General features: G+C 40.2%; 4 protein-coding genes across 8 annotated transcripts; 2 read left to right on the forward strand and 2 right to left on the reverse strand.

The window, feature by feature from the left end:
- Positions 1 to 27,668: 27,668 nt before the first annotated feature.
- gja8a (gap junction protein alpha 8 paralog a) lies at positions 27,669 to 31,724 on the reverse strand. Its single transcript, XM_055032455.1, has 2 exons — positions 31,462 to 31,724; positions 27,669 to 30,985 (listed from the first exon to the last, which is right to left on the reverse strand). The coding sequence occupies exon 2, from the start codon at positions 30,968 to 30,970 to the stop codon at positions 29,699 to 29,701; it is 1,272 nt and encodes a 423-aa protein (XP_054888430.1). The 5' UTR covers positions 30,971 to 30,985; positions 31,462 to 31,724; the 3' UTR covers positions 27,669 to 29,698.
- Positions 31,725 to 46,052: 14,328 nt separating this feature from the next.
- Positions 46,053 to 58,680, forward strand: gja5a (gap junction protein, alpha 5a). Of its 2 annotated transcripts, none has more exons than XM_055031491.1 (2): positions 46,053 to 46,372; positions 55,543 to 58,680. In XM_055031491.1, exon 2 carries the CDS (start codon positions 55,568 to 55,570, stop codon positions 56,702 to 56,704), a length of 1,137 nt encoding a protein of 378 aa, XP_054887466.1. In that variant the 5' UTR covers positions 46,053 to 46,372; positions 55,543 to 55,567; the 3' UTR covers positions 56,705 to 58,680. The 2 variants fall into 2 exon arrangements, with proteins under 2 accessions (XP_054887466.1, XP_054887467.1); XM_055031492.1 differs by having other exon boundaries at positions 46,053 to 46,212.
- A 1,000-nt stretch (positions 58,681 to 59,680) lies between these two features.
- acp6 (acid phosphatase 6, lysophosphatidic) lies at positions 59,681 to 68,601 on the forward strand. Of its 2 annotated transcripts, none has more exons than XM_055031493.1 (11): positions 59,681 to 59,880; positions 61,331 to 61,562; positions 61,640 to 61,768; positions 64,525 to 64,655; positions 64,761 to 64,840; positions 65,281 to 65,368; positions 65,564 to 65,696; positions 66,642 to 66,742; positions 66,824 to 66,916; positions 66,995 to 67,160; positions 67,248 to 68,601. In XM_055031493.1, exons 2-11 carry the CDS (start codon positions 61,338 to 61,340, stop codon positions 67,377 to 67,379), a joined length of 1,278 nt encoding a protein of 425 aa, XP_054887468.1. In that variant the 5' UTR covers positions 59,681 to 59,880; positions 61,331 to 61,337; the 3' UTR covers positions 67,380 to 68,601. The 2 variants fall into 2 exon arrangements, with proteins under 2 accessions (XP_054887468.1, XP_054887469.1); XM_055031494.1 differs by lacking the exon at positions 59,681 to 59,880 and adding an exon at positions 60,216 to 60,293.
- Positions 68,602 to 69,389: 788 nt separating this feature from the next.
- bcl9 (BCL9 transcription coactivator) lies at positions 69,390 to 114,580 on the reverse strand. Of its 3 annotated transcripts, none has more exons than XM_055031495.1 (10): positions 114,412 to 114,580; positions 109,548 to 109,716; positions 83,582 to 84,137; positions 77,264 to 77,577; positions 76,968 to 77,075; positions 76,672 to 76,852; positions 75,396 to 75,483; positions 73,136 to 75,311; positions 72,435 to 72,704; positions 69,390 to 71,798 (listed from the first exon to the last, which is right to left on the reverse strand). In XM_055031495.1, exons 3-10 carry the CDS (start codon positions 83,866 to 83,868, stop codon positions 70,759 to 70,761), a joined length of 4,464 nt encoding a protein of 1,487 aa, XP_054887470.1. In that variant the 5' UTR covers positions 83,869 to 84,137; positions 109,548 to 109,716; positions 114,412 to 114,580; the 3' UTR covers positions 69,390 to 70,758. The 3 variants fall into 3 exon arrangements, with proteins under 3 accessions (XP_054887470.1, XP_054887471.1, XP_054887472.1); XM_055031496.1 differs by lacking the exon at positions 114,412 to 114,580 and adding an exon at positions 113,933 to 114,364; XM_055031497.1 differs by lacking the exon at positions 114,412 to 114,580 and adding an exon at positions 114,300 to 114,359.
- Between the last annotated feature and the right edge of the window lie 12,951 nt (positions 114,581 to 127,531).

Consider the following 127,531-nt stretch of genomic DNA (forward strand, 5'->3'; position numbering starts at 1 on the left):
AAGCGCATTTACTGCATCATGGTATTCGCACTAGAGCTTCTTACGACAAATCTGAATTTAGATAAGCAGTAGTGATTTTTCCAGAACACTTAAAACACTTTTTATTTACAATTAAAGCACAGAAGAGTTTCCAAACTGAAATCATTGCATGTAATTAGAGTGAACTATTATGTTTAAACTTAAAGATTATTTTAGAGGAACATCCTGTCTAACCATCAAACAACAAGCTGTATCGTTCTTTTTCTTACCTGTGTAGAGTCCAGCAGCTCTCTGATTTCCTCTTTATCTGTTAGCTCTGCTTTCTTAGAAACGCAACTAGTTGTGAAGTTTCTTGCTCTATATTTTTAGTGTATAAACTGCCTTTTCTTGCACCACCAGCATCTGGTATAGCTGCCACTTCTTCAGTTCACACTTGATCAGAACCTCAGACACATTCAAAAAAAGAAAAATCGCTTTCCACACAGGAAGTGAGAGACGTGGTGAGTAATATGCTTTTTTTGTTTTCAGGTTAGTCTGTCAGGCGAAGGGTGACAATTTTAGCATTCTGAGGGCCATCACTTTCCACCTCAGTCTATGTTTGGGTTTTTTTGTTTTGTTGTTTTTCCAAGCTCTGTGAGGTACAGCTCGTTTTTGCAACCTTCATAAGAGTAAAGGACAAAGTTCACTTTTATTTTCTTCTTCCTCTTTGCATGCATTCTGAAAAAAACATGCATTCCTGAATAAGTCAACATAAAATGACCTCCTAACATAGTTATGCTTTCAAATGGAAATGATACAAGCTGATCTGTGGGAACGTTCATATGTTTATTGTTACTTTGATCTAACAATGAAAATGCAAGCTTGTCTCGTGAATTCATCCTTCCGATGACAAAGCTGACTGATTTTCAGTGATGCATGTTTCAGTGCAAGGTTAGTATTTTCCCATTCAGGTTCAGGAAGGTTTCATTCAAAAGGTGTGGGAAACCAATCAAACGCAGAAGATTGATAGCTGGAAGAAGTATGAACAAACACAATTGGTTTGCATTTCACAGTAAGACATTGCGTTGATATTCTGTCAAGCTTTTTCTGTTTGTCTACATGGCCTTATGTTTGGTTTTTGTCATGAGTATTTAGCTGAAGTATACTTGGCAGGAAGCGATTGCTCAACTTAGTGCTTCAACGGAAAAATGATTCAAATGATCTGTCTATTCTTAGCTTATCAGGAAAGACAAAAACAGTACAGCTCTTCTGCTTTAGCGTGCCTATTTGTTGAAGACTGAGCCATCTTGGATTTAATTGATCTTTTACACAACCTTAATGTTTCTACAGTACTGCAAAATAAACTTTAGGAAATAAAAAGCTGTTGTGAAAAGAAACCTAAAAAAACTTTATAGTTTTTTTAGGAGTTTCTAAACATTACAAAATATTACCAAAGATCCCTTCACATTTAAGATTAAAGACTTCATTACAGAAAAAAAGTGAGCCAAGATATGGGTGGACTTCTGTAGTCCATCAACCAGGAAGTGCACGCCTGTATTGCTGTAGTGGCAGCATTTCTGTCTACTGTGTGTGATATTGGTGAAGCCTGGAAGCGACTCTTAGCTGACCCACACCTGTCAGTACCGATCTAGTGAATGATTCGTGCTTTGTGAGCAGTAATGTGCTGCACTCACTGTGGGATTGCTGAGAAACTCGGGGTGGTTTGTGGTTTTTCAGACCATTGCAAAACTTATTTGTGCAATGAGCTTTTACAATACACATGGCACAAACAAGCAGCTTCAGGAGCTTACTGTGATCAGCCTCAGTGGTCAGTGGTAAATGGCCTGTTCTTGCATAGCACTTTTTCAAGTCCAGATGTTCGTCACACTACATTCAGACATTCATGCACACACTCACACATGGTGGCAAGCCTGACAGAGCTCCAATGCTTCCACTCTGCATCTGCCATCGGGCCTTTTGACCTTCTGACCTCCGCCAGTAGACTAGGTGGGTGAAATGTCACTCTTAAGGGCGCAACAACTGAGACAGATGGAGCAAGTTTTTGAAATGGCAACCCTCTGATTACGGAACAAAGTACCACAGTCTTTCCAATGACAAAAAAACAACCTTGCACATTATTGTGCTTGGATGCCACAATAATGTTTGTATGCGTGGGTGTACGTGTGCCTAGTAAAAAGGTCACAACACAGGCATGCTTGTCTCCGTAGAGAAATAAAGCTTCCCAAATGATTTTGAAGTTCACGGTGAGCAAACTAAAGACGTAAAAGGTGGACTGTATAACTTTTGGAGCATTGTTTTAGTCAGACTTACAACCAGCCGAACAGCATATCTGTTTGAATGAAGCCAATTGATGCAAGCCAAGGAAGGCTGACTAAAAAAAAAAAAGAAACGAAAGAAAGAGTAATGCCACATGGGTGTCTAGGAGTCCATAGAAATTACATGAGTAATTCTGTGGTTCCTCGAAGAGAAAATAAGACTTTTTCTTTTTTTAGATTGCTCAGAAGAACTCAGTAAATGTCTGAAAAGAAAACTTTGTCACACCACATCCAAGAATAGTCAGAGAGAGATCAGCTCTAAGAATTGCTGAAACTAGCTGAGACCTTAGATCATGACACACTGATATAGGATTTTCAAACTAAACTGTGGGTTGAATTTGTACTGGATATGACACCGGCTCTGACCCCATGTGGAAAAAGAGCAAACCTCCGACAAACAAGTGTTATAATGGCATAGGTAGTGAAACTCAATGCGTTACCTGAGACATCTGAATGATTTTTACCTTCTCAGCCGACACTGATGCAAAGACGACAGGCACAAATATTCTCCAGCAAGTTCTACATCAGTTCTGTGAGGTTATTTGCGGGAAACAATGGAGAAATCAGCTTTAAAGCCCAAGTCATTCGCAGCCAGAGGAAGAGGGGATTTGTGAAAATCTGCCTTCAGAAAATTTTTTTAAAATAAACAGTATAAAAATGTGCTCAACTTTAGATTCCGCAGTTACTGCAATGTTTTTATGCACACATAAAATCAGGGATAGCTGTGTTCACTTATTGGACTATCAGTAAGTGTTGTCATGATAAAAAACAGGATGTTTACTACCAGTTACCTTCGTACAGATGAGTGTGGTAGTCGCTCATCTGTACCATTCAGCTGGACATGAGGTCGACTGCAGGCCTTAATCTCTTGTGTTATTCCAATCTCAGTTGGGTTTTGGAACTATGATAAGTTATCTTTTGCCCTCTACATGCTCTGGGTCTTGGCTGTTGGGACTGCATGCTTCCCACTAACAACACTGGACCATGATTTCCTGTTATTTTCCATAAAATCTCTATGACTGCAGTGCTTTAGCAATGTTTGCAGAGGTCCAGATAAGGGGCAGGTAACTGAGGACAAACTTCGACAACGTTGAGTACTGTTGTGGGAAAAAACACAATTTTACCAAGCACTGTCAGGTGAAATCACTCAATCAGGTTTATTCATATTTTGTGCAGAATACAGAGAGCTTGCAGGACAATCAATAATGAAGCAGGTCTGGATGAAAAGCTCTGCCAGGCAGAGACAACACATGAGTTTTATACCAAGGATAAGGAATTCAAAACAAGGGGCAAGACAGTCTGGTTCGGATGCAGCTGTAGAAAACAACTTCTACATGTAACCCAAATAGTTCTTTTGGTAAGAGTTCACGACCATTTCATATAACATGATCAACACATGTTAAATTGTAGTAATTTTCAACCATAGTAGTCATTTGATGACAAACCTCCAGGAATGATTGACAGGTGGATGTCAATTGTCTTCTTGGCTGTAAGTGTAATTTGGTGGTCTTTCTTCCTGTCACCTGAATGTTACAAAAAGTGTAGCTACGTCATGTCTCCATGTCAAGACCACGATGTTTTTTTAAAATATTTGCTTGTTTTTGTTTTGTTTTTCACAATTTATGATATAATCTATTGTTAATCTCGAAGACAATGTTGCTTTGTGCATTTGGTTTCCTCTTTCAGCTTTCGCTCAGCTTTATCTAGTTTTTCCCAGTCTGTTATCAGCTACTACCTGTTGAAACCAGTGCTTGGGTGCCACAATAATGTTTGTGTGCGTGGGTGTGTGTGTGCTGAGAGCACCTGTTTGAGAGATTGTGTCTCCCAAGGCTATCTCAGAATAGGATACCCAGCACCTGCTTTATTCTGTTTACACTCAAAGATATGAGGAGTGTATATATGTTTTCCAATAAAGAATCATGATTAATGCATATGTCTATTGTAGTTACTGTAAACAAATAGGAATACATACATAAGCCGATCTTTGACGTGAAGCTCACTTCAGACTGCATTGTAAAGTTAGGTTGCCAGGCCAAGAGACACGCTCTTCTGGTATCCAAATAACATCCATTTGAGACATGTGGCCCCATTATAAAAAAGGAAAGGTCATCGACCTGAACCAGCATTTTCTACGGTACATTTTTTGTTTTTGCTACAGAGGAAAGGTTTCATTTGGAAGTTGTGAAGCCTTTTTCTAATTATCCAGGAATGCAGTCATAACAGCAGCAGGTAGTCTTGAGACCTGCGCTTTGATGATTGGGCGTTAACTGTTGAGAAATTACAAATCCTTTTTGCTCCTTTGATCTCAGCATGATGTGTGGCTGTGGGTATGCATGTGTGTGTGTGTGTGGGTGGGTGGGTGTGTGCGTGTGCACGCGCGCACATCTGTGACTTTTGCTCTGTTAAGAGAAATTTAATGTGTGTAGTTCCTCAGCAGTATTTCATTTTTTTTTTCGTTACTATACACAGAAAGTTTTAAGAATTTTCAAAAGTTTATAACTGTTAAATTATGTTAAAATCTGCTTGTCCAAACAAGTTAAAGAAAGACATAAGGTGTCCTGATTTTTCATGGGACTGTAAATTATCACAAGGTATGCAAACATCAGGCTACCTTCATGGTGACTGGTGGTCCAGGTAATGGGCCTGTTATGACAAAAGTCCCAGGGCAGTTATTTAAGTCCCAATCCATCAAAAGTTTAGATTTTAAACTTAACTTTTGACATCTGCAGTGTTTTTACTGTAAAAACACAGCAAATTTATTATTATTAGCAGTAATCAGGAATGATGTCAATGCCACAGTTCTCAAATCTTTGGTACAAGTAAGGTGGTGATTCTTGGTGGTTGTAGTTATTCCTTGCCTTACTTCTTAGATTGGAAGTTAGATCGAGGAATAGTATTTAACCATATTACATTTGCATATTTGAAGACCAGCAGGACTTGGTCATAGATAAAGATTAGGGAGCAGGCTAACTACATTGCAATGCTTATGCTAACTAGCATAAGCATTTACAACGGCTATGCTAGCTGCAGCATAGCACAGGCAAGGGGGAGGAAGGATGACCAGCAACATATGAGATTGTGATTGACAGCACTAAGACTCTCCTGCCACTGATTGGTTGTGTCTAGGTAGAAGGCAGAGGAAACAGATTTTCACAAATCATCTCTCATAACATACTGTCCCAACATAAAGACAGTTTTAATATGCGAAAACTATTATATTATATATATATATATATATATATATATATATATAAACTGGATTACAAATTTCCTTAATATAATTAATTTTGTAATTGACAGGGCCCCTTTTTTTTCAATGCACAAAAGGTAAAAAATGAGAACAACAACTGTAAGAAAACTGACAATATTAAGTATTGATCCTATTAAGTATTGACAATATTAAGTAACATCACTCTCTCAGAAACTCGGCCACGACTGACATTTGCGACGTGGCCAATCTGCTCTACAGTGCCACCTATCGCGAGTTTAGAAGAACTGTAGGTCGTAGGCAGATCCCCCCCACCCATTTAGAAAAAAAAATCTGTTGACTGTACCCCCTAAGATGTACAGGGTGGCGGCCATTTTGGGTCAAATGTAAAATTTTATCTGATTTTTAAGATTTACTCACGTCAAAGTTTAAGAAAGTCCTCGTAGGATTTAAGGCATGGGGCATTAAAAGTTATCAAAAAAGATAGATTTTTTGCCTTTTCAGAGTAATAAATTTTAACCCAATTTTTAACTGCCAGGTCAATTCTCTGGCGGCTGCCATATGTTTACAATTTGTCACGCTTCCTGCTCCTCCAGACACATCACACATTCTAGAACAACTAAACAGTCTAACTGTTCATAAGGACAATGATTAGTGTTAATGCAAGTTATTAATTTAAACCTATCACTCATGTTTTCGAACGCGCTGCACCAAGCTCACTGAAATCGATCCTTGTCCTCCCCCTGACTGCCAATGTGGTCCAATATTTGGTGTGTGTGGCCCAATTCCTCACAACACCCAAGAATATCCTTAAAAATCATCCACAAGCCACAATTTATCCAAGATTATGAAACTTGGCACACATTTGAAAGAGGAATTTGATTTAAGTCAAAATCCTAGTGGCCAAAACTACTTTAAGCAAACGAGAGGGGAGAACTTGGGGAAAAGGTCAACTAGAAAAGCCAAGTAAACCAACGGTCATCTTTTGGGACCGAACCGGAGAGAATCCACTGATTGGAGAACATGCAACCATGAAGGCAGAAAATAAATGTTTTAATCACACTAGGCAGAATTTAGAGCCAAATTAACTAACAGTCGTAATGTCAGACTGTGGCAGGAAGCCGGAGCGCCCGGAGAAACCTGCAAACAGGAAACCTGTCTAATCTTTTTTTCATAAATTTAGATAAGACCCGGTCAGATTTCTCCAGCCTCCAAATGGTCACTAATTGCATCTTTTGGAATTTCCTCATAATCCAAATCAGTTAAGTTTGGCTCCTCTCCAAACGCGCCTTGGTCGCCTTGGAGAGGAGGGGCTGGAGAACTTGAGACATCAGTGACTAGCTGATGTCTCCTTACCTTTTCGTATACGTACAAAACTCCCGTTTGATTCATGTCTTCACTGCAGAGGTCATCTGCAGAGAAGACATGATCATTTTCTGCCTTCAGAATTTGATGTTCTCCCATCAAATACGTATAAAACTGGGTCGACAATGGACCCTGACAGATCACAGAGGACAGACAGAACCGCTCCGTCCCGCAGGCAGACTGTGCGGGCACATCCATAGTCTGGTTGGCCATCACTGGATGGATCCTGGTCCGCCTCGGGAGAAAAAACACCAGAACGTTGTTACCCGCCAACTGGTACTTCTTCTCCAAGGCAGCGTTGCAGCCTGAGCAACGGCGCCTGCCTCCCAATGCCAACCAATCGTCAAAAGAGTAACTAAATCAGTTGGAAAAGTTGCCGCTGGCAGGGCAACCATGGGGCCATCGCTCAGGAAGCTCCAGGCAGCTGGTTTGACAGACAGAGCAATTGTTGGAGCAGTACAAGTCTCTGTCTGTCTCGCCGCCAAGTGAGTCCAACCATATTAACAAGGACTCCAGCAAACATTTTACAGCGTAATCCCTACACATGTCCAAAAACAGATTTCTCTCCATCAGCTCTACCAGAGCTGGGAGAGGTCTGTTGCTGTAAATGTCTGCCCGGATGGCGGACGGCTGCAAGAATCAGACTGCGCAGCACGGAATGGATGAAGCCTCCAGAAACACCCTTTCCCGGGCAAGACACCGTCCGTGACACCCAGGTTCAGGAGGCTCTGGAAAGCGGCATTCATCCAGCTACTGTTCAGTTCATTGGAGAACTGACAGTAGCGTTCCATGCCCGCTTGTCTGGATCCTGCAGCCTCTGTCTTCCCTCCATCTGTCATGTCTAAGCCGACCCTCTCTTCCGAATTAAGATCCTCCTCCGGTAAACAGTTAATTTCGAAAGAAATCGTGACCCTACCATTTAAAGACCTCTTTTTTGCCTCTGAGTACCAAGTTCCCCAGCTGGGGAACTTGGTACCTCAAAGGCACTGGTAATGGTGCCTTTCAGAGACCTCGTTGATGAACTAAGAGCTGGGACCACTGAAGCCAAGGCTTCTGCTGTGAATTCAGCAAAAGCCTTGGCTGCAAGGTCGGCCGCAGATACATCTTCCCCAGCCGGGCAGATGCTTCTGCGGCTTCGTCTCTGGCACGCAAGATATTCCGTCAACTTTGAGCAAACCTCCCCAGGCCGGGTTGGTTTGCTCAAAGTTAGTACCGTCAAACTCGGTACTGTCTCCTGTCGGCAGGTCTCCGTCTGCTGTCTCACAAACAGCACACGGAGCCGTCGGTTCGTGACACTCCTGCCCAGCCGGGTCAGTTTGTCTGGAGACAGTACCGTTGTCTGCGGTACTCTCTGGTAGGGTCACGATCGGGTCTAGTTCTACAGTCCCTAAGATGTCCGCTGGTTTGGAACAAACCTCCACAGCCGGGTTGGTTTGTTCCTCCTGAAAATCCTCAAAGTCCCGCGAGTCCTTAGAATCCGGCAAGTCCTGACAACCTCCTTCGTCCTCCTCAGGAAGGCAATAATCTAATAACTTTTTCATGCCGGTGGTAACGGCGTATCCCAAGCCCCAACCCAGTGGGATAAACAAAGGTACGAGTGCGTTCAAACTAGACATCTTCACAAATTCTTTGCAAATCTTCTTTGCTGAAAGCTGTCTGAATCCTGACTGAAGCACTGAGATTCCTACTTGAGAATTTCTTTGTCATTGATGACATCATCAGTGACCTCACTGGACTTCAAGGGCAAGGTATTGCCTCTGGTCATCGCTATGGAAACGATATCAGTTCTGGAAAACTCAAGCTGAAATAATGACTGAATATTTTAAAAATAAGTAATATTTTATTCATTTAACAATAGATTTCTATATGATTTAATTATTGCATTTGTGGTTTTCTAAACCTGCTGTGGCATTAACAGCCTTAAGCCATTTATCCACTGATATTTTTAAACACAATCCTATGGTAAGCTAATTGTAGCTTCGCACTCTGAGCTCAAGTCACATTATAAATATTTACATACAATAAATTGACATATATTAAACATTTACAATATTTTGCAAGCAATATATCTACACTTTAATTACTCATCTGCTTTTATTTTGACACAGTGCAGTGTGAAAGTGAACCACACCGCTGAAAATGTAATAAATGTTGGGCATCCTGATCTATTCATATTGCTATTGATTTACTTTCCAATCATAAGTAGATTTTTTTTTATTTTATTTAGAAGTTGTCTTCTCTCTAAAGATCGGAAAACTAAAACTAAAACAATTTCAAAATAAAATGCAACAAAACTTCTCTGGAATGGTTCAGAAAGTCTAATTATTCTAAATATGATGAAGAATAAATAAAGAACGATTATAGAATTAGTCTGAATAGATCTGCTTTTATGGATTAGGATTTTTTTCTCAGTATTGGGGCCAATAAAGATGTAAATATCGATTTGGCACATCTCCAAAACAAACTATTTTGAATAAAGCGGAATAAATAAAACTTTTTTGTTTGATCTAGTGAATAAATCCGTTTTGTTTTAGCTCAGATTTGGCCGTAGAAACAAGTGGGAAAAAAATTTAACAATGAAAATAAAAAGATTTCTGAAGAAAAAAACTTTTTAGGATTTAAAAACAGGCAGGAAGTGACCTTGATGTAAAGGTGTATACATGATGTATATAGTTGTATATTAAATATTTTTTATATATATTATTTTCTATTTAAGATGATGCATACTTAAAATCACATACATTAAAAATATCAGCCAAAGGAATTAAGGCTGCAGATTAAAATTATGTTAGAAATAATACTGATTATTCTGATGATTGATCGAGTCACATAATATTTAATCACACTTAGTGTTTAGAATCTAAATCTGGATTTTGCTCTACAATCACTCCCACTCTGTGGTGAACCACTATAAAGCATAAAACTATAATGTCACATGATGAGTTTGATCGAATATTCAGTTGAAACTTTGGACAGTGGCTCAAATTACAGCTGGTATTAATCTGCCCCATTTATCTCATATTTTATTATTTGGAAATAAATCCGACTGTCAGCTCACAGTCATTTTTCTTCTCCAGCAGGTTTTTGTTTCCACAAAGTTTAATTTCACATGCAGATATAGGCAGAGAGAACACGAGTCACCTGATAGCTGTATTCCTCCAAACTTGGCTTCATTATGTAATAGATGATATAAGAGAGAGAATAATAATAAAAAGCTAAGGATGTGAAATGATAAGGATCTGATGTTATTTGATTCCAGCCCTCCACGGCCTTAAAATGATCCTCGGTTCATTTTGGAAACACATTTATATGAAGAAAGGAGAATAAAAGGAAGAAAATTTGGATTGTTTTGTTCTGAATATTAAAGTAACATAATAAGATGAATGAATTTGATTGATATTAACTGAATTTGAATCCTCTAAATTGAACTTTCTGTTGTTAAATGATTTCAGATTATATTTGTTGTAATTTGGACCAACATTTAAAAAGACAAGTTTTGCTCCCGAACTTTTCAGTAATGCTGTAATGAAAATATAACTTTGTGGAGAGAGTAAATAGTCCTGCCTGAGTTCTAGACTCAATATGTGGGTTTGTTGTTTAAATAATTTACACTGAGTGAACGAATCCCCTGGAAGACAAACAGAAATAACTTCATGAGCATCAAACGATCCGTCAAAAATATCCGAAATGTTTTGGGAGTCAATCAGCATCTTTGTATGAACCGATGGACAGCGACAGCAGCGCCAACTTTTCACGACATTAACAGCAATAGCTCTAGTGTGCAACACTCCACAGACACAGAGAATGTTATTAATAAACAGAATCAGGATGCTTGAACGAGGCACAACGCTGCAGCAAAAAGCTCAGAGTTAAATCACAACATCCAGTACAACAAGGACAGAGTCAGGTGTGAAGCACCACTCTGCCCACTTTGTGCTTGTGGTTATCGCTGCAGCGCTGCAGAAGGATGTCACTTTGGATGGAATAAAAGGCCACCTGTGGGTATTTTTACACAACATGATGAAAGACTGGCTTTGTTCAAAAAGCAAGCTAAAAATGATTAATTGTAAAACAGAAAGGCAAAAGCAAGTCCTTTCTTTGAGGTAAAAGGAGAACAGTAACATTTTAGCTATTTAAGAAAACAGACAACAAAACTGGGACACGTCTAAACTAATAACAACCGCTAACAAATCTGAGAAAACAGAACTGTAAGAAAACTGACAATATTAAGTATTGATCCTATTAAGTATTGACAATATTAAGTAACATCACTCTCTCAGAAACTCGGCCACGACTGACGTCAAAACAGCCAATGCCCTCCACTTTATTATAGTCAAAACCTCACCAAACTTGACCCAAAATTGCCCCCCGAGGAAAATGTTTGGATGGAGTCGCAAGCGGACATGGCCAATTTGCTCTACCTATCGCGAGTTTAGAAGAACTGTAGGTTGTAGGCAGATCCCCCCCACCCCCCACCCACCCATTTAGAAAAAAAATCTGTTGACTGTACCCCCTAAGATGTACAGGGTGGCGGCCATTTTGGGTCAAATGTAAAATTTTACCTGATTTTAACATTTACTCACGTCAAAGTTTAAGAAAGTCCTCGTAGGGATTTAAGGCATGGGGCATTAAAAGTTATCAAAAAAGATAGATTTTTTGCCTTTTCAGAGTAATAAATTTTAACCCAATTTTAACTGCCAGGTCAGTTCTCTGGCGGCTGCCATATGTTTACAATTTGTCACGCTTCCTGCTCCTCCAGAGACATCACACATTCTAGAACAACTAAACAGTCTAACTGTTCATAAGGACAATGATTAGTGTTAATGCAAGTTATTAATTTAAACCTATCACTCATGTTTCGAACGCGCTGCACCAAGCTCACTGAAATCGATCCTTGTCCTCTCCCTGACAGGAATGTGGTCCAATATTTGGTGTGTGTGGCCCAATTCCTCCACAACACACCCAAGAATATCCTTAAAAATCATCCACAAGCCACGATTTATCCAAGAATTATGAAACTTGGCACACATTTGAAAGAGGAGTTTGATTTAAGTCAAAATCCTAGTGGCCAAAACTACTTTAAGCAAACGAGAGGGGAGAAGACTTGGGGAAAAGGTCAACTAGAAAAGCCAAGTAAACCAACGGTCATCTTTTGGGACCGAACCGGAGAGAATCCACTGATTGGAGAACATGCAAACCATGAAGGCAGAAAATAAATGTTTTAATCACACTAGGCAGAATTTAGAGCCAAATTAACTAACAGTCGTAATGTCAGACTGTGGCAGGAAGCCGGAGCGCCCGGAGAGAAACCTGCAAACAGGAAACCTGTCTAATCTTTTTAGTTCATAAATTTAGATAAGACCCGGTCAGATTTCTCCAGCCTCCAAATGGTCACTAATTGCATCTTTTGGAATTTCCTCATAATCCAAATCAGTTAAGTTTGGCTCCTCTCCAAACGCGCCTTGGTCGCCTTGGAGAGGAGGGGCTGGAGAACTTGAGACATCAGTGACTAGCTGATGTCTCCTTACCTTTTCGTATACGTACAAAACTCCCGTTTGATTCATGTCTTCACTGCAGAGGTCATCTGCAGAGAAGACATGATCATTTTCTGCCTTCAGAATTTGATGTTCTCCCATCAAATACGTATAAAACTGGGTCGACAATGGACCCTGACAGATCACAGAGGACAGACAGAACCGCTCCGTCCCGCAGGCAGACTGTGCGGGCACATCCATAGTCTGGTTGGCCATCACTGGATGGATCCTGGTCCGCCTCGGGAGAAAAAACACCAGAACGTTGTTACCCGCCAACTGGTACTTCTTCTCCAAGGCAGCGTTGCAGCCTGAGCAACGGCGCCTGCCTCCCAATGCCAACCAATCGTCAAAAAGAGTAACTAAATCAGTTGGAAAAGTTGCCGCTGGCAGGGCAACCATGGGGCCATCGCTCAGGAGCTCCAGGCAGCTGGTTTGACAGACAGAGCAATTGTTGGAGCAGTACAAGTCTCTGTCTGTCTCGCCGCCAAGTGAGTCCAACCATATTAACAAGGACTCCAGCAAACATTTTACAGCGTAATCCCTACACATGTCCAAAAACAGATTTCTCTCCATCAGCTCTACCAGAGCTGGGGAGAGGTCTGTTGCTGTAAAATGTCTGCCCGGATGGCGGACGGCTGCAAGAATCAGACTTGCGCAGCACGGAATGGATGAAGCCTCCAGAAACACCCGTTCCCGGGCAAGACACCGTCCGGTGACACCCAGGTTCAGGAGGCTCTGGAAAGCGGCATTCATCCAGCTACTGTTCAGTTCATTGGAGAACTGACAGTAGCGTTCCATGCCCGCTTGTCTGGATCCTGCAGCCTCTGTCTTCCCTCCATCTGTCATGTCTAAGCCGACCCTCTCTTCCGAATTATGATCCTCCTCCGGTAAACAGTTAATTTCGAAAGAAATCGTGACCCTACCATTTAAAGACCTCTTTTTTGCCTCTGAGGTACCAAGTTCCCCAGCCTGGGAACTTGGTACCTCAAAGGCACTGGTAATGGTGCCTTTCAGAGACCTCGTTGATGACCTGAGAGCTGGGACCACTGAAGCCAAGGCTTCTGCTGTGAATTCAGCAAAAGCCTTGGCTGCAAGGTCGGCCGCAGATACATCTTCCCCAGCCGGGGCAGATGCTTCTGCGGCTCGTCTCTGGCACGCAAGATATTCCGTCAACTTTGAGCAAACCTCCCCAGCCGGGTTGGTTTGCTCAAACTTAGTACCGTCAAACTCGGTACTGTCTCCTGTCGTCAGGTCTCCGTCTGCTGTCTCACAAACCGCACACGGAGCCGTCGGTTCATGACACTCCTGCCCAGCCGGTCAGTTTGTCTGGAGACAGTACCGTTGTCTGCGGTACTCTCTGGTAGGGTCACGATCGGGTCTAGTTCTACAGTCCCTAAGATGTCCGCTGGTTTGGAACAAACCTCCCCAGCCGGGTTGGTTTGTTCCTCCTGAAAATCCTCAAAGTCCCGCGAGTCCTTAGAATCCGGCAAGTCCTGACAACCTCCTTCGTCCTCCTCAGGAAGGCAATAATCTAATAACTTTTTCATGCCGGTGGTAACGGCGTATCCCAAGCCCCAACCCAGTGGGATAAACAAAGGTACGAGTGCGTTCAAACTAGACATCTTCACAAATTCTTCACAAATCTTCTTCGCTGAAAGCTGTCTTAATCCTGACTGAAGCACTGAGATTCCTACTTGAGAATTTCTTTGTCATTGATGACATCATCAGTGACCTCACTGGACTTCAAGGGCAAGGTATTGCCTCTGGTCATCGCTATGGAAACAATATCAGTTCTGGAAAACTCAAGCTGAAATAATGACTGAATATTTTAAAAATAAGTAATATTTATTCATTTAACAATAGATTTCTATATGATTTAATTTTGCATTTGTGGTTTTCTAAACCTGCTGTGGCATTAACAGCCTTAAGCCATTTATCCACTGATATTTTTGAACACAATCCTATGGTAAGCTAATTGTAGCTTCGCACTCTGAGCTCAAGTCACATTATAAATATTTACATACAGGGACTTCCGGCAAGATGGCGATGTGGGCACACGGATTTTTCTGAGCTCCATTGTGCAGCCCTCAACCAGCTAAATAACCTGGCCCTTTACACACCTCTTCAACCCCAAGGTGGACCCCAACTTCCATATTTTACAGTAAGAAGAAAGAATAAGAGTTTTATAAAAGATGTCGGTCGTTAATGAGAAAGATTTCCCCAGTCTGAAGAGTGCTAACGCTGCTAAGCTAAACACGCATAACTATGCTGCTGCTGCTAGCGCTGAAACACCGATGGAGACGTCAAAAAATAGCTCCAGTGTAAGACGGCAACTGAATGCAACTCCAACCAAACTTCCACCTGCTAAAAAACAAGCCACTGAGTCAGAGGCCTCCTTGGCTGCCGTCTTAGCAGCCATTAAAAGTTTGGATAGCAAGGTTGATGACTTTGGCAAACAGCTAAAAGAAAATTCGGACTTGTTTGCCCGCATTACTCTCCAAGTGGAGCAGAACGCACTCGGCGTGGCTGAATGTAAATCTGCAACGGAAAACCTTGAACAGAAGTTTGCCGTAATGAATAAAGAAAACGCTGCTCTGAAAGAAAAACTCCTGGAGGCTGAAAGATACAAGCGTCGATGGAACCTGAGGCTGTCGGGCCTCAAAGAGCAAGAAGGAGAAAACCTCAAAGAAAAGGCAGAACAACTTCTCAACTATCTTACCACAATGGGCGGACCAGATAGGAGATGTGATCGATACAATCCATCGATTAGGAAGAAAAGAAGAGGGTCGAACCCGTCAAGTCATCCTGCAGTTCACTAGGAGGCGCCATCGAGACACCGTTTGGAAAGTGACGAAGGATTCAGCAGTGTGCAAAGAACAAGGTCTGCGTTTTGCTCAAGATTTTATGAAGGAAGACCGGCTGGCAAGAGAAGAACTGTGGCCTAAGATCACCAAGGCCAGATCCCAGGGTAAGGTGGCCTTTTACAGAGGTCACATCGCAGTGATCGACGGCAAGGTGATCAAAGCTTCATCTCCTTTCGAGACTACAGATTACTCTCTGTTATTACATCCTCCTATTACAGGGTTGAACGGGAAAAAAAAAATCAGCAGTTTTTTTTTTTCATTTTAACATTGTTTTATATCTCTAAAATGCTTGTCATAGTTAAACTCTTATCTGCATTCCTGAGGTTATTTTTGTTTTTGTTCAAATGAAAAAGTAGTAGTTTTAAGCTAAGTTCAGTGAAGATTGTGGATGCAGGTTGTTTTTTCCATGTTATAATGTAAAGGCCATTCTCAAACTTTTCAGGGGCTTGCCTTTAGTTCATTCTATTTAAACAAATCCTTTAACTTTAAGGTTTGTGTCTTTAAAAAAAATTAAATTTGTTTCTTTTGTTTTTATTTTATGTCTTTAAAAGTTAATCTTAAGTTTTTGTCGCTAAATGTAAGGGGCTTAAGAGAAAATGTCAAAAGGAAGGCAATGTTTATGTATTGTAGAAATAAGAATCCACATTGTGTTCTTCTTCAAGAAACCCATTCAACGGACTCTGATGAAAAGTTCTGGTCAAATCAGTGGGGAGATCAGATTACTTACTCACATGGTACATCTAAATCAGCAGGTGTGGCTGTATTACTGAATAACTTTCCAGGGAAGATAATTTATACAAAACATGACAGTGATGGCCATTGGTCTCTTTCTGTATTACATATTGAGGACTCGTTAATAATTCTCGGTAATATTTATGGTTACTGTAACATTTCCAAGAATAAAGAGTTTCTTACAATTATTGAAGCAAATATTGAACAACTTAAACAAAGATTTTCTACTAAATATATTTTATTAGGTGGGGATTGGAATATGGTTATGGACGAAGCTCTTGATAGATATCCAAGTAAGTTTGCAAATGCCCATCCAAACCGGACTCTCTGATTTCTGTAACAGATTGGAACTTATTGACTTATGGAGAGACAAAACATATTAATGAAACTCAGTTCTCCTGGTTTAAATCAGATGCTTCAAGCAGATCTAGAATAGATTTTTGGCTAGGAACAGATGATGTTCTCAAACTAACATCAGACTGTAATATGTCTCCAACCCCTCTCACTGATCATTGCAGCATTAATTTATTAATTACTCCTCTTCCTGAGAGTTTGAGACATAGAGGGTATTGGAAATTCAATGCAGATCTCTTAAAATATGAGCTGTATTGCAGAGAAATCAAAGATCTAGTGAATAAGATTCTGTTAGATGAGTCAATAATAACCTACACCAAAAAATGGGAATATCTAAAATATAAGATACGGGCTTTCTCTATCTCGTTTAGCAAAAACCTAAAAAGAAACAATGACCTGGAAGAAGTAAGGTTAGTTAAAGAGTTAAACCTATTATACGTTAAACAGATGTTGACTGATGCTGACAAAAATAACCTCCTGATCCTACAAGCTCAATTGGACAACATCTATGAAAGAAAGGCCCGAGGAGCTTTTATCAGATCCAGAGCGAAGTGGATTGAGGAAGGGAGAAAAACAGTTCATACTTCTGCAGACTGGAAAAGAGGAGGCAAGTTAAAAATCACATTCAATCCCTTATTATTAACAACAATGAATGTACAGATCAAATTGTAATTGCAAAAGAAATCAGCAACTTTTATCAAAACCTTTATTGCTCTTCGTTTTCAACCCAAGACTGCGACCTTCTGCTAAACCAAGTCAAAGACTTTGTCCCTCAAATCTCTGAGGATTTTAAGGAAAACTGCGACAAAGATATTAATATCGAGGAATTAGATAGCGCCATCAGGTGTTTGAAACTGGATAAATCTCCTGGCCCGGATGGCCTTACTGCCAATTTCTATAGACACTTCTGGGATTATCTCAGAGAACTTATATTCCATGTTTTTAAAGAGATCTTAAGTAATAATTTACTTCCTCCCACCATGAAGCAGGGTGTTATCACCCTTATACCCAAACCAGAAAGAGACAACAAGGTTCTCGACAACTACCGTCCGATCACCCTTCTAAATTGTGACTATAAACTATTGACGTATATTTATACAAACAGATTAAAGACGGGTCTGAAGGATGTTATTTCTGAAACACAGACAGGTTTTATGTCCAAAAGATCGATACATGATAACATCAGACTGGTGCAGGATTTACTTGAGTACAGTGACCTGATTGAAGATAAAGGCTTCATCCTTTTCCTAGACTTCTACAAAGCCTTTGATATGTTGGAACATCAGTTTATTTTCAAGGTTTTGCAGATGTTTGGATTTGGACCAAACTTCTGTAGTGTAATAAAATGCTTCTATGACGGCACCACGAGCTCAGTTGCACTGCCACATGGTACATCTACACGTTTCTCCATTAATGGGGGCGTTAAACAGGGTTGCAATATTTCCCCGTTTCTCTTCATCTTGGCTGTTGAAGTGATGAGTATTTTCATAAAAAACTCAAATATACCGAAATTGAAAGTTTTGGATGACCAAATTATAATTAGTCAACTAGCTGATGACACCACAATTTTTTTGAAGAATCTAGACCAAACCCCTAAAGTACTCAAGTTAATTAATATTTTCTCCAAAGCATCAGGATTAACCTTAAATCTGCAGAAGTGTGAACTGATGGCGATTCATGCATGTGATCTGACGGAAGCCTATAGTATTCCTATTAAATCTTCAGTTAAATATCTTGGCATTTTAATAACTAAAGATGTTAAACTCAGTGAAACCGTTAACATAGAGAATAAAATACAAAATTGCAAATCTCAGTTAAATAGATGGCTCCAAAGAGATCTGACCTTGTTTGGGAGAACCTATTTAACCAAAATGGAGTCGCTATCCCGGTGCATTTACCCAGCTTATTCTATGGCCATACCTAATAAATATATTAAAGCTATAAATCAGCTGAACTTTAATTTCATCTGGAAAAATCGAGTCCACTACTTAAAGAAAGCAAATATGGTTAAAGACTTTAAAGATGGTGGTTTACAAGCTATTGACTTTGAATGTTTAAACGCCATCTTAAAGGTAAATTGGTTGAAATCTTTTTTAATGAATGGAAACAGTGTCTGGTACTGTCTCCCCAAAGGTTTGTTTAAAAAAATAGGATGCATGGATTTTGTTCTTAGATGTGACTTTGATGTCAACAGACTTCCTGTTAAGTTATCTGCTTTTCACAAGCAGGTTTTGTTGTGCTGGAAACTTATGTACACACACAACTTTACTCCTCACCAAACCCCCATCTGGAACAATAGATATGTGTTACACAGAAATAAATCTTTGTATTTGGATCACTGGATGGAAAAAGGTATTTGGTCCATAAGACATTTTCTTAATGACAGTGGAGATTGGTTGTCTTATGACGAATTTTGCTTAATGTATAACTTGGTTTGCTCACGCACTCAGTTTCATATGGTATTAAACTCCATCCCCACTGCAGTCAAATATCTGGTTCAAAATATAAACATTAAATCAGCTGACCTTCAGTTTCCAGCTCTTCAACTGTTTGGATTTAACCTCTTGAACAAAAGTAATTCTAACAAACGGATGCGTCAGCATCTTACTAATATTATATTTCCTGTCCGACCAAATAAAAACTCCATTTTAAATTTGTTCTCTGATTCAGAGGTTAATAAGTGGAGAACTGCTTACCTTAAATATCCTCTGAGCCCTAAAGCTAAAGAAGTTCATTTTAAAATTCTCAACAACATTTTTCCATCCAGGGAACTTTTAAGACAAAGATTTAACTTCGACATTAACATGTGCACCTTTTGTAATACTGACATTGAAACAACAGATCATCTTTTTTTCTATTGTGTGCAAACTGCATCATTTTGGAGAAACTTTCAGGACTGGATCTCAACTAAACTTTCCCTCCATCATCCATTAAAAAAAGAGGATGTAATATTTGGAACCACCCACAAAGACACAAAAACCGATCTGGTTCTGAACAATCTGCTGATCCTCGCCAAATTTTTCATCCACTCCTGTAAATGGGGAATAGAAAACCGGACTTTTCAGCTTTTAAAAACCATCTGATGGAGAACCACTATAGAACCTTAAAACTGATCAAAAACAAGCAGGGGATTAAACTTTTGGATGCTTATAACGACCTGACTTTATTTGAAAAATAAAGCCCTTTTGTCTTTTTTTTAATTTATTTATTTTTTATTTTATTTATTTATTTATTTATTCTCTTTTCTGTTTTTTATTTTTGTTCAGTAATCACTCTGTTTGATGTCTGACTGATTTTATTTATTTAACTTCTTTATTTTATTATTATCCTTTAGTTATATGTGTGCCTTAAGCCTGTAAACTTTACTTTTCCATGTATGTATATGCCACGTGAATTTGTATAATTGTTAAGTAATTAATAAAAAAAAATATATATATATATATATATATATATATATATATATATATATATATATTTACATACAATAAATTGACATATATTAAACATTTACAATATTTTGCAAGCAATATATCTACACTTTAATTACTCATCTGCTTTTATTTTGACGCAGTGCAGTGTGAAAGTGAACCACACCGCTGAAAATGTAATAAATGTTGGGCATCCTGATCTATTCATATTGCTATTGATTTACTTTCCAATCATAAGTAGATTTTTTTTTTTAATTTAGAAGTTGTCTTTTCTCTCTAAAGATCGGAAAACTAAAACTAAAACAATTTCAAAATAAAATGCAACAAAACTTCTCTGGAATGGTTCAGAAAGTCTAATTATTTTAAATATGATGAAGAATAAATAAAGAACGATTATAGAATTAGTCTGAATAGATCTGCTTTTATGGATTAGGATTTTTTTCTCAGTATTGGGGCCAATAAAGACGTAAATATTGATTTGGTACATCTCCAAAACAAACTAATTTGAATAAAGCGGAATAAATAAAACTTTTTTGTTTGATCTGTAGTGAATAAATCCGTTTTGTTTCAGCTCAGATTTGGCCGTAGAAACAAGTGGGAAAAAAATTTAACAATGAAAATAAGATTTCTGAAGGAAAAAACTTTTTAGGATTTAAAAACAGGCAGGAAGTGACCTTGATGTAAAGGTGTATACATGATGTATATAGTTGTATATTAAATATTTTTTTTATATATATTATTTTCTGTTTAAGATGATGCATACTTAAAATTACATACATTAAAAATATCAGCCAAAGGAATTAAGGCTGCAGATTAAAATTATGTTAGAAATAATACTGACTATTCTGATGATTGACCGAGTCACATAATATTTAATCACACTTAGTGTTTAGAATCTAAATCTGGATTTTGCTCTACAATCACGCCCACTCTGTGGTGAACCACTATAAAGCATAAAACTATAATGTCACATGATGAGTTTGATCGAATATTCAGTTGAAACTTTGGACAGTGGCTCAAATTACAGCTGGTATTAATCTGCCCCATTTATCTCATATTTTATTATTTGGAAATAAATCCGACTGTCAGCTCACAGTCATTTTTCTTCTCGCAGGTTTTTGTTTCCACAAAGTTTAATTTCACATGCAGATATAGGCAGAGAGAACACGAGTCACCTGATAGCTGTATTCCTCCAAACTTGGCTTCATTATGTAATAGATGATATAAGAGAGAGAATAATAATAAAAAGCTAAGGATGTGAAATGATAAGGATCTGATGTTATTTGATTCCAGCGCTCCACGGCCTTAAAATGATCCTCGGTTCATTTTGGAAACACATTTATATGAAGAAATGAGAATAAAAGGAAGAAAATTTGGATTGTTTTGTTCTGAATATTAAAGTAACATAATTAGATAAATCCATTTGATTGATATTAACTGAATTTGAATCCTCTAAATTGAACTTTCTGTTGTTAAATGATTTCAGATTATATTTGTTGTAATTTGGACCAACATTTAAAAAGACAAGTTTTGCTCCGGAACTTTTCAGTAATGCTGTAATGAAAATATAACTTTGTGGAGAGAGTAAATAGTCCTGACTGAGTTCTAGACTCAATATGTGGGTTTGTTGTTTAAATAATTTACACTGAGTGAACGAATCCCCTGGAAGACAAACAGAAATAACTTCATGAGCATCAAACGATCCGTCAAAAATATCCGAAATGTTTTGGGAGTCAATCAGCATCTTTGTATGAACCGATGGACAGCGACAGCAGCGCCAACTTTTCACGACATTAACAGCAATAGCTCTAGTGTGCAACACTCCACAGACACAGAGAATGTTATTAATAAACAGAATCAGGATGCTTGAACGAGGCACAACGCTGCAGCAAAAAGCTCAGAGTTAAATCACAACATCCAGTACAACAAGGACAGAGTCAGGTGTGAAGCACCACTCTGCCCACTTTGTGCTTGTGGTTATCGCTGCAGCGCTGCAGAAGGATGTCACTTTGGATGGAATAAAAGGCCACCTGTTGGTATTTTTACACAACATGATGAAAGACTGGCTTTGTTCAAAAAGCAAGCTAAAAATGATTAATTGTAAAACAGAAAGGCAACAGCAAGTCCTTTCTTTGAGGTAGAAGGAGAACAGAAACATTTTAGCTATTTAAGAAAACAGACAACAAAACTGGGACACGTCTAAACTAATAACAACCGCTAACAAATCTGAGAAAACAGAACTGTAAGAAAATTGACAATATTAAGTATTGATCCTATTAAGTATTGACAATATTATGTAACATCACTCTCTCAGAAACTCGGCCACGACTGACGTCAAAACAGCCAATGCCCTCCACTTTATTATAGTCAAAACCTCACCAAACTTGACCCAAAATTGCCCCCCGAGGAAAATGTTTGGATGGAGTCGCAAGCGGACATGGCCAATTTGCTCTACAGTGCCACCTATCGCGAGTTTAGAAGAACTGTAGGTTGTAGGCAGATCCCCCCCACCCCCCACCCACCCATTTAGAAAAAAAATCTGTTGACTGTACCCCCTAAGATGTACAGGGTGGCGGCCATTTTGGGTCAAATGTAAAATTTTACCTGATTTTAACATTACTCACGTCAAAGTTTAAGAAAGTCCTCGTAGGGATTTAAGGCATGGGGCATTAAAAGTTATCAAAAAAGATAGATTTTTTGCCTTTTCAGAGTAATAAATTTTAACCCAATTTTAACTGCCAGGTCAGTTCTCTGGCGGCTGCCATATGTTTACAATTTGTCACGCTTCCTGCTCCTCCAGAGACATCACACATTCTAGAACAACTAAACAGTCTAACTGTTCGTAAGGACAATGATTAGTGTTAATGCAAGTTATTAATTTAAACCTATCACTCATGTTTCGAACGCGCTGCACCAAGCTCACTGAAATCGATCCTTGTCCTCTCCCTGACAGGAATGTGGTCCAATATTTGGTGTGTGTGGCCCAATTCCTCCACAACACACCCAAGAATATCCTTAAAAATCATCCACAAGCCACAATTTATCCAAGAATTATGAAACTTGGCACACATTTGAAAGAGGAGTTTGATTTAAGTCAAAATCCTAGTGGCCAAAACTACTTTAAGCAAACGAGAGGGGAGAAGACTTGGGGAAAAGGTCAACTAGAAAAGCCAAGTAAACCAACGGTCATCTTTTGGGACCGAACCGGAGAGAATCCACTGATTGGAGAACATGCAAACCATGAAGGCAGAAAATAAATGTTTTAATCACACTAGGCAGAATTTAGAGCCAAATTAACTAACAGTCGTAATGTCAGACTGTGGCAGGAAGCCGGAGCGCCCGGAGAGAAACCTGCAAACAGGAAACCTGTCTAATCTTTTTAGTTCATAAATTTAGATAAGACCCGGTCAGATTTCTCCAGCCTCCAAATGGTCACTAATTGCATCTTTTGGAATTTCCTCATAATCCAAATCAGTTAAGTTTGGCTCCTCTCCAAACGCGCCTTGGTCGCCTTGGAGAGGAGGGGCTGGAGAACTTGAGACATCAGTGACTAGCTGATGTCTCCTTACCTTTTCGTATACGTACAAACTCCCGTTTGATTCATGTCTTCACTGCAGAGGTCATCTGCAGAGAAGACATGATCATTTTCTGCCTTCAGAATTTGATGTTCTCCCATCAAATACGTATAAAACTGGGTCGACAATGGACCCTGACAGATCACAGAGGACAGACAGAACCGCTCCGTCCCGCAGGCAGACTGTGCGGGCACATCCATAGTCTGGTTGGCCGTCACTGGATGGATCCTGGTCCGCCTCGGGAGAAAAAACACCAGAACGTTGTTACCCGCCAACTGGTACTTCTTCTCCAAGGCAGCGTTGCAGCCTGAGCAACGGCGCCTGCCTCCCAATGCCAACCAATCGTCAAAAAGAGTAAACTAAATCAGTTGGAAAAGTTGCCGCTGGCAGGGCAACCATGGGGCCATCGCTCAGGAGCTCCAGGCAGCTGGTTTGACAGACAGAGCAATTGTTGGAGCAGTACAAGTCTCTGTCTGTCTCGCCGCCAAGTGAGTCCAACCATATTAACAAGGACTCCAGCAAACATTTTACAGCGTAATCCCTACACATGTCCAAAAACAGATTTCTCTCCATCAGCTCTACCAGAGCTGGGGAGAGGTCTGTTGCTGTAAAATGTCTGCCCGGATGGCGGACGGCTGCAAGGATTAGACTTGCGCAGCACGGAATGGATGAAGCCTCCAGAAACACCCGTTCCCGGGCAAGACACCGTCTGGTGACACCCAGGTTCAGGAGGCTCTGGAAAGCGGCATTCATCCAGCTACTGTTCAGTTCATTGGAGAACTGACAGTAGCGTTCCATGCCCGCTTGTCTGGATCCTGCAGCCTCTGTCTTCCCTCCATCTGTCATTTCTAAGCCGACCCTCTCTTCCGAATTATGATCCTCCTCCGGTAAACAGTTAATTTCGAAAGAAATCGTGACCCTACCATTTAAAGACCTCTTTTTTGCCTCTGAGGTACCAAGTTCCCCAGCTGGGGAACTTGGTACCTCAAAGGCACTGGTAATGGTGCCTTTCAGAGACCTCGTTGATGACCTAAGAGCTGGGACCACTGAAGCCAAGGCTTCTGCTGTGAATTCAGCAAAAGCCTTGGCTGCAAGGTCGGCCGCAGATACATCTTCCCCAGCCGGGGCAGATGCTTCTGCGGCTCGTCTCTGGCACGCAAGATATTCCGTCAACTTTGAGCAAACCTCCCCAGCCGGGTTGGTTTGCTCAAAGTTAGTACCGTCAAACTCGGTACTGTCTCCTGTCGTCAGGTCTCCGTCTGCTGTCTCACAAACCGCACACGGAGCCGTCGGTTCGTGACACTCCTGCCCAGCCGGGTCAGTTTGTCTGGAGACAGTACCGTTGTCTGCGGTACTCTCTGGTAGGGTCACGATCGGGTCTAGTTCTACAGTCCCTAAGATGTCCGCTGGTTTGGAACAAACCTCCACAGCCGGGTTGGTTTGTTCCTCCTGAAAATCCTCAAAGTCCCGCGAGTCCTTAGAATCCGGCAAGTCCTGACAACCTCCTTCGTCCTCCTCAGGAAGGCAATAATCTAATAACTTTTTCATGCCGGTGGTAACGGCGTATCCCAAGCCCCAACCCAGTGGGATAAACAAAGGTACGAGTGCGTTCAAACTAGACATCTTCACAAATTCTTCGCAAATCTTCTTCGCTGAAAGCTGTCTGAATCCTGACTGAAGCACTGAGATTCCTACTTGAGAATTTCTTTGTCATTGATGACATCATCAGTGACCTCACTGGACTTCAAGGGCAAGGTATTGCCTCTGGTCATCGCTATGGAAACGATATCAGTTCTGAAAAACTCAAGCTGAAAATATGACTGAATATTTTAAAAATAAATAATATTTTATTCATTTAACAATAGATTTCTATATGATTTAATTATTGCATTTGTGGTTTTCCAAACCTGCTGTGGCATTAACAGCCTTAAGCCATTTATCCACTGATATTTTAAACGCAATCCTATGGTAAGCTAATTGTAGCTTCGCACTCTGAGCTCAAGTCACATTATAAATATTTACATGCAATAAATTGACATATATTAACATTTACAATATTTAGCAAGCAATATATCTACACTTTAATTACTCATCTGCTTTTATTTTGACACAGTGCAGTGTGAAAGTGAACCACACCGCTAAAAATGTAATAAATGTTGGGCATCCTGATCTATTCATATTGCTATTGATTTTGGAAACACATTTATATGAAGAAATGAGAATAAAAAGGAAGAAAATTTGGATTGTTTTGTTCTGAATATTAAAGTAACATAATAAGATGAATCCATTTGATTGATATTAACTGAATTTGAATCCTTTAAATTGAACTTTCTGTTATGTTAAATGATTTCAGATTATATTTGTTGTAATTTGGACCAACATTTAAAAAGACAAGTTTTGCTCCCGAACTTTTCAGTAATGCTGTAATGAAAATATAACTTTGTGGAGAGAGTAAATAGTCCTGACTGAGTTCTAGACTCAATATGTGGTTTTGTTGTTTAAATAATTTACACTCTGCACATCCGCTGCTTCACTGAAGTACTAAACCTCTTCAGTCAAGAGCTTCAAAAAGCCGAATTTGGAGAGAAAACTGGATGTTATTAGGGACAGAGATTGTTTGATACACACTTTAAGGTTTACAAAACCTTTATTTTATTTTATTTTATTTGTAATATCAAATCATGCACCTTATATCAGGATGCAGAAGAGAACCACAATATATCGAACTTCCATGATTCTTATTTCCCTCGTCTTTATGTTTATTTAACTGCTTCGCAGGAATTGATCCTGCTACTAAAGCTGGAGATAAAGAAAACCTACGCAACGACATGTTTCTAAAAACAGTGTTGTGTTGATTCTCACACCAATTTTTTGACTCAAACATTAAACTTAAAAATGTACATAAACTGCATTTTCTAAAGTTAAAAGAGGTGGGTTTGTGATAAACATGGATCTTGTTAAAACGTGTTTATTTCCATCGCACTCGCATTGTGAAAACATGCAGACCAGGTATACTTGATGAAGAAAAGTTCAATAAATAAAGATCCTTGAGTAGCATTGAGTAAAACTGTTTTTTAAAGATAATTAAACATACTAGCTTGTTTGGGAAAATTGACAAAAATTTAAATGAGGAATAAAGTGAGTTTAGTTCCAGAATGGAGTGGCAATAGTTTAATAATTACGATAAAATGCATTCACAGAACCAAACTTGGAAGAAACTTCCAGAAAACTACAAACCAGCCAAAACACTGAGCTCCTTTAAACTTAGATTAAAAACCCACCTGTTTAGAGTCGCTTCTGTACCATAATTAAGGAAAAATGTTATTTGTTTTTATGATTCGGAAATAAGCTACACAAATAACATTTTATTTGATTTAATTATTTTTCTTCCCATTGGAAGGCTCAAATTCCGTAAACTGGATTGCTGGTGGTTTCTTGTTATTCAAAATGTCCCTGCAGAAATATGCATTTGGATATTTCTGTGTATGTCAGACAACAAGGTCTGTTGTCTGACATACACAGATCTTTGGATGATGGGTGCTTTAGCGGTAAAACACTGCCCCCTAGTGGTGCTAACATTCCTAACAGTCTTATTTGTTTTTTAAATCACGGTTGCACTTTTTGTCTCGCTGCTTTTAAGCCTGATATTAATGGCAGCAAACAAGTCTGAATATAAATTAATTCACATTATATACATTACTTCATAAAATAATATTTCTCTCTTCTATCTGCTTCCTCTATGTGTATAGTTAAGACCATTTTTTTCTGCATTTCACAAATAAACACTTTCCCCCTCACCGCTGCCTCATAAAAGACAAAACTTCTCTTTTTTGGGTTTGTTAGGATTGCCAATGTTCTTCAAATTTTCAAAAGAAGTTCTCCAAGTAATTTTCTGTGGGTACAGAACTTTATTACATGGGATACACTTTGTTAACGGTGTACCTGTCCAGACCTCCCATCCTTTGTGTCCTGTCTTCAAAATTTTAAGTTCTTACTCCTGAGTGTATTTGCAAACTTTAGTGTGGTTTTTGTCATCTTGCCTTTGGAGTACTGACTTCTTCCTCTGTGAGTGCCTGAGAGGCGTTTAAGACAATGTGAGCAGACTGCTTCCACTTTTGCTGCTTTACAGAAACTTTGCTTTCTGTTTTTCTATTTTTCTCTATTTTGCACAGAATATGTTCTGTACAAAAGAGAATAAATAGTCCTGACTATTTATTATCTTTCATATACGTCCAACATTATTACTGAAACATGCACATCGCTACCATATGACTTAGTGTGTTTGTGCAGAACAACTCATCACAACCACATGGGACTTTTTATTGTATTTATTCACATTTCAAAATAATCTATCATCAGAGAAGACTACAAGTTAGTAAAAATGATTTTTTTCCCCCAAATATTAATCATTGTGTCTTCTTACAAACATATAGGTAATGCAACAGTTTCAAAGTACAAAAAAAATCATACGTTACCAGCCATATTAATGTAAAAAAGACCCAGTGTCATCTTTGGAGCATAACAGTGTTGAGCAAGTTTAACTTGTTTCGGCATTGAATCATAAAGATGTGCAGATAATAGTGAGTAGGAGGAGGGCAGGGTGTACACGGGGGACAACAGTTGCTTTTCTATGTGAGAAGTTCTTGTTCTCATCCCAGCCTTGACAGTATCAACACTATGACTTCTGCAAATACGGCCAAAATCTGCTTAATGAATACATTATTTGTGTTGATGTAACAGGTGACTCAGAGTGAAAGACCTGTTCATATCTATAAAAAAAAAAGAAAGAAAAGAAAAACATCAACTTCACAAAAGATTCAAAAATGTACAAATAAGACAGTGTGAAAAAAAAAGCCTGGAGAATTTAAAGATTTGTTTAAATCTGGGGCCAAAACTTGTGTTCACTCTGTTTTAAAGCCCTTATTATTAGCAAAATAATTCAGTTGAAAAGTTTACTACTCAAATTTTCTATTTGTATTAGCTTTATTAGGTTTGTGACAATAAATGACTATTATCTTTAAAACTTCATTTCTTCCAGCCATTCTATTATCTGAAGTCAGCTGCTTTAATAGTGCTGTATTTCATTTAACTTGCAGTAACTCATGTACACTAATCCTCTGAAACTTCATGCATTTTGTAGTTTGTCCTTGTTGTGTAATGATAAATACCAATGTGTAAATGAAACTGAGTCAAAGGCTTGATTTCCTGGGTCAAGGATGCCTGTTTTCATTGATGAGCGTGGTTTCATTTATTGTCGTGCCCCCAACAATAGCTTGTGCTGATGGTGCATGATCTTTATCGCCCGGACGCGTATTTGTACAGCACGCAGAGAGGATTTGGCTTGAGGTCACTACCATAGTGCTCTCTCTGATTGGGCAAAATGAGCCCTGCTGTCTTGCATGGACAGCCAATATCACAGTACACAGGTTTTCCTTTTTTGAACGGCTACAGAACATAAGCAGATCTAAAATAAAAGATGCAAATCACATTGAAAAAGACATTCAACATGTGGTAATTTTTCTCTTTTTTTTCTGACTAACTCTGCTCTAGCTTTTACCACCTAGTATATGAACACAAAAAGGAGAGAAATGCTCTGAAACTGATGCAAATCTCTCTTCTCTTGAAAGAATCTTGTATAAATGGATCCCTAGATGAGGTGGTACGAGGGTTGAAGGCCTCGCAGAGTTGAAATCTCTGAATGTGCAAAAGAAGTACGGCCCTCTGAACCTGAATCAGACTTTTTTGTCATTAAATATCTGTGTATTTGCAAACTTTACCAGATGTTGCATGTTTCTGTGCAGTAGGTTTCTCAGCAACAGCAGTGTGGCTGCCTTTACACTTTGTCACTGTCTAAATAGAAAAGTCATCGTCCATCTACAGCAAAAGCATCGACTTGCAGACATTCTAGTAGTATTTCCCTATCAACTCAAACCTTGTATACAAGTATCTATTTCTCCATTATAAATAGCTGTAACTCTTTCAATAGAAAAGATGTCTAAAAACTGAAAATGATTTTCATCAAGTAAAAACATTTCCCCATTTTTCTTTTTAAATAAGTACACACTTGGTAAAAAAAAAATAATAATAATAAACTCCTCTTTAAACCCTACTTTTATATTCCATTTTACCTCAAACACTCTGACTTTTTTGTTTATTTTATTATATTTTAATTTATTGAGGGTGCTTTCTGCACAATTCCACCCTTTTCCTCTATCCCTGTCGATTTTTTTTTTCAACCACTTTTTGGCCTGTCTGTGTAAAAGTATGCGCTGCTTTGAGTTAGTGGTGTACGCTCTCCCTGATGTTGAATGTGTGAAGGCATGCGTGTGCTTTGTCTCACAGGTTCATACGGTGAGATCATCTGACCTGGCCCTGCTGCTTGCTTTGCTCAGTCGACTCAATGGTCTGGTGTCTTCTATCGTATCCGTTGCCTCCACCTCTGCCTCAGCAGGGGTTTCCCTCTCCTCGTTCTCTGCTTCCTCTACCTCTGCATCCTCATCTAGACCTTCCTCTATTCTCTCTGCTTCCACCTCTGGTGGCTGCACCTCCTCAACTTCTTCTTCATGTAACGTCACTTCCCCTGTCCCTGTCGTTTGACTGTAGGAAGGCAGAGTCTCATCGTATACCCTAGAGATGTCCTCCATGGGCAGTACCTCCTCCACTTTCTCCTCCAGTGTCTGGAAGGGTGGGGTCCCTCTGCCAGCCTCCATGCCGACCTCAGCCAGAGGGTAGAGGTGAGTTACAGGTGGGACCTTTTCCTCCTCTAGCAACTTGTAGCCTTTTGCTCTTTGCAAAGCGGGAACAGCCAGCGGGGACAGACCTTTTCCTTGTGATGGCAGAGGCGGGGCTGTGCCCTCGCCTTGAGCTGGAGCTGGGGCTGGCTTACGGAAGACAAAGCGGATTTTCTTCAGACCCAAGTGGCTGATCTCCACAAAGTTGAGGAAGAGCGAGACACAGGCCACAGCCAGCATGAAGATGATGAAGACAGTCTTTTCCGTTGGGCGGGACACAAAGCAGTCCACCGTGTTGGGGCAGGGCCATCGGCTGCATTTGTACAGTGGCAGGATGCGGAAGCCATAAAGGAAGTACTGCCCTACCACAAAACCCACTTCAAATAATGTCTTGAAGATGATGTGACAAATGTAGGTCCTCAGCAGGGTGCCCTCCAGGCGAAACTTCTTGCTACCTTTGGTGCTGGTCTCCTTAGTTGTGCGGACACTTCCCTGATCAGGTGCCAGAGGCAGACGCTCCTCGCTCAGTTCCTGTTGCCGGCTAAGCTCTGCCTCCTCTCGCTCCTTACGTTTCTCCTCCATGTGGACATGGTGCACAGCGTGGCCGACGTACACAAGAGACGGCGTGGACACAAAAATGATCTGGAGCACCCACAGGCGGATGTGGGAAATGGGGAAGGCCTCATCGTAGCACACGTTCTCGCATCCAGGCTGTTGCGTGTTGCAAACATAGTCGGACTGCTCGTCGCCCCACACGAACTCTGCCGCCGTGCCCAGTATGAGGATACGGAAGATGAACAGAACTGTGAGCCACACCCGGCCGATCACCGTGGAGTGCTCGTTGACTTCCTCTAAAATATTACCCAGAAAGCTCCAGTCACCCATGGTCGGTCCGTAGCACTGTGAAATGAAGGGTGGGGTAGGAATGGACACAGAGGGTGCAGTCGCACGGGAAGGGTGAGGTAGGGAGGATCCACAGTGGGAGTAGGAAAGAGAGGGCCAAAGGTAAGCAATGCATTAGAGGGCAAATCAAACTTTGAAATTCTTGTTCATCAAACATTAGCTGCGAATAATTCATGCATTTCAGTTTAAAAACTGAACATACTGAAACTTCACAAAAGTCTTAAAGGTCAACTGAGAACTTTCAGTTCCTATTATAAATAATGACATGAAATATCAAGGAAATAAACTTCTAAAGTTCTTGCAAAATCTCTCTGTAGGCCATTAAATTTCACTAAAATGAAGACATGAATATACAGTGCTGTCAATAGCTCTCAAAGGCAACATTCTAGTAAAAACAACGGTAGATTGAGAGATCAGCAGGTAACATAAAGTCCCCTACTAAATAATAAAAGGCAATCAAATGGGCAACTTGCCACAGCTGCGGCTCCGGCAAAGTTGAGTCCTGTCCCGTTCTCTTGGCACCCGGCAGGGGAGAGTGAACTATTTTCTGCCCTCTTTCCCACCTAAAGCCCTGTCCTTGTCGCCCCACTGAGCAGATGTAAATGAATCGGCTCTGATGGTTGGTTTTTAGTTTGCCGCAATATTTAAGCTTGGAGCCAGACGGCCTTTATTTTCCGGGCGACGTGCGGGTGACGCAAAAGACAATAGGATCAACAAAGCCAGGGCAGGGATGTATGGAAGCAGGCCTCAAGCTCCCGCACCAACATGGACACTGTCGGGGCACAGAGTCCACAGCAGCCCAGTCACACTCCTACTTTCTTAACGGTCCGACGTTCTGTGTATGGAAACATGGACACAGTAGACACAATTTCAAATGGTGCCTCCAGCAATTGAGCCAACATTAGAGGCAGGTCAGTAACAAACTATGAGCTCAGGCAAGGATGAAGGGGAACTCTGTGGATGTGCATCAAGTCCTTTAGACTATATAACACAAAACATTAGTATGGATTAATGCAGAGTTGTGAAAATGTCAGAACACAGGAATCTCTGGCATTTTTCTCATATATGAGCTACTTGTTATTATTTGTGAATGTATGACCTCTGAACATAATTTCTGATATGCTTTTTTGTAACCTGTGACACACAAATTTTAATAATAATGCTGCAATAAATTTGAAGATTATTAGACTTTATTGTATTTTGCTCAATAAATAGATACGAATTGTAATGTAAATGTTTCATTTTAAGCTAATTTAAGCAGAATAATCCAACTTTCCCTTTGAATGGAAAATCTCAGGGATCATTTTCTTTTGTATTTGTGTAAATTTATAAATTTTCTTTTTAGCGTTTTAGTCGGTTGCACATTTGTTGGAGTAATGTATGATGTTTATATTGAAAAATGTTCTATTTCATTTTTTTGCAGATTGTTTGGTGTTGGAAATAAAATAATGTGAATCACAGTGACACACCTCATTAACATGCTTCCTTGAGGGAACAGAAAAAACCTTCCCTGCTCTGAAGGCAGAAACAATCACCAGAAATGTTTGCTCTCAGAGTTTTATGGATGCTTGAACAGCAGAACACTGAACCCAAAGGTATTTTAAAGTTTTGCAAGAAGAAAGAAAATAACTAAATCTATAGCATTGCTATATTATAAACATCAAAGTCATTTCATTTTATTCTTTTGAAATGCCATTTTAGCAACCCTAACTTAGAAAAATATTTATTATTAATTGTTGTTTACTGTTATTGTATTGTTTTGCATAAGCTGTGCTGAAATACCAGGTGAAGCTGCTATAAATAAACCACAGGAAGCCTGGAAACTTTTCTATGGTATGAAACATAATTAAAAACAGAAAATAAGAGCAATCACCCAGACCTTTTGTTCCTCTTGTTGTACATTTTAATTAAAAAGTTGTGGAACAATTTACCACCACCTCATTTGAAAGAAATACATTCTGTGACATGATGTGCAAATCGCCAACTTTAATACTCAGGTGATAGTTTTATCTAAACATATATATATTTTTATGTACCTTACACATTGCCAACGGCTGAAATTTTAATGTGCAGTATGGATTATATGAGAAAATATTATACATTTTTATTTTTATCATAGTTTGTTTTATTTAATATCAAATACTCATTTTATATATTCAGAAATATAATTTAGAATAAACTGAACTACTAACAGTTACAGTTCCCTGTTATTCTGTCAATTTATCCTTCGTTCCTTTTTTAAAGTGCTCCTGTTTCCACCCATAATAAAAAAAAATTGTGTTTATATTCATTAGTATAAGAATAAGAAAAACAGTAAGGGTATTTTACAAAATGTAATCAAATGAAATGAACCATGAAACATTTGAACTTTGTGTTCTCTTTGTAGTTAAGTTTTTCCCACAATGGAAATCCAGAACCATGCCTACATATATCTATGTTTACAGGACTATAACATAAACAAGATCTTATCCTCACATTACAAAATGTGGCAAAACAAAAATCCTGGTTAGTCGGTAACACGACAGCATTTTTATCTTTGCGAAATGTTCACACATTTTATTAAATCACAAGGTTCATTTAAACAAAGCTAGTGTTTTTCAATAATGTAAACCGTTACAAACCTGCACTCATGCCAAATCACTGGTGCACCAATTTAAAGGAATCGACAGAACAATTATTTGGCAGTGAGAGGCATTTAAAGTTTATTTAAATTTAAACAATTCATTTCCTTTTGCTCAATCAAACATGGAGGTTTCACAAGAACTTTATTGTTGCTGAAACATGAAACATTCAGTAATAGAGTTGCTATTTGCAAATAGCATGTTTGCTGTTTAATCTTTTTCCATGTATTTTTATGCCCAGCTTTTAAATCAGATCGCTTAAAAATGCATTTGGTGTCATCAGTTCTCACACTGCAACATATAACGTCAAATATTGCTGCTGCTTAAGGAATGGATGATTAAATATTTTTTTCACTTTGCTCATCGTTCATTTAACTTCACTGAAATTCAAGCCATACTGTTCTCAATCTGTGGTGGTATCACCGGTGTGCTGAAATTAAGAGTCCGAATCTCAATACTTTTAGATCTTTTACTTGGTGGTACACTATTGTTTTAAACTTAGCTTTCCAAAATGTATCTCCGAATGCAAAAAAAAGAACCTTCTTGTTACAATAAACGTTGTTTTACCCCTCCTGGATATATGAAAGCAGCCATTACATATCCTGGAGAAATCACATTTTCTCATATAAAGATGTCCTTTATCAAAAGCTCAAATGTTCACTCCCCTGAAGGTCTGGCATGGTGCATGGGCTCAAAGGCATGACCAGGGTGTATCCACATAGCTGGGGGACCAGGGGAGTCCCTTTAAAGTGCAGTGTGTTGGTATAGTGGATGCTTGCATGCTAAGCCCCACACTGGCCCAGTGAATGGCGCTGGGATTTTACACAAAGACATGATGTCATGATGCAGAGCGCGGGCTCTATTGAGCACGTGCATTGAGGCGTGAGGCCAGATCAGACCTTCGCAGGATACCAACTGGGCCTTAATCAGGATGCTAACACGCTAACAAACATATAGTGAGGTGATCTGCCTATGGCGTAGAGGTGCCACGTGATGCTGCCTGAAGGGCCTTTGAGAGTCTGGAAGGAACTTAAATCTTATTTCTGTACTGAGCTTATCAATATGACGCAGTTTAAGACATTTTTTTTTATCTCACAATATGCATTATGTGGTCGAACATACGTTGGCAGCAGCTTGGTTTGATTTGGCCTTCTTCTTACCTCTCACACAATGAACATCTCCCACCACTCCCTGAGGAAAAACACTTTCTTCACCATTCTTACTTGGGCTCAAAAAATATTTTTTCTTAAATTCTAACAAGATTGGGAAAAGTCATTCTTTTCGTGCCATTTACCTATTTTACTCTCAGACAACAATGTAGCTTTTCATTGGGCCTTTGTGTTTCTGGTTGACCTCTGAATTGAATCATAAGTGGCACAGCTGGACTGGTCTGTCATCACTCAATGGCCTTTAGAAAAACAGCTGAAATCTTACTCTGACTAATGTACTGAAGGAAAGTCAGGCTGATGCTGCATTTCCACTAATGCAATACTACTTCAGTAATATCATTAAAAAGAAGTAAATGATCTGTAGATTTTTTTTTTCAAATGTCAGTTTTGTAAACAAAGTTGTATTTTGAGAATGAAAGCTTTGTGAATCATTTGTATCGTACTTCCACATCCACATTAATTTCAGTTTATGTGATTTTTTTTATGCATATGTTGGTCATTTTAGTAGCTATGAAGATTATCAATGATTATAAAGTATATCCAATTTTTAAGCAACAAAAGACACTTTCCAAGAAAAACACATTATATCTTGTATTACCTCTCTTTGTCAGTCACATGAACTTCTCTCACGAATCGTCTGGTTTCTGGACTCGCAGACAGAGAAGAAGCGTTCACTGCAGTTTTACAGAGATGGAACCAGCGATGACCCGTGGAGATACGACATGACCTGGGGGGCAGCGCTGCATCCCATGACATGGCAGGACAATAAGACCTGAATGGCGTAAGGCTTAGGGCTCGAGACAGGTTCTTGTTTCCAAATACTTGTTTGTTCAGTGTTCAAATATACATACATTTATATTTGAGTTAGTGGGTGTGACTTTCACCATTTCTCTTTGTGTTGTGGTGACCCTCTAACTCAGCAACTCAGTTTTTCTCTTTGTGATCTTTTTTTCATGAGTCGACTGTCTGAACTCCCGTCTTTTCATTTTCAATGGACGCATTAGACCTCAAGAAACCAATCCCTCTAAACAACTTGGTTTTAATAGATAGGGGCCTTTTCATCATCATGGAGGATGGACCGGTTCTCAGCTTTTTTATGCAGAAAGTCAAACTACCTTTTGATTTTCTGCCACCAAATTTTGACCTTTGGGGGGGGGTCTCTTAATTTTATGCTCTTTGGTCGCAAAAAAAATATACTGTGAAAAAAAATGTGATAAGAGAAATATACTGTATGAGCAAAGAAATTCTCCTAGAAAAATCCACATAGGAACATTCTGAGTCAACATATTTTTTTTACATTTTTAATTTTGGTTTTACTGCACACACACACACAAAAAAAATATATATTCCAGAATACTCAAATGTTCATTTTATCAACAAAATTTCTTATATTAAAAAAATCATATACAAAGAAAATTAGACTGGGAATAATCCAGCTGGAAATGTGTTTTTTACATGTATTTTTTGTCCACAATTATTAAAATATGTATTTACACAGGATGTATAAAATGTTTTTGAACTGTACAGCAGGTAAATTTTTGTTTGAGGAAATCAAACTTTATGGTTGTATTAAAAAACGTGTTTTTGATGGGGCAACTTGACTGTGCGGTCTTGGTTCTTACTTCATTAGTCTATGAAAAGAGTGAGAAGATCAAGCAGTCAAAAAGATTAACGTTACATCAATCAATCACACTTTTGAAATCACGTGTGTGCAGCATGCATCTCTCAGGTCAACTGCTTTAAAGCGTAAACACATCCACTCTCTTATTTGCCCTTCAACATCTGTCACATCTGGTCCCAAACCACAGCATTGTGTTTCTGTGGGCCGAGCTCTTGACACCATTGTGTTTGTGAGGTCAGATTTGTTGAATTTGGACCAGGCCGCTGTCCTTCATGTGCTCAACTGCACACAAAGACAACAGCCTCTCGGGAAAGGGTCATTAAGACCCTGCAAGTGCATAACCAGACCTTTCAGACACATTTTACTACAGGAACTGCCAAACAGAAACACAACTCCTTGTAAAAATTTGGATAGCTGCAGCAGTAAAATACGTCATTTGAAAGAAAAAGTGCTGCTCAAAAATTCTACGTTTTTCCTCTGGTAAATATTTTTGCCGGTTATTGTTTGAATGTTTACCGGAGAGAAAAATCCAGATTGATTGTTGTCAAGATTACAAGAGGGAGTTGTGTGTTTAAATGGTGAGAAGATTGAGTTGCTTTGACTCACTACCTGAATTTATGCTTAAGGTCTCCCCTCCCAAGTCCGGTCATAACAGCAGCTCATACCACCCCCCTGTGTCTGGAAGGGGACTTGCTGACCACTGCTGTCTTCATTTTGTTTTTTGTTTTTTTCTCTTTTTACTGAGAGATTCTGAGAAAGTTTTTATCTTTTTAAGACTCACAATATCTCTAGATTTTTCTTCTCCTTCAAAGCACAGCGTGGTGTAAAGTAGATATGAGTATATTATCTGTTTCAAAGTATAGCAAGCATTTTGAAAGTCACATTTTTTAAAGTGAACAAAAGATTTCCACTACAGTTTATCAATATAATAAATCGATTTAATGTGATGTCAGAAAGTGACATAGGTTTTATCCACTTGTATCAAACTCTCACAAGAGAATTCTGAATGTTTGGAAAATAGATTTAGTCACAAAAAACATGAACAATGATGTGGAAACTAAAGCATCCCTTACACCTCTAAAGACACGTCCATATTCAAATGTATATAATTGTGGTTATAGTGTTTTTTTTAAATTATTATAGCAAAATTTCACTGGAAATTAAATGAAATGATGTTATATATTTTTGTTAAAGATTTTTATTTAACTATGCTGCAACTGTTAAGATAAATTGATTCATTTTTTGCCTTTTGCAAAAATCATACAACCACTTTTATGTCTTTTTAAAACTCGCAGATGTTCAAATAGTCTAATTTATTGAGATGCTTTTGGTTTCAAGGCCAACAGAAAAAAAAAATCCCCCTGGAAAACTACAAAATTACAGACAAAGATCAGAGACAAAAACTTCATTTAATTTGGTCATGATTTGCCATTTTCTGTGGTTTTGAATCTGTGAATGTTCATTAGTTCACCTAATCAAATATTCACCTCTCAGTTTTGGCAATTGTGCTGCTATCTATTTAAAGTGTATCTCTCTGTATTGAACTTGTGTATTGAACTTGTGTTTTAAACCTGCTGAGCAGCAGAAAAAAAATCTATAATTAAGACATTAACAGACAAGCGCAAACATATGCATTGAGTAACTGTGAAAAATGTGTTATTTCTATTGTGCATACCTGCAGTAAAGCAGTTTTTACCAATAAAGGCACCATAATATTTCTGTTTACAAACACTGACATATAAGTTTGGGAGATCAAATTCTTTAAAAGTATTGGTTAGCATCTTAAGCAAAACTAAAGTAATATCATCTAATATATGGTCACAATGTACAGTAATTATGAAGAAAAGACCAAGAACAAGATAGAACTCATACAATATACTAAGGTAACATAAAATAGAAAAGCAATGTTAATTTAATACCCAAGTTGACGTCCTACAGAGCTGCATAGGTTGCTTTAATATCCAAAATATTTATGCCAGTTTATTGTCATTATTAATAAAATATTAGTCACCTTGTGGGTGCTAAAGTGTCACCAAGGAGTTTTCTCTGTGACTGTTTCAACTTTCCCAGAATTATTTTCTTACACATTGAGTCATCGTAGAGGATTAGGCTTTGGACAAACCAGTAGCCAGTTTTTGAATCAGTGGGTCATGCGTCACCAAGCCAGCAGCTCTGTGCACTTTGGCAAGTCCGTCCCTATGAGAAAAAGAGAGACGGTGTGAGAGACGAGGCAGGAATTGTTCTCACCAGTGAAAAAGGAAGTGGAAAGGCAGCTTCCTTTCAGTACACTGGGAGGGAGATGAGGGCAAGGAGAGTCGATGCTCACACAATGGAGGACTGGTGGGAGGAGGGTAGACAGGAGGCATTAACAGAGGAAGGATATAAGTGCCATGTGTGACTGGATTTAAAGACCTGGAAGACAGATATTGTTGTTTGGGATGAGTGTTTTGGAGTTCACATGACACAGGACAATCTTAAAAAGCTAAACTTTTTTTTTGTATTTTTTTTTTTCTGCAGGTCTTATTTGGAGCATAACTTTCCCACAGCCTGACCACAACCTCTGAGCGATGTGCGATTCCTCGAATGACCCTCACACGCTAACAATGACCCAGTCTAATGACAATTATGTCAGATTGCAAGCTATAACAATGATTTACATATTGTTACACTATTTTAATATGTTCAGCTTTAATTGGAATAAATATTTATATATTTTTTAATGTTCCATTTCACTTCTCGGTTGGGGAAATTAATTATAAAACCGTTGTCTTCAAAAAATGACACCAACTTAAAATGCAATATGTTCTCGAGATCTTGATTTCTTCTAAAAATGTTCAGATTCCTACATTTTAACATTCTAAATGTTCAGACATGTCTTAAAGAAGAACATATAAAAACTAAAATATATTTTTTTTTTCAGAAAAACAGCAACAGCAAAACCTTTGGGCAAACAGCAGAACTCTAAAGAGAAAAACATTAACCCTGAAAATGCCATTCAAAAATAAGAGATGTTTCAACAAACATGAAAAGTTTTTTGCCCTTAATTTAACAATCAAAGAGTTTTGGGCAAATAAAACTCTCCGTATGTGCTAAAATAGTCAGTAACTTCTATTTCTTACACTGCTCTTAGATGGTTTAGTCTGAGTAGGCTACGCAAATATCAATCAATTTCAAAGATTTTACAAACACATCTGAACTGCATTTTTAACATTTTAACACCTATTTAACCACAAGATTAAAAAAAAGTATTTTATCATTTATCCAATAAAACTGTGCAGATTGATCCAAGGACTGACCAGAACAAAAACTGAATCAGAAATAGCTAATGACAAATCCTCATGTGTCCATTAGTTCCTGATGGGCTGATCTATTTGTTTAACGTCACATATTAATAACATTTTGCCTCTGTTTGATTCTGGGCAGGTAAAGTTGCTGAGAGTAAAAGAAAAAACAACAATCTAAGATTCTTACACCTGCAATAAGGTAAAACTGTTGATCAAACTGAGGAAATCTCGACCTTTGAACCCTGAATTTACGATATTGTGTTTAAGATTCTGCACGAAGTTGCATATTTAAGTTTTAAGAAATGGAGTCAAATGAGGAAAAAAAAACAATGTAGATTTAGGATCAAATTACTTGATGGGTGACTGGGTCTGTGATAAGCGCAACGCATTAGAAAACATGTGGGTGTGCGTCTCACGGAGGTCAGGAAGCACTGCCTGAGGGCCTGGAGGCCATTTTCAAAGGAGGGCAACACCCTCTGGCTTTATCAGGGGCAGCATGGCCAGACAAAGGATGATTTCATACCCTCAGGTCTGTTCAGTAAACCTGCTGTTGAACACAATGTAATCTACGGATAGGAGTGCCGGTGCACACGGCCAAGCATCCTCTAAAAAACACCCGTAAGTTTCTCACATATATCCACTTACTCACTTAACACTGAGTCCTCAAACAATAACCAGTTTGCAGTTAGGAAGTCATAAAACACTGATATAGTAAAGTGTAAAAACTAGACATGGAAAAAGAGGCAGAGATTGGACATTAACTGAGTGATAGGTGTATTTTATGTGTATTTTATGAGTGAATTTTTTGAAAAGTTGCCTTTTCTTAACCACAATCAGACATCCAAATACTAACACTAGGATCAGTTCACAAGCAGGTTGCTAAGACAGCGGTATCTTTATTTGGTGTTTTAGAAATAAATTAATCATGGGTGCCAACAGTAAGGAAAGGGGTAATCAGAGACGCAGCCACGAACTCTGAAGGTGCTGTAAAAATCGACAGCTCAGGTGAGTGAATCTGTTGATAGCATAACTATTAGTCTTTCAATCCACAATTAAACGTTTATGGAGAAACAGGAATAAAGACATTAGAAAAGGCATCAGAAATCAGATAAAATATTTGCTACAAGCCCAGTTTTGCCTGAATCGGATGAAACATTATGAACATATAAATGGTTATTTCTGCTTAGTGCCATCCTTATCCTCTCTGGCCCCTTTTTTGTCTGATTACTGTGATAAAAGTCAGTAGAGGCAAAACATCAGTTAAGAAATATATCATTTTTTCTGACTACAGATATGATCAAGTTGGCACCTTTTCAATGTCCCATTTTGAAACGTGTCTAAAAACACCATATGAAAGGTTCAGGGACAGAGAAAGTCATTAATTACAAAGAGAAAGTGCATTAAATGCAGTTCACTTGTTAGGGTGTCTGTATTTGTGCGACTGGGGCTTTTATTGAAACTATTCTAACTATTTTTTTTCTTGGAAGTAAATATGTGTCACCAAGATTTTAATAAAATGTTGCTTAAATTCTAATGTTGCATGTTGTTACTCTCGCGTTCAGTGTAAAAATACATTCAGAATACATTTTCAACTTAAAAAAGGTCATTGTTTTTATTTATATATGGTTGAATTTCATTTGTTATTTTCACTTCAAGCTGAAAAATTCACATTTTAACTGTTTTTTTTTCCTCTTCAAATCTTAATTATTACTGAAAGATTGAAAGTAAGATTGTGTTACTGCAAAAAATAATCCTTTATTCATTTTAGAAGGGTTATGTGATTATATATAAAAACATTTAAAAAAAAAGAAGCTTATTCCATTTACTAAACTAAAAATAAATTTAGCCCAGCAGGACTAACAAACATGGCTGCTTGTTTGACCTGCCTTTCATCCTTTACATTTCTGCTGCACAGTTCTTTCATTCACAGCTTGTTTATAAAACTACAGTATATAATGAGCACTCATCCATACATGTAAATGTAAACCATGCAGTCAGAACAAAGTCAATCTGTTCACACTGGCATGCGCACACTCGCGCAGCACCCGTCTGTCCTCGTCTCGGTTTGAGGCTGCCCTGGATGAGGGCTCTGGTAGATATCCGTCTTCCTGCATTTGTTAGGCTACTTGACCTCCACGACTGCACGCTGAGGAGCTTGTGGCACCATGGCAGTGGTTGGTGGCATTAAGAATACAAGCTTATCCTTAACTCTCACCATATCTTGATAGCCTTGTTCTGCACAGGGTGGAGGAGGAACTGACAAGGTCCACAGCATGAATAGTGTTTGCTTTCATTCAGCTTTCAATAATCTAATGAAAACTTCTGGAATAAACCAAATTTAAGACTCTCTGACACCACGTATCTGGAGCCGAAAGGCGCCTGTAAGGAAAGCTATTTTTTGTCTTTACTGTCGCAGTTTAGGTCAAAAACACAAACTAAATCCAGCTGCTGATGTTGTTATGAATGTCACAGGTTTCCATCTATGATGCTGTAGTGCATGTGTGTTTATTTAATCCTTCTCTATACATTCAGACTAATCTTACCTACAGATTTATGCTATTTATAAGTGTGTGAGAGTAAAATGTTGCAGTCATTGCATTCCCAGTGCGTTGTAGTTACTGGTTTTAGTAAAAAACACGACTAAGAAGTAATTTTGTAAATGTAACATTTTGAATATATTTTGTTTTTGTTTTGGTTTTGGAAAATAATAATTGGCGCTTTGTGTTTAGATCCCACCCTGAAGTTAATCCTGAACATAGAATGAATCAAATATCTTTCCAGGATTAGAAATATATAGCTGAGTAATATTTGTATAATGTTGAATATGTATTTTATGATGCTTTGTGATATTACCTAAACAAAAGTATCTATGCAAGTAAGGAGCCCTGAGGAATTCCATGATAATTAAGGTTTAGGTTTTCTCTTGTTTCTCTGTGTCAGTAGATGTTTGCCACTTGCCACTTTATTTCCATAATGTTTCTGAATTTGTTAAATCACAAAATTCAACTTAAAAGTTTACAGGTTTCACTTATAAAATTTACCTATTCCAACATTAAAGTAAGCGCTGTTTTGCAAGCTTACATTAACAGTTATACTTGTAAAAATAATTGTCTTTACACATTACAAGATGAATCCATATTTTTTTTCCTTTTCACGTGACTCGGGGAAGCTTTTCGCATCAATACTTGTTAAGGAAGGACTTATATAGAGACTATTAAAGCTAAATGAAAAGGTTAAATCTTTTATAACACTCAGTTTGGAAAGACAGTTTCAATTTTCACATAATACTGTAGAAAAAGAAGGAGTAACATTTTCACTGCTATAACTATAAACAATGCACTGAAATGAAGCAAAGGAATCACTGAATGATATTCTACTTGTAAAATCAGTTCTGATGATCAGCACAATGGAAATGGCCTTCAAACTGAGAAAGATCACATTTATCTGCAGCTAGCAGCAGCTGTCACATCCTCACAAAACCTGATCTATATTAGATCGGGATGTTAGATCCGGAAGAAGTTAATCTTAGAGGAAACCTTGGGAGAAATTTCTAAAATTATATACCTTATAAATCCATATAAATATTACACAGCACGTGTTTAATAAGTGGCAGAAGTTAAGGGTTCAAACTCTTGATAGAAGTCTTAGAGGGTTTTGTTATGAGATCCTTACCACTCTGTTCCTCGGCTATTTTTACCCCACAAAACATTTCTGTGATTTATGTTTAAAGGCGCAGTTGTTGTGTGGGTGAATTTAGACTTTCGGACACCTGATCAGGCCATGACACTGGCAGCAAGCAACAAAAAGAAAATAAATGCTCCAAGTCTTTGGTTACTTTATCATCACTAATCTGATCATATGGAAAAAGACTAAATAATTTAGCTAAAGGTTTGTAAACTGATTTCAAGAGTGATTTTTAAGTTGGTATCTGCTGTAGACAAAAATAAACTAAGGCTTTCATAAATGTCTTGGATTATGAAAGAATCCAGAAAAAACACAGACATGCAAAGAAAGTGCAAACCCTTAGACAAGATCATCCACACTATATAAAGAAGTTGTTTTATTTGTGAAACATTTATAATGTCTGTGAATGTTAAAAAGGGAAGAGTGATTTGCTTTTTTTGGCATGTGTATCTCCTAAAATCAGGTCCAGTTTGTGCTTTTCAGTCTGGAGGAATCCCCAACAGGATCCTCTTGAATTTCTACAAACGCATCCGAGGTTTACAAATCAAAACTGTGCTTTCAATGCTGATACTGTATTGAGTCAAGGATCATTTTGAATGAGTTTCATAAATCCAAATGATCATGTTTTTCATTTGACCTGAACTGATCAAGACTGCACAAACAAGCAAGCTATAAATGTGTTTAATTTACAGTTAAATTAATCTGTAAAGATATTATTAAATATAGAATTTTATTTTGTTTGTAAAAAAACAAAATTAAATTTTTACAAAGATGTGTTTTAAATGATTTGCGTCTAGTGTAGGACAATGCACTCTGTCCAGTTCAGGTCAGTATGCATGCTCTTCACCAGGATTAATGTCAAATTACCTGTTGGCCATTAATGATACATTTAAAAAGTATTCAATGTATTTTAATTTATTGTAGAATTTGCACAGGAATAAAATAACACATTTATGGAGAACCCTATGTCGAATACTGATGTTGCAAGATGCAGAGAAACCACAACATTTTTGTATGCATAACAAAAGGTTTCTGGTTTATTTTTATTTCTGGGACCATTCAGAAAATGTTTCAGAAACTAAAAGTGGGGCGGTAAGAAATGCCCCCCCCCCGTTAATTCAGGGTTCATCGAAAAATGCTCACCTGTTGTGCGGAGCTTTTTTTGTGGTAGGTCTCTGCTTTTGTTTGATTCAGTCCTGATTCCTGCAGTGGCTTTGCAGGAAGAGTAAACTACCTGAGTGCAAAGCACCAGCACCGCCAGCAGCTAAACAGCAGCTCAGCAGGAAGCTTTCTCCACCACTTTGAATGATGATCTTCAGTTTGAAAGCCTGGCTTTCATTCATTCCTCTAAACATACTTTCTGCCGTTGTGGTCAAACAACTCAATCTTTGTCTCCTATGACCATAAGACTTCTGGGCAGCGGGGAATGGGTGTGTGTTTGTGTGTGTTTATCCTTTTAAATCCTTTTTGAGGGAACTCATTTCGAACTTCAGTGCCTGGTTTGAGTTTGAGAAAGATGGTGGATTGTTCTTTCAATCTGCCATGCAAAGAGAATGATTCACATGATGCATGAAAAGCCCCAAAATAATATGATGTGCATGATAATAGTGACTGCATGAAAGCTGCTGACCAAACCAGTTGTGTTTGGTTTTTAAATGTGGCCTGATATAAAAAAAACCAAAAAAACATTTGAGATTCAGAAAGCTACTAAATTGGCCCCTTTTTTCACCATTCAAATATGAAGCTGTGAAGCAAGCAGAAAGCCAAATTCATTCCTTGCAGCAATTCTTTCTGTGTTCAGTGCAATACATCAGAGACAGCTGTGGGGTTTGCTAAATTACCTAAACAAGAGGAGAAGATGAGGATTAATTCACCCAAGTAACAATCATCAAACCCCCTCTAAATCCAGAGCCAACGCCATGAACTTTGACCGAGACTGCATGGATGCCCTGACAACAAAATGACATTCATTTGAATGAACATCAGCCTTCAGCAAGGAGGAAGTGCAGCTAAAACAAAAAACAAAAACTGAACATTCATTGCAACATCTCTGTGTCAGTAGACCGTGGAGGCTGATCCGAGGCTGAGATTCACAGTGGTTATGTCAAATAGATAACTATGTAAAAAGCAGGACAGATAATGAGGATTAGTGCTTTCACTTAAAGAGCCTTAAGATTTTCCAAATTGAAAATCAGGATTTTCTAGGGACGAGCAGACGAACAAAGCAGGTTCAGTGCTTCCACTAAAACCTCATGACTGCCTCTCTGCTGCTTGTAACACAAGTGCCGGTTGCGTCACATGGTTTTGCTGTGCTGAGACACGTCCCTTTTGTTGAAGAACAACTTCTAAGTGAATGAAGACAAAGCAGAAGTCCAAAACTCAAGGAACACACGGTCACTTGGAGCACTCTGGACATTTACTCTGAGGCGGAATTGCCATTGATCTCCGAAAACAATTCCACTTCCTCCCCCGTCTGCTGGAGAATGCTTCCCAGCAAAAAATAGAGCACCAGGGATGTGAGATGTGAAAGGGATAGGTGGGAGAGGAAGAGGAGGAGATGGAGGAGGAGGAAGAGAGGGAGAAGGGAGGTCCGAGTGGGGGCGGGGCCGGGGAGAAGGGGGACACACGCTCTCTCTTGTGATGCCCCAGCTATTCTTCTGGTGTGGACAAATAAGTCAACGCTCAGATGCCACTGCTAAAACCAGTTCCTCCTGATGTTCCTTAGAAGAAGGTGGCCTCACTTACAGCTCTGCGTTCTTCATCTTCACCCAGACATTCAGAAGGACTTGATCTCCTCTCATAAGGACCTTCTGCCTGACCAGAAGTCAAGACAAGCAGAACGAAGGTAAATGTGTTTATACATGTGACAGATTTCCATTTTGTGAAGCTGTAGAGAACAGGGGACTCTCAGACATCGCTGCCAGATTGCGTTGGAGTTTGTGAGGTCGGGGATGATTTGTTGATGGAGGCCTGGGGTTCGTTAGAGTCGCCGTCCTCCTTGGCAGGTACAGTTTTCGACCTGATCGCTCTCTTCTGTCTTTATAACTCTCAACAAAAGACTCAAAGAGTCAAACAAAAAGCAGCAGTGGGGACATTTAAACCGAGAGCCACCAGCGATGTTTACTGAGTAAATGATAGATTTGAGGAAACATTTTGTCAGGATTGGCTCATGATCTGACAGCCGAAAATGAAATTTAGTGCTTTCACATTCCCCTTCACTTTTAATTTATGATGTGGCAAATAACAGTGAAAGATTGCTACTATTAACACTAGTGCATATGAGTGAATTGACATTTCTAGCTAAATACTTTTATGTTGGGTTTCTAACTCAAGTTAATTTAATTTTCATTGATTGAGATTATTTAGTTCTAACTAAATTTAACCATTTAATCTGTTTTAATTTTCTTTCTTTGACTTTATTTACTGCTTCTATTTGTCTTGTTTTATTGTAGTGACAAATGAACATTTATTTGTTTTATTTCTCTTTTTATTACTTTTGACATTAGTTTTAACAATTTTATCACATTTATAGAACATTTACTTGTTTTTAAGGTTATTATATTTACCTCTAATGCCTCCATATTTACACATTTCTTTACATTTTATTCTTCCCCCGGGATTTGTTTTGTTTATTTCATTATGTTTTTGGAATTTTTTGTTTCTGTTTGTCTTTTTTTAGCTGCTCTTTGTGATGATCTGATCAACCTATATCCATAAATACAGATTGACTGATTTGTTGTTAAAAAAATATTATTGTATATCTCCAAAAAAAACTTAATCTTTTGATTGTATTCTTGTTACATGAAAAAACATAATAAGATAATCAGCGTAAGTGTTGATTTATAGAAAACACTAAATAGCCACTACATTCAAAACTAAAATTATTTACATTTTTCAATAAATCAGCGTAAAGGATTCAATGTGTTCAAGATACAAATTAAAGGAACCTTTAGTCAATATTTTATAAATCTATGTTATTTCCTCCACAAATTTCCGTAGTTGAATAGAGAGAAGAACTTTAATGAAGGAATTGAAGGAGATTCTGCAGTTTAGCAAAACATCACAGAATAAAGTGTTTTACTCCAAAATACGTCACTTTATTCAGGGAAATTTTCAAAATAATCCAAGAGTATCTATGAAACACATCAGCTTAAAAAGCAGATATTTAACAGAATAAAAGTCATGATTATTACTTAATTTTATCCCAAAGAGTTGCAGCATTACACTCATTTAGAGATGTGGGTCACTGAGCCACTGAGCCAATATTTTTATATGAAAACCAAATTGTAACATACAACAAAGGGTAAACTACAATGAATAATTTTATTATAATGAAGCTTACATGTAACCTTACAGATGACTACAGGCTAAATACTTAAGCAACGTATGAAGCATAAGGGCTCAGGCTTGGATATTTTGATTTTATCCATATAATGATCTGGTGCATCGCATTTAAACTGAATGTGTATCAGACCATCTACCTGCAGTGCAGCAGAGGATGTTTATGTGTCATCACTCTGGTTGAAACACATTAAGTGATCATGAGAGCAACAGATCTGTGCTCGATTTTAATCCTGGTGAGACTCAGAAATGTTTAAACCTTTTTAAAGCTTATACTGGAACTGCTGAGACTGAAACACCAGCATGAACCGCCCTCTGTCAGAGCAGTAAGGATATAAAGAATATAAACAGAATGTTTTATATCTGACTACGGTGAAACAGATAAAAAAAAAATAGATGAAATTGTGCCAAACATTTAATTTGCTCCCCCTCCACAAATAGCAGCTACAAAGACAGTTCTTTTGGGAGCGAGTTCATCCAAACGTCCCGCACATTAAACACCTCTCAGCTGTCTGCTCCAAATGTTCCAGCGTATTGCCATAAACAGCCAAACAATAGATCATAACGAGGCCGCGGCTTTGTGTAAAGCGGTGGGCAGATGAACAGCCGTAGAGCCATGTAAGGTAGCAGGCAGCATGTTGGCCCGCCGGCTTCTGCTGGCCTGACTGATGCATGGCAGCCGAGATGCATTGCTGGATGTGTGGAGGGTAGCAACAGGTGACTCACATTAGAGGGAACCGTTCTCCCCCTCATTCTGCGTCAGATCAACTTTCTAGGTCACACAATCCCCAACTCCCTGCTTCACCAAGTCAATACAAGCTCAACCTAAGCATGCTCATTGTTGACTGTAATCCTCCAGGGAAGGATATACACGCCACCCTGCAGCCCAGCATCCAGACAGCTGCTGTACTTTTAAAACTGAGCAAGTGTTAACGCTGCGCTTCAAATATAGAACTACGGGACTTAACGTATGTGCTGCATACATGTCAAGGCCCGGCTCAGATGGCCGCAATAAAAAAAAAATAGGGAGGACATGGCAACCAGAAGCGTCTCCTACAATCGAGGACCTTAATTGACAAACAATTTACCGGCCACATAGCACACACACCGGGCCGCACCGCAGGCTCCACACAATGCAACTTTGACAAAAAAGAAAAAGAAAAAAAACGTTTTTTCAAACAATCCTTTAACATATTTTGCTAACGAACCTAGAAAAAGAATGATGTCAGTCCCTCAAAATAAAACAAAACAAAAACAATGTCTTAGCCTGATGAGTCTGCATAATTCACATCCTCTACAGAGATGTTGATGTCTGTTTCAAGTGAGATTAATGAAACCTTTTAAGTTCAGGGAGCTGTGGCTGAGATAAAAAAATAAATAAATAAAACAAAATCAGGATCCCATGCAACACTGAAGCTCCAAATTAAGCTTTGTACTGCTAAGAGAGGAAATATATGAGGATCTACAGTGGATGCCCAGTTTTTGCAGAGGTTAGGGAGCACAGATGCTGACAGATAACTCAAATACTTGAAACTACCTCTTCAAAGTCTTACAACGGCCTAATTTAACAGTTGATACACCAAATATACCTTCATGTGCGTTAGTACATAGAGTGGAAACTGTCTTAGCACAACAGCAGAACCTAATACCAAGGTTGTCCTTATTTCTTTGAGCTACAGCCAATCAGCATAATGGAAAAGGAATGGCTATTTTCCACTTTGCCAAAATCAGCTCATAGCATGTCAAGAATCATTGGCACTTATGCTTCACTTTCCCAAGCTGCGTTTTGTTTCAAATATTCTGAATATGCACCGTAAAAAGAATCAGTGGGCAGCTGAACACTGTACAGCAAATGGTGGTTGATCCACTGTGTTTGCAAAGTAAAAGTGTCACATTCAGACACAAACAGCATCTTATAAAAACAAAATGTTGATTTGATCTCTACGGTGCCTTACAAATTAGTTAATTCCTCTTAAGCTACATATTTGTGCAGAAGAAAGTAACTGATCTTTACTTTTTCTTGTTTTTAGCAAAATAAACAGAGGTGTGAGGTGTGGTGTGGAGTTAAAGCAGGATGAGTTTATAAATTTAAATTTTATGTGCTAGTAGAATGTGCTGTATGTGAGAAGACATTATTTTGTAATCAACAAGAGCTTGTCAAATATGCTTTTTTTGTGTGTGTGCAGCATGTTTAATCTGTTTGCAAAATTTTGGCAGAAAATTGCCTCCATAAGAAGGACTCAAAACTGAACATAAAGTCAAAAGTGATACAAAAGATATCAGATTTGAATGTACCATACATGTATCGGTTACTATCAGTCTATAAGTTTTAGTTGTCATACATTTCGCCTCAATCAGAGCAATTTTCTCAGGTTAAGCTTGAAACAAAACAATCTAAATTTACCATCCATTGTAAACACCTTTTCCTCCTCTGATTGCAGTCTAAACAAGCCTGGACAAGTTGAGACAACCCAAGGAATTGTAAACAATGCCATCTAAAAGCCTGCGTGTTTAAAAGGATGGTACAAAGCAAGTAATGTTTTCCAGTCTGTTAAGAGGACCCTGAGTCTGTCAAACATGGCGGGTCAGCGCTGAAAGGTGCAGAAACGTTCAAATCAGCCCCGTCAGTGTTTTGCACTTGTGCCCAAACTTATAAGTTATGTGGTGAGTTTATCCTTCGTTGTGTTTCATAATAAGTGTTAGAAATCGCAGCATTGCTAATGCATCTGTTTTTCTTTTGCTGGAAACCGATTAAGAGTTACAGCCTGTCAGAAAGAACTTTAAACCATTGCTCAGTGCTTTGCTGGGTAGTCATCTAAACATAACTTGAAGGTGGTGCAAAATTGTCTGCAGGGTTTCTCCAGCCTTGTTAGCTGCCTAGCTTACCAGATTCCTAAATCTGAGCCACTGCCCTCTAAGGCAACAGTGAGGAGAGTTCAACAGACTGCAGGATTTATCATTGTTTTGCGAGGAGGAAAAGGCATGTGGCGTTTCTCCAGTTATGATTGCATCGAGTCAGATGAGCAGGCGCAATTTTGTTTGGTGACTGAATGAAATAGCTGTTTTTTCTCCTGTTACCTCTCTGATCCAGAGTCCACACCAGCACCAGCTCAGTGTCGATGCAGACAAGTTTCAGACACACACAGTTGAGTTTTAGCTGACCTCCAACTAATTAAGAGGTGAAATTCCATGTGCTTTCTCATTTTTATTGTTCATTTGGCTCTTGCAGTCAACCTTGACTTTATTTTAATTTAGAAATACGTCATATGTGCATGAAGCAAAATGTAAGACAAGTAGGTGCATTTTAAGAAATTTACCACTTTGATTTCCCCCTCACCAAATACCTCATTGCTTCCCTATTACCCTCTAAGTAAACCTGACAAGGATGATTATATGCAGGCCATCCAGGCTGCTCTGCAAAGGCCATGACGGATCACAGTAAATCCCTGGCCTAATTGTACCTAGCTGCACAGGTACAATTAGAAAGTGCTTTTTACACTACAAAAATAATTACTGAAAGAGATTGACTGTAACCTCTGGCCTTTCTCACGTAGTTTAGAACCCTGACGCTTTCGTTTGGCAGAAATCAGATTGTTTGAGATTGCTTCCTTAGAGAGCGAGAGCAGCTCTGACAGGCCTCTCGGGTAAATTGTCTGCTCATCCCAGGTACAATTTGTTGCACTCTGGTATTTGACTGTCATGTGATAACTATGTTGACTAAATTTAATATTATGACAATGCAAAAAAAATTTTGATGCTCTTGTGCAATAAAAAAAACATTTTTCTCTAGTACACTGTGTTCAAAGAAAGTAAAACAAAAGTTGATTTAACAGCAAACCAGTTATTATTGTTACTACTGCTAGAATACACTGACATATTGACTGTTACTTATATAATGATGATGTTTAAAGAATGCATTTGCATAGACTTGCTAAATGTTTACATTTTCTAGAGCTAAATTTGCTTTTTAGATCTGCATAAACATCACACAGGTTACTGATAGGTGGTTAATTAGTCAGGCTATCTACTCAGGTAACCAGCCAGCAGTTTGTTTGCTTGCCATATCAGCTGCTTTTTTGGGTGTTTTTACAAAACACTCAAATGTTTCTGTTTTGCAGGTTAAAGACATTTAGCTATTTTACAAAGCAGCAGCAGGCGAGGGAATGGTAGTCCACTGTTACTTTGCTACCCCACAGTAGCAAAGCACGTTATTACCCCATGCATCCAAAAAGAACTGTGCCTGGAAACCTTTTATTTTGTGTAATTATTTACATAACAATTGTGTCTAAACAACCATTTATAATCTAATTTGTCCACCAGTATCTTGAGTCCTTTTGTCTCACGTTGTTTCAACTTAGGTCAAGATTTTTTCTTTCAAAACAAAGTCACTGTCCTCAAAGGCCTTTGTTTCTGACCCAGAGGACAAGACGTTTATCTCAAAACTGAATTTGTGCTTTTCCATGCGGCGATGTTTTGTTTGCATGCTTCACCCAGGTGAGGGAAGCCTGTTGTCAGTATCAGCTGATAAGAGCGCTGGCTGTTTTAATGTGTAACCTCCTGCCATTGTGCTGGCTGGAATCTCATTCCCTTCCTTCGGCTCCGAGCCTGTTTGTGATTTACTTCCAGTAAAGATCATCAACCTCATGCGAGCAAGGTTGTGAGCCGGGTCCCCACAGCTTGTCGCAGGTAGTGGGTGTGTTCAGGAAACAAAGCAGCAGACCAAACAAACTGTCCTACGTCACACACCGGCCCACCAGACCTGGCCGGGGTTGAAGTTTAGATTTCTCTATGCAAATGTTTTCATAACTGTGATCTATTTCCTCCTGATTTTCTCAGGTTACTTTATATAGAGCAACATCCAAATGTACTGGCACCCTTTATTGGCTGATGTAAAAGAAAGTCCTCAAAATGAAGCTTTTCTGTGTTGATTTGGCCAAACATGTAAACAAATAACTTGCTGAAAGACTTTACCCACACAGGCCTCACTAGTATTTCTATAACATAAACTGGTATTTAATAGAGTTGTTCAAAATGCCAGGCACTCCAAAAGGTTTGTGGAAAAAAAACAGGCCTCAAAAATTCACATCTCGATTCTTTCAGCTTTTTTTGGTGAAAAGTTTGAGATGAACATGAACTCACCACATCCCAGAATTGCGTATTAAACTTCATATTTTTGTTTGTGATAGTAGGTCTGAATACAGTTACCAAGCAACCATTTACCAAGTAAAGAGCGTCTAATGTTTGTCTAGAAGATTTGGTGACTGCAATGACTACAATATTCTGCTCTTTGTCACACTGTGAGGTTTAGGAAATTTTAGTTTTAGAAAATCTCAGTCCTGTTCATAAATGTGGATCTTTGTAAAGTTTTTGAGAACCAAAACTGGATTAATCCAAAATGATGAAACCACAAAAAAGTGATCAGATCCTCAAGGTTCTCTTGGAAACAGATCAGGTTGTGCCATTTTGTCAGGAAAGCAGCATGGAGTAGGAGAAAGTAGGTTCTGTGAGCAGGAGAGCAGGTGCAGACAGTCAGGGAGTGAGTGATGTGTTCAGGCTGCAGGAGAAACTAAGAGACCCAAACTGTTACAGGTCCTTACTCAGTTGATAAATATAACTTATACTGTCTTTCGCATTCCTCAAAATGGGAATAATAATAGAGTGAATGTGGCAGCTTTCATTTTGGAACGAAAATCTGCAACCATGGGTTTTATTTTCCGAGCGAATAAATCAGCCTCGTTTTAAATGTCGGATTCCTGTTAAGAATCTTTAAGAGATAATACAGCTGCAATAAAAGCTGAATTTATTAGGATGGAATTGCTGATGGTGAAAGAGAGATGGAAAGTTAGTTGTGTTCATTCAAGAAACAAGCCTGGACCAAAGTGTTGCTTCCAAAAGAAATCACCAGTAATGGATCACTTCCAAGAGTTAGTGAAAGAGAACATTAATTCTCTGCTACATATTAAATTGTGTACCATTTTCCCACTTCAGACGCCATTAAAGCTTTATAATAATGTACACATTTTGTATAAACACACCAAGTAAGGTAGCGATTTAAAGTGGGAGTCATGTTTTCGCTCTTCCTCTCAGCTTTTACTTTTTTGCAGCTCATCCATCACCGTAAAAGCCACAGGCGGCCACACGTACATGCAGCATGTAGGCGTCAGAGGTCACATCTCGACCTATTAATGACGTGGAGGGCTGGAGGTTACTGGTGGCACCAATAAAGCTGTCTATTGAGCTGCCTTATAGGGTCATTCTCAGCTGAGAGCTCGTCACTGCCATGTTTGGGTCTAGTGCTTCAGCTACGGCATGTTCTCACATGCCGTTGAAGAGGTTAGATGTAGAAAACTGAGTGACGTGTCGAGATGCGGATCTGTGGGAGGGAGGCTCGACACACACAGGACATTAACGCTGGCACTAATGGTGATCTGCCTGCCTGCAGCTCAGGCCAGGTCACAACTGTAAAGGACAGAGTCTTCGCTCTAGCCTTGACTTTGCTTCTCTCTCTCTCTCTGCCTGCCTGTCTCTTGTGCACAAATAAAATTTTATTATTTCTCTTTAACTAAAGGTATTAAAGTGGATATAAAAAGTCTTCACACCCCAGCAGTGGTGGTTCTTGTTTCTCTGTCAGCACAGAGAAACAGCTGCTCCCATGATGCAAATATCCGCAAAAATAAAAGCGTAATTTCTTTGAATTTCACATTTGATGTAGTTAGAGGTCGTGTTCAAACACTTCAATTAAAGCAAATGAAGTCACCGACAAGCTTAAGTGCTTATTCCATATAATAGCCTGGTTTCCATAGCAGGAAGCAAACATATAGGAGCATTAACTGTGTTGACAAAAAACACAATTCAACCTGAGAAGAAGCAAAACCAAATCATATTTTACTGCAGACATGTCTTCTGCTGACAATACAATGTTATTTTTACATTGTCTAACTTGTCTTTTTAAATAATAGCTTCATCAGACCAGAACGTTTTGTTCTAGATGGAGATTTAGTCACGTTGGGAAGAAAAAGTCTTGGGTCTTTCAACCCTAGACGGATGGAGAATACAGGAGATTGTTGTCTCATGTAAAACACAACCTGACAGAAATTGCCAAAGCTTCAATAGAAATCCTCCAGTGTTTATAAGAATTATCTTGAATATCTTAAACATACCAGGATCTTTCATATCCAGCCCAGTGTGTCCTGCAAAGTGGGTTGTTTTTGAATCTTTCAGCAAATTAATGGTCTAATGCATATGTGTCAAACTCAAGGCGCTGGGGCCAAATCTGGCCCACCATAAATTGTCACGTCGCCCTCTAGTCTCTAGGAGGACACATGACAATAACGTTCAAGATAACAGATGTGCTTGAATATTATTTTATAAATCACACATTTTTATCTGTATGTTGCCAAATTACACGATTAAATATTAATTTCAAGAACTTTTACTAATTTAATCATATTTTGACAGTTTGTTGATAGGTCGTTTTATCAACACATTCTACCACAACCAGCCTCTGAAGACATTTGTGATCTCGATTTTGATTAAAGCTGGAAAATGTTTCACCATGTTCTCATTTCTTACGTCACAAAAAACGTGTTGTTTTAGTGAGGGTGAGTGGGCTTTTTATAGCCACTGTATGTTATTTTAAATGACTCGCAGCCTTCCTCAACTTCGCTCTCATGGGAAATTGGTTGCTTTCATTCCACTGTGTCCAGTCCTCAAGCTGTTCACAGCCGAGAAGCTATTTTTGAACACATGATCTGACACATCATGTCTGATCTTTTCATTCAACAGGAATGCAAACTTTATTTTTATTATTTTTTTTTTCACTTCCTTTTTTCAGGTGTTTCCTTGGACTTTGAGCAGAGATGGGAGACTGGAGTCTTCTTGGGAATTTCCTTGAAGAGGTCCAGGAGCACTCCACTTCGGTCGGGAAGGTTTGGCTCACCATCCTGTTCATCTTCCGCATCCTGGTGCTGGGCACGGCGGCGGAGTCCTCCTGGGGCGACGAGCAGAGCGACTTCATGTGCGACACCCAACAGCCCGGTTGCACCAATGTCTGCTACGACAGCGCCTTCCCAATTGCCCACATCCGCTATTGGGTGTTGCAGATCGTGTTCGTCTCCACGCCCTCACTCATCTACATGGGCCATGCCATGCACACAGTGCGTAGGGAGGAGAAGAGGAAGAGGATGGAGCAGGAGGAGAGGGAGGCCAAAGGAGACGACGGAGAAGACCTGCAGAAGGAGAAGGAGTTCCTCCAACAGAAAGAGATGAGAGCTGAGGGGACAGGTCGTGTCCGCCTAAAAGGAGCCCTGCTCCACACTTACATCCTGAGCATCTTGATCCGAACAGTGATGGAGGTCACCTTCATAGTGGTGCAGTATCTCATATATGGGATATTCCTCAAGGCGATGTACCTCTGCACAACCTGGCCTTGTCCCAATGCCGTGAACTGCTACATGTCCCGGCCCACAGAGAAGAACATCTTCATCGTCTTCATGCTGGTGGTGTCCGGCGTGTCTCTTCTGCTGTCCGTGTTGGAACTCTACCACCTCGGCTGGAAGAGCGTCAAGCAGTGCGTACGCAAGAAGACGTTACAGAAGAGCAACCACAGAGCCGTGACTGTGGCCGTGTCCACAGGGTTGGAATCCAACAAACACCAACAACCTTCCGCCTCTTGCACCCCGCCCCCGGATTTCAATCACTGCCTGACCACGCCGAGATCCATGAACCCCATGACCTCCATTGCCTCTCATCCGTTCAACACTAGGATGGCACTGCAGCAGAACTCGGCCAACCTGGCAACCGAGCGGCACCACAGCTGTGACAACTTGGATGAGGAGGACTTTCTGAGAATCAGATACGAGCAGCTGCCTGCAGAGCTTCCCAACGGCTGCTCGCCACTGCCGCTGCTGCATTCAGGCTTCCTGAAGGACAAACGGCGCCTGAGCAGGACCAGCGGCACCAGCAGCCGGGCGCGGCAAGACGACCTGGCAGTGTAGGTCCATTATGGGCCAGAGAGTGAGGATAGAACTGTCACTTACAAACACAGCTCTAACAACTTGCAAAAGTATAAACAAATTAGACATTTTTCACAATTTGCTACATTACAACCAGAAACTTTAAACATATTTCATTCAATGTTTTTGTGATGAACCAACACAAAGTGAGGCGTAATTGCGAGGGAAAGGAAAATAATTCATGAAATCTTAAGTGTTGGTGTATATCTTCACCCACACCTGCTGCACACATCTGGCATCTAACAGCTTTCCATAGAGGCTAGCATATTGTTCATTGACCTTTGCAAAACATCAATCGTATTGGACCGACGGGGCCTGTGATCTTCAAATTCAAGTATTTTGATGTATATCTTAATTATATCAAGACGTATGCAATTCTAACACCTGAAAAGGCTGCTGGAAGATGACATTCTAACTCAGTTTCAAGATTGTTATTCAGCCTCTAACAGGTTTCAGGTACCTTCATCATGCAGATACCTTCATCCTGCAGATACCTTCATCTATGCATCAACTCTCAGCAGTATATTTTATGGCAGCATCATCCTGACTTTTCCATAAAGGGCACTTCAGTGCAGCACTTGGGACTCCGCAGCATTCTCTGATGTACCTGATGACATATTCTACATATGATCTCTGGGTACTCATTATGTGAATTTCCTGGATTTATTTAGGGGTACAGGAGTAAAATGCTGGTGAAAAATAAAAACACTTCAGATTTTTAAGTGTAAAAGATTATGAAAACCTTGAATCCTTTTCCTTCAACGACATGACTCTGTGCTCCTTTGTGTTGTTTAAGCTCATGAAGTCCCTATAAAACCTGTTGAAATCTGTGTTTGTTACGTAGCAACATGTGAAAAACATCCAGGAGTAATAATAGCTTGGCAGAACACAGTGAAAGCCTGGCAGTTATTCCTAAAAGACAATCTGGTCCTGATTTTCTGTGGGAACTTTCACAAAGGGGACAGCTGATTGAAGAAATCCCCCTTTGAAGACACACTGAAATCTGTGAAAAGACTACATAAACATAGTATACGAATGCTGTCTGAAAGGATGAGCAGGCGTGTTTCTGTGCTTGAATATAAAAATGGAAAATAAACTGCAAAAAGAGATTAACACAAGCAGGGTAACAGGTGTGGTACCTGACCATTGCACATGCTTTCCTTTATTTAGAACTCGTGGAAGGGGGGAAGGATGCAAAATTGTATGTTTGTGAAGGATGTGGGGTGTGTTTATTCTTTTTTTTTCTAATTAAATAATCATATGGATCTCAGTTATTTTCTAAATTTCATTTATACCTTTGACTTAAATATATCATTTTAATCACTCTTGAATTGGGTAATGTAATTAATAAATCGAGAAAGAGTTATAGCATTAACTGTGAACATTTTTTATATACATATTTGCAAAACAAAATAAGTGCCTTGAAAAGTTAAGGAGGATTTTCATGTCTTCACTGCAAATAGATTTTTTTTTATGTGTCCTCTACTAAATCAATTGCACTATATTTTTTGATTTAAAACAAACAATACTAACTTTTAATTTGTGAATGAAACCGTGAAATATTTCCTCTTTATTAGCGAACGTGATGTGAGAATGTAGCTTCTTGTTTTGTCTATTTAAAGTTATTCAGATTTAATTTTGAAAGTTATGGTCCTGCTGATGTGAAGCGTAATGAGCAGGTTTAGCCACTAGGTGGCGACAATGCACTTGTATTTTCAGACGGTGTCCTGGATTTCTTGTTGTAAATAGTCATTCAATGCAAAATGTGTTTAATTTTTTTTGTTCTTGAATGCATTGTGCTTCACAGTCTAGTTTTATACTATATAGAGAATAATTGTGCAAATAGATATATTTACAATCAGACAGTTAAACATCATGCAAAGGAATTTAGTACATTCTCTTCTGTTCTTTCACATAGTCTGTAGTCCACAACAAATCAATAAACCATCATCCATACAGTGTGTTCAATTTTTGTTGAATGGCTCTTTGGAAAAAAAAAATAAATAAATAAATTCTTAGATTCCTGAGTCACAGCAGATATGTGGTAAATTCATAAGTATAGTGAAGTCAGCAGGAAATAAGAACCAGGAGATGCAAACACCAGCTGTAGATGTTCTGCTGTCACAGCTCAGGGCCTGAAGGTGCCAGACGGAGGATCAGCAGTGATATTTACACAGAAAGCATCTCTCTCTCACTCTGTCTCTCTCCTTCTATCTATCTGCCAGTAGCAAGAGTGTACAACTTAACTTAAGCTCAAAAGCTGAACATGGAAAAAGGATATTTGTACTTGTGATATTTATACTATTTAATTTGTGCAGCAAATTAACTGTTTCCTTTGCTCTCTGTGTTGTTGTTTTGAAACAAAGAAAGAAATCTAAGTGTTTTCAATCTAAAATTTCTGTTCTTGCTGTAGACAGAGCATCAGACACACCCACAGGTCATGGGAAATACTTCAAACTGTTTTAACATACGTACACAAACTACTGTAAGTGTTAAATTCAAAAGTTTTGTAAAAAAAAACTTTTGTAAAAAGAAAAACAGATTTGAAAATGTATTTATTCTATGTGGATTTTTTTTTTTAACAAAAGTCATGTTTGACTCATTTTTCTTTTTTTACTATTTCAGGCTTATATTTTAGTGTGTCGGACAACTTTTTTCCTAAAAATAAATCAGATGTTATAAGTTTCCAGTACTTGACTAACCTTTATACCAAATAAGTTTTGGTATAAACTTACCTGAATACGTTTGAGAATGAACAATTTAAATATTTGCTTTTATGTGACCGAAAACACACACACAAAAACAAAAAACCTACAGAAAGATTTAAAAAATACGAAAATCCCACCAAATAATTTCATTGACATGTACACATAGTTATATCCAGTAGAGGGCGCCGGCGCACCTTCTTGCATCTGTACGCGCGCTTGACGTCTTTAAAGAAAAAGATGAAGCGTTCTGGTCCACCTCGGGAAATGTAGTTTGTGGAGCCTTTGAGTTTCGTTCACGGTCACTGTAAACTGCGGCGTACTTGCCTACATTTCCCGGCAACATGTCTGCGTGTGTCAGCCGGTATCCTGTGCAGAGAACCCGAGTTAATGTGAAGTAAAACCGGATTTTATATCGAAAGCAGCCCGTCAGTTGAGCCCAGCTTTCAAAAAGTAAGTCAATACGACCAGAGCCAGCCGCGGGACGCCTTATACCACCACTCCGCTTCACTCTGCTCGTGTTAAACCTCTTGTGCCATCATGTGGTGCAATGGTTTGAAATACTTATTGTGTGTTTGAGCTCAGTTTTCGCAACTGCAGGATTGTTTTTGGTGTGTCTTTGTGTCGAAACAGTGTGTGTTGGCTCACTGCTGTGTAAATAGTTATAATCTCGCTGTATTCACCCAGACAGGGCAGCATAAATATTTGATGAGAGAAAGTTACGCCCCCTACCGTTGACTTATTACACGTGAACTTTCATGTATAAAACTTTCCAACACCATAAAAGTCCACAGCTGTGGAAATTCACTGAAGTGTTATTGCTTCAGAATCGCCTTCATTGAATTTGACAGAAAATTTAAAACAAGGTAGGTTACTCTTAATCAATGTAAGAAAATTAAATATGTATATATTACTGGTTTTGTATACTGTCTAAAAATGAATGTTTATTTGTAAATAAGAAAAAGCTGGTAACAGCATATGCTTTGAATTATAAGTTATATATTTAGAAGTGTCTTATGATTAGTTATTGCAATGTATAGATCTTTTCTTTAGACACGAGCCACCAGAGTGCTGCGGTGGAAATGGATTAAACATTGATTTTTAGGACTATGGATCTCGGTATTTATACACCCTCAACTTTTTTGTTGATTGAAAGAAAGCTAAAGCTCCAAAAAATTATCCATGATTAAAAATATATAAATATTTTCAATTTATGTCTTGACATTGTAAATTTTCAAGCTCACAGATTGTTATCAGAATTTACTTTGACTATGCCATTGTGACACATGAATATGTGGATTTTATTGTTGTTCTGACTGTACAATAAGATTTGTTGAAAAGTGATGCAGTTGGAAACTAATAGATTTCTTAACCAAGTTCAAGTTAATGCCAGGAAATAAAACAATACAAATATTTTTTGATGCAAATCAAAGGACAACAAATGCAGGCTTTAAAATTTAATGTTTAAAAACATTGCATGTTGCCTCTCAGTCTGTATATGGGGCCACAATTTCATGAGCATTTCACAAGAAGAAATTCAAACTTGTTTTGAATTATTTATACTACAAATAAGTATTCAGAAAACATACTTTTTTTCCATAATGTCAGCCAATGTTTTAGGGAATTATGTGTTTAATTTTTGATAATATAGAAAAAGAAATCATTAGTTATTTTAATTTGTTGTTTTTTTATCTCTAGTTTTTACCCTAGTTTATCTCCCTCCGTCTTTCCAGGGTGATGTGCAATATTCGTTTTCATGTAGGCCACAAAGTTCTGCTTTGGTCTCGTCTGATCAGAGCAGCTTCTTTGACATCGCTTTCTTTCAATGGCTTCCACTTTACATCAAGGCTACATAAAGATTTTTGGAGTTCATGACTATTTGCTGCTTTGTTGTTCTTTGCAGCTCAGCCATGAGGAACCTTTTGACCAAAGCAGGCTTGTTTGGCTCGGTATCAGTGGCCTTTGGCTCGATTTGGTGGTCACAGCAGAAAACCGAATCAAACCCGATCACTTCAAGCGCAGCCCCAAACCCAAAAGATGCATGCCCTGCTGCTCTGTATGAACTCCAGCTGGTCCAGGTCGTGTTCCGTCACGGCGCTCGGACGCCGCTCAAGACTATACCGGATGTGATGGAGGTAACACTGGTTTCTCTGGATTCTTCTGGTCATCCAGTTACATCTAGTTATTTATGTGTTCACATCTGAATTTATAGGCTCAGTGGACCCCATCGCTCCTAGAGCCCCCACCATACACACACATCAACTACGTGGTGACGGATCTTAAGGGAGGACCGCAGCCACGATCTCCTTTAGAGGAAACCTATCGCAAAAACATACTAAGTGTGAGTAGGTGTTCTTTACATTTAGCCACAAAGAGTGTTTTGGTGTGTTAACCCACACAGAAACAGTAGTTGTGGTTGATTCACTCTAGTCAAATTACTTACAACATGTAAACTCAGTGTTTTCATATTTGAGCTGAAGGTTAAACTATCAGCTGGTAATAAAGAAACTGCTCTCCCACAGCAGAGAGATTGCTGCATGCTCACTGTTTGTGCTGGTATGCTAACAGTCTGCACTATGGGTTCCTCAGTTTACCAAGTAACTAAGAATACTTCCCAGATGTTTGACGAAATCATTTGCTAGCTGGAATCTTCTGCAGATCTTTCTTTTTTTTTCCTGACTGGTAGCCATTTCCAGTATCGGTGAAAATTAGGTTAGATGAAGCACACAGACATTAGAAGCTATTTTTAAAAGAAAATTACATTTTCTATGAGATGTCTGAGGTTTACTCAGGTGGGAAGAGGCCAAACTGCACCAATAAATAACCGTACTACTGCTTTTTCACTTGCGTGACATACATTGTAATGAATAATTGGGGTGCAATAGCTAGAAAAAACATTTTTTATGGTGGTCTTACATCTTCTTTAAATACAGCTGGGAAATACCTGAACCAACTAAAATCAGTGGTCAGGTAAAAGCTTTAAAGTGGGCCCAGTTCCCAGGATTATAAAAATCTGAAAACAAAAAGCTGAAAAATCTGAAATCATAAAAGGATTTAATTTGCTATAAGAAAAGTAATCATCATCCTAGTCATTTTGTGCAATTTTTTGTTTTTAAATGTAGCTCAGAAAGCTTTTATTAACATAACTGCACATGTTTCCAGGGTAATTTATAGGACCTGGCAAATAGCCAAATTCTGCATTACTTTTTTTTTTTTTCATCATTATCACATGTGAGTTTTCTGAATGACGCAGGCAGGAAACAAGCTGTAGAAACAAATTCAGACACTTGTACTATCTTGTACATTTGCTTCCTGGACATAGTTACATTTTGGGGAAAAAAAATCTGTTTTGTTCAAAAACAATAGGATTAGGTTGCAAAAATATCAGGATATATAGATAAATCTTGGTGAAAAAAGACTTCATCTGGACATCACCAGAATTGCTCAGGTTAGATGGAGTATGTTGAGTCCAGAATAGCACTTTGATAATATAACATTTTGATAACATTTTGTACCACAGTTAGTCAGGACTATCATGTCTGATAGGGATAGATAAAAGGGGAAAAGCCTTTTTGGCGTAATCACAAAAACTAAGATTTAACTGTGGCAAGACGAGTTTCTCTCAAGAGATATTGTTTCCTATTCTGGCGAATGGAATGGGAAATGGTTGAAACTGGTCTCATGGTATCCCCCTCGATGATGTCAGCTGCTGAGAGTTGTGTTCACATAAAGAGCACAACTCTTTCAGCTGTGTTGAGGTAAGGTTGGAATTAGGGTTGGAGTTAAGGCTGTGAAGGAGCACTAATTCCAACTAATTTCAGCTCTCCTTCCAACCCCAACTGCAACCTTAATTACAAGTCTGATTTCAACCCTCTTTCCAACCCTAATTGTAAGACTCCTATCAACCCTCCTTCAAACCCTAACTACATCCCTACCAAATCTCCTTCCAACCCTAATTCCACCTTACCCTTTAAACCCATTGAATTAGGGTTAGAATTAGGTTTGGAAAGAGGACTTCTTGGAACTCGAGTGTTCCTTCACTTTTGAGAGTAATGAACTTTCAACTTTCATTTTAGTGAGTTTGGACAAACATAGGTTGGTTTACAATAAACTTTTTTTGTTCACATTCTGAGCCAAATGGTGAAACATGGTCATCATAAAACAGTTCTACTTAAGTTTTATTGGACCACAGGATGTGTCTCCAAAATTGAAGGTCTGTGTCCATGTGTACGTCTGAACATTTCCACTATGTCTATAATTTGAACGGATGAACTCTGCACCTTTTAGCTCTGGATATTGTTTCAAAAGATGGACCAGACTTGTGCAGCTTCACAAATCTTTTCCTGACATCTTAACTGATGTATTTTTTTTTCTTTCCTTTTGTGTCAAACAAGAAAGCAGTGTGTGGAAGGTGTTGTCTTGAAATGCATCCAAAGGTGTGACTCTAACGTGTGCTTTTAGTCTGTGTATGTGGACCTTATGTTTGAAATACATACAAAATATACAAGTGAAAGAAATGCAGCGGTGATCTCACGTGCAATTAACCCACATTTCCCAAGGACTATTCTTTCTTTTCCATCTGTTGCCAACAGAGCTAAAGCCGCTGCCTTCACGCGTGCCGTCATGGTAACCCCGTGCTAAATTGGCATGAGCATGAGTCCATAGCTCTCAAAATGTATCAGACACATTTTATTGAAATTGTTCACACGTTGATTTCACAGTAACTGCTGCAGTTCAATTATTATGCAGCTCTACCTCTGATTTACTTCTTCCCTCACTTGGTTCATCATTCATATAAAGGGGCCCCATAAAGGGAGCAACAACAAAAAACAATTTATCGTTGAGGATTTGTAGTGTGTGGATGCACAGTTTTGTTCAAATAAAAACAGCAGGGGGCCAAGCACACAGCCCTGAGTGACACCAGTGGTCAAAGTGAGAGAGCTGCTGATGTTTGTTTTTCCCCAATTGGCCTTCTCTCAATGACGAGAGAAGGCCAATTTGTTTCCGATTCCAGAGACAAGTGGCAGTGTTCAGTGTGAGCAGTATTCAAATATCTGGGTAAGCCTGTGTATCTGACTTTGTTTTTCCATGTCAAAGGGTGGCTCCTTTTCTGGTCAGCTGACCACATTAGGCATGCAGCAGCTTTATGAGCTGGGTGAAACTCTGAGGAAGAAATACATAGAGGAGACACCTTTCCTCAGCCCCACCTTTAGCTCAACGGAGGTCTAGTAAGTAAAGATCATGGTGAACCTTTTTGGATTAATGACTAAATGTGTAGCAATTTCTAAACTGCCGTTATTGCTTAATTTGTCTTTTTTATTCGTATTTTTTAGTGTGCGCTCCACTAACATTGTAAGGACTATTGAATCTGCCAAGTGCCTTATAGCTGGACTCTTTAAACAAAAACAGAAAGGTAGGTAGAGTAGAAGTCTGTGGGTTCATGTTAGAAGACACAAAATATGGAGAAGTCTGGGATTAGATTGAAGTTATTTACTGATTGGGACAAGAATGAATAAAATACTTGTTTTTGCCAGAATTATTTTCTATCTGATTGTCTTAAAAGTTGTTTTTTAATCCTTTCTTTCCTGTGTTCCTGACTTATAAATCCTTCTATGTTCTTCATGTAATTGCTTCTTGGGTACTTTAGTTTTTTTCTGTCCTTGTCTTCTTGTATTGTCGTATATTCATTCTATCCCTGGCCTTCTTACATTTCATACTTTCTTTAATCTGTTCTTCCTTGTGCCCTTATGCTTTTACTTAATAGTAACTTTCCTTGTTCCCTTACTTCCTTGTGTCTTCATTTTCTCTTTCGTATGTTTTGACCATTCTTTTCCCCCCCTTCTTGATGTGTAGATATTGTGCCCATCCTAACAGAAGAGGCGAATTCTGAAATTCTCTACCCTAACTATCACGGATGCAAGCTGCTCAAAGTCCTCAGCGAGTAAGTCCAATTTTCCAACCTGCCACAGAGCCACGTCACTCTCAGGCCATTCCGTGCACTCCAAACTGGAATCCAGAATAATGTGCAGTACAAAATTATAAACAGACTGGAGTGGAGGTGCCTTGACAGGTTGTCATGGTGTGTCTGCTTTTCTCCACTGACATTGTGTGCGTGTGGGTTTTTTCTTCTTTGCAGCCCCCGCTGGGCTAAGATGTCCACTCTGCCTGGCGTCGCTGAAGACCTGCAGAGCCTCCTGAGTGCACTGGGGATTGCTGCTCACCAACAAGTCGACTTCATCCTTATTAGGGATGACATGGTTGCCAGAGAGGTGACACTGTGACTCTGTGAACCATGTGACTTTTTACTGAGTCTCACCACAGGCTTTTCAGTCTGGAGGCAGTTATTACAGAGACTTACCTCAGCTTGCACATTTACTAACTGCTGAATGTGTTGGTGCAGTCCAGCAGGTTTCTTGGACACTTGCAGATTGATTATTTATTTGTCAGTTATTGTGACAACCAAGAACTAACAAAATCAGTAAAATCATCCTGCAGCATGGGATCAATTTCTGTTATTTAATCAGTCAAAACCAGACCATGTTTTTGTTTTTTTTTAGATGGTCAGATAAAGTCGCAGCTTTCATGGGTAAACTTTGATCAGTCATTACAGTAGCAACATTTAAACGTTTCTGCAGCCATTGTAAGGTTTTCTTTTACAACTTTTTTTTCTTCTTTAACAACTTGGAGATGTTAGTGAACATTAGCAGTTATGAGGAACATCTTTGGGTGGTGTATTTTATATATTTCTTGAGGTTTTAAGAATCTACACGAGGACATGCATAAGGAAATTTACTTGAGGTTTTTACCATAAAAGAATTTGGAAAGGAGTCTGACTTAATTACCTAAATTGTAGGCCTTTGAAACTCATAAAAATCATTTTTCACTGCAGGATTTAAAAGTCCTTTTGCTGTAGCTTAAATGTATTTATTAATGGCTATTTCTGTATTCTCTGTGTTTTGAGAAACCTCAAAGGATCTCAAAATGTCTTATTGTAGTTTTAGAAAACTAAAAAGTCACATTTAACAAATGTGAGTGCATCTCAGGCTCCCCTTTTTTTTACATTGACTGCATGCTTTCTTTACCCAGAATAGCCAAAAGGTTTTTTTTTTGTTTGTTTAATAGTCTTAAAAAAAAGTCTCAGTGTGAACTTTGACGCACTGTTTTACTGTATATTAACGCAACAATTCCTCGGACTTGAATTTTAAAACCGTCAGGCGCACGGCCTTCCCAGGCCGCTGGTTCTGAGCCTCTGGAGGAATAAGGTGGAAGAGCGAGCTGTGGACATGATGTGCAGCCTCTATGAACCCAACAAGAGGTTAAAACAGTGATTCACATGAAGTGTGCCCATTACGCTCATTGAGCCATTTTTAAATCCTAAATGCTGTGTCTGAAACAGAGACGCGCTGCAGCTGTCGGTGGGGGCCCTCTTCCATCTTCTGTTAGAAAACATTGAGAAAAAACTACAAGGCAACTCGGCAGAGGCGAACAGGTTGGACGCCTCACGATGGACCACTCACGACTTACAGAAATTATAACTGTCTTTTTAAAATCTTACTCTTATCTACAGGAAGTTATTTCTGTACTCGTCTCATGACACCACCCTTATGCCGTGCCTCATGGCTTTGGAGATCTTTGACATGAAGTGGCCTCCGTATGCTGCCTCCATGACACTGGAGCTGCACAAAAGCCGGCAGACGGGCGATGCTTTTGTGAAAGTCTCATACATTGGTCAGGTAAGGCACACAAGTAGTTGCCTCAAAATAATCCAATGATGTTCACGTCTTTTTTTATCTAAGTCAAGTTTGCTTCATGCTCCACAGGATCAACACATACCAGGCTGCAGTGGAGTCTACTGCCCCCTGCAGGAGTTCAAACGGGTCCTCTCTGCATACTCGCTAAGCTTTGAACGCTACAATTCTCGTTGCAACAGCACTGAACTCACTGATCCCTGATCTTCCAAGAAACACAAAACCACTCGACGTTAAAACTTTGAGTGCATCTCAGGCTCCCCTTCATCCAATAACCTTAGTATCACACATAAGTTAGTAAACTTATGTGTGAGAAGTTAAAAAACTTGATGATCTTTAACAATAAATCTAGTTTCAATGATTATTTGAATAAGTTTGGTGCAATGTTTACACCAGGTGTAATGTTTACACCAGATGCTCTTTCTAGCAGAAATGTTTTGAATTGAATCATTTGTATCTGCTTCATCCTCAGTATGTTTGTAGACTGTAACCAATGGGGTATTTCACTATTTAGGTGATATTCCAGTTGAATGTATTTGAGGTTGACTTTCACATCATTATTATACCAAATAAGCCTTTTATGTATTTTTTTTCTGCCTGGGGAATCATTTCTGTATTTCCTGTCTTTCCTCTGAACACTTTTGACACTCAGCAGATTTTATGGTCGACTCAATAACTAGTTACTGTGGCTACAAAACTAGCTCACATCATTGAAGTATGGTTAGACGTTGTTAGGTTTTTGACATCTACTTTGGTCTCAGATATAATCTTGAGGTTCATTCAAATTCAGCTTTGCAAACCCAAGTAGACCTGCAATTTATTTTTATAAAGAAAATACGTTTTCTTCGTAAGACACAAACTTAGATTTTTATTTTTTTTCCTGATTGTATTGTCCTGAAGTTTGACACTTGAAATGGTGTCTGCAGTCTATAAAGTCTGATATAGACCAATCTTTGTAACTTCTACATAATCATGGGAGAAACATACTGGGATGTCTGCCAAGATGTCCAGTTTTATGCATGTGAACATTCCTCACATTGGAAGAATGGACTTTGTTGGTCAACAATTCTTGACGTCACTGCTGGTTTTCCTCCTGCACCTTCTAGTGTACAGCTAAATCTTAAGGCAACAGCATTGTTGTACATTGCCTTTGTGTGTCAAAGCTTTATTGTCCCCCAGGAATACAGCTTTCATTCATCAGGAAAATATATAATGTCGAAAAACAAAAAGTGAAATGTTACTTAGTGGCTATAGCGCACCAATAACAGTATATTGAGTTAACATTGACTTAGAAAAGCAGATCTTTTTATATTGACTGTTGCTGTGAAACAACTTTTATTCACGAGGTGAAACGTCTTGAGACATGCTGTCCCAGCTGTAAGTATCAGGTGTGGATGAGAGAAATAAAATGCAGATTTTATTCTACGTTGAACCTGATTACCTTTTCTTTTTTACATAAGGTTAGTGTGAAGAGCTCTTTTGGTTTAAAAAATAACGGACGCATTGAGTTGCCTGTAAGTTAATTTCATCTCTTAAAAAGAAACCCATCTCTATCCTTGTAATTAAACGTTTTGCATGTCATTTGTGCCTGAATATTTTTCATGACTTAATGACAGAAGTAGACATACAAAATGATTAAACTGTACAAATTTGACTTACATTTTCTGTGGACATATATTGCACTCCATTCACTCTTGTTTTTGCACTAACCCTTCTGAAGGGCAATAAAAACTTTAAATGAAAGACATGAGGAACCATTAATCCAAAATCCAGTCCACAAGAGCAAATGAGTGGCTCCTTACCAGGCTTCTGCAGAGCTGAATGGCATCTAAAAGCTGGTCTCCCTGACATCAAATGATCACACTTCATCATAACGGACTATTTTGTAAAATAATGTAAATTGTTGGCTGTCAAAGCAGGTATGAACCGTCCCATTAGCAGGTGCAAAGTGTCTCAATTAATGGCCAAACTGGCAATAACCATGTACTAATATACTCCACAGGTCAGATTTGGCTTCTTCTGTCTTTCTTCTTCCTCCATGATGCATCCCCTCATCAATGCTGCTGTAGCTTCTTGGTTGTACTTGCTCTGTTCGTACCCGCTGAATGCTGGTGAGCTCATTTAACATGCAAAAAGGGACAAAGACCGACTGGAGTCCACATGACAAGAGCACATGAACAGAAACAAGTGCACACACACTGCATAGACAACATGTATATACCAAAACAATATCTTTTATTTGTAGTCCATCACCAACAGCCCTGGTTAGGCTCTTCTGCACCAAAGCCAATGGAGAAACACATGACAAGCTTATACAATAGATAAAAGAGAGGAAGTCAACTGGATGGTAAGCAGTACGTGTTTACATTTCCTTGCGCCTCGCCTTGCTAAAACATTAACCAGATCTACCTACCGCTAACTCTAGAATACCTGACAATCCTGCTTCCTGCATTCAGCGGCTCCCGTCCCAGTCTGCGGACCATCATCTCTTCATGGATTATTGCTGTGGGAATGATTATTACCCAGAGTCAACGAGAGTCAAAAAACAAAACAGGAACACAACAGGAACAAGAAGAAGACACAGAGCACGTCTGGGTAGTAGCAATATTATTCACGCCGGCAAAGTCCTGAAGGTTTTAGGCGCAAAAATAGTTTGATGGTGTGGCAAAGCTGCCAAGATCCTCACACTGAGTGCATGTTAGAAACAGAAAAGAAGACGCTTTCTGCAGATGGTCCATGTTTGTGCTTTTTTTAATAATACTATTATCTTAATGAGGTCATAGTTTGGTTTGTTATACACTGGAGTTACAAAGGAAATTAAAATAGACTAAAATTTGAATAGCCCACCAATGGTAAACCGTACAGTATTTTTAAGGGGGCATTCCTCCACCCCAATGAAAGCTGGGTAAGAGGCGTAAGAGGTCACTGATAGAATGCCTATACATACAGACACACACATACCACACAAACATACAATCTGTCAAGCACACAAACACACCCTCACGTATATACTGTACAGAAACAGTCAAAAAAACAATGGAGCGAGAGACAAGATGGATTTCCACTAAAGTCTTCACAAAGCACAAAGTATTCCTCCTCCTTTCTCTGGTTCCATATCACTTTTGTGACAATTTTTTTTTGTTTTGTTTTTTAATTTGAAAAAATGTTGACATATACTGTAGCATCTCCACACTGACATTTTAGTTTTAAAGTTTGTTCCTCTTTGATGTCAGAGTCATCTTTACAGTCAGATAACCAAAAAAAACAACAAAAAAATAACCCCCACTAACAGTTCTGCGAAATTGATGCACAACAATCTCGTACATTCTGCGAGTTCTTGAGTCGAAATTAAATGTTTGCGTGAGTAAAGTACACCAAACCAGGCCCCGTCTTAGTTTCGGTAGCTGGAATTGTCCCCCACAAGATATCACTAGGCAACAGGTTCGCTCCATAACGTTCATTTTGTGTTTCGTCTCATTGACTTGAGTTCGTCTGTTTCTGAATACTTGCTACACTCCGTAATCCTTTTTACCTTCTTCATTTTTTTGTCCGAGAACATTCTAGTTACAAGGTTTTTGTTGGATTAGAACATTCCATGACCCGGACTGAATCCCATATCCATGTCACGAGGCCTCATTTGGCCCCCCATCATCATCGTCTGTTGTGGAGGGCCACCCATGCCCTGTAGCGACATCATCATGTTAGGTGAGCCACCGGGGCCCGGGTGGGCCATTTGTCTCCCCTGCATCATCCCTCCTGGACCCCCAGGAGACATCATCCGGTGCTGAGGGCCCATCATGCCTTGGCCCATGAATCCTGGTGGTCGCATTGAATTGTGACCTGGGTTGCCCATTGGCATGTCTTGGGGGCCCATTCCCCCACCGGGTCCACCTGACATACCCCCCATCCCCTGCATGGGCATCCCCATCCTTGGTGGACCGTCAGCCATCAAGGCCTGCATTGGAAACCCAGACGGGTGAGGCGGTTTACCCCCGGGGTTCTCCCCTCCGCCTCTGGGGAAGTACGACAGAGTCTGGCTGGGTTTCTCCGATGGGATTATCCTGGACAGATCAAACTCGGGAATGCCAGATGCTCCCGGCCGCATCACTTCATGAAGGTCTGCATCTCCAAATCCTCCTTGCATGTTGTTGAACTCCGGCCCACCAGGGGTATTTGGCTTGCACATGCCCCCATCACCCCCTCCTCCATGAGGCATGTTCCCCATCCGTCCTCCCATAGGCCCCGGTTCGCCCTGGAACCCCATTGAATGACCAGGGAAGCCTTGGGGGCCTGGGCCATTGTGTGGGGAGAAGGGGCCTTGTTGGGATGGGGACTGTGTGAGAGGGTAGCCCTGGTTTCGATGAGGGTAACCCATGCGTCCTTGAGGCATCATTTGAGGATTTGGCATACCAGGGTCTTGGGGGTTTGGTTGCATCATCATGCCATGAGACATCATGCCTGGGCCCATATTGGGGGCATTCGGAGAGGGCATCTGAGGGGGCATGCCATGAGAAAGAGGCTGGGAACCCAAAGGATTAATGCCCAGAGGACTGAGCGCAGGCATGGGTCCAGCGTTTCCAGGTCCCATCATGCGAGGATTTCCTTGGTGATTCATTGCCATACCTGTGGACAGGAAAAAAAATTGGTTTTCAGTAAAAGCACAAGAAGAAACCAGTTAATCAACAGTGCTTTCATAGCTCATAAACCTTTTTACGTGTCGCATTACAACCACAAACTTCAAAATATTTAGGGGGTGAGTAAAATGTGGAATGCATTTCTGTTGATCCCCTCTGAGTCAACTCAGTGTAGCACCATCTTTAGCTGCAACAGTTGGTCTTTCGGTGTCTGCCAGCTTTCTGTCCAAAACAGTTAAAACTCAGTCAAATTGGAACTTCAATGGTCTTGACGTTAACTGGGCCATTCTGTTTGCATGTAGACCAAAAAAGTTACATTTGATCCCATCTTACGGTGGATTTTGGCTAACTTTAAACAGGATTTCTAAAAGTTGTCTGGTTTTCTTCTTTCTAGTCTTTCATAAAGACCAGAAGTGTGGGGATTATAATTTTAAGTTCTTCTTATAAGAGATTTTACCTCTTGACCCCTAGGTCTCTACATAAAAAGTCCTGTTTGGTCAAACTTGCAAGTCACAGGTTGCAGGTCCCTGGTTTATCACAAAAAATCCTAACAAAACACACTGAAGTTCATGTAAGCCATGTGATAAATTGAAACCCCATGTTAAACAGAAAGAAGATGGCTCACCGTTGTTCACTGAAGGCAGGTTGGGAGAGCGAGCTGGGGGCGAGTCATCATCCGAGCTGGCTACAGTTTTTATGGCATCGTGGTAAAGCGGGGTCGAACTGGGCATCGCAAACTTGGACATGCGTGACATCATGATGGACAGCGGATTCTGGGAGAGTGTTGGTTCCGGTGGTATGGTGTACGGACTGCCAGCCGGGACATTGCCTGGGAGGGACATGGAGCCAGAAGGAGCCCCCGATGAGGGAGGAGCCGAGGGAGGCCCGTTACCCCCTAAAAGAAGACAAAATGAACAAAGATGACATAAAGAAATGGATCAAAGTACCAGAAGCTTGCTTTATGTTATAATTATTTTTGCAATATACAACACAGAAATGTTTTATCATATCTGTTTCTAATTCAAAATTTTGATCGTCTCTACATGATGTACAGTTCCTCAAGTTGCTGGCCAGCAGGGGGAGCCACTGGACCATAACCAACCCCACCCTGGTCTAGTTCTGAATAAGTGATGTACCGCCTTGCAGCTTTTATATTGAATTTTTAAACATATATTTGTATTAAGCCATTAATATATGATAATTGTGACAAAATATCATAAAATTATATAACACTCTAAATAAGAACAAATTTACATGAAAATGAGAAGATAAAAGAACTTTGTGGTTGTGTGTGTCTGATCACAGATAAAGATAAGATACACATACCTGGCTCCATGCCCCCCATCATGTTTGGTGAAGTGATGTTTAGTGGAGGCTTGCCACCCTGGGGGGGCACTCCCGGACTCTGCATGGGTGGTTTTGGTGAGGAGGCCCACCCTGGAGAGGGGTTTGGAAGAGATGGGGACCTCATATGAACAGGAGAGGCGCCTGCTGATCCCATCATGGAGTGGGGGGATTTCATTGGTGCAGATGTCGGAGGAGCCGGAGGTGCGCTGGGGCCGGCGGTACCGCTGAGCATGCCAGCGAGCTGGGATGGTGTTTGAGGAGATTTGAGGTTCCCAGAGGGGGAGCCCATCATGGGGGACTGAACTTGCCTCAGCGGAGGAGACTTGAGGGGGTTGACACTAGGTGAGTTCCCCCCTCCTGCTTGGACATTTAGATCGGCTGGTTTCCGGCCCCTCTGTCCCTGAGCTGGACCACCAGTGGAGGATAGATGGTTAATTCGACCATTTCCTCCTGATGGCGTTGATCTGTGCTCTGGACCAAAAGCTGGGTCTGTGTGGGGACCCCTCAATGTTCCAGGGCCCCCAGGGAAGGGCCGCCCTGGTCCCATGGGAAAGTCTGCTGGTGTCTGCTCAGGGAAGGGAGGGACCTGCATCGGCCTACCTTGAGGCCCCATGTTCTCCATTGGAGGTCCTCCACCTGTTCTCATTCTCATAATTTCGTCGGGACTCATATTCATGGGTCCATCTCGTAGTTTGGATGGATGCATATGAGGTCCTGGGCCAGGACCTGGCCCAATGCCAAACTCAGGCCCCATTTCTCTGCCCCCCATCGCTTGGAGCCTCGATGATGGACTCATCGGACCATCGACAGGCATTCTGGGAAACATTCCCATGCCATTACCGGGTTCCATTCCACCTCTTTGGTGTCCCATCATTCGTTGAACATCCATCATCATCCCAGGGGGGAGACCTTTCTCCCCACTCATTCCTTGGTGGAACATTGCCTCCTGGACTGATTGGGGGTTGGGGAAACGCTCACCACGGGCCCCCGGACCAGGAAACATCCCGGGCCCCCCAGGGAAGCCTCGGGCTTCTGCCATCCTCGGAGGCATGTCGTCCGGCCAGCCCATTCCTGGCCTTGGCAGGCCCTCCATCTCAGGATTCATCATGCCGGAGAAGCCAGGCATCCTTTGCATATGAGGGCCCATACCCCGAGGACCGGGCCCCATACCCATTCGCTCCGGATAATGCTCTGGTGGACCGCCTGGCCCCCCCCACATCTCTCCTGGACCCATCTGGTAAGGGGGCGGGGGCCCTCGCATCATGCCCCGTGGACCAGGATGCATCATGTCTGGAGGAAGTGGTCGGTGTTGCATTTCTTGCTTTTTCCTCTTCTCCTCATAAAATTCCTGCTGTAACTTCAGCCACGCCACCTGCTCTGGTGTCATCTGATCCCCTTCCCCACACCCACCTGGCCCTCCAGGTCCACCCGGAGGGACCATGTCATCAGTGGGAAATAAAGGCATCTCCCTTGGGCCATGTGGAGGCCCAAAGGGGGGTCCTTGTGGACGAGGTCCTCCAGGTCCACCTGGTGGTCCAAGGCTCTGAGACTGTGCCATCATGGCCTGTAGAGGTCCCTGCTCCGGTCGCCGCGGTGGACCATCTGGGCCTCCGTCGTGAGGTCCCACATGGGCTTGTGGTGGCCCAGGAGGCGGGGCATCGCGGTCGTCAGGGAAAAGCATGCGCTGGATGTCCCTTAGGGTCTGCAAGGAACGCTGCCGGTGCTCCAGCTGTTCCTGGGACAGGCCTTCTGTGTTGGCCTCCATGTTGAGGAGCTCCTGGGCCAGCTGCTGTTGCTGCTGCTGCTGCTGTGGCGTCAGACCTGATCCACTCGTGCCTCCACCCGGTCCTCCTTCAACAGACGTTGGCGGGTTGAGGCCAGCCTCTGGTTGGGCAACGGGAGTTTGGTCAACAGGAGCTGAAGGGTTTCCAGGGCTGCTGCCAGGGATGTTTTTGGATTCCGTGCCAGCGGAGGACGATACGTCCTGCGGGAGAACAGAGGGTTGACTCCCTTGACTGGAAGCCTGGGGTGGCGCTTGCTCCGACATTCCAGATAAGGACGGCTTCGATCCTGGCTGGTGACTTTGATCTTGGGCGTGGGACGGAGGTTGCTGAGGAGGGTTCGAATCATTTCGCAGGACACCAGATGCGTTGTTCTTTGACAGAGGAGACGCGACATAAAGGTGTTATTAAACCACAAGCTTAAGTGTGCAACACTCTCTGAAGCTTGTAATTCTTACCAAGAGCAGGTGAGCTTTATCCTTGAAGTTTTTCATGTGGAAGTCAATGATGTTTTCTGTGTGGCCAGTTAGAACTGCATCAGCTGCCCTAAGGACCAGAAGATAGTCAGGTATCAGTCATCAGATATAGCACAGTAGTGATGCAGATGTTACTGGACATGTCATTTGTTCACAATTCTAAGGTGTGAACCTAAGTTTTGTCCACTGAAAAAGGCACAGGCAAATGAAAAAATAAAAATAAATGAAAGTTTTAATGGAGAATAGGCACACATTTTGTTCTGCTCTTTGAAATACCTTCTGCAAACAAACCAACAACCAATTCTGACATTGGACCGGACAAAGATGAAGTTGGCGGACAAAATAAAAGAACACTGACAAAAATGCAGCAGCCAGATAGTGAAACATGGGCCCATATAACAGGTATAATGAAGTACAATTTTTAAATGCGTACTAAAGTGGACAAATGACGACAAATTTAGATTTGAAGCATCCAATTTTAAACCTCATGTTATTTAAGCCAGAGTTTGGACTCTGATTACCTCAAAAGCCACAATGGACACCAGGGCAGCACAATAATAAAAGATCATGCTTGAACAGTAAAATTGTGAACATTTTTAATATCATGAGTTGTTTTAAATAGGCACTTTCCAATCATTCTTGTATGATCCTATGCTCTCTGTGACCTTTAGTATCTTGAGACACTGTAATTTGTGCCAGGTGTGGGTATTTACCTCAAGGAAAACTCCCCAATCGGGCAAAATATCTTATTAACAAGAAATGTGTATTTATTCAAACTTGTAATGTATTTTAGCAAACTCATTTCATTGTGTGCTGAAACTGCTGACTCATTTCAATCAGAACTGAAAATTACTTTTCACTGCTATTTTCCAGAAAATGACAAAAAGATTTTAACCTAAAATGGTTACTATGATTTAGCTCATTTCAAATCATCATTTTATTATTCTATTCTTGTTTCAATGCAAAACTTCAATTTTGATAAAAACATGCAAATAAAAAAAGGAGAAACACAGCTAAAAAAAAAAAAAACCGGAAGTACTCAAAATAACTATGTGATTGCATGTGTGAATGACCTTTTGGCATTTTATCAAGTCAAAGTAATAATTTACAACCAAAAATCTCTCAACAGAGAAAGTGAGCTTGGTCAATTTCACAGAACAATCTTGCCAATAGCTTTAAAAGATCAACTATGTAATTCTAAAACAGTGTAGATTTTATTAATTTGTCTTTTTATAATTAAAGCTAGCTGCTTCCTTACGTGTTTGCCATCTCTGTGGAGAAGACACGGACGAGTTTTGAGCCTGATTTTTGACCACTGGTAAGTTCTGTTGTGGAGCCTTGGCCTCCCAGTGTATTGTGGGAAGGCGTGGAGGAGCGACTGAGTCCGGCGTTGGAGGTAGAATGTGTGTCCTGGGGATTCACGTCGCTCGAGTTACAATCTAAAAGTTATAGCAGAGAGAGACTTTATGAGGCAGTAGAAACTTATTAAGAAATCCAATTCTGTTCAGGTAATCAGAAGGAAAGCCGCATGTTCCTTGATGTTTCCGGACTTACTGAAAAAACCTCTGTCATCGTCATCACTTTCTCCTCCAGAGCACCAGTCAGTTCCACTGTACGGCTGCCTCCTCTCTGCAACACAAATCCTCTTTGCCCTGCTGTTATCTGTAGACACACACACACACAGTCCATTCATCAGCTTGGTTGAAAAGTGTCCAAAATTATCAGGGACTATAAGGTAAAGGAGTGAGATTGCACTGAAACATCTGGGAAATTGCAAAAATAAAATACCAAGTTGCATCAAAATGCTGATATTATCGCCTTTATCTTAGCTGAAACATTTTAGTTGTTACCTTTGTCCTCATTGGTGGGCGTGCCACTCTCTGGCTGCTCGAACGACTCCACTGAGGTGCTCCTATCCCTCTTGGCCTTCACCTTGGAGCTGGGACCGGACGTCAGGCCCTGGCCGTTTTTTAGTCCCATTCCCCCAGACACATTTTGAGCCGCTTTGGCACCCAGGGTTTTGGGATCACAGGAGGAGGGCTGTGATTGGCTGCCCGCGCTCCCTGGTTTACTCTGATTGGGCATTTTAGAGTCCATCTGGGCAGCAGTGGAGGGGGACATGACAGGAGGGGATCGTACCATGGCCTCCGTCTTAGGTTTAGGGCTGAAACACAGAGGACAGATTTAATGAACACTGATACCTACTTTAGGCATTTTCTCATTTTGTTTAAAACATGGGATGTTTATCTCTCTATTTGCAGAAGGTAAGAAAAAAATGGTTAATTAATTTTAATTATTTAAATGTTTATCAACAATAAGTCATTTACTAGAATTGGAAAAAGGCTGCACAAAGTTACAGCACGAATCAAAATTTCTCATTTGCCACATTTACACCACAAGCTTCAATTTGTTTTACTTACAGAAAATAAGAGATTGAAACACAGGCTGTTAATTTCTTAGTAGAAATGGTTAAATAATAGTTGAATAAAATAAAAAAGAAACATCTAACTGTGAAGTGGAAGGAAAATAAAAGAGTTTTACGAGGATAAATAACCCAACTTCAACCCGAAGCCCCAAAATAAAATCCAGTTAACAAATTGGAGCTCAGATGTTACCTAGTTAATGAAAAAAGCATGAGAAGATCCCAACTGTGTCAAAGTGAGTTCAACTCATAAGAAACAGAGTGCACCACCCTGGACACATAACCCCCTTGGTGAAATATGGTGGTGGCAGCACTATGTTGTAAGGCTGCCTTTCTTCAGCAGAGTTTATAAAAAACACTGTAAATGACTTGCGGCTGAACAGAAAGTCAACCTCCAACAGAACAACCCAAAACACACAGTTTGACCTACTGTCGCACAAATAAAACGGACCAGTCAAAGTCCCAAAAACTGAGAGCAAAAAATAAAACATTTAGGCCAAATTTTACTGGACGAGAAATCGTCCCTGAAAATATTGCGATAAACGAGAATATTGTTGTTTTGAGGCCATTTTCAAGTAAAATATTGATGACGGCATAATAGTGTAAGTTCTTCCTATCAAAGACTAATAAACTTTTATTTGTCCAAAAAAATAAAAAATAAACATTCCACAGTGGAACTGGAAAACAATTTAAATATCTAGAATAAAACACAGCAAACTAAAACAATTAAAACCACATGCAACCAAAACCATAAATACCATGGACTATGAAGCCTCTGTAAACAAAATTTCACTTGAAAAAATATTAACCATAGGGATGGAAATTATCAAGCTAACTCTTTAATTCATTTTGTGAGGAATTTATAAATTGCTTAATGTGACTGACTTAATTACAGTAATGTATTTTTTTAAAGAGAAATGGGGAAAAACTACCAGAGTCTACATGTGCAGAGTCTGTAGACATAGACGTTAAAGACTTGCAGCTGTAAATGGAGAATTGGGCGGTTCTACAAAGCAATGACTCAGGAGGGATAATTGCAAATGCATGCCAAACTTTTCTGATTTGTACTTTGAAAATCATTCTTCTTCTACCTAACAATTTTTCGCTAATCTTTATCACATAAAAGACTGTAAATATATTGAGGTTGTGAGTAGAACGTGACCAAACGTGACAACACAAAGAGGCGTGAATAGTTTTGCATGGTTCTTTGATCCGGGGCACACTGGAGAGTCATAGACCATCCACAAATGGCTTCTCTTATAGAGAGCAGTGGAGTTGTAATATCCAACTGGCACAAAACGTCCCCACCACACCCTAATCTTTCTGTCTCTTCTCTAATTGCACACAAACAGTGTAGATTCCCAACAGGTACTGTGAAGCAGAAACCAACAAGTCCAAAGACTAAAGCCACAGCCTGGTGCGACTGTATGAACGTACACATGGTCGCGCAACTAGCAGAAAGAAAAACAAAGCCAGAGTCTTGGCAGTTCAGACAGCCCTTTCCAGGGACTCCAGAACCATGAGTCAGTGGGGGAGAACTTCCAAGCCCAGCGGACTCCCTGACCCCAGAACAGTTCGCCATCACATATGAAGAGGTAAGTTAAGCAAAGATACCTATTTTACATCAGCAGGATGCAGAAAATGGAACATCAAAATCACATCTTGAACAAATACGTTTTAGACAGCTACAAAATTGAACATTTGAGCCACAAAGTGTCAAGTTTTAGGTGTTTCCACACAAACTGAATCTGTGGCAATAAGAAATAAGACAAGTTGCAGCATGTGCATCACAGCAGGTTATCATCTGGAACATTTACTAGTAGTGAGTTCACACGTTTGGTACACTCGCCTCTACCTTGTTGCTCCATTTCTCAAAACTGGAGATCTACTTGATTATGAGTGGCATTGATGCCAACACAAAACAGGAAGTTACATCAGCTTTTTCTCCAGAAGCTGTAAACAAAACAGCAATTTTTTGTAGAGTGGTGCGAGTATCATTTCCTGGATCTGCTACACTCCACAAAGACAGCACTATTGTATTTTCTGCTGGGAGTTCACCACTGATGGAGTTCACCATTTCACACCCAATTCGCTGAACCAGTCTAGTACAAAGTCAGATCTTTGAGGGGAAAATAGAAGGATTTATGTGGAAATCTGAAGAGATGATTCATCAAGAAACATACACAGATATGAACTTTTAACATATAGAAGAAACTGATGCAAAATATTTTATTCTATCAAAAAGTATTTCATTCACAGCATTTTGTCACATAACCATTAGCTTGAACTTTTATTAGCTCTTTGTGTAATAGAGTAACACATGGTCAAGTCTTGTTACAGATTCTCTGTTGAATTTGGTTCTGATCCCATGATACTGACACGCGTAGTCTTGGACCTAATAATTTGTATCTGTATTTTTATTCTTTTCAAATAATATGCTATTTATACAATTAATTATACACAAAAAGAATAAGAAAAAAAACACACTCACAGAAGCATTTATTATAGCGCATGTGCAAATGACATGCTTTCAGGACAGACTGAAAAGCGGCAGTCCTGCTGGAAGCTGAACTCTCAACCACAACCTCAAGTCTTCAAACGAGCCACATTAAGCTCCATCCATGTTCAACTCCGAGCAGCTTCTCTAGCCCTGCTTACGAAAAGCAGTTTCTCAGCGTGATACTTCAGCCTGACACACAAACCATTTTGGAAGTGAAAGTTAAGCCTTGAGTCTCATCTGAGCAACTTCTTGCACATGTTTGCTGTCTCCTACATGGTAAACTACCCTGGAAAGAGAAACGCAGATGGTATTTCAGGATGATGGGGACGCAGAACTATGCCTTTTTTAAATCTACGGAGGTGAACCAGTGGTCCCGGTGAATGTTTTCCAGCACTTGTCTGATTGTTAGCATGTGGAATGGCCTCTCCACGATCGAGAATGGGTCTCACTCCTCCTGTTGTTTTGGGGACCTTAAAATAACGGGAATAAAACCTCACGTTTTCCTCTCCCTGGGGAACCGGGGACATTTACCTTTCGTTACCAGTTCCTGCAGGTCTGACCTGAGAGCGGCGTTCTGCACCAGAGATGGTAGAAGCGTCTCCGCAATTCCCTTGAAAGGCGGAGGCCTGGCTCCAAACTGCAGGCGATACATCCACCCGACCAGGGAACATGCGCGCCGCCACTCTAAATGATGTTCTGAAAGCGGGCGTGCATTCGTGTGAGGTGCTGTGATTTGCATAAACTCCAGCCAAATCAAAGCACCTACCACCGTCCTCTGCCTCAGGGATTGTCCGGGGGGGGCGGGGACCCACAGGGTGCTGGGCCAGAAGGGGCTGGTTGTTAGCCTCCAAGCCGTGTCAGGCCAAGGGCGAACCCAAGTGTTTCCTGAAGGGGTTCAGATTGCTTAAGATGCCGTTTCAGCAAGGGCCACTGCCGGACAGATGACAAACAGTCGCCACTCACAAGGTGAGATGAGTGCGAAGTTTCAGCTGGACTCACAGTAGGCTTTGACTGTTCACAGAACGTGCTCTCAGATTCAGACTGCTCAGAAGAGTTATCCACTGAGACAGAAAAATTCTGTGTAGAAACCACGGAGCTGCGGTGCCTCCTAAACAGCTGTCTGGAAGCCACTGGCTTGATGTGTGTGGGGAATGTGTGCGAGGAAGCTACTGTGAGATCAGCTGATCTGACAGAGCTGGAACCTGCAGGAATTTGGCTCTCAGTGATATGATTGTGTTTTATTTCAAAACATTTCACATTATCACACACATTCCCCCCAGCTAGTTTTCCTAGCTTGCCTTCTCCGTGGTCCCTACAGCTGGCCGGTCCCGGATGGTTCGGGCTGACGTCCTCTGGGGAGACGCTGGGTTGCTGGATGTCGTACCGGGAAGAACCGCCGAGAGGTGGAGGAGGGTGACAGAGGAGCAGAACGGGAAGAGGCTGCAGCAGCTGTGGAGCATCTCTGTTGTTGGTGGCGGCCACGTCGGTCCCTCCAGGGGCCGGAGGTGCAGGGGACAGGTTGTGGCCCTCCCATGTGGAGGATGGACTCTGAAATCTCCTGGGTCTTCTTAGACTCCGATAAGAAAGGCTGGATATTGGCACCAAACAGCGCATCAGAGGTGATGGGACCATCCAACAGGACATACATCATCAGACATAGATGATGAGAGGCGGAGCCAGGTGGTCCTCTGGATCAGAGTGGCCCAGGCAGCTATCCGAGAGGAACAAATCGTTGAGGTGGGGCACAGATTGAGTATGCCGTCAGTCGCTTTGCAGAGAGAGCCCTTCAGCTCCTCTGGTAAGGCAGCTTCCTCCACCCTCTTGGAGTTGCAGTATGCCAACAAAGCGGCATTATTAGTGGCAGCCGTTATCTGATAGGCCCCGATCAGAGAACCTGGTAAGCAGCTGAGTGTGCTTAGAAGGAGCCACAGGCCACGGGACGAATCCTGACGTCCTGGCCCCAAACACGTCAGCGAGGCCCAGATCCAGAGGGGGGACATAGGGAAAATGCCACTCCGTGAACCACTCCACCCTGGTGATAGGCGCATAAGTGGAGACAGGAATCCAGCTTTGCAGGCTCAGCCACAGCCTCAGTTTTGTAAGCCATTAAGGGGGAAACTGAGGCCAGATGGGGTTCGGACGGCGATTCAGGGCGGAGCCAAACCGACCCACCAGTTCATTCGAACATGGCAGGATAGTTTGGGCAACGGGAAGCCCCTTAGCACTAGCCGCCTCCTCGATCAAGCTAGGTAGCTCAAGGAGGAGCGAGTCCATAGCTGGGAGCGTGGTTGAGTCGGACATAGGGAGCCCGAGGTTGAATGAGCATCCGCTCTGCCGCCTCTCTTCCACCGCAGTGCTTCCCAGCTGGGAAGCAACATCCAAACCACTGCCGCTCTTGCTGTGATCCTCATCACTGTCATCCTCTCTGCCGGCGGAATCATCCGATTCCCGCTCAGCATATTTAGCATCTCCCCACAAGCAGGACTCTGTCGGCTCATCGTCCCGCCTAGCGCCAGCCTTGAAAAAGTCTAGCCTCTACCTCCTCTCCTCCGGCGGGAAGAGAGCAAGAGGTCTGAGGCGTCAGGGCGAGGTTGGCGTGCTGGGGGCCCAGGCATCCCTCGCAGATCTGGTGCCTGTCAAAGGGCATGATGTACCCCATCTGACAAGACGGGCACAAACGGACGGTGCCACTAGAAAACATCTTCACTCTTAAGACAGTGCTGTATCACGCTGAAGAAAAAGAGGGAGCCGTTTGTTCAGTCTGACTGCTTAGTCCATGCCCTCCAATAGGTGGATATGGTCCAAGCTGCACACGAGAGATAAACCCACAAGCGATAACCTTAAAGGGTGAAGCCTATACTAAATAGAACTCTCTTCAACTTTCTCCCTGACCTGTCTGTGGTGTTCCTTGGTCTTCAAGATAAACAACGTTCTGTGAGACCTTTGCAACTGGGTTCATACCAGGAATAAATTGGTGGATTCAATCTGAATTTTATTTAGATGGACCAGAGTAAATGGGGATGAAAAGAATGCAAGTTTGAACTCTGAAAAACATTAAAGAGCGTCTTTAGATTTTTCTTTCCACTTCATATTTTTTTTACTGATTTGTGCTCTCCGACCCCATAAAATCCCAATAAAACACACTGAATGTGTTACAATAAAATAATTTGTGAAGTATTTCAATGGGTGTCAATACTTTTGCAAGCATGCAAAAGCCAGGGTGGGAGGGTGTGTTAGTTCGCCTACCTCTGTGTGTTGGTGGACGGGGAGTTCTTCAGCCTATTGGAGTGCATTGATGGGGCTCCCAGGACTACAGAACAGGGTGGAGTGATGAGCTGGTGAGGACTGCCTGTGTGTGTGAGTGCCGCTTTTGCACGCACGTTCCTGGAGCCAGAGACGGGATTGGTGATGTTGGACAGGTTCCCCCGGCCGTCCTTGGCCTCCTCTCTTTCTTTCTTTGCTCGCTCTTTCTTGGTGAAATGTGTCGCTGCTGTACCTGCCGCCGCTGGCCTTTCCTCCTGCACCTCCAACATTCTCCCTACGTCCTTGTCTGTGAGTGGGTGTGTGTATGTGGATGTATGTATGTGTGTGTGTGTGTGTGTGTGTGTGTGTGTGGTGTGTGTGTGTGTGTGTGTGTGTGTGTGTGTGTGTGTGTGTGTGTGTGTGTGTGTGTGTGTGTGTGTGTGTGTGTGTGTGTGTGTGAAATGGAAAGTGTGTAAAAACAATAGTCCAGAAGGCTTTTCTTGTTCTTTGTGTATTTATGAAACTCCCCCAAGGGGGCTTTCAACGGCCCTCGGGCACACTGCGGATAGAAAAGAAAGAGCAAGTTAACAAGGAGCTACAGTCTTAAAACTAAACACGTATTCCATTTACAATCACTTTAGTATAACTGCAACATTGAAATTTGGAAACGTTTGAGTTGACTCAAGTTCATGGATACCAGAATAAACTCATGAAGTCCCTTAAAAATAAAAAAAAAAAAAATTAAAAATAAAAATATATATATATATACTATGACTGTGTGTCACGGAAATTGAAGATGGGGGGAAAAAAGAATATATTTCCACCAAAAGACTCAAAACTTCTAATCTGAGAAATTTTCTAGAAAATACAAGATTTCTGAGCTTGAAAAATGTAAAATGTTTTACAATGTAAGCATTTTAAACAACGGATGAAATTCAACTAAAGTAAATTTACTTTTGTTAGTGAAGCGATTTGGAAAATGTCCTTTGAATCCACAAAAATGTTACGGTTTGACTAAACAGTGACTTGGTGTGGATGGGGCCAAAGGCTTTAAGTCATGGACTAGTGCAAAACATTTCTGTCCCTGTTGGTGGAAAAAAAAAAAGAGGCTAGCCGAGAAAACTGGAATCAGCCAAACTCGGAGGGCTCTGTGTTTTTATTTGGTTTAAGCAAGATAACCCCAATTCAACTCTGGTCATTAGCACATTACGTAAACGAGTATGGAAGGTTTCTCTCTGAAGACCACAGATCAGTAAATTAAATTCTTATTCACTCTATGGAGAAATCACTAATGCTCAATAAAAAATAGGTTTTTATCCCCAGAGAATTTTGGTGTGTAACAGCACGTTCTTTCAGTTTGTGAAAGAAAGACATTTCCCTTTTGAATGTGGAGTTTTTGAAGTTATAAACCCAACAAAAGATCTAAGTTTGAGACAAAGAATTGTGACAGAGCAGTAAAAAAAAAGAACAAACATTCAGATTGTTATAGTACTGTAAGTCGTAAATGTAGTAAAAACAAGGATGAATATTATTTCTTTGTAATAAGAGGGTGGCCAGGACTGTGGTAGAATGTTATTGAAGTGTTCATTTATTTCAGTAATTCAATTCACTAAGTGAAACACATTATATTGTTTAATTGTACACAGACTGATGTTTAATATACGTTTCTATTAATTATGATGATTTTCCACTTACAGCTAATGAAAACAAAACATTTAAGATTAAAACGTTACATCAGACCAATTAATAAACATTGTTACGGAAATGTTTGCTTAATGAAAAGCATATTTAATGCCAACCTAAAGGTTATTTACATAAAAGCCTTATTGGAACGCATATTCTAATTTATTGAACAAGACTGTATGTCATGACTGCAATATTAGTATGCACAATGCTGATATTGCAAAGGACTATTTGGAATGTTTGCGAGAAAAGATAACTATCTTTTAAGCTTCATAAACTCAGATTTTCCAAGTCAATCATTTTAACCCCTATGGATTTAGTCTCACTGAAGTAGATGCCCATATTTGAGACAGAGGACAGTTTCCGAAGGGCTCAAGGCAGATGACACAGTAGAGAAAAGAAAATTATAGCGGTTTATTGCAGCTTAAATTCTCTAAGCAAAATTCATAATTTTGTAATTGCTTAACTTTTGCAGAATTGTCAAAAGTGTTGACTGAGAAGTGATAAACTCTTAATCCCAAAAATATATTTCTTTTATTCAGGTTCAAAACTGTAAGCAAATAATTTTTTCATTGATGAAATTATCATGTACAATATTTTTACCATTACTTTGTGAAGATGGATTTTTAGCTAAAATTTTCAGGCACTATATTTCATTTTATATACAGCATATACTATTTTGGACAGAAATACTAAATATTGCCTTTTTTTTCTGGCTGCTGAACAACTATTTAAGTTTAAATGCTTAAGAAAATTCATTGTTCCCCATGAAATACAGAACCGTCTCTAAGATGATCCATCTGCAATATGATTCCGATATCATAGTAGTGCACTTTGAGACAACAGGGACTGAATTTAAAGTATCACGAGGAATCAAATGCCCAGGTTTGCAATCCACTCCAAACTAACCAGTGTCTGAACAGCGAGGAGCACAATCCTGCTAAAAAAGAAGGCAGCCCAGGCAGTCGGATTACATTGTCATCCTGCAAATATTTAGGAGCTTTTCCAAAAACACTCAACATTGTAACTGGCTCCAGAGTTCCCCTGGAGAGAGGCAGACTGTGTGGAGTGTTTGAGGAAGGGGTAGGGGGGAGCAGACAAACACAGCAGCTCCTGCTTGGACAGCAACACGCTCCTCTCAGCTGGTCTACAGGAGGAGTGATTTACAACCGTCAGCGCCGCAGATCACTGCTACACACAAACAGAAGCCGGCTTCACCGAAACCAAATCAAACTGTAGGACACCAGAGAGGATCCTCTTCGGACAGGTGTTGAACTCATTCCTTGCTATTTACGAAAAAAATGTGTCAACAAAATGGTGTGAGGTTAGCTTCGTTTCAAGCCAAAGCTAACGCAGCATCATTGAAGTTCAACTAACTAAGCTAATGAAGGTAGAAGGCAGAGATAAAAGTGATTAGACACAAGCCAGCCCAAAGAAAAATAAAACAGAAAACGTAAAATTTTAGAGAGACCATAAAGTCTTGATCGTCAAATAAAATCTACAATCCAAATTACTGAGCTTTGGAGAACTGCACTTCATTTAGTGCTTCACTATGCCAGATTGCAATCCTCAGTTCTCGTATGATTCAGAGATGTAGACGTTGCCCTGTTTTTATAATCTGCATGCAGATTAGACATTTAGACAGCAGGATGGGCTCTTACTGCCCAAACCTGATACAGATATTCATCAAGATGTTGGAAAAAAAAGGAAAATAGAAAAGTGTTGAAAATGTGGGTTAATCATCACTGAAATATTCAACAATAATATTGTTGAATAACCTTATGTTTTTCTAATACAGTGCAGCCCTATTATCTAACTAACAGCAAAAGCTACCACTTAAAACTAACAAAACAGATCAGCTCAATTTTTTTGAGACCTAAAATTGCAGTCCAATAGTCTTAGTCCATTATGGTGCCTTGAAAAAGCTTTTCCACTGCATAAAGTGAACAGGACAAGCAATGAGACCAACTTTTATCCCAACCGCTTCACGCCTGGCTCCGAACAGCTGAGATGCTAACAGAACCACATCATCTGCAAAAAAGCAAACCAGATGTCTTTCTTCTCATGACTGCACCTCAAGATTCTGTCCAAGAACACCAAAAATTAAATCTCTTAGGCCTTAGTGGGTTGGTACATATGTGGGAATTTACATGACTAAGATGTATAAGTCAGACATTGTAACACTGGTATAAAACAACTTCAAACACCTACAATAAACATCTGGTCTGCATTTTCACTGCAATATATCAATATATAGCCAATGAAAGTTACTTAAGAATTACATTGGTCCAGCTGGATGTTTTAGATGTAATGCACCTTCAAAGAAAAATAAACAAAAGAATCCAAGTTGAGATTTTATAATTTGCCTAATATGAGATACACACAGCCTTGAGCTGGAGTTGTTTTAGGGGTGGAGGAAAGAGACAATCTCTTCATGCCTGCTTTGACCCAGGAGGTCTTAACCAATACTTAAACTCTTTCACTTTCAGATCCATCCTCTGTTTCTCCAGTCAGTAAAAATCTCCAAGTAAGGTCTTGAAGCCAGTTGTGCCTTTTCCAAAAACGAATCCACAGAAAATCATATTTTGTTTCTTTAAATCATAATTTATAGCAAATCAAGGTCCAGCCTCCAGCTCATTCAGCCCAAACGAGCATGTATGCCCTCCAGTGGTTCCATCAAAGCCTAAACATAAATTTTACACAAATGTGTCTGAAGCGAGGATGTGCCCGCACAGAGGCACAAACAGTAAGAAGTGTCAATCATCTGTTGCCTCTAATTCCCCGCTAACGAGACACTAATTGGAGAGCTTGCTGACATGACTGTCACGAGGAATACACTGATCCACAAACGCACCAGGTGTGTACTCTACAAGCACAAAGACAACAAAGCTTCATTCAAGTAATCAGAGAGACCAGTCTCACTTTTTCTGCAGTAAAAGAACTGAATTGTCTATCATGAGGAAGACGTAGCGCTCAAGTTCATTATAGGTAATGGGAAAACAAGATAATGAGACTCCAAATATGAGCTTTTTTCCTATAAATATGGAGCGCCAGATGAAAAGGAAGGCGGAAAATAGTCTGATTGGATTTGGGGTTTATTTATTTTATGCTTATGCAACAGTCATCGTACTCTGGTTAAAGGGTAGACCTCTCCCAGCTACGTCAGCAAATCTCCTTATGAGAGGAAGGAAATAAGAGCTTTTCATCAGTGTCGTTTCTGGCAGTTTTCTCCACAGGTAAGGTAAAGGATTAAAAGAAGAAGAAAACTCTGACCTTGCTGCCAGCTTGTTTTTCATTTTAAAATGAGGAGAGGAAAAAAAAAAATCTCCCACACGTACAAACACACAAATCATCTCTTTTCCCTCATCTTAGCCTCGCTGTTGGCTGCAAAGAAGGCCCTGCTGATGTTTCAGCCTTATTTATGCAAATCCCATTTTGCAGTTCAGTCAAAATAGAGTATTGGTCTCTCTTTCTAGCTCTATTTCTCTCCTATCCTCCCTCTGTCTGCTCGGCCTCCATCTCAAGAGCCGCCTCGGCCCATTATTTGTTTAGGGCAATATCAGACACATTATTTCCACCTCTCCCCGCAGTTTTCTGCAAGAATACACTAAACGAGCGGCCATCAGCTATGCTGTGAAGAAGCAGCAGCAGCTAACCGTCAATAGTAGAAAAACCGCCAACGTGTCTTCACACAGCATCACAGTTTGCACCCTGCTGGTGATTGAAAAAACTAAATCAGGAGAGCAATGTAAAACTTGGGAACACAACCTGTTGAAAAATATTTTTTCATTGACTTATTTTTTGCTTTTAATGTCTAAAATTCAAATAGCAAAGCAGCAATTAGTGATTTATACTTTTCTATGAATCCATCAGTCAACTTTATTATTTTTTAGTGACATGTATTTTATCCAATCAATGTCCCCGTTGTATCCAAAAGAGATGGTCAATCATAGAACTGATATTGTGTTGATGCCACAGTAACACTCTTTGGTTTTGTGTTGCTGCAGATCACATTTTGGTCGATTTTAGTCTATAGGAATAAGCTTGCAGCCAAAAAGATAAAATTAAACTAGACATGGTAATCTCATAGAGTTACAGCTTTATGTGTAGTTTTTGCTGTGTGTTTTGAGCAAACACTAAGAGCTTTTAAAGTTATATCAGACAAGAAATTAGCTTTGGCTAATAAACAAAGTGGCTTTCAGAAATTTGCTTTATTATTATAAGTCTCCATCATAAAATGTCCAAGAGCTGGAAATGTAAAGAGCTTGTTGGAAGACACAGGGTCGAATATTTGCCATTTGTTAAGTGCATAGAGAGGTTGTGGTTACAGTTAGCTAACAGTGCTAATCGCCCACAAAAGTCTTTAACACTGTTTAAAAGTGTCCCTTTTACACATTTCTGACTTTGCTTCACAAATATCTTACAGCTCCTCTTCATTGGGCTGGTTTCGGTGCCACGTTTTCAGTCTGTTACATTCACATGCTAACAATTAACACTTCACTGCAGGAGAACCGTTACCAAGTAATGGTGTCACTGGATCCAGAGGCTTTCAAGGAAACAGCACCGCATTTGATATGTATTACTGTGACGGGGTTCTTTTATGACTTGGGCCACCACAAAAAAATGACGGGCCAAGGCCAGGGATTACTTTAGTGAGATTTATTTTTTTTTATCAGTGCAGTGAATCAACAGTGGCAAATGCATAATATTTACAAAAATGTCCAAGATGAGTTAAAAATCAACACAGCACAGCAGTACCTTCAAGTCGCAGCTCATCACCTCCAATGTGACACTTCTCACGCCTAGGTGCAGACTGCCCTCTATGAAACAGAGCCCTGCTTTTATAGCTACAGGCTCCGCCCAGAGGAAGTCCCATCAAACAAAACAAAACTAAACAAAACAAAAACTAAACAATTATTTCTAACTCAAATCCTTGAAATAACAATAAGAAACAATAAGGAAGAAAAAATAAATACATTTATAATCAAAATACACCCAAACAAAAGAACAAAAACAACCAGCACATTGTGATGACTACGCCACATCACGTAATTGGCTCCCGGTGCGCTCCAAACTGGAAACAACTTCCCCCAAAGAAGACCGGAAAAACATGTACCTGAAAATAACCGATTAGAATGTACGTCAAACGAAAACACCGCGTGTGCACCCACGATGAATCGCCTCAATCCAAACTAAAAGGAAAAGAAACAGGTAAGTTTAGAATTGTGCATGTTTGCTAACAGGGACTCTCCGATCGTGACGGCTCCTCCGTCACACCACCCCTCTCCTCTCCAAGGTTGGCGAAATTCGGCAACCTAGAAAGAAAGTCTGCCACTTTATTAAGTCTGCCACTCCTATGACAGATGTTAAATTTGTAAGGTTGCAAGGACAAATACCACCTAGTCAGACGATGGTTACTGTCTTTCATGGTGTTGATCCAGGTCAGGGCCCGATGGTCTGTCTCCAAATCAAATTCTCTGCCCAGCAGATAATACTTGAGACTTTCCAGAGCCCACTTAATTGCCAGGCCTTCTTTTTCCACTACAGAATACCTCACCTCTCGAGGTAGTAGCTTACGGCTCAGGTAGAGTATGGGTTGCTCCTCTCCAGGATCTCCTTGAGCCAGGACAGCTCCGAGACCAACTTTGGATGCATCTACCTGGACCAGGAATTTCCTACTAAAATCAGGACTTCGAAGGACAGGAGATGAACATAGATGAGCTTTCAGAGTGTTAAAAGAAGTTTCACACTCCTTGGTCCACACAACAGGATTCTTCTGATCTTTCGCTGTCAAACTGGTGAGTGGAGAAGCAAGTGTAGCAAAATGAGGCACAAACCTTCGATACCAACCAGCTAGTCCCAGGAATGACCGCACTTCCTTCTTGGTTCGAGGACGAGGGCATTTTTGGATTGCTTCCACTTTGTCCATCTGTGGTCGCACCTCTCCTCTCCCTAGCTGGTAACCCAGGTATCTGGTCTCCTGTTGTGCCCAAACACACTTTGATATGTTAAGTGTCAGTCCTGCTTCTGCAATCTTTTCCAACACTCTTGCGAGATGTGCAGCATGCTCCTCCCAGCTATTGCTGTAAATGATTACATCATCGAGGTAAGCAGCACTGTAGTCTTCACTTCCTCGCAGTACTTTGTCCATTAGCCGCTGGAAGGTGGCTGGAGCACCATGCAGGCCGAATGGCATAACAGTAAACTGAAACAGACCAGAAGGGGTGCGAAATGCTGTATACTGTCTGCTTGAAGGCTCCAAGGGAACCTGCCAGTACCCTTTACACAGGTCAAGTGTGGTAATGAATTTTGCTTGTCCAATCCTTTCCAGCAGCTCATCCACCCTGGGCATGGGATAGGCATCAAACTCTGAAACTGCATTAAGCTTTCTGAAGTCAATGCAAATCCGCAGTGAGCCATCTTTCTTACACACAATGACCACTGGACTGCACCATTCAGAGTTTGAAGGTTCAATAATACCTGACGTTAGCATGGCCTCGACTTCATCTCGCAGCTGTCCACCAACTGCTGTGGAACTCTATATGGGCGTTGACGAATTGGCTGCTTCTCTTTCAGTCGAATTGCATGCTCAATCAAGGTGGTCCGGCCTGGATTGGAAGAAAAGAGAGGAGACAGTTTCTGAAAGATCTGCTGAAGTTGTGAGGCTTGGTGTGAGGTCAAGTGACTGAGGTTGGGGGTTGACTGTCCAGCCTTCACTTCAATACCAGGAACCTCTTCTTCCTCCTCCACTTGTCTCAACAGGCATGATGTTTCTGGAGCTGGACATGATGGTTCTTTCCACTCCTTTAGCAAGTTCACATGGTAAGCCTGTGTAGCTTTCTTTTTCTCAGGATGGTAGACTTCATAGGTGGTGGGTCCTAGCTGTCGGCTGATAGTATAGGGTCCTTGCCACTTGGCCAAAAGTTTGCTGGTGGATGAGGGCAGGAGAAGCAACACCTTCTGTCCAGGACTGAAGACCCTTTGCCGTGCCTGCTGGTCATACCACCTCTTTTGCTTGTGCTGGGCCTGCAACAGGTTCTTCTCAGCTTCTTCCTGGTACTCAGCAAGCCGACCTCTCATCTGCAGCACGTACTGGACCACACCTTTGGCACTAGATGAGGTTTCTGATGCATCCCAGCTTTTCCTCAGCAGGTCTAGAGGTCCTTGAACATCCCACCCATACAGGAGTTCAAATGGGGAGAACCCGGTTGATGCCTGTGGCACCTCACGATAGGCAAAGAGAAGGAATGGTAACCAGCGGTCCCAATCTCTGCCAGTGTCATTCACAAACTTCTGCAGCATCCTCTTAGCGTCTGGTTGAATCTTTCAACCAGTCCATCAGTCTGTGGATGGTAAGGCGTTGTCCTGATGGCTGAGATCCCAAGCTGTTTATGAAAGAGTTTTAGCAGATTAGAGGTGAAATTAGTTCCCTGGTCGGTCAAAATCTGATCTGGGACTCCAACTCTTGAAAATAGTTGGACCAGAGCTCTAACTACTGTAGGAGCAGTAATTGTGTGCAGTGGAAAAGCTTCCGGAAATCTGGTGGCATAGTCACATACTACCAAGATGTACTGATGACCACGCCCACTCTTCACTAGGGGTCCAACAATGTCCATTGCAACCTTACGAAAAGGAGTAGAGATGACAGGTAGTGGCTGGAGGAGCGCCCGATCTGATTTCCGAGCAGGACGAGTCTTCTGGCATGTAGGACAAGAAGCACATAATGCATTAATGTCATTATACATTGACGGCCAGTAAAAACGTGAGCTGACACGCATAAATGTTTTGTGACGCCCCAAGTGCCCTGCCCATGGAATGGTGTGTGCCAAATGCATGACAAGTGCCCTACAACTAGTTGGAACTACCAACCGTTGTTTTTCATTACAAGCATACAACACGCCATCTTTTAACACAAACGTTTCTCTTCCTCTCCACTTAGCATTAGTTTTTTCCTCCACTCTGTCAAATAAAGGTTGTAAAGACACATCCTGTTTCTGTAAAGTAGCAATATTTTCAGGTATCTTCCACATGTCATCCACTGTTAAATCTTGTGACACATTTCCACCCAGCAGTAGCTTTTTCTCAAATTTTTTGCTTTCTGGATTTTCTAGACAATTTTGGAACCTCAAACAAACTATCATCAAAATTAGGTAAGGATTCAACTTGTTCTTTGGCCTGAGAACGAGTAATCACAGGACAGGACGCATTGCTAACTTTGTCCCCCTCAGTTTGTACCTCTCCCAAAAGGTGAAACATCACAGGTAAATCTGTACCCAAAATGACATCAAAAGGTAGGTTTTTCACCACACCAACAGTTAGCAAATATGGTTGATCATCAACAATGACAGTCACTTCTGCTCTTGGATACACATGACAATCTCCATGCACACACAAAATCTCAGTCTTCTTTTCATAGTTCACACATCCAACAGATACAAGACTCTCTTTTATGAGTGATGTGGAACTACCACTGTCTATTAATGCAGTCACCTGCAGTCCATTCACAATCACAGTTTTCTGAGTTCTAGTTTCAAAGTTTTTGACTCCAGTCTGATTTTCAGCTCTAGGAGCATAGCAGGAACCAGTAAACTTTGTCTTCTTTATTGGACACACCGAAGCCTTGTGGCCCGGCTGCTGGCAATAATAGCAAATTAATGTCTTACCATTAGGCGGTGGATTCAGAGGACTGATGGTACCTTAACCTCCTGGCTTGGATCTCTGGCATACCGTTGATGTCCAGCCGGTTGAACAGGACGTGGTACTGGATTGGAGCAACGTGCTGCTCCTCCTCGCCGTGCATTCATGTACTGAAGAGCCAACTTTGCAGCAGTCAGACCATCCTTAGGTTCATGTTCCTTCACCCAGGTCCTTACATCCGGGGGCAGAACGCTCAGCAGCTGTTCCTGGATGATGAGCCCCGATGTCCTCTTTGGAACACTGGTCTGGACGGATCCATCGTCGGTAGAGACCTCTAAGACGGTGGTAAGTTTCAGTAGGAGTTTCACCAGCAGGTGTACTTGTTGCTCTGAACTTCTGTCTGTAAGTCTCTGGTGAGATGTCAAACTTTGCTAACAAAGCAGTCTTCAAGTCCTTGTAGCAGTGAGCACGTTCCTCATCCATGGCAGCATAGGCCTCCAGCGCCTTCCCAGAAAGGAGTGGAATGAGTCGGCACGCCCATTCACTTTCTGGCCACCTCCAGGTCTTAGCAATGCGCTCAAACCGCAGCAGATAGTTTTCCAGGTCTTCTCCTAATTGATAAGGAGGAATTTTGGATCAGGTGTAACTTATTGGCTGAGGTTGCCGGCTTGGATCACCATCATCACCACCACCATCATCATCGTCATCACTTTGCTCTGCACCAGCTCCTGGCTGAAGGTGAGGGCGTGGTACTTGCTGTGGTTGCTGCAAAGACATCCTAAGATTTTGCAGTTCCTTGAGCAGCCCTTTCTCTCGCTTTTGCTGACCTGCCATAAAGTCCTTCATCAAAGTGAAAAACTCACTGCCAAACGCACTTGATCCACTGGGGCCAGGCTTTGTTTCACCTTCCTCATCTGATCCATCCGACGTCGGCATGCTCTCCCATGCTTTGTCAGCCATCTGCTCTTCCATCTTTGATTGTGATCGAAGACCAGATCTTTGCTTCACCAAACGAGACCCTCCGGCTTGTCATAATCCCACTTCTGACACCATATGTGACGGGGTTCTTTTATGACTTGGGCCACCACAAAAAAATGACGGGCCAAGGCCAGGGATTACTTTAGTGAGATTTATTTTTTTTTATCAGTGCAGTGAATCAACAGTGGCAAATGCATAATTTACAAAAATGTCCAAGATGACTTAAAAATCAACACAGCACAGCAGTACCTTCAAGTCGCAGCTCATCACCCCAATGTGACACTTCTCACGCCTAGGTGCAGACTGCCCTCTATGAAACAGAGCCCTGCTTTTATAGCTACAGGCTCCGCCCAGAGGAAGTCCCATCAAACAAAACAAAACAAAACAAAAACTAAACAATTATTTCTAACTCAAATCCTTGAAATAATAAGAAACAATAAGGAAGAAAAAATAAATAAATTTATAATCAAAATACACCCAAACAAAGAACAAAAACAACCAGCACATTGTGATGACTACGCCACATCACGTAATTGGCTCCCGGTGCGCTCCAAACTGGAAACAACTTCCCCCAAAGAAGACCGGAAAAACATGTACCTGAAAATAACCGATTAGAATGTACGTCAAACGAAAACACCGCGTGTGCACCCACGATGAATCGCCTCAATCCAAACTAAAAGGAAAAGAAACAGGTAAGTTTATAATTGTGCATGTTTGCTAACAGGGACTCTCCGATCGTGACGGCTCCTCCGTCACAATTACAAATACTTTACAGAGATTACTAATATTAATATTTCAAAGAATGCAATATTTATTGTTAAATGTGTTTAAGGCACCAGGCATTCACCTTTTTCTCTACTCAGAACCCCTACAAGTCAAGGCCTATATAAGTTAACCTGATAACTTGCTCGTCAAATAGTGTGTTTGTAACTTACACTTGTAGCTTGACAATGTAAACAAGTTGGACAAAATTTTAATCCCAACCTCAAACACCAGGAACCAAACGCTTTATATGAATTGTTATTGGAAAAAAATCACTTGGGTTGTTGCTAACTGCCATTGGATAGAAGCCAAATGTACCTTTTTAGTGGATGAGATGTTGAGGATACCTAAAAATAGTGATGCAGTTGTCATTAAAAAAGAGCTAGGAAAATAGATGTTAATTATACTCAATCTTGTCATCACAATATTCAGAAATTACATATTTTCCTGATGTCAAGCAGGCTTCATTTCAACAGATATTTAAGTACAGATGATGGGATCAGAGCCAAAAAAAACTTTATTGAAGCAGCACACACCTGGAGACTTTAATCATTACCATACTCAAATCCTCCCCAGCGATCTATCGGGTTAGTTTCTCCAAAGTGATACAAAGAGACACAAGGGACACGGAAACTCATTGGGAAATTTTGAGTAACTAACTAACCTTTTAATCAGGTTTTTGGGCTGTGGGAAGAAGCTGGAATACCTGGGAAAAAAACCCACATGTTTGAATAGGGAAATCTGGCAACTCCATGCAGAGAGACCCCAGAGTGGGATTTAAACCAATAACCTTCAAACTGAAAGGCAACAGTTCTAGCATACAGAATAGATAATAATTAATATTATCTATAATAATTAGTATTATCTATTATGTGTTGTATTACACTGCATTTCAAGTGCAATACCTTTAGCAGTGAAATGTGTTTACAGAATTATTAGGGTCAATAATAAATTGAGGACATTCATGTTTTACTTGGGTCTTTATAACAACAAAACAAAAACCTGCAGTACAACTGGCTGTTCATGTCTCTGCTTGAGATGCAACAAAAGGCAGAACATGAGGCAATAACACAAGTGCAAATAAGGACTTGCTCAATGCTCAGAACAATGAGATCGGTTAGACATCCATACCTCCCCCTCTGACTCAGGAAACACTCACCTGTTGAGGTGACTTCCTGAGAACACTATTTTAGCACGCCACACCCTGCTTTAGCACTCATGATTAGCTCTTGGTGCACACAGAATGCGAGGAATGCCGAGTGTCGCTAAAGCCAGAGCTTCAGCATTTGATGTGATGCATCTTCCCTGAAAGAAATGACGACAGAGACTCAACTTCCGTAATTCACGACCGGTGTCCTGTCCCCACCAAAACCAGGTCATTCAAATATTTACCATGAACTCAAACTTTTCCGCATTCTCCACGCTGAATAGCTTCAGCCTGAGAACAATAAATATGCAGCTCCTTCCTTCTCCTCCCAGGTTTTACCTTGACCCTGAATTGAATCACATCTATTTCTGCTTATCCGCCCAGCGTTTTCTCACTCATCACCCTCACTTTCAGCTCCCCTGCTCTTCTGGTCAGCAGACGATACCCCTCCATCCCCAGGGAGGCGACATGTGTACACTGTCACATTCTGTCATATACAAACGTGCTGACAGAAGCCTCACCGTGTCCGTCACAAGAACAGAGGTGGCAATGCAAACAGGACGGGAGAGGGGTGCCACACAGATCTACTCCTCTAAGTGAGATGAAAGATGTGGGGGGTCATTAAACAACTCCCTCTCTTCACAGACTGAGAGGGTGGGTGTCTGTGTCCCAGACGTGGACGCTCACACACAGCTGAGTCACTAGTGACACATCTGCTAGCGTAAGCTGGGCACGGTGCCATGTGTGGCGGCCAGCTCGAGCAGCAGGCCTACCAATCGGCTCCCTGGCTCACTCCGTCTAACACACACACACACACACTTCACCTCGCGCTTCCATCTCTGCCCATCTGCCCTCCGTCTCCTCAACAAGAGGTCTTCCTCACACAAGTACTCAATCTTCTAAAGGAAATGAAACAATAAAATTGAAAGACCAGCAACTGTGTATTTCTGGTTGCAAAAAGGGGTATAAAATCAATAGCACAATGTCAAATTGAAACTAAGGATAAGTATGTTACAGTAATTTGAAGAGCATTATTAAACACTGTTGCTTAAAAACAAGAAAATTAATCAAAGAAACTTGTATAATTTGTGCTTCGATGACGGTGCTTTACTGAGCAGTAAAGCGCTGGCGAAGACCTATTGAATTTGGAGGATTTTTAAAAAAATTATTATTATTATTATTATTTTTCTGCCACTTTACGGCGGAAAAAACTTTTGCCACTTTTGGGCACTTTGAGTTATTTACAAAATTAAGTGAAAACAACAACAGCTGTTTAACTGAAAGCAGAGCATAACTCATTACCAAGCAAAGAGCAGTTCTGACTAACTGGAATGATTCCTACCACTAACCGTTCCAGTCGCTATAACTTAGCTTCCTCTGATTATACAAGTTGTCCTGGAGTTCTTTTCCGTCCACTAGTGGGTGCCCTCTCACCCCAAATTGTCCAGAGACCACAGTTTGAGTAAGACTGCTGTAAATCATACATGCTTGCTAGGACTGACCTTTGTTAGTCTCTAAAGTGCCCAATAGCTTGAATTTCCTATTCAGTTCGACTGCGCTGGTGTGTCGTCAGGGAGCCCTGCCTAAGTCGTGGGTGTGTGTCGCCTGGTGGACGGCTACAGAAACTGCATGAGCGCGTCGGTGGTGGCAAGAGCATGACGTTGCTGGAACCCCCACGGTCGCCTCGAAGCCGGCGGCGAGCTTCACTGCGAGGGCCACCAATTTTGCTTGTAGCTGTAATTTTCATAAGATTTTATCTAACATGACAAAGTGCAAGGAATCCGCTGCTAGTTGGTGCCTTTATTGACCGAAAATGGTTGGCGTTCTTAGTTTTGAGGCAAAAAGAAATGTTATTTGTTTCAGTAACCGGCTGATCATCAAGCAGAACCAATCAATTGGTGCATCTCTATTAAAATATCAGAATAAAATAAGACTTCAAAATTTTGGATGTGATTCTTCTTTGTAGTTGATTTCACACTGTTTTTGCTGAGCTGCTTACTGCCATAAACAAAACGAATCTTTATAGCATTTTGTGCACTAAGCATGTATTGAAACTACATACTGTGATCTTTTAAAATAAAAGGCAGACTAAATGCACTCACTGGCAGCTTAAAAAGTAAAAGCACCATGTGAAGAATAAAGAAAAAAACAGCTAAATTCTTATATCTCGTTGATCGGTGCGCCACTGGTGTAAAGTTTTTTGATCAAAGGCAAGAAAAAGCACAAAGTGCAGAGCAATGCATCTCTTCCGCCTGCTACCACGTGTTGCCAGTCATCTGGCTGAATAGAGGCTACGACTAAATGGCAACCACTACTGTCATGCAAGGTAACCTTTAAAACTTCATTTGGTGAGGTATGAGAGGCATATCTGCTTAGCAGCTGACTGCAAGCTAACAGACAAAGAAAAAAATAGTTATCCAGCTAATATTAGTTCGTTCTACTCTCTAAACAGCACAGCTGAAAAGGATAATATTACAAAATCAAGAAACTACTTCAAAGCTTAGCAAATGCCTATTCTATAATTTTGCATAAGCCTATGGTTGAAATTCAAATGCTAGAAGGCATAAATCATGTTGTGTGGACCCAAGCCCTATCGCGGTTCAGTATTTGCAGATTCTGCTTTCAGATTTTTTGGGAAAAGCCAACGCCGTGTTGGCGGAAAACCCACCTATTTGTAGACTTTTTGTCACATGGAGCATATTTAAAATAGTCAAACGAAAATACAGCTATGGAGCTAAAATAAGAATACCGAAATACCACTGCAGCTTGATACAGTACTGTTTGCCAATTGAAAAGCAACCAATCCTGGAGAGCCATTTAATTTGCATGGTGCTGATTGGCTGCACCCCAAGGAGAAGAGATAAGGAAGACCATAAATGTGCTAAGACAGCTTCCACAGTGTGTGTATTAATGCAAATTTAGGAATATTTGGTGTGTGACCAATTAAAACAGTTTGCTCTAAGCCATTTTAGAGGGGCTCTATAACATAAATTTTGTTTTTTGTCAATACTGTGAAGAAATCCAAATAGTCTCTCAGTCTAACTCTGCTGGACAGGTTGGCTTTCCAGGAAATCCTGGTATGACAAACCAAAATCTGAGTCAATGCTAACTTCTAGAAGCTAACCACAGGTGTGTTCAGCTAAGGCAGCAAAATATCGTCTGATGATTGCACAACAAATATGCACTCTATTGCATAACTTTACAATTTTGTTCATATTTTCTGGAATTATAAGCAGCAGCATACGGTGCGTTTCTACTATACGGTTCCTGAAAGTGTTCTCCATCGCTTTATTTCCCAGAACTTTTTCATCCTAAAAGCTGTTTTTGTGATTTTGTTTTTGTCCTCTTACACTGCAGGTGCTCCTCCTGCACTGGAAACAGATAATACCATCACATTGTCAATAACAAAATCAGACAAAAAGTGTTTATCACAGAGAGTGGTTATTCTTTTTTCAGCGAGCTGACCTGCAGTGCTTAGCAACTTATGTTTTGTCCAGATGGGGAAAACTCCATCTCATTAAAAAGCTTTTAAGCTGCAGGAAAGATGAAATTTTTCCTATTGAGACGCGTCCCTACCTGTAGACCCCTAAAGAGAAACTCTGCTGCCCTCTGCAGAGTCCCTCGTTCTACCCTCCCTAACTTTAACGGTTCTCTCTGGTTCGTGACCCCCTCCCCTCCTCTGTCCGCACATTCGCTCCCACACTCTGGCCACATTCCTGCCCCGCTCATGCTGAGAGGACGTCTCCCTCTGACTACAAGCATTGTGGGAAGTCCCAACGGCAAGGCCTTTCAGAGGCCAAGCACACTGTTGAGGTAGAATGCAGAAGATATGTGTTGGTTGTTGGTCATATAGAGAAGCATACAGTTAAAAAATATTTTTGAGCATCAAAACCAAAGGGAAGGTGAAGTAACTGCTTTCACAACTGGTAAAACCATGTCTCACAGTTCAGGTTTGTCCACTAACAATCAATCACCAAAATATATTGTACAGAATAGGGCTGAAATGATTCCTCGAATGATTTGAGTACCTCGATTACTAATAATTTCTTGACAAATTTTACCTGCCTCAAAGCTTTGTTAATTTATATTTCATTATTTAGCGCACTGTGTACCGGCCGGGACATTACTTGCGTTGCGTGGAGTTCTCACTTCCGCCTCTGAGTTGAGTTGTTGACGAATGCTAAGTGTTAGCGGCATAACGTCCAATTTTCAAGTTTGGCCCATGGGAATTTTATTGATTGATTATAATGCCCGGGTGTTCATCGTTTTTGGGGGACCAAGGCATCCTTAAAATCTAATGTTAAGCCAGATTTACAGATATTTCATTTTATCAATTTTTTTTATCTGACTACTCTATTAATTGCAAGAATAATCGATAAAAAACTCAATTACTAGAATATTCGCTTACAACAGCCCTAGTACTGACCAAACCTGTCACAAAAAGGCTACCGTATTTTCCGAACTATCAGTCACATTTCTGAGGGAAATTTATTTGATAAAATCCAACACCAAGAACTGTCATCTTGAAAGGCAATTTAAAATATAAATAGAATAGAGGCAACAGGATGTACAACTGCACGGTATGCTAACGTTACATGACACATAAACAACAAACTGAGAACGTGCCTGGTACGTTATCATAACATATTAAGAGTTATTCAGATAACTATAGCATAAATAACATGTTAACAAGTTTACATGTTATTTCTGTGTCACTCCAAATCACTATATCAAATGAAATCTTCATTCTCGGTGTCGCTCATAAACAACTCCGCTAACTCCAAAGGTAGAAAAACACATGCCTATATAGTGCCCTCTTGCGATTTAGTGTGAAAATAACATGTGATATGATATAATAACATGTTAATAATTTAACACATTATATAATTCTATGTGCTCCTTTACTCAGGACTGGCCAAACTATGAAAAAATATGGTAATTACACAATAGATGCCTTTGTTACACCACATAATTACAAGTAAATTAGCTCCAAGTTAGTGTTTTCATGACTAACTTAAGTTTACAGTGAAGCTCTGTCCAACTAAATATACAAGTCGGACCTAAATGCACACATTAATGCCCACGCGCAGCAGTAATCCGTTGTCCCAATAATGCCCGAAATGTAGTGAGGTTTATGGCAAGTGCTATTCATGAGTCACAGCTCGCTCATTTGCATTACTGTCCGAGCTTCTCTTAGGCTCCTCCATTCTGATTCCGTAGCTACCAAACCTGTTCGCCCACAATGCTAATATGGTGAAAGTGTACTGACAAATGTACCTGGTAGAATGGGAATTGGAATAATCGGCTCCTTTATTTTGATGCCCTTGAATCCAAACATCGTTTTACACCCTTCCTCATCGGTTTCACTAATTCTGTCTCTGCATTAAATCTTTTCATTATAATTTGAAAGGAACTAAGTCTGCAAAACTAGTAATATTTGCTATGATGGCTGCTTGAATGTATATATTTTTAGATCACTACAAGACAAACCCATTCATTTTCTTTGTATCAATAAGCAACTAAGCAAAAATGCCAATTTGTCCAAATTTGAAGCCACACTAGAGCTATACGCAAACTTTCTAATGAAGAAGAAAAGAATAAATTGACCAGAGATCGGCTCTGGCACAATATCGGTAGGTCAAGTGTGGAAACAAAGATCGCATTCACAATAGCATAGGAAAAATATCTGCTATTGTAACCGTTTGGTACGAAGATAAAACTAGAACTGGATGATATGAAATAGAATTCTTCAGACCAGTTCGATGAACGTTTATGAACATCCCTGTTCCATCAAACCTTGAATGAATGAGCTCAGCATGTCATCAGGTTCTGCAGAGACGATTATGAGTCATTCATTTAATGCGTGTTGGAACAGAGATGCAGCAATAAGTTGCAGGACAGGGACTGTGAAGCACTGGAGTTGGAGAACTCTCCTCAGTATTTTCCATCATTATATCCCATTCTTTGAGTTTAGGATCTGAGTAACTTTCTTCTGTTTTACATGAGGTATATCAAACTGATGAGATACTGGCCTGCACAAAATTAACGTGTAATATTTAATGAGCTCAAGCAGTCTCATGTGATGTTCATATTGCTGTCATTGATTGTGATAATTAAGATTTGACATATTATGCAGCCCACCTGCACAATTCTTGCATCCATTGAACTTGTGAGTTTGTGGATAGTTTCTGCTTTAATTTCTTTGCAGGATGTCAGAAAACCTTCCCAGAGCTGCTGTTTTGATATGAACTTCATTTATTTTGAGGTTATTTTCATACCTCAGGGACTCTGAAGGGGCCGACCAGCTCTCTCCCTCTCTCTCTCTCTCTCCATGATTTCAACCCAAAAAATGACTCCACCACCTCCTTGTTGACATCACAGCCATGTTGAAATATGGTGGCCAACCACCACCAATCCACTACTGCATCCATCTGTACCATCCAGGGTTGCACAGCAGTCATCAGTGAACAAGTCTGTTTGAAAATTAATCTTCATGTACGGCTGGGCCCAGTGTGACCGTCTCTGCTTGTGATCTCTGGTCAGGGGCTCTGAATAGTCGGTTCATGCACCTCAAGCCACTGGAGGATCCTCCACCTTGAGGTTCCAGAGGCACCTGCAGCTTCAAATAACTGCTTGCTGTTTTGTAAGGGCATTTTAACAGCTGCTGTCTTGATTCAATGAATTTGTCTAACAGAAACCTTCCTCATTAGTCTTTATCTGTACAAACCCATCTTTGTTCTGAGTCAACCACAAATTTCTTCATAGAACGATAAGACTTCAGGTTTCGTTAAATATCTATTGTTTTCATACCTTGTCATATTCACTACACTATCAGATGATTTTCATCAGCAGAGATTCTTTCTCATACAGCTTGAAACCTGTGGCCTGCTTAATAATGTGGAACATCCTTCTTAAGTAGATTTCCTTTAATTGAGCTCACCAGACAAACTAATCAACCAGCTCTCCGAAATTAATTGTAGTGATTCAAAGAGTCCTGACACACAATACTATCTATAAATTTAATAGCACAACAAAAAAATGGAATCTTTATGACACTTAAATCCAATTTGCATAATAATTTCGAACACTGTGTAGATTAATATAAATGTGCCAACAGTCTAGCATACATACTTAATAGAATTTATTTGGAGAATTTTAATATTTTAATCAAAATCTACCTAATTTACCACTTTGTTAAAACAATAGAGGTATTCATTCTGTATAAAGTACCAAAACAAGTAGAAATAACCTTTTTAAAGGTTAATCAGCATAGCAAAAAGACATTTTTGAACTTTTTGTCAGTTTATCAAATGCAACAAAAGAGAGCAAGATATTTTTTAAATTGTCGATTGAATTTCAAGACCTGAAAGATTCCCACATGGCAATACAAAACCATAAATATAAAAAGTTTGGTTCTACAGTGAGTGGTGTACAGCCTCAGCACAGACCACACGCCATATACAAACATATTACCCTCACAAGCATTCAGATGCCTGCCAGAGAATCTCTCAAGATTCGAGTTCAGAGGAAACATGGCCGACGAGGAAGACGCAATGGTGATAGCTTGTGGACCATTTTCAACAGAAAAAAACCCAAAAAGACTTCTCTGATGTCCACAAGACTTTCCAGTGTGTCATGGCAATTGTTTTGGCGTTCTGTATTTTAGATTCCACTCTGTATAACCTCTTGTTTGTCTATTGAACACAAAAAGTGAGTCAATATTGGTTCAAGACTATCAGACATGTTAAATATTTCTAATTTGAGGTCGCAGCGGTCCCCACATCCCTCTGAGCGGTCTAGATCACTATGAACACGCCACACACATCAGGAATATCACCGAAGATTACATACAGAGTCATCACCATAAGCAGGGCGTCCTTAAGACTGTTGAAATGGAAAGATTGTGCTACAATTACTTTGCTTTACAAACCAGAACTTAGTTTGGTAAATTCACTTAGGAATCCTTAATTTGCTTGCACTATTGTCATTATTGTCTGTAAGCACCATCTGCTAATGGCTGAATATTTTCTGGGAAGCAGGTAAGCAGTAAAGCACATTAACTAGTCCTACATGCTGAGTTTACCTGTTAAGACTTTGCTCGTTATTAAAAATTCAATTTGAAATTCTCAACAAATCATTGATCTAATCAAACAAATCCCTCATCGGGAGCTCAAAGAACGGAAAGGGACTCATTTCCAGTGGACTGGCCTCAATTTACACTGTTAACAATAACAACACAGAACTCAATACGAAGCCCTTTAAATGATGTGAAGAATACATTTATAATAAAAACAGAAACTGAGGTTGAATAAGAATAGTTTTGGCTCAAAAAGCATTTATTTTAAGTATATTTGGCACCATGTAGTGAACAAATCCCTCACAAATGTTTTTTTTCTAAAATGATATTCTATTTTTCTTTTATTATAGCCATGGCAATTACATCTATAACATTTTTGTGCTAGATAAAGAGCGCCTAAGCTCACCTAATTGCCTATTTTGTCTATCATGTGTTCAAAGTTGATCAGAATCCCAGCTATAGCAGCTGGTTAGCTCCAGAAGAAAGCACCTCTACCGCCGCAGACCCATCCTCTGGGGGCTCTCTGTCTGCGTCAGGAATGTCAATCACAGCAGAGAAACATGAAAACGGATGGACTGGTTCACTCTGACTCAGCGGACACATCCCAGAGGATCTTGTATGGGCAACCATTTCCCACCCTCTCCCCTCCTCTACCCCCCACCCATCACACACACACACAAGAGCATAACCTCACACACCAAAAGACAGGAAATGTAGCCAGTAAGAGAAGAGAAGAAAGCAAACACATTTATATCCTATAAGATTTTTTGGTCACCAATTCTTGGTTTGGTTTGCTTTGTTTTTATTGTTACGATTATTACAAAACTATAAAGCTGTCAATCTCCAGTACTTTAAGCTGAAATTCATCAAAAATGAATGAAACTCACACTTAGGGACAGGCCTGTCGCAATGAGCAGTAAATCAATTAATCGCATGATAAACTAAAATGAGGTCAATCATTTCCATGATTCATTGTATTATATTATTTATACATTTCTACCAAAAACAGGATGACAAAAGTCTTAATTCTGGTGCACCGGTCTCAAATAGACCTTTCTTTGAAGAGACTTCATGATTCATTTTATTTGTTGTTTCTCTTGTTTTGCTGATTTCTTTTGGGTATTTAAAACGTCTTGCAGTTCCAGTGTTAAGCGTTCAATAGAATTTAAAGTTCTACAGATCTTTGAGAATAGTATAATTACCATTATATTACTTGAAAATGGTCTCAAAGCAACAATATTATTTATTGCAATTTATCGTCCAGCAGAATTTATTGAGACAGGCCGACTTAGGAACACGATTTACACATTTAATTAATCAATTTGTTATTTCAGGCATCTTGTCGACTGAATGCTTTTAAAATAGTCATTTTTATGAGTGATGACTCAGGCATAGGCTAAGTATTGGTATCAAGGCATACTAAGGTACTTAAAATCTTATAATTTCAAAAAGCCTTTGATTTATCTTCAAATACTTTAGCGAAGGTTTACAGCACATATGTTAAGTACATAGTTATCAAAAAATATATATGATGCTGTAGTTTTATTATTGCAAATACACACCCAAAATAGCTTATCTTTAAGCCAGACAAATCAGTGCTAATGTTAGCTGGTAATGTCAAAAACTATAGGTGGGAAAAGCTCCGACTGCTCCCCTGTAATAGACCAGAGTGTTGCCACACGCTTGCCGAGGAGGAGAGACTCCTCCAAACTCAATGACTCGTTGCAATCAGCTGGGCAGTCAAACAAAGAAAACCTTTTACCAACTGGCATTATAAACTGTATTTGACTGCAGTGTATTACAACGAGGATTAAATTGGGATATGTGCAATTCAATTGGAGTCTGTATCTGTTATTGGGTGGCTATGATTGATCTGGTTATACATTTCGAGATATGAAAAGACTTCTTTATCATATAAAGTGTGAGTCAGTGCTATAAATGAACAGAAATGGAGAATTTGAGCTGGAAAACAACAAAATAAATAACACAAGTTCATTATTTTGCAACCTTTTCAGCTCAACTTTATGCCACTTAACTTCACATAGGCGGTATTTGTGTCCCGTCTCTCGTTTGTCTCAGGGTGTGATCTGATTACAAGCGGGCAGCACTAAATACAGACATGAAAACACTCGAGATGGATTTAGTACGCCTTGGAATCTAATCACTGGATAATAAAATGAACAGTGGTTTACCAGAGGGCTTTTTTTGTTGTTTCACTCATTGTAAGGAGTTTATTACAGTGGCCATGTTGTAAAATGCTGAGAGTCAAACATTCTAACAATATGAAGTTTCACGTGGTTGACACATAATTTTAAAATCTGAATCCCCAACATTTTTAATACAAGTCAAATACAGAAGAAAGCTAAACAAAGCACGACAGAGCAGCCCCTCTTTCACCTCTTGCTGGGCACTGCTAGTCAGCTGGATAAAACAAAGCCACAGAACTACGGCTGGAACATACAGGAAAGACAGAGTCGAATGTTTAGAAATATGACCGGTCACAAAAAAACTCATGGCTGCATCTATGACTCACATTCATGAAATGCTGCTTTAAAAGTTGGCAAGCTACAAGAGGCGTGCATGTTCTGCAGCTGACTGCAGGCTCTGCCCAAGCAGACAGTCTCACTAATTAGCCGGCTTGTGTTACTTTATTAAAAAAAAAAAGGTATAATATTTCACACAATAAGCATGCACACTTAAAATCTACCACCAAACTGAGGAGACTTTAATTTATACATTTCTGACAGAAAAAATACATGCATATTAGTGATAACTATGGTAACTAGAATAAGAAATACAGTTTTAGCTGAACGATTCATCACAATGTCATTGTGTACAATGTCAAATTGCAAAAGACTGCTTGGATACAATATTTTGAAGGTGCTATGCATTGAATTTCGGCCTTCAGATAAGATTACCTGGCCGCTAAGATGAACTTTTACTCACCATGTCGCAACAACTAACACAGATCTTACGAGAGGAAGTATGACGGAGGAATTGTGATGGAATGGATACAAACTCACGAGAAAAAGTGGGTTGGTTGCAATTGTCTTCACAACCTTTAATAAAAGTATGATAATGTGTATTTATAAATTGTGTAGTCTTATTTTTGCAATTTCAGGAACAATTGTTTTTCTGTTTTGACTGAAAGCAGCAAAATTATGTTACATCGTTTTTGCTTTAAAACCAACAAAAATTTGATATTTTTACTGCAGCTTCACATCAGGGAGAATCTAAGTCCACCAAATGAAAGTAAGTCATGAAAACCTGATATCTGAGATCATATTTGTAAGAAGTCTACACTTTATGTTACAGCTAAAACGATTACAGTGCCAACCAGCAGTGCCGTGGAGCTCCATAAGAGATTATAGTTTTGCAATATGACTATTTTATAACAAGAAGAACAATTTGTTAATTAAATCTGTCTGGGAAACACAAGTATGAGATCTGGCTATTGTTCAGCATCATTTTAACACCACACTGTATTTCTATTTGTCCTGGGGGAATCCTTCACAATTACTCTAGTATAACGGCTTATGTGGATGAATTAAAATCGCTAATGAATTGTGAATGAACCTCTTAGTCAAAGACTCAGGTACATGGAGAACTGAAATGTTCTCTTAATGGAAACACTTTAAAGTTTCAGAGACTACCACAGCAAAATAATAATAATGCAGCGGAGTGGAAATAAACATTTGAAGCAATAGACAACCAGTCGCGATGGGGTCTAATCTGCCGTGCGGCTTGGGAGGGGACCAACAACACCCCCGCTACTGACTACACAAGCAAAAAAAAAAAGAGGAGGACTGACTCCCTGACACGGCCCTGCACGTCAGATGCAAAACAAACCCGCCAGGTTTTAATTAGAAAACCCATGAAGCAAACAAATGCATGGAAACTTGAGAAGCCAATACACAGAGGCAAAAATAAATCTTTGCTGCTCCACATCGATATCCATTTCCCAGAGTCCTTCACCCCGCTGTGGTTTTTGGTTAACACTCTTCTGGATTAGATAGTAGATAAATAAACAGTGAGCGCTGCGTTCTCAGGGAGAGCATCTTGACCGTGTTTTTGTCCACCAGCAACACGCCCTGATAACACAGAGACCAAAGACAGTCCCGGACAGACCAAGACGCTGAAGAAATTCACCTTCAAAACCCACTCCACAGCTCAAAGATCTCCTAATCAGAATGCAGGCACCTTCTTAGATAAATGTCAAAGAGATAATGACCAGTGTTAGGAAGAGCGCGTGTCTGGCTTGTTCCTGCTGCAGCACAGCAGCCGTAAGCTGTCAGTTTATGGCACCAGTTGGACTTTGAAAGCAAGGTTTGTTTCCATGGCAGTTGTGGTGAACGCATTAAAATAGAAAATCATGTGTTTTATTCTTGATTATTTAGCTTTTGTAATGTTCATTTAAAAAAAAAAAAAAAAGCACCCAACGAATGTCTTGACTGCCTTCAAACTCAGCTGTATGACACTTAAGCCTTTATTCCTCTACAACATAGTTGTGTCTCATCTTGTGCTTGCTGCGTAGCAACGAAAGCAATGAGGATAACATTTACGCCTTGCCTCGAATGCACACATTCCTGAGAACATGAGGAAGACGTGCAAACAAGAAAACCTGCATGATAAAGTGGAAAACAAAAGAGAGAGGGGGGGTGGATCCAGAAGTCAAGCTGGGTTACCTCAGAAGCCCCCCTGCCCTTTCAGCAGGGCCTCATATGGAGAACCAGGCCTCAGGTCCCCTGGGCACTGATGTCTGCTCTCCGCTCGGCTCCTCCCAGTCAGCCGCGGAGGCTGTCGCGCAGGAACCTGGCCCGCTCAGGACAACCTACAGCCACAAGTCATTCACACCTGGAACAGAAAGGAGAGAACTTTGCTCATTGCGTGAAGCGCAAACACGGAAACGGCAAGGAAAAGCACTCCGTCACTCATGTTGACAAGACCAGCTAGTAGTAAACACATAACCAGAGCACAGCTGGGTTCTTTGGGGACTACAGTAACCCAGGCACTCATTTATACTTCACTTATCAACCAGTGTGTACATTAGAAATCGCAGAAACGCTGGTGTTACTCCAAGGAGAGAGAAACTGAGATTTCTAAGACATCAAGGAATGCATTGTAAAGGGAAATATAGCACACCAAGGTTTTAACAAGAGCATGTGATATTAAAACATTGCAACATCTTTCATTGAGGTATATAGCGCTTGTCAGATGTGTTTAGCATGGCTTCATCTGATGGAGTTGTGGCAGAAGATGCTCTAACTGCTCTTAAGTCTTTGGCTTGGCAATATTTGGAGTTTCCAGTTGGAATCGTTAATGGCGACAAAGAGGCAGACAAGACACAATCAATATGTAAGCACTGCAAGTTGTTCAGACCCTGAATAAAGCAGAAAGTGTCACGATAACAACCAATGACTAGATGTCTCGCGGTACGTTGATCTATATCACAATCATCGAGCTTCAATCACAAAGGACTGCTAGGATTCAATATTTGGTAGCTTAGAAAATTTTCAGTGCTACATATTGAAACTCTCAATGCTAATATTATTAATAACAGTTGGGTGGACTTTTACCATCTTGCACATCCAGACATGGATTTTGGAGAGGAAGAGGGAAAGAGTCAAGGAGAGTAGGGGGAGCATCATTATGTTGGACTAATGGTCACTTGTACCTTAGTCATAATGTTTTTAATGAATAAAGGTGTTAAACATAAAGTTGGAGGAAAAGTATCTTATGTTCTTCAACAGCATGTCCGTTTCTTCAGGCTGCTACAAAAGACCGCTGGTAGGTGTTGGTCATTTTAGATATATGTGGTTTTTGTCCCGAAAAAAAAAAGAGGTTAGGAAGACAAAAAGTGCAAAAGAAACCATCTGCCACAGGACATCACACTGCACCTTCCTTAGGGACATTTTGTCAGACTGGTGAGGGGGCAAATCAGCTCAAAACTGATTTCAGTAGATCTCGAGAAGACTCAACGGAGTACGGAGACATTGTGTTATCCTCATGAGCTTTCAGACGCAGTTACTGAAGATGCTGGGTTTAGAAACGTTGGCAAGATAGTTTTAAATGTCAACTGTAAATCATTTTTGTTTTGAATTAGCAAAACAAAAACACAGATGTCACATTGTCTGTGCTTCAGTATAAGCAGGCCAAAAGCTTTACAGTAACAAAAAACTGGAAATCAAACAACTCTCTGATTGGTGCATCTCTAAACCTACTTCTTTACCTGCTTTGACAACTAAGGATTTAAAGAAATTTATCATAACCTTCGACTCATAGCATAACAAAGGGCATTAATGTGACTTAAATTAATATTAACCAGCAGGAGTTTGCTCACAGTTGTTTCGCATTGATCAAATTTGTCATTTTTTGTAAGTTAACTGGTTCAAATGGAGATCAGAACCAAAATTAATGAAATGGGGCAAATACAGAGTTTTTAAAAAATTATTATACAATCAAACTACATTATGTGAAATTTTAGTATTTTGTGACCTTATCGCATAAAAAGACTTTTAAAAAACTGACCCAATGCCATCAGACAGCACCGTTGCCCAGCAATTGAAGAGACCAGGATCCTATAACAGGAAGCTTTGTAGTTCAGACTCAGTAAACACAAAACCTGCTTCAAAACTGGATTTGGACTAGACTCTGAACCCTTCACAGCTTGCACTCTGAATGAGAGCAACAGGTCAGCAAGTCAAAAGCCCACTCTCAGAAATGGTTTTATGTACAGATGCACCTACCAGGGTTTTTAGAGTTGACACCAATTTCCCGTTTTCTTTGAGATCTGTGGAGCCAATTCACATTTCAAAATTTTTTCATCCCATAAAAAAGCAAAAATATCATGCATTTAAATACTAATTCATCCCAACCAAACCTTTAACTGTTGTTTATTCAGGCAACAAAAATGCCTTCTGTGGTTGATGCGTTTACAGACTGGAGAAGCTAGGAATTGTTAGTTTTGATACAATTGATAAATAAGGGGTGAAGGATGATTTTGCAATATTTGACTTGCCGATGTCTGATCAGAACCCATCAGGGAAAGCTGGCTGATCAATTAGTGGAAGGTATGTTATCATCATGCTCCTGCTGCTTGATTGGTGGTTACACAAGTGGCTCCACCATCCTCTCAAAAAGAGTTTACTGTATTTTCTACAGCAGGATTCCACTTTGAGGATGATGATAAAGAAAACACATCCAAAATAGCATTTGTTGCTTAATTTTCTAATGTAAATAAAACGTCTTTTTGTTTCAGACAAGAATATTCTCTATTGCTGTCTTTTCTTAAGATGATGCGCTCTACAGTGACAAATGTTATATTTTGGTGAAATGAACTGGACCTAAACGGTCATTGAAGCTCATTGGTGAAGATTTCATATCAATATCCAACAACATAATTTGAGATTAAGTATTTTCTTGTGATTTAGACCATCATTTGGTAAGTTTCAACATAAATGGAGGGCCATAAATGAACATGAATTGCCGTTTCAGATAAATTTTAAATTTCTGGGTAGTGTTTTTAACAAATCAGAAAATCAAAAAGCATCTGTCCAACATTAAACTCAATATTATTTAGCTAAAACAAAGTCAATCAAGGTATGTCCTCGTAGTTGATATTTGACATTGGTGTATATTTAGATGTAAACGGTGGGTTGCGGGTTTGAACCCCAGTTCTGTCCGTCTCTGCCATTGTGTCTTTGGGCAAGACATTTTACCCACCTTGCTTGCTAGTGGAGGTCAGAGTGACAGGCTTTTTTTAAAATTAAGGACTTGTTGTGGTATCAGGAAGTTTTTGTAAACCGAGGGACATAAATCAGCCCAAAATGTCAGTTTTTAAAGCACTTTTGCCGTCCTTAAGTTCATGGTCTGATGTGAAAGTTATTCTTCTGCTCTTTCCAATAAAATTGATTTCTTTGACCTATAAATCTAGAAAAGATAGCTTGCAACAGTATATTTTTTATTTAACAGCAAATGATACCATCTGTCTCTTAACTTTTATCCGTTTTTTCCTTATTTAGCTCAAGAAAGTGGGTAAAGCAAATGTTGGTTTGTGCATTTATGGAACAGAAATAATAGGAGTTGCTAGTTTTGAAGGATTTAATGAGTTGGGGAAAAGGAGAGGGATCAGTAATTAGCCTGCAAATTTAGGAAATAAAAAATTGGCCAACCTCTGATCAGTTCATAGTTTTATGAAGCTACTGAGTAAATCTCATCAAAGCCATTTTGAGAGCAAATCAAGTGAACTAACAAACCAACAAAGGACCTGTGGATTCTCCTCCCACTCGTGGATCAACTTAAATGAGACATTCTTCGTCAAAGCCAGCCAAGATAACGCAGGACAATGCCACGAGTTGCTCACAAACGGGTCCTACTCGGGGAAGTCCGTAAAAAAAAATATGCATCTCTCCCAAACTCTGCAACTAAACCTCCTCCTCACGCAACAACTGCGGGGACTCAGGCTTCTTCTCCCCCCCCCACCACCACCACCACCACCCTCCTCTCCTGAAATCTCAGCGCCTCACTGGACAACTCTTGGCGGACAAAGTAATTCCATGGCGCTTGAAACTCCAGGAACTTTTTTTTTTTTTTTTTTCCTTTTTCCTAAAAGAAGTTGTTCCTGTTTCGCCAGAGAACTGGTGGAGGTGGTGTTGGTGGTGCGGGGGGGGGAAGGGAGGACTTCAGCGCTCACATTCATGGAGCCTCGGCCAGCGCAAACAAAGTCTTCCCCCGAAGAGGGAGGCAGTGGACGGCTGATGAGAGCGAGAACAAACGACAACAAGCACACCGAAAAAAAAAAACACACACACACAACACGTCCTAAATGAGACTCATCCTGGGGGGCTTTTTGTCGGATAATAAAAGGACAACTCAAAGCCCGCCTTGGGAAAACCTTCATTTTTTTTTTTTTTACTCCCCAAGTTGTGTTCAGCTCCACTAACAATGTAACAATTAAATCGCTCGGTGGATGATAGGGGCTGGCCGACACAACCCCGAGCCGAGGCCTTGTAATCTCGCTGCGTGTTTCTAAATCGCATGAAACACATTTCAGACACATGAAATACAATACCGACGGCGTGGAGCTCCTGAAGAATGCAGAACATGCATGCTGCATTGTGTCCCTCTTTTTTTTTTCCATTTTCACGAAGCACGGGCGGTCCTCCGGTGTGATAATGGGGGGTAAAAACCAGTGTGTCTCCGCGGGTTTCACACCACGCCGAAAACATCGTGAATAATCCGCTTCTGTTGCGCCGCAAAAACCGTCATTTGCGAGGCGAAAAAAAAAGAGAGAGAAAGAGTAAGGGAGGGGAGGAGGGGGGGTTAGCTCGCCGTGTGAGCGAGGCCAAGACGCGATGTGTGGGTTTAGCTAGCCAGCCAGTCGGCAGCCCCAGCCAGCCAGCCAGCCTTCAGGGACAGAGCCAGAGAAGAACGGATACCGGAGTGTGATGTCCCCGGGAGGAGGACCCGCGTGTGCCCGTTGCCAGGAGGCGAGCCGCGGCGGCGACACTCTCCAGCTGCACGGAGAACAAAACAAGGGGAAGCACTCACCTGGGATGTTAGCTCGGGCTCCGGCTTCCTCCACTTTACGCCGCAAACATGGCCAAATCACAACATTATCACGGCGACATTATAAAATAGAAATATGTCTTCCCCCCTTTTTTCGCTTTCCAGTGGTCCTACTCCATTACATCCCAGTCAAGATTTCCTCTCGCCTCCCCCCCGCGAGATGGTTCAGTCCAAAATTCTAAGTAGCAATTCTAGGTCAGGTCTGTGTGCCAGTGAGAATGTTACTGTCGGACAGCAGCAAATGTCCCCTTCCATGTGACACAGCCAACACTGTAAATACATACAGTCACCGACAACACGCGTGGGTTTTAACCCGGCCTCATATTTACAATAAGTTACCTCGAACCACTGCATATGAAGGAATGTGGAGAAAGTTAGGGATGCAACTTGTGGAAGTTTTCAAACTGTCTGTGAAATATTTTGTCGCGATATTTACAGGTGTGTCTTAATAAACTGGAGTGTAATTTAAAAGGCATCTATAATATATTGCGGGAATTTAATCCAAGAAGTGAAGCTCACATTCATTACATATAGAATGATAGATTTCAGACTTTTATTTTGGAGAGTTGTTATGATTGTGGCAAACAGACAGTGAAATTTTTTTAAAAAATCGTAAATTGATCAAGAAATGAGAATATTACTAAAAGGGCAATAAGAAGCTTCAACCTCCAAATAAAGACCTGACTAAAAGGTTGATTATAATTTGGTTTTGAAGTAAAGCCTGTTCAAGAGGTGAGGAGATATAAACAAGTAGAGTCAGTTTTTCAAAAGCTGCCATAGAGAGACGTTATGGGATATTTTTTTATTTTATGAATATTTGAGCATAAGCTTTAATGTAAACATGCAATAATTAGCACTTCTTCTCGATTACTTATTCCAAGCATAACAATTATGCAGGAAAACACATAAAATACTCAACAGGAAATCACACAGATGATTTATTTCAGTACACCCAGGCATTGTCTGGTTAAACATTGTATCAGCAATCAGATATAATGTTTAACCTGTAGTTCTGATGGGCTTTTACCTATCAAACCAGATACTGATCATGAAAAGACTGCTTTTTCTTTGGCTGGACTTTGCTCTTGCTCACACTGCCAGAAGCACCGATACTTGCTGTAAAGGTCATGGTATCACGACTTGATTGGTCAGAATCTCGACCTCTCAGACAAATGATGTACTATTGTCTAGAGGAAGATGAGAGACACTAGACCCAACATTGCGGGCAAACTGGAGGTCGCTATTAAAACAACTGGGCTTTTTTGACATCAGCAGAATCACAAAAAATGATAACATCTATGCCATGCTGCACTGATGCAGAAATTTACGCATATAGTTCTGAAATTCTTTTATAACAAACACAATCTTTTTCCATTTTCAATAATGTGTCTAGAAAAAAATTTAAACAAATAAAAAAAAACATCTTTGCTAACTGACCCTGTGTGAAGGATGCAGAGCAAGCGTTTCGTTTTTACACAGAAATTGAGCCTGAAGTTCGAACTTCAAGAAGAAAAGTCTGAATTTTCGGACAAACTTGTTGTTTATTTGAATTAATAAAGCAGTCATAGACACTGTTAAATTTTAACACAAATAAAGTGATTTTTCTAAGACTCATTAGTTTGAAGACTTGAAAAACAATTGAAGGATGACGCGTCTCCCAGGTGCTGTGTGAAATTTCTAATGTTTTTATCCTGTTTCATAAACAGGTCACTATGTGATGCTCATCATGGGCTTTAGATCGTTCGTGGCCCGACTGTTCCAGTTATTTTCCTTCATCATCTTTTAATCACCCACTCTTACAATGTCCAGGTGATACTCAGGTAAAGGTCTGCACAAAAGAAAGAAGTGAAGACAGAGTCCAAGGAAATACCTTTAAAACCTCTGAAGAACAATTACTGCAATGGAAAATGCTATCCTTGGAAGCAGAGCATTAAAATATGGCAGGTTTTAGAACGTTTTCAGAATCATTTTTACTAATGCTTACCCTATATGAACAGAATTCACAAAGATTTACAAATACAAGTTTGTGGCATACTATATTTCATCTTTTTTTTCTTGCTTCAAATCCAGATAGTCTTTCATTAACAAAACTATTAGCTATCAGCAGAGCTTCCGAAGGCTTCTGGGCAATGCTGTACCAAAGAGGGGGACATGATGTCTTTTAATTTAATTTGAAAGGTTCAGGATATTAAATGTGCATCTCTCACCTCTGTGGCAAATGTTTTAGGGGAAAAGATGTCCATACTTATTCTCACATGGGACAAATGTCCCTCACAGTTCTCGAAGAAAGAAACTTTGACTGAATTTTAGTTTCAGCATTAATTTAAAACGTTTGTCATGAGTGACTGCTAAATCTTGTGTCAACCATAAAGTGTGAAAACCCATTAAAATAAGAACACAAAGTCTTGTTCACTAATTAATATTGTGAAGTGAAATTAAGTGTACAAAATAGGACATCTCGAATTTAGTGAAAGCTCAAAAAGGCTAAAATTAGACTGTGTGTGACTGCGTTGCTCTTAATCTGTTGCCATAACCTGGGGTTATTTAGTGCAGCGGAGTTTTATTAGTGCTCATGATGAGCCAAGTAGCTAATGACATGACACTTGATAAATAAAATCATGTTTAGCTACAGGGCAAACACACACACATATACTCCTCACAGAGTGACATTCAGAGGCCTCGGAGGAAGAGTGAAACATTGAGGACATGCGATGCGAGAGTGGTCCTTCTCAATATTTAATCAAGATACATTTCAAATCTAACCCAAATGTATAATCAAGACAACCGGGGATTGGATGAATTGGTGTTTAAGTGTTCACACTGTTAACTGGCCTGATTGTGTGTCTGCATGTGTGTGTGTGTGTGCGTGGGTGTGCGTGTGTGCACCCTGCCTCTTTTCTCCTTATGAGAACTGATTAAGACTCTCAAACCAGACATGTTTTCGTAGTGAAAGTGAAAGCTTTCTTCTTCAAGAGGCCTTTTTAGTCAAGGCTCTGTTCTGTGCATGGGGGTTTAAATGCACTGCATAAATGTTAGGATACAATTAGGAGGTAATTTAGCTTTATTCTTGTTTAATTGTCAGTAATTAGGTTATGTTCTCTCAGTTACTTGGTTAATACGATTCAAGAACACAGTTTAAAATGTTTTCTCTCTCTCTCTCTGTCTCTCTTTCTGTACGAAAGCCCTAGTTTGTTGTTGCTCCTGAGATGCAAATATGGAGGATGTTTAGTTCAATTCTGAGTTATAAAGAGCAGAGGATTTCAGTAGTTGAGATTTTCAGTAGATTTTGCTTAAAGTAATCTTAGTTTGGTGAAAAGAGGAGCTAAGTCTGACTGGAGAGGTATAGCGGAAGTGTCTCTACCAGCAAAATGTCTCAAACTCACTCAGAGGTGATGAAAATCTGTATACATCAGTTTTCCAAGTTATGCCACATAATCTCGTTTGGAGTTTGACTAGGCCACAAGCACATAGATTATTCTGAACCAGTTCAGTGAAGCAGGATTCTTTTAACAACTTAGTTTTCCCACTGAAATATTTTAGAAGCCAAATAATCAAAGAGTCATATCAAAACACAGAATGAAATCTGCAAACATTAGCCTACCACTTGAGCCAACTGCTCTTCATAAAAACATTCTGAGCAGGACAAAAACCGGAGGTCTATTGAACACAGCAGCTGTGTTTGTAAAGTGTTTTTTAAAAGATGTTTTCAAAGTATTGTGAACTGATCCCATACTAGCGCTCAGCTTGACTCTTCAGTTAGAAGTTTCTCAAACACAGGTCGTTCAGACAGCTTTATACCATGTTAAGTAACTGCTGATTGTACCCTCCACAGAGTAATTGTTCAGCAATTTTAAACTATTATTTTAAATGATATCTATTATTTGAACAATTTTCCACAATCTAGCAGTCTTCTTTAATCATTATCCTTGAAGTAAGGAGTTATTGTTAAGGCTTTGTGGCCCTAAGGTGTCACCCTTTCTTGTGCTTCTTCTATAGAAAGATTTAGAAAATGTTTTTGTCATTTAGCATTCTTAGTTCCATTTCTTTGTTGGTTACAGTTCTGACTCCTTTTTGATTTATTGCTGCGGCTATAGGGTTTAAGCAAGTTAAAACTTTTAAAAATTAATGTACAAGTTTGCCATATGTGAAGGGCATGTTTTCTTGGTTTTGCCATTTTGACGAGTGTCTAAACTATTTGTACATAAGAAAATAGAAAGTCATGTGTTACCATTTACATTTTCCCAGATATTCTGGTCAACTCAAAGCATACATTTTAGAAAAGGATCAGAAGTAGTTGTTTTATAGGAATTGCTACTTGGGACAGTTAATTCCTTACCAGACTTTGTGAAAAATAACTATTTCTTAATGTGGGACATGTCTTCCTGTTGACCTCTCATCCATTGAAACCTGGAGATAGGCACCAGCACCCCTGGCATGTTGGATAATGGATGGATGGATGAATTTTTTTCCCCCAGCTGAGAAACTGTGCTCAGCCTAAATGTTTCCATTGCAACTTGTCAAAGCTTATTTTCAAAATGTTCTGGTTTTTCTTCTTTGATTGTGTGACTGTGACGCAATCATACTGGAGCCTTTCAGAACAGATCTCTGCTATGACATACTGTACATGTACGGCTTAAAAATCTCAGGACGAGAGCTGCATATTTGTGACTTTTGACAAGCAGGCCACGGCTACGTCGGACATGTTTGTGCACGCTTGTAGAGATCAGTGACACACCATAAAGCTCTGCCTCTCACTCTGGTTCTGTCTCATATACACTGCACACAGAAACACACCCTCTCTCTTCGGCTCTCTCACTTTCTCTCTCCCTTGTGTCTGCATGTGTGCGTATAGGCATGTGGGTGTGTGCATGATAAACCCCACTGGTGGAGTAACAGTAGACTGGCAGTATTCCCAGACTGGGTTGCATTAGGCATGCACACTAGCAGAGCTCTTCAGGTCGATGTTCTCCCTCTCCAACGCTGCAACTCTCTGGCGTGACTGGGGATACATTTGGAGGCAGGAGAACAAAACCCAGATTCTGTCCAGTGCTACTTTAAATCAACAGGACCAAAAGCGAATGGTTTATTATCTGAGCGTGTGTGTTTAAGCAGGACACCATTTACTATTCACCTATCATATTACCATCTGCATTATTTAAGGCTTTGATAAACAATCTCATGCCGGAGAGAACCGCTGAAGACGTAGAGAGAAATGATTAAGAATGCTCATAACGTTTTATGGGGAAAATAGTAATGTGATATATAAAAACAGAAAGTTAAAATAAAAAAAATAAAATAAAGGAGTCTAAGATATGGGAGGACTGAGTTTCTGTGTTGGGCTGCAGCTGGAGGAGCTGATTGGGGTTAGAGGGCCCATACATCAACAGGTTTGGTGGCGATGCCGAGAAGAACGAACCCCTGGCTGGGTTATCAAAATACTGAGACAGTGAGCTCACTCACACAGCAGTGAGGTCACTTACCGGAGAGCTGCAGCCTGGCCAATCATCAGTCGGCCTATTATCATGGTATGCAGTGTTGCTATGAGTAACAGAGACGAGCACTGCCACACTGACCCTTAATGAGGAGGAATATGATGTATAAACAGGGTTCACTCAGTTCCTTCTCCTCTCTTCGTAATTGTTTGCTTGAAGGTGACGCTTCTTGACAATTTCATTTCACTGTCTGGATTTACAGGTTTCAGTATCACTCCTTTTCCGTTTCGCTTCCTCTTGCCAGGCTTTTTCTGGTTCCCTCCTGGCTGTGTTTACTGTCCCCTGCAGCAGTGTTTTCCGACTCTCCCCCCGACGGCAGGTGAGAGTAAACAAACAGGGAGGACTGAAACAATGTTAATTAACTGATCATTAACGAGTCGAGGCAGACCTTGGAGATGTGAGCAGTTGCCCACCCACCTGCGTCTCGCTATTTCACTAACTGGACTGTTAATGACTAATCAGAGGCGAGAGTGATTACATCGCCTCCTAACGAGAAGGATTTATGATTGCGCGTTAGTGTGTTTATATCGCTGAGGCCTTTGCGGCGACAACAAAGACCGGGCTCTGGTCCGCCAGTGGAAGAAAGGTACATCAGAGTGAAATGCCTGCTTAAAATACTCAGGGTGTTACCTTTTTATGAAAAAATGCTTCTCAATCGACTGGGATCCTGGGAGGCATGCCAGGAAAAATTACTTTTATATCAAAACATCGAAAACATGAATGAGTGGATTTGGTCAAACTCGACCTGAACTGCATAGAATCAAGTGTTTTGTTCAGATGGTTCAAAAATGATCACTTACGGGAACAAAAACTCCAGTTGGGTAGGGTGTAAAACAGTGCAGTATATGGACAAGTTTCTCCTTATTTAGGAGGAACTTTTTACCCACAAATCCTTGCAAGCTTATTTCCAGCAGGCATTGGGCGAGAGGTAAGATCATCCCGTTCAGGTCGTCTTCTATCACAGGGAAAAGCACATTAATTTACACTTACTTATTATATTATCATACATCGCAAAAAATCATATTAATATCTCTTAATAAAATTTTTTTTGCATTGAATCTTTCTCAATTTTGAGCCTAAAGTTAACAAAATAGCTAATGAACTTTAAAAAAAAACTCAAATTGAAAACTAGCTTCTAAGTCTATAAACTTAAGTCCTAAATTAAATCATTCCCAGAGTTTTAACCAACAAACAAAACACAAAATTTCAGACTTTGATTTATAGGGGATGTTTCCATAGCATGTTTCAAATTAGAGCACACCTACAGAAACACAGGAAAAAATATGACTGCTTTAAAGTAAAAAGTAAAGCTACAAGTATGCACTGAACATTCCTCTCGCGTCGCTGCCGATATACGCAAAATGCATAATTGGACCCAAAGAAGCTCCTGCACTCATGCTAAATGAAGCAGCGCCTAAATAATTCATCTGAAATTCAACTTATATTAGGTTCTTATCTCGATGCTAAGAAATAGAGTGGGAAGTAGAAGGAGTCTGACTTTTTATTTAATGTATTTTTTTTTAATAACTGTGCTCTCATTCCTTAACTGTTTTCCTTCGGTGAGGAAAACAGTTTTCTGACATTTGCTGACATTCCCTGAATGGCCTGAGTCATCGGAAAATTTTCAAATTTGCCCCCTGACATATTACGGTTCTCATCAATATGTCCACCAAACTTTAGCTTGTCTGCTTGAATATTTGTTGAAAAAGGCACAAGAGACACACGTGGATATTCCTTTATTAATAATTAGCAGCACAACCAACCCAAAAGGCTACTTTTTTTGTCATCTGAGCAAAATAAACTGGTTGAGTCCTGACAGAAGCTGGTTGAATGAGTTTGTCCCGGTCTTTGGGTTACGTACAAATCTCCTGGCCTGATTGAAGTCATGGGACTCCAGAGTGTGGTTATTATAAAAATCTTGTTTCTCCAACCTGGATGTTCTACCTCAGCTACATACGTAACAGCAGAAAAATAAATGAAGTGCTTCATTCACCCAAAGAATGTTGCCTGTGAGTGTAATCCAGGCAGCAATTAGGTTTGTCAGCACAAACGTAATTATGTAATTAGAGAGACAATTTAGCAATATAAACCTAATGGTTTGGAATTGAGACAGGGGGGACACCATAGCTTTTTTTTTTTTTTTTTATAAGAGGTTGCAATCCAAATAGGACATAAAACACTCACTATAATGCTTTGTAATATGTTCATAATTCTTTTTCAACAGCAAAAACCAAATTATTTAGGGGTAATTAGTTGAAGGTGGCTGTTTTAATGCAGATCTCTGTTTTCAAAGGGTAAAGTACAGTTTAAGTCAGGAGAGAATACAGAGCATTTTATTGGGTTACCATGTTTGGTAAGTTTGAATGGACAAACAATATGGCCTCCACATGCACATGGAAAGTTAGCTATTTTAAGCGAGACCGTGAGCAAAGTCAGAAACCGTTTCCTTGTAACTGCTGATCTGACCCACAAATAATCTGCTCCAAGTTATTAAATTACAACAATCTAACCCCGAAAAGTACCGAACCACACAAAACAAATTCCCCAATATCATCATTCATTAAATTAATATCAGAGCAAAATGAAAAAGTTTGAGTGAAGCTACCGCCTCAAAAGCCCTGTATTAAGCATAAAACTAGGATATAAAGTGGTTGGACTTTATGTTTTGCACACAAACTTTTTCAGATTCAACCTTTCATCTGCAAGCACTGCTTTTCATCAAAATGTCCTTGCTCGAACAGACTTCTAAGCACAATTATTTCAAATGTTTTTCATATGTTTGGTTGTCTAGAAATTTAGAAACTTAAAAAACTATTTTGATGGCATAGCTTTAATTATTGATCAATAGAGATAGCTCAGTGTGAGAGATTACGGCAAAGTCAAATAATTCATTGATTTCTATGTCCACTGTCGCCACATGCTTGCTAAGGAGGCAGAGCAGCTGCAAACTCAATGGTTCGATGAATGTGAGTCCTATTGTGGAAAATCTTTGACCAACCTGCATTGTGAACTAAGATATACTGTCTTATTACATTTGTGACCAGAATGCACAATGTTTCATTGAATCTAATCTGTCAACATGACTGAACAGCATTGATAAACAATGTCTTGTTTCTTATTTGTTTGTTGTTTTATGTTTTCATCATGTAATTCACCTTGAATTACCCTGTCGCTGAAAGGTGCCACACAAGTAAATTTGCCCCGGTGTAGATTTGATTCATTGGGTTTTTCTGCATATTTTTAGATTAATTTCACCAATTTTTCTTGTGAAGTGCCTTATAATAACATTTGTTGGAATTTAGCACTAAATAAAAAATGCATTAAGATAATGTCAGACTTGATTTTTTTTTTTCTCAGAATATTTTGGATGTGCTTCTTCAAGAACATTATTCTGTGTTTCCAACACTGTTCCATATCAATGGTAGGAAACCAACAAATGCCTCCAAAATATCTGCTAGGCCTTCCAGCGCTGTAGTGACCTTCAGCTGTCTGTGCCCATTACCCAAGCTGAGACAGAAGTGCAGGAATCACACCTGATGTGATCCAGATTGATTCTTTCAGTGAAACTACGGCCCAGGTTCAGAGCATAAGGCGTTTCTTTTAGATCCAAAATGACGTATCTGGTGCTCAAAGCTGATGGTTCCAGTTAGTTTTTAAGACTTTTGATGCCTCCTTCTTCACTTTTTCCCTCTTATAGTGAGGTTAGGCTACAAAGCCAATATTTCAAACTTCTTAGAAAACTATTACCTCTTCATAAATGTTACATTTCAAATAATTTCAATTATTTCTTCCATATTTCCTTTTCATGAAGTGGCCTTTTTTGGTTCTACCCTTTTTTGGTTTTCAGGGTAGAACAGTGATGTTATCTTCAAGTGTTTGTTTTTATTTTTGCCTAATTAAAACAGTCGAGCCACATTTTTAGTTTTATTAATAATAAACTTTTTTTTCATGTAATCAAAAGTTCCCATTGACTTTTTAAACGTCTTTCATTGATGTTGGACAATCTTCCAGCAATGGCCTCTGAGCCCAAATGAGGGAGTGTTTGACTAATAGCAGGTCTCTGAACAGATTGTTCACACCTGAGCCCTGGATTTCCTTACATTGTCGTACATGATCACTTCTTTCTTTTGTTCTATCATAAAATCCCAGTAAACTACATGGAGGTCTGGTGTTGTAATGTCACAAAATGTGGAGACATCCCATACTTTTCATAAAAGCAAACTGAGGCAAGTCCTTTTTTAGAAAACAAATAAAACATCAGTGGTCAAATAATTGCCTAAATTGTCTTTCCCATTTTGAGTGTTGACCAAGAGACGTGTTCCTTTGTTTGATGGCATATTTGTATCACAGGGAAACAGGAAGATGTGGGTTTATAATTAGAATTTCCTTCACACTCTAAATGCAAGATTTAGGTCGGTGAGTTTCATTCATTTTGCAGAAATCGTCAAGGATACTGATAATTTAGTCTTGCACACTCATGAAAATCTCAGATTAGCAAGAGATTGTTTCGCTGACGGCTCTATAAAAAGGAAAGTGGTCCAATAAGTCATTATTTACTTCTGATCAGGTGTCACTGTTTAAAAAAAAAACCCAAAGAGAAAAAAAACACCCGACTCACCGAGTGTCTACTTATTCTCTCCGAAGCTCTGCTATCTTGTATGAATGCTCACCAAGAGGAAACGATAGATGCAGACATTCTCCATCCCATATTCCCGCTCACTCCATCTTGTTGCCATGGGAACCGAAAGAGACGGGAGACAGGTTCATATCGGCCTCCCTCAGGTCTCCAGTCGCTGCCTCCTTCACTGTGCGTATGTGTGTGTGTGTGTGCGTGACTGCGTGTACATGTGTGAGTGTGTGGTGGCTGTCAGAGTCGACTGCTCCTGTGTGGGCCACTGATACTCGCTGATTAAAGGAAGTTATAATTTGATTTTCTCAGCAGGCGCCGTTTAATAGAGCAGTTTAACTAAAGCTGTGCCATCCCCAGGGCTTATGGAAGCAGAGGGAGAGAAAGCAAAAAAAAAAGGAGGGAGATATGTATAGAAGGAAGGAGGAAAGAGAAAAAATAGGGAGGGAGAGTCATGCTAATCCCAAACACTGAGCGATCGCTCTCCCACTCTTTCTCTCCTTCTAATTCTGTTTGCCTGTTTTCGCCGTCTGTCTCCCCGCTCACCCCCTCGCTGCCTCTCTGTTTCTCCTGCTCCTCCTCAGCCTATTAATCTGTGCTCCCCTCTCCTCCCTCATTTCTTTCTCCCTTCTTTTGGCGAAGCAAACATGGGAGGGCTGACTTCCTCTCCGCGTACAGGCAAGGCTGTATTACTGGCCCATTGTGATAATAGCGTTTAATTATCCTCTCAGCTAAAATCAGCCCCATCACTCTGCTTCTCCGCCACCACCTCCACCACCCACCCGTCTGTGGTGTGTCTAATACTGCCCCCCCCCTACCCCTTTTCTCCACGCATCTCTTCCTACCGCCACCCTCTACGCCCCCCTGTTCTCCAGCTATTTCAGACCCATTTAGCGGGATAAGCATCTTGAGACAGACAGAGGGGTTTTTTTTGCTCTCTTTCACAGAGAGGCAAGGAGAGGATATGGAGACTGGCATCTCGGTGCCCGCCTCAGAATACCAAACAGGGGGGCCTGGGCATCTTAATATGCAGTGTGGGACAGAGGCGGAGATCAAAGAGAGAGGCAGACAGACAGAGAGATGGGTTGGGGTGATGGTGGTGGTGGTGGTGATGGGGAGGGAGCAAGAGCCGGTCCTCTCATTTCGCCTCATCTTTTTGCATCCTTTCTCCCCCGCTGCATCATCGTTCCTGCTCTGCTCTCCTGCGTCACTCCCTTGACCCTTGGAAGCAAAAAAAAAATCGACAGCTTAATTACCAGAGCTTGCAACCGTCCCCCCAGCCGGTGCGCGGGGTGGCTTTTTCCCTCCTCAAATGTGTGCATTTTGGAGAGTCTCTGTGTTTATCCCTTCCTCGGATATATGTAACAGTAGAACACATTAAAATATATCAGTCATTGCACTCCTTCTTGGCCAGTCTCATGTCTTAAGCTCAGTTCCTTTATGCAGCTGGATGTAGTGAAGACAACTTGATGAAGTTCAAACCGAGCATCAGAAAGGGGAACAAAAGGGATCGGAGTGACTTTGAACTTGGTATGGTTGTTGGATCCTGACAGGCCAGTCTAAATATTTGAGAAACTGCTGAGCTACTGGGGGGGTTTCACACACACACACACATACACAATCATCTCTCGGGTTGCAGAGAACATTCAGAAAGAGAGGAAATGGTCTTTGAGTTGTGAGGATTCAAATACCTCAGTGAAGTCAGACACTGAAGGAGAATTGACAGGCTGGTTCAAAATAATAGAACATCAACAGTATTTTAAAAACCCACCAATTACAACTAAAGTTTGGGAAATAACATCTCTGGAGGTGCAACACCTTAAACCTTACAGCAGAGTGAACCCGGAAGCAGAAGTGCAGACCACGTCAATCTCTTTGTGACCCTGGTATACCCATCTTCTGATAGCTACTTCTTGCAGAGTATTGCACAATGACACAAAATCTTCTCAAAGTGGCGTTTAGCATATGACAAAGACTTCTCTGTACTCCAGTGGCCTCCTCAGTAACCAGATCCCTACACATCTAATAGTTCTACTGAGGTGAAACTCACTCAACTGGGCAGCCCAGCTTTATCTTCTTCTCTGGAACCAATGGCGTTTCCTTCACTGTGTTGTTGTCTTGTTTAAAAAATGGTCTTCATTGCATCTTCAGATTCCAATCTTTGATGAAATCTACCACAAACATATTTTAAAGACAACTCTACACCAGGTTTCTCGCCTCTCCAAAGTTTAGTGCCAATTCTTTCCCAATATGGTGTGTGGTGATATCCAGTGAACCAAGCTGTTCCCATCTGGCACAATGATTTCTTTACAGTATCTGCTCGTCAAACTTTAAAGTACCGTAAGCAAATCTTAAAGTACCATAAACATGCTTCTTCTTCTACAGTGGAGTCTTGCAGTGACTGTGCAGAGAGGATATTGCGATTCAGTGCTTATCAGCTACTTCTGCTAACTCCGGGTTTCACTGCAAGTGGCTTTTGGACTTTTTTCATTATTGTTATTATTACTCTGACTGTTCTCACTGAAATCACGCAATACGTACCTGGTAGTGGCTGATTTATGGATAAATTATCTCCCTCTCACATGTGATAAACATTCAGAAGTTTAGAAATCCATCTGTAACCAATGACATCAGTATGATTTGCAGCATGGAGACCTTCAGACAGATCTTTACTTTTACCCATCATGCCATGAAGTACTTTGTGTTGGCCTCATTGTGTATGACCTACCCTACAAATGAAGAGTGATGGATTGATTTATTTGCTTCAAGTGCAATTCCTCTGTAATGAGAAACCTTCATACAGGTCATTAATTACCAGCTGACACTGAAAAAAAGGGGAGGATTTCTTCCTAAATACTGACAGATTGAATCTATTTTCTTTTCACACATGCATCTTTTCTTCATGTGTTTAAATCTTTTCCCCTGTGTCATTTGTTTATATTGCATGTAGCTGAAAATATGAACTCATTTGTTTTGACTTTGT

Source organism: Poeciliopsis prolifica, unplaced genomic scaffold (genome assembly GCF_027474105.1).
Source record: "Poeciliopsis prolifica strain line A6 unplaced genomic scaffold, Auburn_PproV2 SCAFFOLD007, whole genome shotgun sequence".
Taxonomy (NCBI): domain Eukaryota; kingdom Metazoa; phylum Chordata; class Actinopteri; order Cyprinodontiformes; family Poeciliidae; genus Poeciliopsis; species Poeciliopsis prolifica.

What these genes read in the sequence shown, in the direction of transcription:
- gja5a (XM_055031491.1), top strand. Translation starts at nt 55,568, where the DNA reads ATGGGAGACTGGAGTCTTCTTGGGAATTTCCTTGAAGAGGTCCAGGAG.
- gja8a (XM_055032455.1), bottom strand. Translation starts at nt 30,970, where the DNA reads ATGGGTGACTGGAGCTTTCTGGGTAATATTTTAGAGGAAGTCAACGAG.
- bcl9 (XM_055031495.1), bottom strand. Translation starts at nt 83,868, where the DNA reads ATGTTGGAGGTGCAGGAGGAAAGGCCAGCGGCGGCAGGTACAGCAGCG. An exon ending in CCGTCCACCAACACACAGAG is followed by an intron (nt 77,578 to 83,581) that starts GTAGGCGAACTA and finishes TCTGTGTTTCAG; the next exon opens with CCCTAAACCTAAGACGGAGG. An exon ending in GATGGGGGGCATGGAGCCAG is followed by an intron (nt 72,705 to 73,135) that starts GTATGTGTATCT and finishes GTCTTCTTTTAG; the next exon opens with GGGGTAACGGGCCTCCCTCG.
- acp6 (XM_055031493.1), top strand. Translation starts at nt 61,338, where the DNA reads ATGAGGAACCTTTTGACCAAAGCAGGCTTGTTTGGCTCGGTATCAGTG. An exon ending in CTGCTCAAAGTCCTCAGCGA is followed by an intron (nt 65,369 to 65,563) that starts GTAAGTCCAATT and finishes TCTTCTTTGCAG; the next exon opens with CCCCCGCTGGGCTAAGATGT. An exon ending in CTCTATGAACCCAACAAGAG is followed by an intron (nt 66,743 to 66,823) that starts GTTAAAACAGTG and finishes TGTCTGAAACAG; the next exon opens with AGACGCGCTGCAGCTGTCGG.